This window comes from Xenopus tropicalis, chromosome 4 (genome assembly GCF_000004195.4).
Source record: "Xenopus tropicalis strain Nigerian chromosome 4, UCB_Xtro_10.0, whole genome shotgun sequence".
Taxonomy (NCBI): domain Eukaryota; kingdom Metazoa; phylum Chordata; class Amphibia; order Anura; family Pipidae; genus Xenopus; species Xenopus tropicalis.
In genome coordinates, this window is record NC_030680.2 from 141,976,584 (window position 1) to 142,100,544 (window position 123,961).

At 45.5% G+C, this 123,961-nt stretch overlaps 3 protein-coding genes across 8 annotated transcripts; all 3 read left to right on the forward strand.

Moving 5' to 3' along the window:
• The first annotated feature begins 565 nt into the window (after nucleotides 1–565).
• Nucleotides 566–26,072, forward strand: uba3 (ubiquitin like modifier activating enzyme 3). Of its 4 annotated transcripts, none has more exons than XM_012960411.3 (18): nucleotides 566–653; nucleotides 786–824; nucleotides 3,673–3,793; nucleotides 6,376–6,456; nucleotides 7,638–7,720; nucleotides 8,618–8,698; nucleotides 9,777–9,820; nucleotides 9,918–9,982; nucleotides 11,094–11,249; nucleotides 13,519–13,621; nucleotides 13,924–14,037; nucleotides 14,370–14,423; nucleotides 17,068–17,104; nucleotides 17,184–17,265; nucleotides 20,167–20,267; nucleotides 21,033–21,096; nucleotides 23,771–23,825; nucleotides 25,542–26,072. In XM_012960411.3, the coding sequence occupies exons 1-18, from the start codon at nucleotides 634–636 to the stop codon at nucleotides 25,628–25,630; spliced, it is 1,389 nt and encodes a 462-aa protein (XP_012815865.1). In that variant the 5' UTR covers nucleotides 566–633; the 3' UTR covers nucleotides 25,631–26,072.
• Nucleotides 26,073–27,850: 1,778 nt separating this feature from the next.
• tmf1 (TATA element modulatory factor 1) lies at nucleotides 27,851–59,138 on the forward strand. Of its 2 annotated transcripts, XM_012960958.3 has the most exons (17): nucleotides 27,851–28,079; nucleotides 36,898–38,135; nucleotides 39,342–39,445; nucleotides 42,798–42,924; nucleotides 44,155–44,260; nucleotides 45,316–45,458; nucleotides 46,877–47,043; nucleotides 47,575–47,731; nucleotides 47,985–48,077; nucleotides 48,923–49,079; nucleotides 49,610–49,802; nucleotides 50,144–50,213; nucleotides 51,059–51,151; nucleotides 54,215–54,334; nucleotides 54,423–54,575; nucleotides 55,956–56,081; nucleotides 58,768–59,138. In XM_012960958.3, the coding sequence occupies exons 1-17, from the start codon at nucleotides 27,938–27,940 to the stop codon at nucleotides 58,909–58,911; spliced, it is 3,333 nt and encodes a 1,110-aa protein (XP_012816412.1). In that variant the 5' UTR covers nucleotides 27,851–27,937; the 3' UTR covers nucleotides 58,912–59,138.
• Nucleotides 59,139–71,770: 12,632 nt separating this feature from the next.
• On the forward strand, nucleotides 71,771–108,709 carry eogt (EGF domain-specific O-linked N-acetylglucosamine (GlcNAc) transferase). Of its 2 annotated transcripts, XM_031900230.1 has the most exons (17): nucleotides 71,771–71,908; nucleotides 80,777–80,880; nucleotides 82,861–83,079; nucleotides 84,533–84,633; nucleotides 85,439–85,547; nucleotides 85,826–85,920; nucleotides 87,216–87,320; nucleotides 90,393–90,499; nucleotides 91,431–91,534; nucleotides 95,653–95,745; nucleotides 96,020–96,091; nucleotides 96,393–96,479; nucleotides 99,349–99,417; nucleotides 99,516–99,577; nucleotides 100,197–100,316; nucleotides 103,041–103,143; nucleotides 107,500–108,709. In XM_031900230.1, the coding sequence occupies exons 3-17, from the start codon at nucleotides 82,876–82,878 to the stop codon at nucleotides 107,644–107,646; spliced, it is 1,578 nt and encodes a 525-aa protein (XP_031756090.1). In that variant the 5' UTR covers nucleotides 71,771–71,908; nucleotides 80,777–80,880; nucleotides 82,861–82,875; the 3' UTR covers nucleotides 107,647–108,709.
• The last annotated feature ends 15,252 nt before the right edge of the window (nucleotides 108,710–123,961 follow it).

Consider the following 123,961-nt stretch of genomic DNA (forward strand, 5'->3'; position numbering starts at 1 on the left):
CTTGGGACTCCTCCAGTTACATGGGAGTAGGAGAAACAATAGGTTAGCTGAAAGCAGTTCTAATGTGTAGCGCTGGCTGAAAGCTCCAACTCAGGCACACTTTACTGCTGCGCTGCAAGTTGGAGTGATATCCCCCCCCCTCACCCCCAGCAGCCGATCAGCAGAACAATGGGAAGGGAGCAAGATAGCAGCTCCCAGTAGGTATCAGAATAGCACTCAATAGTAAGAAATCCAAGTCCGGCTTGGGACTCCTCCAGTTACATGGGAGGGCTGAAAGCTCAGACTCAGGCACAATGGACAGTGCATCCCTAAATCTATGCTGGCCAGGGCCCCATACACAGTGCCCCCCAAAAACAGTGCCCCCAATACACACGACCACCTAACGTTGTGCTGGCTAGAGCCCCATACACAGTGCCCCCCAAAGCCAGAGCCCACATACACTGACACAGGGAGACCAGTTCACACCATGAAGCCGCCACATTCGGCTCTGACTGGGCCCCGGCAGCCCGCAGTCACATGACTAACACAGAAGGATGCCCTTAGCAACAGCAGCCTTTATGGCTCCGCCGGCGCTCGGCCCCGCCCACCCGTTCTGTCCCGGTGCATTGTGGGAGGAGAGAGGCTGGGACGAATATGGCGGATGCTGAAGAGCCGTGAGTATCTGTGTTGTGTCACCAGTAGCCTGGGGACCGTCTCTCTCCCCTCTTCTCTCTCCCCCTCTCTGTGTGACAGGCCAGGAGGGTGGCCCTAAATACCCTTCTTTTATTCTCTCTCTCTCTTTATAGGGAGAAGAAAAGAAGGCGGATAGAAGAGCTCCCTGACGAGTTAGTGCTGGTGGGACAGGGCTGTGGGTGCTTAGTGGGACCCGGAACTGCACCCTGGAGAGGAGACCGCTTTATATTTATATGTAAAGCCCCCACTGGTGCTGAGTAGGCCTGCCCTTGTTAGCACTGCTTCCCAGGAGCCCCTAGGGACTTCCTATAGTATTTATATATATATATAGTATTTATATTTAGTATTTATATATATAGTATTTATATTTAGTATTTATATATAGTATTTATATTTAGTATTTATATATATATATATATTTAGTATTTATATATATATATATATATATAGTATTTATATATATATAGTATTTATATTTAGTATTTATATATATAGTATTTATATTTAGTATTTATATATAGTATTTATATATATAGTATTTATATTTAGTATTTATATATATAGTATTTATATTTAGTATTTATATATATATAGTATTTATATATATATATAGTATTTATATTTAGTATTTATATATATAGTATTTATATTTAGTATTTATATATATATATATATATATATATATAGTATTTATATATATATATAGTATTTATATTTAGTATTTATATATATATAGTAGTGACATTGTGCAGGTACATTCTTTGCTTGCTGTACCACTTGACAGCGAAAGGGTTAATTAGGCTGTCAGCGTTCTGCTATGGGGACTGTAAGTTCCAGCACATACTATAGATATGTCTATATATATATATATATATACACACACACACATACACACATTGATAGCCTTTAGTTAACTGCCACAGGACTGACCTGTCATTGACAGTTATCAGAGCTGTACTCATTGTATTCTGGCAGAATTTCAATTACTCCCCCCCCCATCCCCCGTTATTTTTGTCTTTTAGTTGATATACTGACTTTTAATTAGGTTCGATAACATAAAAAGGTGGATTCGGGGGGGTCCCCCTACCCAAAACCTTTTCCTTTTTTAATATCTTCCCTATTGCAGTGTTCATATGTAAGCAAGGACAATAGTAGATTTTTTTCAGCACCACTAAGAAGTAAAACTAAAGGCAAGCCAGGAAGAGAATACAGGTATGGGATCCGTTATCCAGAAAGCTCCAAATTACAGGAAGGCCATCTCCCATAGTCTCCATTTTAATCAAATAACTCCAGTTTTTAAAATGATTCCCTTTTTTCTGTAATAATAAAACAGTACCTGTACTTGATCCCAACTAAGATATAATTACCCCTTATTGGGGGCAGAACAGCCCTATTGGGTTTATTTAATGGTTAAATGATCCCCTTTTCTCTGTAATAATAAAACAGTACCTGTACTTGATCCCAACTAAGATATAATTACCCCTTATTGGGGGCAGAACAGCCCTATTGGGTTTATTTCATGGTTAAATGATTCCCTTTTCTCTGTAATAATAAACCAGTACCTGTACTTGATCCCAACTAAGATATAATTACCCCTTATTGGGGGCAGAACAGCCCTATTGGGTTTATTTAATGGTTAAATGATTCCCTTTTCTCTGTAATAATAAAACAGTACCTGTACTTGATCCCAACTAAGATATAATTACCCTTTATTGGGGCAGAACAGCCCTATTGGGTTTATTTAATGGTTAAATGATTCCCTTTTCTCTGTAATAATAAAACAGTACCTGTACTTGATCCCAACTAAGATATAATTACCCCTTATTGGGGGCAGAACAGCCCTATTGGGTTTATTTAAGGGTTAAATGATTCCCTTTTCTCTGTAATAATAAAACAGTACCTTTACTTGATCCCAACTAAGATATAATAAATCTTTATTGGAGGCAAAACAATAATATTGGGTTTAATTAATGTTTAAATTATTCTTTTTAGGTAATGGGATACAAATTACCAAAAGACCCTTTATTCGGAGTTTCCCAGGTCCTGAGCATTCTGGATAACAGGCCCCCATATCTGTATTAATAAACTCATGATGTCTTAATATGTTTTTCTTTCTGCCATTAATTGTTCAGTAACGTGGACTGTAAGGTTTTCTACCATTTCCCCCAATGTGCTTCATTGTTTTACCTCTCATTTGTTCATATCTAAATATCCTATAGTGAGTCAAAGGTGTAGTTTACCTTTAAATAAACCTTTAGCATGATATAGGGCAGTGATCCCCAACCAGTGGCTCAGGGGCAACATGTTGCTCCCCAACCCCTTGGATGTTGCTCTCAGTGCCCCCAAACCAGGGAGTTATTTTTGAATTCCTGACTTGGGGGCAAGTTTTGGTTGAATAAAAACAAGATTTCCTACCAAATAAAGCCCCCTGCAAGCTGATAGGGTGCATAGAGGCCCCTAATAGCCAATCACAGCCCTTATTTGGCTCCTCCATGAACTTTTATGGTGCTTGCTCCCCAAGTCTTTTTACATTTGACTGTGGCTCACGAGTAAGAAAGGTTGGGGATCCCTGATATAGGGGATATTCTGAGATATTTAGCTATTTAGCTCTCCAGTTTGGTATTTTAGCAGCTTTTAGGTTGCTGGGGTACATTTTTCCAAAGCAAATAAATCTGATCTTTAGTTTTCATTTCCACATACTCATTTCAAATGTACATATAGAATTCCCAGTTACATATTTAATTGGTGCAGCATGCTTAATAATAAAACTGTTATACATAAAGCACATTTATGTGTCTGCTGTTCTTCTGATAGCCACGCATGGTGGCCCTTACAGTAAGTAGAAATAAACCCTTTTGTTTTTCCCTACAGCATTGCTGGAAGCAGCCAGCGAGAGTTATTTCTAGTGCTTCAGCGTTGTTTAGATTCTTGCTTTCTTTTGTTAGAACCTGTGTGTTCCTAATGACAGTTGATAAGCTCCATGTACTGTGTTCTATGCAGAATGGCTGTGGATGGTGGGTGTGGGGACACTGGAGACTGGGAAGGTCGCTGGAACCATGTAAAGAAGTTCCTCGAGCGATCAGGACCATTTACACACCCCGAGTTCGAACCAAGCAACGAAGTGAGAAATATTAAAATTACTTTACTGCATTAGAATGATGACTGATGCTGACAGCTGTGCAAGTAAAATATATTAATGTCACATAGCTTAACAATTTCACAATGTAGCTTATAGGGCGACCTGCTGCTTATTGTAGGAATTGTATTACATGATAAGAAGCAGTGCTAGAGCAAAACAACTCCAAAATGCATTTACATCCGTTTATGGTCTGTACTCCTAAGGGTGAAGACACACAGAGCTACTAGTAGCAGCTATTTGTCACGGCTACTAAAATAGACAATGCTGATCATTTACTGATAATTGTCTCTACATGTGTTTTAGTTGTCATTATTGTCTATGGCAGGGTATTTTCTGGAGTTTAGTAGCTGTGAAAAAGTGGCGGCTACTAGTAGCTCCATGTGTCTTCACCCTAAAGGTTTATTAGTTAGGAAATAAACCATATGACCTGTTGTATCTACTGCATTTATTTCTCTTTTAATAGTAGTAATTTATCAATATAAAAAAATATATATTTATATAATATGAGCAAGAGCTGCCTTGGGACCTACTGTTGTACTTGTTTTTTGTTAGATATTAATGTATCCCAAGAAGGTTCAACCTTAGCAAGCAGCAGGGCTTCTGTTGTGGGTTTAGATGTATCAGGTTCATTGTTTATTCATTTAGTAGAGGATATTTTTGCCTTTGCTGCATGTTCTAGTGATGCACAAATAAACACTCCCTTTTCCACCGTAAGTTACCCATTAACATCTTGTTCCTATCCCCAGGAGCAAGATGATGGAGGGTAGGGATTGCTTGTAGTCATTTACCTCTTAAGACTAAGTGCTTACCTCTTTCTGGGGTAGTTTTATTCAGGGTGGCTGGCATCTTCCCAGGCATCATCTAAAGCTCAGACTTTCTTACCTTCCGCATATGCACTGCAGAATGTCTCCCGGAGAGTCACATGGGATGCCAGGGAAGCTGGGAGGCATGGCACCCTGAATAAAGCGTCCCCAGGAAACAACAGATTATCCTGCAGTTAAAAAGTGGCCATGTATTGGTATCCCTGTCTAATAATTGTTACCTTTTTTCATTTGTACATTTGAAACAATAGTTCACACTCACTAATAATGGGCCAATATCTGCCTGTGTTCAGTATGAGTTAGTGAATAGGGCTTGTGCTAAGCTTTCTTGCCCTGCACTAACGGAGCAGCACTTTCATTTTATGCTTTCTCCAATCTCCATGTTTCTTCTGAGCAGTTGTGAAAAGAAGTGAAGGTAATTAATCATGTCCCCCTTCCCAGTTTAATCCCTATATAATGAATTCCTCCTTGTTGATAAATTCAGGAAGAAACTGGAGGAAGTCTAATTAAGAGAAATGCCACAGGGTCAGTTTCATGATATTTAAGTTTTTACTACCCCAAAATAATGGTTCAGGCAACTAGAGCGACTGCATTGTTATCTGACTTGGCCACCTTGACCAAACCAGTAGCCTCTGGGCCTCCTACTATGCGCTCTTTGATCACTATCTGATTTTGGGCATAGTAAGTGGTTGTTTATTAGGCTGGGAAAAAAAATCCAACACATCTAAATATTTATATTGTTCTGATTGTGTTTGTGTTTACAAATAAAAATCAGTATTCCACTGGCCAATGCCCTGGGGCTAGTTTATGCCACACGCCTCTGTGGCGCTGGTATAAAATTACTAAAGATTTTTCATTTCTGCATTGCTTATTATATGCACAAAGGTATATAAAGCCATACGTAATCTTAGAGCTTTTTTAGTTCAGGTGTGGGAGGTCAGAGCTATTTAGGGGTGTCTGTGTTGATAGAGAGTGGGTCTTGGGTTTGGGCACTTATAATAAGGGGTTACTTCCCCTTTAAACATTAACATCTATTTTTGAGCACAAAGTATGTTTTCTTTTTTTTTTTGAAGAGGGTTGCGAATACATCTCTAAATGCAAGCAATATGAATCTAACCTGTAGCACAGTTAACAGTATAACCTATAAATCTGTCTTAAATAATTTGGGAGCTTAATATATATTTAAATATTAACTGATTGAATGTTTGTTATCTTTATTAAGGGCTATGGCAACTATAGCCTTTCTCCAATGACATCCTTCAGCTGGCAGAGAAAGACTTGATGGCCTTCTATGCTGCCTGTCATTTATAAGAATGAAGTCCACTAGTCACAAGGTGTTTCAACCTAAAAATGCACATATTTTTGGGTGCCATTAATGAGTGGCAGCACAGAGAGGTATTAAGAATTTCTATGCTGTGGAGAAATGCTACATGTTCCATTACCCTAATGGGCGTCACAGAGATCACATCATATGCCCAGTAATAGGAGGTGGCATGGAAAAGTCTGGCTTATGCTTGCCCATTGTGCTGAGCTGCCATTACTTTCCCAATGATACATGCTCGTTATTCAAGGAGGCAGGGAGATGAGGAGACTTCAGAAAGGGGATTTTAGCAGTCTGCATGTAGCTTCTGGGGAGAGTGGGTTGGTTATGAATTCTCCTTTAGCAGGATTAGAGTATTGTTACACAAAGCTAACATATTTTTCTTTTTGTCTCGTCGTTCTTTATTTTCTCCTTTCTTACAGTCTCTGCAGTTTCTCCTAGAAACCTGTAAAATTCTGGTTGTTGGAGCAGGAGGTTTAGGGTGCGAACTTCTCAAAAATCTGGTAATTTCTTTTGGCCTTACTTTTATGCAACTGAAATAAATAGTCCTGAAGAGCACTGTAAAAATACAACGAAGCATCAGGACTTTTACTTGAATACCACAACTAAGATTCTAAGGTAAAGGTTTTTATACATAGGCATTAAAGCTTGTATTGTTACAGTTGTACAATAAGGCGGAAGGAAGAAAGGAAATATATAAACTAGCAGCTAATATGGAAGCAAATTCAGCGTAGTCTGCTGTGCGATGGTATTAACAGTTGATACATTGAAAGTAAAATACAATTTCCACCCAATACTGCACTAGAACATGAATCACCCTTTGTTTGTTAAAGCCAAGGTCATTTGGTTCACAGTTCTCCAAAATACCCTTGCTATTATAAAGTCTTCTTCTTATAATGACATTTAATATGACTCTATCTCCCTGCTACATGACAAATAAGTCTCTCCTGAAAAAACTCATCCCACCCTGCTCTTTTAACCCCCTACCCTACACCCAATATATATATATATATATAGATATATATATAAGAAAAAAACTTGGAAGCCGCACTCGCAGGTCTTATGAAAATAGAAAAAAATTTTATTGTCAGGAGAGTGAACTTACGTTTCGGCTGTTACACCAGCCTTTGTCAAAGATATGTATATATATAAAATATATTTATATATATAATTTATATAAATATATATCCCTGCTACTGTTATATTAAATGATCTCTCTTTTGATATTATAGTTGAACAATTTCTAAAGCCAGTTTATGTTTATATTATTAACCTGTTTATTATACAGTGTGATATGCAGCGGAGAAGCCTCAAGTAGCAGCAGTGAAAACACTGCGTATTCTGTGACCCATAAGGTACAGTGTCCCATATGGAGAGAAGTGCTTATAAATAGAAAGGCTTTTGTCCTTGTCATTTCATGAAATTCAGCCCTGTTATTATCTATAATCCTTAATTTATATAGTAGGGGCTTGTTCCATAGATTACCTCTAGACGTCTGATTATTGATTTCTAAATTTGCTGTCCATTACAAAGTCAATACCTGTTTCTAATAATGAACCTTCTCATTGTTTTCCCATCTGGTTTAATGCTCTGCATCAGCAGCTAAGAGTCTGCCTGGAATATACAGCTCACTCTGATGCAATTAGAACATTGTCAGTAATCATTTGGCCTCTGCTTTCTTTAGGCACTCTCTGGCTTTCGGCAGATCCATGTTATAGATATGGATACCATAGATGTTTCTAATTTAAACAGACAATTTCTGTTCCGGTAAGTGGAAATATCTGGTGTATATGTAGTTATTATTAGCAGCCGGTAAATGTACAATACAGTTTTTTAGTTTGGTGATGGAAAGTATTTGGTCATCATTACTGATGACAATACATAAGTGTTGCTATATGGTGACTTTGTTTTTGAAACTTGATAGCAACATTTCTTTAAATGTGCTTTGCTTCTTATATAAATAAGATGCTGGGTAAGCACAGGGAAGCCATTATTGCTTAGTCACTTTATTACTTATCTTTCAATACAGGCTTATCTTTCTATGCAAGTGTCCTTGCAACTAGAAACTACATTGCTTTTGTGTGTAACTTTTAGGGCTGTGGCACACGGGGAGATAAGTAGCCGGTGGAATGGCATACGCATCGCCTCTCGAGGCATCCAATGGCATCCCACCGGTGATTTACATTTGCGCCGCTGGGATGACATATTGGGGAGATTTGTCACGGGCAACTAATCTCCCCGTGTGCCACAGCCCTTAGGCTACTGTAAAATACAAATCTGGCATGGTTACTTTTAAGGTGGCCATACACATGGCAATAAAAGCTGTCAAATCTGCCCCTGGCAGGTCTGGCAGCCCACTCAACCATGTGACCAAAAATTGAACTGAAATCTATCAGGCAGGTTAGAAAATCCACTTGGATGAGTACAACCTTGGCAAGTTGATGGCCTTCTACTTCTACTATGGGTCTCCCCAGTACCTGAAAATTGACCCAGAAGACTATTAATAAGTTCATATTAATTTGGTGATCAGATCAATAAAGGTCCTTGCATTTGGCAAGTGTGAGATCTTACAGTGTGTGCTCGGTTTAATTGTCACTGTGCTGTGTGCTTTAAAGAGAATTAAAACTGTGGTTTAAGTTACATTTTACCCTTTTTTTCCCTCAGGCCTAAAGATGTTGGAAGGCCTAAAGCAGAGGTTGCAGCAGAATTTATCAACACAAGGATCCCTGATTGCTGTGTCACACCGTATCCTTTTACAGTCAGTTCTTAAAAATGTCTCGGAGCCATACCGCCTTCTCTTCTCTTTGCTTTATGCAGAATACCAGTTTTACTCTATAGTGGATTTTAAGCATTACAGATTGGGTAGTTACCTGGGCCCAGAGCTGAAACTGCTTTATCCTGCCACCCATATCTGGCTAACATGTAAGGCAAGTGCCTTTAGAGCAGGGCTCCCCAACCTTTCTTACTCGTGATCCACAGTCAAACGTAAAAAGACTTGGAGAGCAACACAAGCACCATAAAAGTTCATGGAGGAGCCAAATAAGGGCTGTGATTGGCTATTAGGCAGCCTCTATGCACACTATCAGCTTACAGGGGCTTTATTTGGTAGGAAATCTTGTTTTTATTCAACCAAAACTTGCCCCCAAGTCAGGAATTCAAAAATAACTACCTGGGAGCACTGAGAGCAACACCAAATGGTTGGCCAGATCTTGGGCAGGTTTAAAAATTTAGCCAGATTGGGACTGCATCGGCTCGTTGATGCGGTCCCCGAACCAAGGATGCCTATACCCATCGTTATAATTCCCCAGGGCCAAACGATTGTAGGTGGAGAAGATCCGCTCACTATGAGACTCTTCTATCCTTAATCTAATGGTTTCATCCCTTGCCACAAAGTACCCTCTTTTTTAAAAAAAAAAAAAAAAAAAAAAAAACACTGACTCTAGGTGCCATTTTTTCACTTTTAGTCCAACCTCATTTGAAAGTTGTTTCAGTCATTGCACTGCTAGAAGAGAGAGTGCTGTGCTGGTAATATGAATCACATAAAGCTTGTTCGGGTAGGTCACCAAATTAGCTGCTCATATTGAGCTCAAGTGAACCTGATCTGTGCCGTAGTCTTAATCTCAAGGGGTGGCCTGTACAGAATTGCTGACTGCAAACCAAATACATAACTCAATGTGCTTCACTTTGTCACTGGTGTTCTATGCCTGCAGCCAAGTGCATTTGAATAATGCAATAGTACTCCCTCCATCTAAAAATGTTTTTTTGCTAAACTTTTTACCTTAGTTTTTTAACATCTGTAATCCTTGACACCCTAAATTTTAAGGCACTTTACAAAAATACAAGATTTCGATGAAACGTTCTACCGAGGTACTGTTTCTAGAGCTTTTTGCATTAGTAAACGCTTGGGATATAAATTAGAATGGGATCTAAAATTTTTAGGCTTTTTTGTGTGTGTGTTTTCCAGAGTTTCATATCATTGTATGCGGGCTGGATTCAATTATTGCAAGGCGATGGCTGAACGGAATGCTGGTAAATCCTGATTCTACTCTTTTTCTTTCAAAGTTTAAAGAGATACTTTGGTTCTACTGAAAAGTCTTCTAAATGATAAATAAAGAAGCTCAGGAGTTTAAAAAGGATTTTGTTTAAAGGAGGACTAAACCCTAAAAATGAATAGGGACCGAGTCCTGGATTCAGTGTGGGACTTGCCCAAGATCTGGCTTTTTTCAGCAGGATTTGGATTCAGTCGGATCTATGCATCTGGCCGAATCTGAATCATTGAAATCACATGACTTTATGTCACATAAACAGAAGTTGAACATTTGCAAATTCAGATTCGGTTCAGTATTTGGCTGAATCTTTTGCAAAGGATTCTGGGTTCGGCCAGATCCTAGAATAGTGGATTCGGTGCATCCCTAAAAACGAATATGGCTAAAAATGTCATGTTTTATATACTGAACTTACTGCACATCTGAACGTACTGTCAGCATCTCTATAGCAGCAATGATTCAGGTATTTACAGTTGTCAAATTAGATGGTGGGCTATTGGGGGCATCTTCAGGGGCCCAGATATTTCCAGCTATAAAGGGCTGGGGTTGCCTTGGGCTGGTACAGAAACACACAACAGTTCTAGCCTACTTCTTTAGTTACACCAGAGATCCCCAACCTTTTATATCTGTGAGCCACATTCAAATGGAAAAAGTGTTGGGGAGCAACACAAGCATAAAAATGGTTCCTGGTGGTGCCAATAAGAGCTATAATTGGCTACTTAATAGCCCCTATGGGGACTGGCAGCCTATAGAAAGCTCTCTTTGGCATTATACTGGGTTTTATGCAACCAAAACTTACCTCCAAGCCAGGAATTCAAAAATGAGCACCTGTTTTGAGGCCACTGGGAGCAACATCCAAAGGGTTGGGGAGCAACATGTTGCCTCTGAGCCACTGGTTGAGGATCACTGAGTTAGACTGTAGTTCTCGTTTAATGTTATAATCGCTTTTCCAGTGTTCATTGGAAAATCCTGTCCTTTCTACACAGTTATTAGTTGCTGAATCTGCTTTACTTATATAGATCCTGCTGGTTGTAATATGTGGGAGTATGTTTTTCTTGTAGTTTACCTATTGTTAACGAGAATTCTTCCTCTAGATGTCTCTTCTAAACTATGAAGACGGCGTGTTGCAGCAAAGTACGGTCATTCCCTTAATTGATGGAGGGACAGAGGGCTTTAAAGGAAATTCCAGAGTTATCCTACCAGGAATGACAGCCTGTGTAGAATGTACCCTTGAATTATACCCACCACAGGTAATTACACTAGCAAGGTTGCAATTTTATCCTATAAGCCTAAATAGGATCCTATAATCCTAAATAGGATCTGCTGCAGCATGCCTTACCAACATTCTTATCAAACCATCTGTAAAATATTTTGTGAATTCGGGTCTTTATTGTTGTGCATTGTTAAATATACTAATACATTGAGGATCAGGTATAGACATTGCCATATAATTCAGTACATGTATGGGACCTGTTATGCAGATTGCTTGGGACCTGGGGTTTTCTGGATAAGGGATCTTTCCGTAATTTGGATCTCCATACCCTAAGTCTACTATATAACAATTAATAAATTAAATAAACATTAAACTCAATAGGATTGTTCTGCTTTTAATAAGGATTAATTATATCTTAGTTGGGATCAAGTACAAGGTACTGTTTTATTATTAAAGAGAAAAGGGAATCATTTAACCATTAAATAAACCCAATAGGGCTGTTCTGCCCCAATAAGGGGTAATTATATCTTAGTTGGGATCAAGTACAGGTACTGTTTTATTATTAAAGAGAAAAGGGAATCATTTAACCATTAAATAAACCCAATAGGGCTGTTCTGCCCCAATAAGGGGTAATTATATCTTAGTTGGGATCAAGTACAGGTACTGTTTTATTATTAAAGAGAAAAGGGAATCATTTAACCATTAAATAAACCCAATAGGGCTGTTCTGCCCCCAATAAGGGGTAATTATATCTTAGTTGGGATCAAGTACAGGTACTGTTTTATTATTACAGAGAAAAGGGAATCATTTTTAAAAATTAGAATTATTTGCTTATAATGGAGTTTATGGGAGATGGCCTTCGAGTAATTCGGAACTTTCTGAATAACAGGTTTCCGAATAATGGATCCAATACCTGTACTATAAGAAAACAGATCCTCATGTGGTAGTATTTGTCATTGTAAAATCAACTATAGTAAAATTATATGGATTTGGGATGGGTTCATATTTGGGGCCAGGTCATACTAGAGCTGTTCATCTAATGTTATAATACTCCTCCATTATGTTTATAATGTATGCTGTTTATAGGTAAAGGTTATGATTTAAAAACTACCGTCATACAATGTGATGGAATAGTGGTCTATTAGGGATATGTGGGCCAGCCCGATACCCGAGGGTTCAGTCCGACCTTGGCACAACGTTTGCGGGTCGGACCTTACACTGCTGGGTTCTGGCTCTTTGATTTATAGGCGCGTGTCCATTCACCCCTGTCCTGCCCCTTTTGTGACATCATCGGTGGGTGGGTCAGGCATGGGTCTATAAACAGAGGGGACTAACCAGGTCGGGTAGGGTTTGGGCTGGGAGTGGGCTGGTTAGGGTCTAGCACGGGCTAGTGCTGGGCGGTATGACCAAAAATTTATATCACGGTATTTTTCAAAATTATATCGGTATCACGGTATTTGACGGTATTTTTTTTTCCCCATGCATGATTAGGTGACCACCCCAAACACCCGCCACCCGCACCCCCCCCACCACCCCAAACAACCCCCCATCCGCACGCAGCCCCCCCACCCCCCCATCCGCACGCACGCCCCCACCCCACCCCAAACACCCCCCCATCCGCACGCACCCCCCCACCCCAAACACCCCCCATCCGCACACACCCCCCCATCCGCACGCACCCCCCACCCCAAACACCCCCCCATCCGCACACACCCCCCCCACCCCACCCCACCCCAAACACCCCCCCATCCGCACACACCCCCCCATCCGCACACCCCCCCCACCCCACCCCAAACAGCCCCCCATCCCCTTCACATAAATATAACCCCCCACCCCATCACAACCCCCCCAAACACAACCCCATCCCCTTCACATAAGTATAACCCACCCACCCCAAACACCCCCCCATCCCCTTCACATAAATAACACCCCCCCATCCCCTTCACATAAAATATAATTACTTGCCAGGCACCCCCCCCCCCCCCCGACAGCTCACATTGGTATCCGACTCTGAATGCGTCCTAGCGATGGCGCTTTTGTAGAGTGTGCGCGCTGACGTCACGCGCGCACCCGGAAGTATTCACGCACACCGGTATGGGGGTATGTAGAAAATTCATATCGGTTTAAAAAAAAACACCGGTGATCGGTTTTTACCGGTATACCGCCCAGCACTAGCACGGGCTGAGATTTACTTGACCTGCACATCACTATTTTCTATACCTGACATTCTGTTATATTAGAAATTTCCCTATTAGAAGTGGCTCTCATTTTGTGGCTATTTTGTGAATCTTATTCATCTATTGCAGATCAACTTCCCCATGTGTACAATAGCATCTATGCCCAGATTACCAGAGCACTGCATTGAGTACGTTCGGATACTTCAGTGGCCAAAGGAACAGCCATTTGGAGGTATTGTGCCTCATGGAATCTGTCGGGTTTGCCCGACAGGACTGGCCCATTATAATAAAGGCAACAGTAACTAACATTGATGCCACAACAGCACCCGAGATATCATTTGCCCTTACGTTGTCAGCATCCCTCTACAATGTGCCAGCTTTACCAGTCAGTTGAAAATGTTCCGTAAATACCAGTGAATAGTTTTGGTAATCACAGATGTTGCAGTCTATTGGATCACTATAAAGCGCAAGGCTGTTACATACGTTTTAACATTTATATTGGTAACGTGAATCATGGTTTGTTTCTGCTTATAGAGGGCGTGCAATTAGATGGGGACGACCCTGAACACATCCAGTGGATATTTATGAATTCGTTGGAGAGGGCGAAACAGTTCAACATTCGAGGTGTCACGTACAGACTTACTCAAGGTAGATGTCGTCTGCAGCAAATTTGTATTTATTTTTATTGTAACCATTTATTACTGTGCATCCCATATGCAATCATGGGGGCAGATTCAGAAGGGCAAGCTGTGGGTTCAAATTCCAGAGGGGCTGCTGCAAGATGCCATAGACAGTCAATATTTATTGGGCTTCTGGGGATGTTGTAAGTGTAATTGCAGTCACCTGTCTGTCTACAGCTTACCGGTAGCTCATAAGAGCAATAGACACTTTAAAATTGATGTCAACTTAAAAAAATATCATCTACACACGATACTTTGTTCATATTTGTAACTTGTTTCATGTTTCAATCTTGTCTACAGGTGTTGTAAAGAGAATTATTCCTGCTGTAGCCTCTACAAATGCTGTAATTGCAGGTAAACACAATCTATTCCATTAATAATTCCCTATTTATGCTTATATTACACTAGCCCAGTGATCCCCAACCAGTGGCTCGGGGGCAACATGTTGCTCACCAACCCCTTGGGTGTTGCTCCCAGCGGCCATAAAACATGGGCCCATTTTAAAATGTTTTATTTTCTAACTTGGAGGCACCATGTGTACTGCCAAACAGAACCTACTGTAGGCTGCCAGTCCACATGGGGCTACCTACGAACCAATCACAGCTCTTATTGATCATCAACCTTAAAAGGCCGAATCTTGACCAAATCCCGAACCGAATCCTGGATGCTGCCATAGTTTTATTTTAACTGTTTAGCCTATGGGAAAACCTAATGGGCTGTTTCTGCTGATTTTCTGAGACAATTTTTTTTAATTTTTTGTAGTTTCGGTTAAATAGCTTTTTCAGTTATATAGCTCTCTACTTTGGAATTTCAGCAGCTATCTGGTTGCTTGGGTCTTGTTTACCTTAGCAACCAGGCAGTGGTTTGAATGAAAGACTGGAAGATAAATAGGAGAAGGACTGAATAGAAAGTTAAGTAATAAAAGTAGCAATAATAAAATAGTAGATAATGTTTTGATTTCTGGAGTCAGTGACCCCCATTTAAAGCCTAATGGAAACATTATGAGTGGGATGTATTACTATTTCTCACTTTTTCCCTAGATTGTATGAAGATTTACTGACCCTTCTGACATTGCAGCCATACCTAAACTTTCTTATCCACTCCCCTTTCTAACGTTACCCTTAGTCTGTACAGAGAGACAGTATATACATTTAAACATTGGTATTCTACTATAATAAAGGGGTGATTCAACTTTAGGTTAATTTTTAGTATGTTACAGAATGTCCTACTCCTAGCAATTTTGCAATTGGTCTTTTTTTTTTTTTTTTTAGTTTTTTTAATTCTGTGTTTCACAAGTCTTAAACACATGTTAGGCCCCAAAGATGTACAGTGGAGGAAATAATTATTTGACCCCTCACTGATTTTGTAAGTTTGTCCAATGACAAAGAAATGAAAAGTCTCAGAACAGTATCATTTCAATGGTAGGTTTATTTTAACAGTAGCAGATAGCACATCAAAAGGAAAATCGAAAAAATAACTTTAAATAAAAGATAGCAACTGATTTGCATTTCATTGAGTGAAATAAGTTTTTGAACCCTCTAACAAAAAAAGACTTAATACTTAGTGGAAAAACCCTTGTTTGCAAGCACAGAGGTCAAACGTTTCTTGTAATTGATGACCAAGTTTGCGCACATTTTAGGAGGAATGTTGGTCCCACTCCTCTTTGCAGATCATCTCTAAATCCATAAGGTTTCTGCTTGAGCTTGAGCTCCCTCCATAGGTTTTCTATTGGATTAAGGTCCGGAGACTGACTAGGCCACTCCATGACCTTAATGTGCTTCTTCTTGAGCCACTCCTTTGGTGCCTTTGCTGTATGTTTTGGGTCATTGTCGTGCTGGAACACCCATCCACGACCCATTTTCAGTTTCCTGGCAGAGGGAAGGAGGTTGTCGTTCAGGATTTCACGATACATGGCTCCGTCCATTTTCCCGTTAATGCGAATAAGTTGCCCTGTGCCCTTAGCAGAAGAACACCCCCAAAGCAAAATGTTTCCACCCCCATGCTTGACGGTGGGGACGGTGTTTTGGGGGTCATAGGCAGCATTTTTCTTCCTCCAAACACAGCGAGTTGAGTTAATGCCAAAGAGCTCTATTTTGGTCTCATCAGACAACAGCACCTTCTCCCAGTCACTCACAGAATCATTCAGGTGTTCATTGGCAAACTTCAGACGGGCCTGCACATGTGCCTTCTTGAGCAGGGGGACCTTGCGAGCCCTGCAGGATTTTAATCCATTGCAGTGTAATGTGTTTCCAATGGTTTTCTTGGTGACTGTGGTCCCTGCTAATTTGAGGTCATTAACTAACTCCTCCCGTGTAGTTCTAGGATGCTTTTTCACCTTTCTCAGAATCATTGACACCCCACGAGGTGAGATCTTGCGTGGAGCCCCAGAGCGAGGTCGATTGATGGTCATTTTGTGCTCCTTCCATTTTCGAACAATCGCACCAACAGTTGTCACCTTCTCTCCCAGCTTCTTGCTAATGGTTTTGTAGCCAATTCCAGCCTTGTGCAGGTCTACAATTTTGTCTCTGACATCCTTGGACAGCTCTTTGGTCTTTCCCATGTTGGAGAGTTTGGAGTCTGCTTGATTGATTGATTCTGTGGACAGGTGTCTTTTATACAGGTGACTAGTTAAGACAGGTGTCCTTAATGAGGTTGACTAATTGAGTAGAAGTGTCTAACCACTCTGTGGGAGCCAGAACTCTTAATGGTTGGTAGGGGTTCAAAAACTTATTGCACTCAATGAAATGCAAATCAGTTGCTATCTTTTATTTAAAGTTATTTTTTCGATTTTCCTTTTGATGTGCTATCTGCCACTGTTAAAATAAACCTACCATTGAAATGATACTGTTCTGAGACTTTTCATTTCTTTGTCATTGGACAAACTTACAAAATCAGTGAGGGGTCAAATAATTATTTCCTCCACTGTATATAAACCATTTTGTGGTGTAACACATCAATAATGTGATCACTTTTTTTTTTTTCTTCTTTTTAATTCCAGCTGCCTGTGCCACTGAAGTTTTTAAAATAGCAACAAGGTAAACTTTAGGAACATTGGATTTATATTGATTTGCTTTCCTTTTCTGTCAGTTTAATGATTGAAGTCTCTTTTCATAGCGCCTACATCCCACTGAACAATTACTTGGTGTTTAATGATGTTGATGGATTATACACTTACACCTTTGAAGCAGAAAAAAAGGTTTGTACTGTCTGTTATTTTCCTATTCAGCTGCCAAAAAGGATTTTTTTTTTTTACTGGTAGAAGGCACATTTCCCCATTGTTTAATAAAAATGAGTTACATTTACCAGGATACACACATGACCTTTGTTATTTGTAAAGGCCTTAACAATCCTGATGTAACTACAGATATGTGTATGTTTTGGAAATACTGATAGACTAATTAAAAGTAGTGTTTTTCCAGGGCTTTACGTGTCCTTTATGTCTTGCCCTACTAGCAGCAGGAAGCTTTTTTTGGGGGGGAAAAATATTTTTTTATTTTATACAGGTTGGGATCCATTATGCAGAAAGGCCATCTCTCATAGACTTCGTTATAAGCAAATAATTCTAATTTTTAAAAATCATTTCCTTTTCTCTGTAATAATAAAACAGTACCTGTACTTGATCCCAACTAAGATATAATTACCCCTTATTGGGGCAGAACAGTCCTATTGGGTTTATTTAATGGTTAAATGATTCCCTTTTCTCTGTAATAATAAAACAGTACCTGTACTTGATCCCAACTAAGATATAATTACCCCTTATTGGGGCAGAACAGCCCTATTGGGTTTATTTCATGGTTAAATGATTCACTTTTCTCTGTAATAATAAAACAGTACCTGTACTTGATCCCAACTAAGATATAATTACCCCTTATTGGGGCAGAACAGCCCTATTGGGTTTATTTAATGGTTAAATGATTCACTTTTCTCTGTAATAATAAAACAGTACCTGTACTTGATCCCAACTAAGATATAATTACCCCTTATTGGGGGCAGAACAGCCCTATTGGGTTTATTTAATTTACATTATTATTACATTAACATTTATTTATAAAGCGCCAACATATCCTGCAGCGCTGTACCCTAAGTGGGTTTCATACATTGGACATACAGAGTAACATATAAAGCAATCAATAACCGATACAAGAGGTGAAGAGAGCCCTGCCCAAAAGAGCTTACAATTTAATGGTTAAATAATTCCCTTTTATCTGTAATAATAAAACAGTACCTGTACTTGATCCCAACTAAGATATAATTACCCCTTATTGGGGGCAGAACAGCCCTATTGGGTTTATTTAATGGTTAAATGATTCCCTTTTCTCTGTAATAATAAAACAGTACCTGTACTTGATCCCAACTAAGATATAATTACCCCTTATTGGGGCAGAACAGCCCTATTGGGTTTATTTAATGGTTAAATGATTCCCTTTTCTCTGTAATAATAAAACAGTACCTGTACTTGATCCCAACTAAGATATAATTACCCCTTATTGGGGCAGAACAGCCCTATTGGGTTTATTTAATGGTTAAATGATTCCCTTTTCTCTGTAATCATAAAACAGTACCTGTACTTGATCCCAACTAAGATATAATTACCCCTTATTGGGGCAGAACAGCCCTATTGGGTTTATTTAATGGTTAAATGATTCCCTTTTCTCTGTAATAATAAAACAGTACCTGTACTAGATCCCAACTAAGATATAATTACCCCTTATTGGGGGCAGAACAGCCCTATTGGGTTTATTTAATGGTTAAATGATTCCCTTTTCTCTGTAATAATAAAACAGTACCTGTACTTGATCCCAACTAAGATATAATTACCCCTTATTAGGGGCAGAACAGCCCTATTGGGTTTATTTAATTTACATTATTATTACATTAACATTTATTTATAAAGCGCCAACATATCCCGCAGAGCTGTACAATAAGTGGGTTTCATACATTGGACATACAGAGTAACATATAAAAGCAATCAATAACCGATACAAGAGGTGAAGAGGGCCCTGCCCAAAAGAGCTTACAATTTAATGGTTAAATGATTTCCTTTTCTCTGTAATAATAAAACAGTACCTGTATTTGATCCCAACTAAGATATAATTACCCCTTATTGGGGCAGAACAGCCCTATTGGGTTTATTTAATGGTTAAATGATTTCCTTTTCTCTGTAATAATAAAACAGTACCTGTATTTGATCCCAACTAAGATATAATTACCCCTTATTGGGGGCAGAACAGCCCTATTGGGTTTATTTAATGGTTAAATGGTTCCCTTTTCTCTGTAATAATAAAACAGCACCTGTACTTGATCCCAACTAAAATATAATTACCCCTTATTGGGGGCAGAACAGCCCTATTGGGTTTATTTAATGTTTAAATTATTTTTTAGTAGACTTAAGTTATGGAGAAACATTCTGGAAAACAGGTCCAATACGTGTATGGGGCCTGTTATCTGTAAACCCATTATCCAGAAAGTTCAGAATAACGGAAAGGCCATTTCGAATGTGACAAATTATAACAACTTCTCCCCAGCTTACAAGCAGCATGCAGGAACTACATAACCCACAATGCATTGCACTGGGATGTTCCTTTCCTTATTGACATCACGTGTGCAGCAGGGAATTGTGGGATTGGGAGGAGGCGGGCTGAAGGCAGGCTGAGGGCAGGCGACTACTGTTACAGTTTATTTGAGTCACAAATTAGCCAGCCAGACCAGCAGGGGAACAGGGGGCGGGGCTTAGGGAACTGTTCCAAACCAGATTATCACATTACCAATCATGAAAAGGCTGCATATTTTACAATTGCTTTATTTTGCAAAGGTGCTTGAAATTATGTTTACTTTACACAAAGCTTAAGTTGTGTTTGGGTGGAGTTCCCCTTTAAGGATTGCAGAAAGCCGCCTTCTCCTGTAGCCACCTCCAGTTGAAACATGGTCGCGGACAGGAATTATTCAGCAGTCAGTGATCCCCATCTGCCATCATATAAAATAACGCACTTTTCCAGGACACGTAGTTCCTTTCATTTAGCAGATAAGGGTGAAGTTCTGCGTCACAGCAGCAGTCTAAACGGATTCAACTATAAACATTTCTTTTCTTGTTTGACAGGAAAATTGTCCCGCTTGCAGCCAACTCCCACAGAACATCCAGTTTCCTTCTTCAGCCAAATTGCAGGAGGTGCTGGATTATTTGACAAATGACACATCACTGTAAGTGCTTGATCATCCTTGTTCACCTTTAAATTAACTGTTCCATGACACAAAGAGTAACATTCTGACATCATTTCCAGTTTGTTTTCATTTTTTATTATTTGTGGTTTTTTGAGCTATCTTTTTATTCAGCAGCTGTCTGGTTGCTAGGGTCTAAATTACCCTAGCAACCAGGCATTGGTTGGAATGAGAGGATGAAATATAAATAGTATAGGGCCTGAATAGAAAAATGAGCAATAAAAAGTAGCAATAACAATAAAACTGTAGGCTTATAGTGTCCTTGTTATTTTAGATGTTGGGGTCAGTGACCCCCATTTGAAACATGGAAAGAGTCAGAAACTTTAAAGAAGAAAAAAATAAAGCCCAATTAAAGAGTTGCCTAGAATTAGCCATTCTACTTAACTGGTACTCTAAGACAATTTGCAATTTATTATATTTGTTTTTTAATTCTGCCGCTCCCAGGCTTAGAATTTAGACTGCTCTTTGGTTGCTAGGCTTTAGGTATCCTAGCAACTATGTTGTTTGGAAGCTACAATTGAAAGTAAAAAGAAGAGTGCCTGAATAAAAAGATAAGCAACAAATGTAATGTAGGGTGGATGATAATAAAATCTGTTCATATAGAATAGGCTAATCTATAATGTTCAAGAAGTTATGGTAAAGGTCAACTTTGCCTTTAGGAAGCATAGATAGATAGATAGATACTGGGTTATTTTGCTTTCTAAATATAATTGGCTTCCCTTATGTCTCTTATTGTGTTTGATGCAGACAGATGAAATCTCCTGCTATTACTGCAACACTGGATGGGAAAAATAAAACCCTTTATTTACAGGTAAGCAGGAATGTGCCTTATCTGCAGTCTGTAATGTTTGGATGTTATGTTTTATATCATTATGTGTAAGGTTCCTCTCAAGGGCATCTTACCATCTCAGCCCCTCTCCCTCCATATATACCTGGGAACCATGTTCACTCCTTCCTACCCTTTTAATAGCCCCATTTGCCTTATCAAACACTGCGTCAGTGTCCAATGTACAACGTACTATGCCAGGGGTATGCAAACTTTTTGGCTCACGGGCCACATTTACTTACCCCCGGGCCGGACCGGGCCAGCGTTACGCCCCCTTCCGGCCTGCCAATGACACCAAGTCTCGTGTGATGAGACTTGGCGTCGGCGGCGGGCTGGATTAAAAAGGCCAAGGGGCCGGATGTGGCCCGCGGGCCGTAGTTTGCCCACCCCTGTACTATGCTCTCCTTTCCCCACAATTCAATGTACAACGTATGCTCTCCTTTCCCCACAATTCAATGTACAACGTATGCTCTCCTTTCTCCCCAAAATTCAATGTACAACGTATGCTCTCCTTTCTCCCCAAAATTCAATGTACAACGTATGCTCTCCTTTCTCCCCAAAATTCAATGTACAACGTATGCTCTCCTTTCTCCCCAAAATTCAATGTACAACGTATGCTCTCCTTTCTCCCCAAAATTCAATGTACAACGTATGCTCTCCTTTCTCCCCAAAATTCAATGTACAACGTATGCTCTCCTTTCTCCCCAAAATTCACTGTACAACGTATGCTCTCCTTTCCCCACAATTCAATGTACAACGTATGCTCTCCTTTCCCCACAATTCACTGTACAACGTATGCTCTCCTTTCCCCACAATTCACTGTACAACGTATGCTCTCCTTTTCCCACAATTCAATGTACAACGTATGCTCTCCTTTCCCCACAATTCAATGTACAACGTATGCTCTCCTTTCCCCACAATTCACTGTACAACGTATGCTCTCCTTTCCCCACAATTCACTGTACAACGTATGCTCTCCTTTCCCCACAATTCAATGTACAACGTACTATGCTCTCCTTTCCCCACAATTCAATGTACAACGTATGCTCTCCTTTCCCCACAATTCAATGTACAACGTATGCTCTCCTTTCCCCACAATTCAATGTACAACGTATGCTCTCCTTTCCCCACAATTCAATGTACAACGTATGCTCTCCTTTCCCCACAATTCATGTACAATGTATGCTCTCCTTTCCCCACAATTCAATGTACAATGTATGCTCTCCTTTCCCCACAATTCACTGTACAACGTATGCTCTCCTTTCCCCACAATTCAATGTACAACGTATGCTCTCCTTTCCCCACAATTCAATGTACAATGTATGCTCTCCTTTCCCCACAATTCACTGTACAACGTATGCTCTCCTTTCCCCACAATTCACTGTACAACGTATGCTCTCCTTTCCCCACAATTCACTGTACAACGTATGCTCTCCTTTTCCCACAATTCAATGTACAACGTATGCTCTCCTTTCCCCACAATTCAATGTACAACGTATGCTCTCCTTTCCCCACAATTCACTGTACAACGTATGCTCTCCTTTCCCCACAATTCACTGTACACGTATGCTCTCCTTTCCCCACAATTCAATGTACAACGTCTATGCTCTCCTTCCCACAATTCAATTCAATGTACAACGTATGCTCTCCTTCCCCACAATTCAATGTACAACGTATGCTCTCCTTTCCCCACAATTCAATGTACAACGTATGCTCTCCTTTCCCCACAATTCAATGTACAACGTATGCTCTCCTTTCCCCACAATTCAATGTACAATGTATGCTCTCCTTTCCCCACAATTCAATGTACAATGTATGCTCTCCTTTCCCCACAATTCACTGTACAACGTATGCTCTCCTTTCCCCACAATTCAATGTACAACGTATGCTCTCCTTTCCCCACAATTCAATGTACAATGTATGCTCTCCTTTCCCCACAATTCAATGTACAATGTATGCTCTCCTTTCCCCACAATTCAATGTACAATGTATGCTCTCCTTTCCCCACAATTCACTGTACAACGTATGCTCTCCTTTCCCCACAATTCAATGTACAATGTATGCTCTCCTTTCCCCACAATTCAATGTACAACGTATGCTCTCCTTTCCCCACAATTCAATGTACAACGTATGCTCTCCTTTCCCCACAATTCAATGTACAATGTATGCTCTCCTTTCCCCACAATTCTGATGTGGTGCAAACTTTTCTGCAGATTTACAGTGGGGAACATAATAACTGTCTCTGTAATTGACCCCCCCCCCCCCATATAGAATATATAGTGCAGCTGTAGCTGCATTGTAATTTAACATAGAAAGTAGAGTCAGAGTACAGGAGCGCTACTGCAGTATTCCCACAGTGACATGTGTATGTTAATACTGTACCTAATGTACCTTTGTCTAATACCCCTTGGGTTCAGGTGCACTGCAGTATATTAACCCATCCTGCCCTGGGTCAGTTATATACAAAGTCCAAAAAGCTGAAGCCAAATCAGTTCTACAGTGTGCTGCAGCTTTCTGGACTATGTATATCTTAATAGTCCAGCCCTTTTACCCACACTTTCTTATATAATATAGTGCTGCCCTTATATTGCTTGTGCCACTATTACATCAACCTATACATTACATTCTAAGAATAACAAGGGCAATTTTATATTGACAGACTGTAGCATCTATAGAAGAACGGACAAGGCCTAATCTTTGCAAGACATTGAAAGGTATTTATTTTGTCATTTTCTCTGGCAGAAATTGATTGATTTCCCTATATAAACTTGGCTTCCTTATGGGGTGAGCAGACCACTGGAGTCATTATATGTTACAGGAAAAGCTGAGGCGCATGATTACAAATGGAGAGCAACCCTGTAGGTCCTCCAGCTGCTTAGTTAATATGTCCTTCTGCGTTTGCTCTTTTATGCAACACACAATGAGATGTAATTCACTGTATATGATCCCAACTAGTTGTACTTACTCACACCACCTGCAGTTGTTACAAGTTGTGGGAGTTGCAGTTGAACAATAGATGGAGAACTGTGCTTCTAAATATGATTGTAAATGTCACTAAAACAAATTTTTCTATTTGTAACTGGGAAAAGCCAACAACTGTGCCCTCGGTTGCTTGAAAGGGGGTGGAAACCAAAAAATAAAAGTTTACCTAATGGGGAAAAAAATGTAATTCTAATCAACTTTCCAATATAAATTCATTACAAAATGCCAATAGTTTCCAGTTAATCACAAACATAATTGCAGAAATTAAAAGCATTATCTGTCCCTTTCTGTTCCCTGTCCTGGTAGTTGTGACATTGATCAGATCATTGGCCCGTGGGCCAACAATGGGACCTATAGGCCTATTGGATAAGGACCACATTAATCGCATACCAATGCAGCTCTTGTTGGATGGTAAAATATAACCTGGCTAGATATTGGTTGGACAGGCCTGTCACTGGGCCCCATACAAGGGTAAATAAGCTGCCAACTTGGTCTGTTAGGACTAGGTTGGAAGCATTTATTGGCCTCTGTATGGCAATCTTAAAGTGGTTGTTTACCATTAAGTTAACTTTTAGTTGGACATCAACATTCATAGTCTGAGACAATTTGCAATTGGTTTTCATTTTTTTATTTCTTATGGTTTTTCAGTTACTTTACTTTTTCTTCAGCAGCTCCCCAGTTTGGTATTTTAGCAGCTATCTGGTTGCTACAGTCTTGTTTACCTTAGTAACCAGGCAGTGGTTGAAATGAGAGACAGGAAAATGAATAGAGGAATGGAATATAAAGATGAGGAATAAGTAGTAACAATAACAATAAAATTGTAGCCTCAAAGAGCAAACGTTTTTGGCTGCCGGGGTCAGTGACCCCCATTTCAAAGCTGGAAAGATGTAGAGGAGGAAGGCAAATATTTTAAATACTGTAACAAATAAATAATGACGTCTAATTGCAAAGTTGCTTAGAAGCAGCTTTCCAGTTTGGAGTTTCAGAAGCTATCTGGTTGCTATGGTCTAAATTACCTTAGCAACCAGGGAGTGGTTTGGATGAGAGACTGGGACATGAATAGGAGAGGGGCTGAATAGAATAAGAAGTTATAAAAAGTAACAATAACAATAAAAATGTATCCTCACAGAGCAATAGGTTTTGGCTGCCAGAGTCAGTGACCCCCATTTCAAAGCTGGAAAGAGTTAGAAGGAGGTAAATAGTTCAAAAACTCAAAAATAAATAATGAAGACCAATTGAAAAGATGTTAGAATTGGCCGTTCTATAACATACTAAAATTTGACTTAAAGGTGAACCACCCCTTCTAAATAGGGTTAAGATTTAGTTTGGTATTTGGACGAATCCAAAAATGATGGAGTATGTGCACCTCGGTACCTGTGATCATGATCTCTCCACATCTTGATTTTCAGCACATTTACACCTTTGAATTCTGTTCTTTCTTTTGGCAGAGCTTGGTCTGGTCGACGGTCAGGAACTTGCGGTAGCCGACGTCACGACGCCGCAGACCGTGCTGTTCAAACTCCATTTTACAACCTAGTTTCACCGGCCGCGAGACTCTCGCTTGGTCCTTTTTAGCACTAGTTCATTTGGGAGCCTGATCCTAGCGCAAATGTACAGAAGTACGAAGGGGAGATGTGGAACATTAACCCTTGGCTGTACTGCTGGGAAGAAAGGGGCTCCACTTTCCTTACTGCAACCCCCCCAAGAAGGCGGAGTCTGAAAAAATGCTCGCGTAGTACAATTAAGCACCTATTTATAAAACAATATCGGTATCTTTTTAGAAGGCGGCAGGAGCATTTTAAAATTACACTTTTAGAATTGCCCAAGATGTACAGTGTTCTGTTTGAATATATGAACCATGTAATGACTGTATCATGTACAAAGCCATGTATGTCTTTTATGTAATTTTTCTTATGACAAAACCTTAGGGGGAAAAATTAATTAGTGTAATTAGGCAAAATAAACCCTCTGTACATTGATTGCTATGAGTGGTCCATTATTTGGGTCAGGAAAATGCTGTTTTATGTACTGTGTGATGGAGAGAGTAATATTCTAAGACCATTTGCAATTGAACTTCATTTTTTTTCATTATTCGTGTTTTTTCGAACTGTTTCAGCAGTTTTCTGGTTGCTAGGGTTCAAAATACCTAGGTAACCATGGTGGATTGAACGAGAGACTGGAAGATAAGTAGCATTTGGACTTCACCATGATGCCTGGGAAATCTACTCCCATTCATTTCACTATAGTTTATATAAATAAGCTGCTGTGTAGCCATGGGGGAAGAGAGAAGAAAAGGCACAGGTTCCATAGCAGGTAACAGATAAGCTCTGTAGAATAATAGGGGTTTTATCTGTTTTCTGCTAAGTAGCCTGTGCCTTTGATGGCTTCCCCTATGGCTACATAGCAGCTTTGTTTATATAAACTTTCAAACACACCAGTAGCCCCAGTGCAGGGCAACTACATTATACTGTAATTAATTTTATACCCTTTGCTTTTTTTGGTGTTACTGTTCCTTTAAGCCAAACTGCTTCTTACGTTGTGCCTGTTCCTGGTTGCCAATTGCTGCCGGAGAGCTGGGGACAATACACCAAGCAGCCAGACATGCCAGGCACCAACCTTGTAAACAGGGCAGTATTGGGGTTAAATATGGTGCTACTGGGAATGGAGGCCACTGGGATGGGGGGTTCTACTTTATATAAATGGGGAGCCTCATCCCAACAAGTAATACAAATAGTTACAGGAGTGTTACAACAATAACACAGTGTGACCTGCACTGCACAGCTATCCTGCTATTGCTGTACTACAGCTCCCACTATTCCTCAAATCACCTGTGAGACCCAGTTACTTATAGCAGGGGCCTGTGTGGGGTTATACCTGTATAAACCCTAATTATTTATCACCTATTATAATCTGATGTTACTAATGTACAACTCCCACTACCTCTCAAAATACCTGTGTGAAGCCCCCGTGTAGAGTCTAGATCACTATACTACATTCCCAGCATTCCATAAAATACTCTCATTATTCCTTATTAGTTATTCCCCAGAATGTATCTCTGATTGTTATTGGAACTCCCTGCAAAAATAACTCTGTATGGGAGCCCAAATGTACTACTATATATAGCCCATCCTTACCACTACTCTCTGCCTCCCCCAAAATACCACTGTACCCCCTTATTTATATGTGAGCCTGTAACTCTCCTGCACTCCCCCAAATACCACTGTACCCCCTTATTTATAAGCTAGCCTGTAACTCTCCTGCATTCCCCCAAATACCACTGTACCCCCTTATTTATATGTGAGCCTGTAACTCTCCTGCACTCCCCCAAATACCACTGTACCCCCTTATTTATATGTGAGCCTGTAACTCTCCTGCACTCCCCCAAATACCACTGTACCCCCTTATTTATATGTTAGCCTGTAACTCTCCTGCACTCCCCCAAATACCACTGTACCCCCTTATTTATATGTTAGCCTGTAACTCTCCTGCACTCCCCCAAATACCACTGTACCCCCTTATTTATATGTTAGCCTGTAACTCTCCTGCACTCCCCCAAATTCCACTGTACCCCCTTATTTATAAGCTAGCCTATAACTCCCCCAAATACCACTGTACCCCCTTATTTACAAGCTAGCAAGTCCATGTCCCAGCAGCAGTAGGCGGAAGAGTGCCACTAACACACCCTCCCCACACCGCGGCCATAACCGGAAGTTGCCCGCACAGCTGCGGTGCAGTCGCGGAGTGATGACATCACTGCGGGGTTTGTTTACTGCTACGTGTCTGGGGGGGCGGCGCTGCAGCCGGGGCAGGCTGACGGGCTCAGGGAGGCATCTGTGCCGGGAGTATGAGCTGGTTCAACACCTCGCACCTCTCCAGCTTCGCCAAGCAGGCTCTGTCCCAGGCCCAGAAGTCTATTGACCGGGTTCTGGATATTAAGGAGGATGAGACCGCCTGGGCCGACACCATCATTGCTCCCTTTGAGGAAGGTACGAAGGGCCCCTGTGGCCTGTCATGGGCTCTGAGCCAGTCAGCTCCGCCGTGGGTCATTCCATAGACAGGAAGGAGGGGGGGGTATATTATGTGATTGGCACTGAGTTGGGGCTGAGGAGTCGGGCGGGGGAGAGGCCAGGCTGCCCTTCCCATAGTGCTACTGTGTGTCCCATAGTCTGTGCTGCACTAGGTGTCCCGTCACGGATTAACCCTGTGTGTCAGTCCCCAGCCTGTCCCACTGTCCCACTGTGTGTCACTCTATACACCTGCACCTCCCTGTCAGTGGCTCAGCTGATCCTCTCCTTGGCTCTCTCTCTATTGGCCAGCAGTGTCCGGCTTCCCTGTTTGTCCCTCTCCTCTTACCGTAGGTCCCTTCCCTGCTACTGTGCCATTTCCTTACCTTGTGTCCCACTTTGTATTCTCGCCTTGTGATTGGCCCCCAGTGTTCTTCTCTTACTGTACATCTGTGTGCCAGTCTCCCATCCCAGTACCCAGAGGCACAAACAGCCCCCCCAGCCCAATAAATAGTGACTGTCTGTGGCACCTTACAGCCCCCCTGGCATTCCCAGTACCCAGAGGCACAAACACCCCCCCAGCCCAATAAATAGTGACTGTCTGTGGCACCTTACAGCCCCCTGGCATTCCCAATACCCAGAGGCACAAACAGCCCCCCCAGCCCAATAAATAGTGACTGTCTGTGGCACCTTACAGCCCCCCTGGCATTCCCAGTACCCAGAGGCACAAACAGCCCCCCCAGCCCAATAAATAGTGACTGTCTGTGGCACCTTACAGCCCCCCTGGCATTCCCAGTACCCAGAGGCACAAACAGCCCCCCCAGCCCAATAAATAGTGACTGTCTGTGGCACCTTACAGCCCCCCTGGCATTCCCAGTACCCAGAGGCACAAACAGCCCCCAGCCCAATAAATAGTGACTGTCTGTGGCACCTTACAGCAGCCCCCCTGGCATTCCCAGTACCCAGAGGCACAAACAGCCCCCCAGCCCAATAAATAGTGACTGTCTGTGGCACCTTACAGCAGCCCCCCTGGCATTCCCAGTACCCAGAGGCACAAACAGCCCCCCCCCAGCCCAATAAATAGTGACTGTCTGTGGCACCTTACAGCCCCCCTGGCATTCCCAGTACCCAGAGGCACAAACAGCCCCCTCCAGCCCAATAAATAGTGAGTGTCTGTGGCACCTTACAGCCCCCCTGGCATTCCCAGTACCCAGAGGCACAAACAGCCCCCCCAGCCCAATAAATAGTGACTGTCTGTGGCACCTTACAGCCCCCCTGGCATTCCCAATACCCAGAGGCACAAACAGCCCCCCCAGCCCAATAAATAGTGACTGTCTGTGGCACCTTACAGCCCCCCTGGCATTCCCAGTACCCAGAGGCACAAACAGCCCCCCCAGCCCAATAAATAGTGACTGTCTGTGGCACCTTACAGCCCCCCTGGCATTCCCAGTACCCAGAGGCACAAACAGCCCCCCAGCCCAATAAATAGTGACTGTCTGTGGCATCTTACAGCCCCCCTGGCATTCCCAGTACCCAGAGGCACAAACAGCCCCCCCAGCCCAATAAATAGTGACTGTCTGTGGCACCTTACAGCCCCCCTGGCATTCCCAGTACCCAGAGGCACAAACAGCCCCCCCCCCCCCAGCCCAATAAATAGTGACTGTCTGTGGCACCTTACAGCCCCCCTGGCATTCCCAGTACCCAGAGGCACAAACAGCCCCCCCCCCCCCAGCCCAATAAATAGTGACTGTCTGTGGCACCTTACAGCCCCCCTGGCATTCCCAGTACCCAGAGGCACAAACAGCCCCCCCCCCCAGCCCAATAAATAGTGACTGTCTGTGGCACCTTACAGCCCCCCTGGCATTCCCAGTACCCAGAGGCACAAATAGCCCCCCCAGCCCAATAAATAGTGACTGTCTGTGGCACCTTACAGCCCCCCTGGCATTCCCAGTACCCAGAGGCACAAACAGCCCCCCCCCCCAGCCCAATAAATAGTGACTGTCTGTGGCACCTTACAGCCCCCCTGGCATTCCCAGTACCCAGAGGCACAAACAGCCCCCCCAGCCCAATAAATAGTGACTGTCTGTGGCACCTTACAGCCCCCCTGGCATTCCCAATACCCAGAGGCACAAACAGCCCCCCAGCCCAATAAATAGTGACTGTCTGTGGCACCTTACAGCCCCCCTGGCATTCCCAATACCCAGAGGCACAAACAGCCCCCCAGCCCAATAAATAGTGACTGTCTGTGGCACCTTACAGCCCCCCTGGCATTCCCAATACCCAGAGGCACAAACAGCCCCCCAGCCCAATAAATAGTGACTGTCTGTGGCACCTTACAGCCCCCCTGGCATTCCCAGTACCCAGAGGCACAAACAGCCCCCCCCAGCCCAATAAATAGTGACTGTCTGTGGCACCTTACAGCCCCCCTGGCATTCCCAGTACCCAGAGGCACAAACAGCCCCCCCAGCCCAATAAATAGTGACTGTCTGTGGCATCTTACAGCCCCCCTGGCATTTGCCAGAACCCACATTTTGACCTGCACCCATGCCACTTTTATACTTGGGGTCCCTGTCCCACTTTGTGTCATTGACATACAGTATGTAGTGTCCTGCTCCCTGTGCCACTGTGTGTCCTTTTCCCATTGCCTCCCACTGTGTGCGTCTAACCTGCTACTGCCTGCCCCCTGTATATCCCTGTCCCACCGCTACTGTGTTTACCTTATCATTCCCTTTCCCACTACTGTCTGTTGTAGCAGTTCCTCCTTACACTCTATGCCACTGTCCCCCTGCCTGTTCCACTGCCCCTTCCCCTTTACTACTTTGTGTTCCTGTCTCGCTGGCTTTCTTAGGTCTGTGCGTCTCATTTCCCCTGGCCCAGTAGTACTGTGTGACCCTGTTTCCCATGCAGTACCGTATCCCTGTCCCTTCAGGAGATAGTTAAAGGGTGTTTTTGTGTCTGCGCACTTCCTGCTCTGTATAATTACTCACTGTAGCTTCCTTATAGCACTTCTGATTGGTATATTTAATACATAGTATCTTTCCCAGATTGAGGCACATTATCAGGCTCATTGTGCTCCAATGTCTGTGTATTTAGTAACACTGCCCCCCCCCCGGCATAAATTACACCTTGTAAAGGATTTTTGTATCCAGCTAACAGTCTTTCGGTTCTAGTTGTAGGCATTTTTGTTCACTCTTCCTTGCAGATGGCTTCTAAGTCTGAGTTCTTCTTGGGCCAGTACCTTGTGTGTTTAAGATCTACCTTCATATTTTCAATGAAAAGGTGGCTATACATGGGCCGATTCTAGCTGCTGATATTGGTCCCTTAAACTAACTTGGCAGCTTATCGGCTCGTGTAGGGGCAGCAACTATGGGCCTGCCCGACCGTCATCTGGCTTGAAATCGGCCAGATATTAATCGGGCAGGTTAAAAAATTTAGTCGGATCGGGGACCGCATCACCAAGGCGAACCAACTGCCCCCATTACCGTTGTTCTAATTTGATTATTTGGCCCCAGGGCCAAATGACTGAATTAGCCTAAATTCACCCAATATCGGCCACCCGTAGGTGGGGGATATTGGGAGATGATCTACTTGCTTAGCGACCAGAGTGGGATCTTAACGTGTATGGCCACCTTAAGTCAGGAAGGTCAAAACCTTCCACTTGCATTTCTTCAAGCAGCTCATAGTGGCTTATGAGGTACATTTAGGATCATGGTCTTGTTGTAAGAGCCAAATCCCATTTCTAGTTTCTTGGCTGACTGTTCCACAGTGACACCCAGAATTTGCTAATATTTAGTGGAATCCATTCTCGACTGCCAAAGAACCCTGAGCCATAATGGAACAGTTGTTTTTTGAGTAAGTGTTGCGCCCTCTTTTCTCCAAACAAGCATTTGGTGGTTGTGGTCTGGACAGTGGAAATTGTGATTATTAAGCTTTAGGCAATCTTTTTTTTTTTTTTTTTAGCCTTCCTCCATTACTTACAGGAGCCCCATGGTTGTTGAGTGACAGCCAAAAGTGTGGGGTGTCAGAGATTTTGTTTGTAGCTCATCAGTGATGTTATTTGGGGACCTTGTTTCTCACTGGATGGAAGCGGAAGGCTATCCAAACTTTTGCTCGTGCCTCAGTTAGTATTTTATTACTAATTCTGTGTTTTAAAATTGGTAAAAAACTGTAACTGTGCATTTCAATTTGCAGATTTGTCATTTTTTAACACTAATTATGGCAGTAGAAGTTTACTGTTGTTTACTTTTGGCTAAATATGTAATTTTGAAAGCAATGCCAGAACTTTTGCCTTCGGCTGTATTCACATAGCTCCTCTGCATGTTCTGCAAAAAGAGCGATATTTAACAGTTTGTTTTTTTAAATATATTTGGGGCTGCCAGCCTCACTCTCTATCTAGATAAAAGAAAATATGATCAGAAGATTCCAGTAAGAGAGTGTGCCAAGTGACAACATTATCATGAGATGTGGTATAGAGATTGCTTGACTTTCTCATACAATATCATTTAAAAATGTTATGGTGCTAGGGTTCAGCATGAATTACAGGTATGAGACCTATTATATTTATTATGTATATATAGTTTGGAGCTTTCCGGATTCCGACTCCTCTCCAGCAGCGTAAAGGAAATGTGAGAGGTAATGCCTGCAATGTTAAATGCACGATCCACTACTTTTGTTTCCGTTGCTATTGGAGGAAGCCTCGGATTACTGGCACATTTGGCTGGAACTAGAGTCATGGAGACACTCGAGTGCGGATATATCATTGTGAATAGGTGTTTGTGGATATCAGAATCTGAGAGAAAGGTGCCCACAGCTTGGGGCAACTGTTACTAACCGTGGATATGTTTTCAGCAGTGATGTTTGGGCATTAGTTTGTAACTTTGCTTTCAGATAGCAGCTTCTTAGTCTTGCAGAGAGCACAGATTAAGTCAGTGTAATTGAGTGTCACAACCAGTTTGGCCTCTTGGTGACGATAGGGATAGTGTTTTTCTAGAATGTCTTAGAGGGCAGGTAATAAATTACATAAACGGTCTAAAATATATCATTATATATACACTATCCACATCGGGTTTGAGAACCATTCAAAGCTCCTTGACTGCAGGGCTGTTTTTATAAACGGGCAAAAGGGGCATTTGCCCAGGGCCCACCAGGGAATAACTTTTGGCAGAAGCATCCTGCAGAGATAACAGACGCCTATAGTACAGGGATTTTAATTCCTTGCCTTTTTCGTTGGGGCATCACCATTTTGTCATTTTTCTGCTCCCAGGGCTGTTTGTCCAGGGTGGCACTCTTAGGCATTATATCTATAAATGTAGCAGCTCCTCAGTTTGGGATTTCAGCATTTCTGGTTGCTAAGGTCCAGATTACCCTAGGAACTAGACACGGAATAGGATAAGAGACTGGGAGACTGGAATATGAATACCAGAAGGCCTGAATACAAAGGTAAGTAATAAAAACAGCCACAATAACATCTGCTGATGTTCTTTGGGAATTACTGATGCTGCCAAACCTTTGTGGTTGAGCGTTAGCCTGTAGGGCAAAATAATAACATGGAACATTTTAAAGCTAATGTTTTCCTTTGTATTGAGATTTTGTTTATGTTGGCATTTTTAAGCAGCTTGACTTGACTCAAACTGAATGTCTTTGGCCGCCATCATCCTTTTGTCTTTTGTGCATTGGCAGCAATTTTTGTTTGTTCTCAGATTTGCCTTTTCTGTGTGACATTGGCTCAGCCAACAAATAAGTGTGATCACTAGTGCAATAATGAAGCAATGACATGAGTCACGGTCCTTTTAACCGGTTCTAAGAATCATTTAAACATTTAATGTTTCTTGTGTGTATTAATAGAGAGCAGTTTGTGGGCAATTGTCCAAACCGTTGTCTTTGATCTGAACTATGGAGCCATGTCCTCTCAATGTCATTGCTGCAGCTATCGAGTCCTCTTTATACCTGCATATTACAGGTATGGGACCTGTTATCCAGAATGCTACGGACCCACTGTTTTCTGGATAAGGGATCTTCCTATAATTTGTATCTCCATACCTTAAGTCCACTAAAAAATAATTTAAACTTTAAATAAACCCAATGGAGTTGTTTGCCCTCAGATAAGGATTCATTATATATTAGTTGGGATCAAGGACAAGTACTGTTTTATTATTACATTTAAACATGAAATAAACCCAATAGGACTGTTCTGCCCCCAATAAGGGGTAATTATATCTTAATTGGGATCAAGTACAGGTACTGTTTTATTATTACAGAGAAAAGGGAATCATTTAACCATTAAATAAACCCAATAGGGCTGTTCTGCCCCAATAAGAGGTAATTATATCTTAGTTGGGATCAAGTACAGGTACTGTTTTATTATTACAGAGAAAAGGGAATCATTTAACCATTAAATAAACCCAATAGGGCTGTTCTGCCCCCAATAAGGGGTAATTATATCTTAGTTGGGATCAAGTACAGGTACTGTTTTATTATTACAGAGAAAAGGGAATCATTTAAACATAAAATAAACCCAATAGGATTGTTCAGCATTGTCTATTTTAGTAGCCGTGACAAGTAGCTGCTACTAGTAGCTCCGTGTGTCTTCACTCTTAGGAAAGGGAGTACTGGGGAGAGTCATCTGTGCTCAACCTCAATGCCCTTTGCCTGGGGCCAGGGCTGTGAGAGCAATAAGGCCAATGTCAATACAACCCCAATAGATTAACCCAATTAGATTTTAGCCTGAAAATACTTGTGTGTGCATTTTCAATTTACGTAGTAGCAAAATGCAGAACCTGTTAATATGTTGGGTTGAAATTCATAAAATGAAGAAAACTATGGCTTTTAAAGGCTATAAAGTAATTTAATCAGTAAATGAGTGATCATGTTCCTTTTAATAAACCTCATACTAGAGTCTTAAAAATGCGGCCAACTTGTACCTAGTTTTTTGTGCCTAGTTCATCTGCCTTCGCGGTAACATCACTTCTGGTTTATGAGGTTTTCAGGTTGGTATTAAATGTAACCCTTTGAGATTAGGTTCTGGTAGTGAGCCTGGGACTGGGGCAAAGCAGGTAGTTGCTCTGAGTCGGCACAGGTCTGCCTGACTGGACCTGCACAGGACCAAACCTTTCTATTTGATGCAGTGTACACTTATAGTATGGTTTCTTTGCTTCCAAGATGAACTTTTCCACATTTTGTCACATTACAGCCACAAACATGAATCCATTTTATTGGAATTCCACGTGAAAGACCAATACAAAGTGGGGTACACGTGAGAAGTGGAAGGAAAATCATACATGATTCCAAACATTTTTTACAAATAAATAACTGCAAAGTGGGGTGTGCGTAATTATTCAGCCCCCTGAGTCAATACTTTGTAGAACCACCTTTTGCTGCAATTCCAGCTGCCAGGCTTTTAGGGTATGTCTCTACCAGCTTTGCCCATCTACAGACTGAAATCCTTGCCCATTCTTCTTTGCAAAACAGCTCCAGCTCAGTCAGATTAGATGGACAGCGTTTGGGAACAGCAGTTTTCAGATCTTGCCACAGATTCTCCATTGGATTTAGATCTGGACTGTGACTGGGCCATTCTAACACATGGATATGTTTAGTTTTGAACCATTCCATTGTTGCCCTGGCTTTATGTTTAGGGTCGTTGTCCTGCTGGAAGGTGAACCTCCGCCCCAGTCTCAAGTCTTCTGCAGACTCCAAGAGGTTTTCTTCCAAGATTGCCCTGTATTTGGCTCCATCCATCTTCCCATCAACTCTGACCAGCTTCCCTATCCCTGCTGAAGAGAAGCCCCCCCAGAGCATGATGCTGCCACCACCATATGTGACAGTGGGGACGGTGGGTTCAGAGTGATGTGCAGTGTTAGTTTTCCGCCACACATAGAGTTTTGCATTTTGGCCAAAAAGTTCCGTTTTGGTCTCATCTGACCAGAGCACCTTCTTCCACATGTTTGCTGTGTCCCCCACATGGCTTGTGGCAAACTGCAAACGGGACTTCTTATGGTTTTCTGTTAACAATGGCTTTCTTCTTGCCACTCTTCTATAAAGGCCAACTTTGTGCAGTGCACGACTAATAGTTGTCCTATGGACAGATTCCCCCACCTGAGCTGTAGATCCCTGCAGCTCCCCCAGAGTCACCATGGGCCTCTTGGCTGCATTTCTGATCAGCGCTCTCCTTGTTCGGCCTGTGAGTTTAGGTGGACGGCCTTGTCTTGGTAGGTTTACAGTTGTGCCATACTCCTTCCATTTCTGAATGATCGCTTGAACAGTGCTCCGTGGGATGTTCAAGGCTTTGGAAATCTTTTTGTAGCCTAAGCCTGCTTTAAATTTCTCAATAACTTTATCCCTGACCTGTCTGGTGTGTTCTTTGGACTTCATGGTGTTGTTGCTCCCAATATTCTCTTAGACAACCTCTGAGGCCGTCACAGAGCAGCTGTATTTGTACTGACATTAGATTACACACATGTGCACTCTATTTAGTCATTAGCACTCATCAGGCAATGTCTATGGGCAACTGACTGCACTCAGACCAAAGAGGGGTTAAATAATTACGCACACCCCCCTTTGCAGTTATTTATTTGTAAAAAATGTTTGGAATCATGTATGATTTTCGTTCCACTTCTCACGTGTACACCACTTTGTTTTGGTCTTTCATGTGGAATTCCAATAAAATTGATTCATGTTTGTGGCTGTAATGTGACAAAATGTGGAAAAGTTCAAGGGGGCCGAATACTTTTGCAAGCCACTGTAGCAATACTGGTAATCCAGTATTGTACACTATATCATGGTTATTGATTTTCTTTCTTTTTAGAGAATGGTTCCTCGGTCAAAGGGAGCTGGGAAAACTCAAACTGGGGCGGACAATCAGAAGAACCTGATACGCAAGTGGGGTTATCTCCGACAGCAATTACCAGGCCCGTTACACGGACAGTAGTGGACGAATCAGAGAATTTCTTCAGTGCCTTTCTCACTTCCCCAACATCCAACACTGTCTCTGACAGTTCTGTGGTCTCCAAGCCCCCTGTCAAATCTCAGAGGCTGGAAGAGGAAGAAGAATATGCCTCACCCAAATCCACAGTCAAGGTGAAACAGAAAGATGAATTGAATGTTAAATTGTTAAAGAAAAGTGCCTGCCAAAGCCAAAGAACAGATTTGGAAACACCAGCCATATCTTCACAGAAACCATCGCCTGACCATTCAGATCTTTCTTTGGAGTTAAAATGTGAGCCTGAAAATGAGGAGCAAATATCTGACACAGCTTCTGATGCTACAGCAGATCATGGAGCTCCGGAGAGCACACCTAATGCAGAGCCCCCCAGCCCTACTCCGGGCGTTACTTCTGAAAGTAAAGACATTGCACTGGATAATAAAGAACAGAAGTCGGAAGACCGTCAGAGTAACACCCCATCTCCCCCAATAAGCACTTTCTCTTCTGGGACGTCGACCACCAGCGACATTGAAGTATTAGACCACGAAAGTGTGATGAGCGAGAGCTCCGTTAGCTCGAGGCAAGAAGCGGCCGATTCCAAAGCAAACCTCCATTTAATGCAGACATCTTTCCAGCTTCTCTCTGCCTCAACAGAGTACAGCCGCATGGAAGAGTTCCCCAAGCTCACCGAGAGCTGCTCATCCTCCGACGCCTTTGAAAGGATCGATTCTTTCAGCGTGCAGTCCATGGACAGCCGTAGCGTCAGTGAACTCAATTCCGATGATGAGCTCCCCGGCAGAGGATGCACCCTGGTTTCCATTGCAGTCAGCTCTCCTACTCCAAACGTGGACGTCCCGGATTCGGCCGAGAGCAAACCAGACGAAGACTTAAACGAGACGCTAATGGTGCACTCCAGTGAGGATACAGAAATGGAGGAAAGTGGACGGAGCGCCACTCCTGTAAATTCAGAGCAGCCTGATCTTCTGGGCCATGAAGCTGATGACGGGGGCCATGAAGCTGATGATGCGGCCCATGAAGTTGATGATGCGGGCCATGGAGTTGCAGTGGAATTGGCTGAAACTGCACCAGAGGCTGAATTCTCAGATGAGGACATGCAAAAGGTAATAAAGAAGCATAAGGAATGTTTATGCTTTATGTTTGGTTGCTAGTGTATCCCTGTTGAATTTGTCTATTGTACTACATTGTCGGAGTGTAGGTTACACAGACTGTTCTCACTGTAATAAAAGATCCACTTCACAGTATCTAGTAGAACTAAAGGCGGCCATCGATATCGATCATATATTTAAGTGCAATGATCCAAATCTAACATGACTGAAATTGTAGGATAAAGCCCTAAAAATAACAATTGGAGGATGTTCCGAACATGAAATAATTTGCCAATCGTATGAAAGTGACTTCCATTGTAGGCCCCCAAGGATATTGTCAGATACACAATACATTCTTAGATTTTATCTTTATCCAACCAAAATTTTCATCAACTAACCGATCGCCATGGCACAAAAATCAGGACAGGACAATAATATGGAGCCTACACACGGTCCAAAAACATAAGAAACATAGCATATATGGCCGGCTTAAGTCTAAAGCCAACTGGATTTCAGTAGGCTTTAGACTTGGATGAATGAAAATATTTGTAGACATCTACTCCACACTTGCAAACATATCCAACTAAGGAAAAAAAGGGTCCATCTATTAGATAATTAGATAATGTTCCCCAATTTGTTTATTTGAAACAAGCCAAATGTTTCCATAGTATTATACATCTCATTTCATGTGGGCAAAGATGCCATTTTAGAAAAAAAAAAGGTTTGTTTCAGGCAAAAGTGGTTTGTAACCAAACAGCTCATTTTAAATAAAGAGATTTGAAACAAGCTGGTTTGTTGCATGCAAGCAGTTGTAAAAAGTGATTTGTTTGAAACTTTTTTTTTTTTTTTTTTAAACTGATCAAAACCACATTGTTTGAAACTGACCTCTGCTTTGGATCTGGTTTGTTGGAGACGCACTGTTTGTTTGGGAACTGATTCAAATTGTAGTCTAGTTGAAGAGAGTCACTGATCCTGACAACCAGAAAACAGATTTACCTTGTTATTAATATTTTTTTGTCTTTCACCTTTCCATATATACCCCCTCCTGTTTGTCTTCCCAATAAATACATACTTTATTAGAATGCTGCTGTGTAATATAACAAATGTTACTACACACTGCTAAAGGCAGAAAATGTACTTCTTGATTGGACTAACTGTACATAATAATAATAATATTTGCTGGCCTACAGTAATATTTGCCTTATGCTTTGCTGCCTATAGATAATTGATGAACTCACTGCCAGACTGGAGAAGAGGGAGACACAGCTGCTGTCTGTGAGCAAGGAAAAGGCCTTCCTAGAAGAAGCTTTTGACAACCTTAAAGAGTAAGTACATTTTCTGTGGTTTGAAACAGTTCATCCACAGAAGGAAACTGAGCTCTCTTCAGCAATAGATTAGGCGAGGGAGACTGCAATGCTGTCAGTCAGTAGCTCACCAGTAAATGTGGGGTACAGGGGCCTATGCCCCAGACCATTGGCAATGTCTGATAACAAGGAGCAAAAAACAGAGCAATCCCACGTAGTCAAGATGTAAAGATAAAAGCGTATAGACACATCAGTTAGGTATTCAGCTGCATGCCTTTTGTGCTTCTAATGCACTTACGTACTTACACTTATTCAAAGCAAACTATGATTAGGTGCAATTGAGGTAAGAAATGTGCAAGGCTGCATACCTTACTAATGTTCATACATAAATACTTTGCCCTGATTAGCTAAGCTTGCAATTGGAACAACCAACCCGTCATTAAGGGGAAATTAAATATTTTTTATGCCTGTACTTTCCCTCTCTTATCATCTCCAGGCAACCCCATGATGTTTATGGGGTACTATTTATTTCTAAATTACACTGTTTGCATAGCAAATAATTCACTCTACCATTTAAACTTTTATTCTTGAACCAACAAATGTATTTGTAGCTGTAATATTGGTGTGTAGGCGCCATCTCAGTGCATTGTGCCTGATTCTGAGCTTTCAGCCAGCGCTACACATTAAAACTGCTTTCGGCTAACCTATTGTTTCTCCTACTCCCATGTAACTGGAGGAGTCCCAAGCCGGACTTGGATTTCTTACTATTGAGTGCTATTCTGATACCTACTGGGAGCTGCTATCTTGCTCCCTTCCCATTGTTCTGCTGATCGGCTGCTGGGGGTGGGGGGGGGGGATATCACTCCAACTTGCAGCGCAGCAGTAAAGTGTGACTGAAGTTTATCAGACCACAGGTCACATGGCTGTGGAAAATGAAGACTATGGCTAGCCCCATGTGACATTTCAAAATTAAATATAAGAAATCTGTTGGTGTTTATGAAAAAGATATTACAATACAGGATTCTGCTGGAGAAGCTCTATTAACTGATGGGTTTGGAGAAAAAAAACATGTTTTCCTGTGGCAGTATTCCTTTAAGAACCAGGCGTATAGCCCTTCAGTCTCAAATCCTTCAATCACACTAGAGGGGGCATGCTTCAGTACTTTCTGGTACACATATATATAATATGTTGGAGTATCACTGCATTATTATTGCATTTATTAATAAAGTACCAGTATATTCTGTAGCACTGAACATAAGAATGAATACGTAACCAACAGACAGTTTATATCATATTAAGTGGCCTATTAAAGAATCTCACCAAACTGGAATATATATACAGGTATCGGACCCCTTATCCGGAAACCCGTTATCCAGAAAGCTCCGAATTACGGAAAGCCCACCTCCCATAGACTCCATTATAATCAAATAATTCAGAATTGTAAAACTGATTTCCTTTTTCTATGTAGAAATAAAATGGTACCTTGGAATTGATCCCAACTAAGATATAAATAATTCTTATTGGATGCAAAACAATCCTATTGGGTTTAATTAATGTTTTATTGATTTTTTAGTAGACTTAAGGTGTTGAGATCCAAATTATGGAAAGACCCCTTATCCGGAATACCCTTGGTCCCGAGCATTCTGGATAATGGGTCCTATACCTGTATCAGTAAATATTGCCCTTTTACATCCTTTCCCTTGAGCCGCCATTTAGTGATGGGCTGTGTGCTCCCTCGGAGATCAGCTGACAGGAAGTGATGCAGCTCTAACTGTAACAGGAAGTAGTGTGGGAGCAAAAGGCAGAACTCTGCCCATTCATTGGCTGATGGGGCCTAGCATGTATGTGTGCCTTGGCTTGTTTGTGTGAACTGTGAATCCTATGATCCCAGGGGGCGGCCCTTAATTCTTAAAATGGCAGTTTTCTATTTAGGATTACCCAATGGCACATACTGCTAAAAAAGTATATTTATATGAAAATGGCTTATTTAGATGAAGAAGGGTTTTATATATGAGCTGTTTATGCAATATATTTTTATAGAGACCCACATTGTTTGGGGGTATAGTTTCCCTTTAAGCAAGAAGATGATAATTGGGTAAGGAGAATAGATATTTTTCTGATATTCCAGCACAGCTTCCTCCACAGGGTTGTTATAACAAGAGCGGCAATAAAACACTTGCATTGTACACGTTAGACTTTGATCTGTGCCTGTGAATTTATCAGTAAGTGGTGTTTGGATTTGTCAGACTTAAAGTGACAACTTTCATCTGTATTCAATATTGGCCTTTGGGGAAAATACACTCAATGTAAGTTCTGTTTATTTGGCTCATGTGTAACATGGGTGTGTAGCGATCCTTTATCATATTTTATTATCAGTCTGTGGCAGAGATAAGCAGAGACATTGCTCTGTTATTGCTCGGTGAACACAGTTATATTGTTCCTGATATGATTATCACTTGGGGCACAAATTGATAGGATAATATGAACTGTCATGGAGGAACAGTTGGAGCAGCAGCAGCAGCTCAGCCAATTTTAGTGACCAGTTTAGTGCTGAATCTAAAAATAATCATGATTTTTCAGTACTTTTCTGTAAAACAGTCCTAAAATAATATTAGCACCAAAACCCTATGCTGCCATTTGTATTGGTTATCCAAGAAAAATATAACATTGCCGTTTGGTATGATGTAGAGAGTTCTATTCTAAGACAGTTTGCAATTAGTCTTCATTTTTATTATGTGTTTTTTTTTATTATTTCACCTTTATTTAGCAACTCTTCAGTTTGAAATTTCAGCAGTTATCTGGTTGCTAGGATTCAAATTGCCTTAGAAACCAGGGAGTGGTTTGAATTAAGCAATATGGTAATTAGGATCCGGAAGGGGTAAAAAATGGCGTGCATGGCAACATTTCCCCTTACATTTAACCCTTCCAAATCCTAATTAGTATATGCTAATTTGGATTTGGATCGGCCAGGACCGTGGATTAGGGTGAATCCGAACCCTGCCAAAAAAGGCCGAATCCTGGCAAATACCGAACCGAATCCTGGATTCGGTGCATCCCTAATTTGAATGAGAAATTGATACAATTAAATAAGTGGAATAAAAAAAAAAAGTAATAAAAAGTATAAATAAGAATAAAATTGGACCCTCACAGAGCAGATAGTTCTTTTGCTGCTGGGGTCAGTGACTCCCATTTAAAAGTTGGAAAGGGTCAGAAAAAAAAGGCAAATAATTAGAAACCTATATGAAATAAAACATGAAGACCAGTTGAAAGGTTGCTTGGAATTAGCCACTCTATAACATACTAAAAGACAAAGTTTCTTATGCAGGCTTGTCCTTTAACTTATGCACTGAATAGATCTATTCTTCTGCTTCAGCGAAATGGTGCGGCTGACGGAGGAATGCAGCAGCGTCTCTCAGCTGAAAGATGAGTTTACCCTCCGAATAGCAGAAGCCGAAAAGAGAGCCCAGACAGCGTGTAAAGAGCGAGACATTGCCAAAAAGGTAACAGCCTCCCCGTTGTAGTTGGTAATTGAGATGGGCTGCTTGTCCGTGCTGCTGTGTACACCGACATGACTGTGCTTGATTGAAGGCAGACTTGGGCAGGGGGTCACACAGCTGTATTCCTTTCTGATCCTGCCTACTTACTGGAGGCGTTTAGGCTTGTCGTTAAGGGCTCTGGCACATGGGGAGATTAGTCGCCTGCAACAAATCTTCCATGTCCGGGGCGACTAATCTCTCCAAAATGCCATCCCACCGGCGAGAATGTAAATCGCCGGTGCGATGGCATTTCGGGGAGATTAGTCGCCCACTACAAGGGAGATTTGTCGCGGGCGACTAATCTCCCCATGTGCCAGAGCCGTAAGGGTGAAGACACACGGAGCTACTTAGTAGCAGCTACTTGTCACGGCTACTAAATGCCAGAAAATACCCTGCCATAGACAATACTGAGAATTGCCTCTGCTAAAACACACACAGACAATTATTAGTAAATTATCAACATTGTTTATTTTAGTAGCCATGACAAGTAGCTGCTACTAGTAGCTCTGTGTGGCTTCACCCTAAACACTGGCCAGTAATCTGCCTACACTCCTAACTGCTTTCTGTTGAGCCTGACGCATTTAGGAGCGTATTGGTCTGTGTTTATCTGCAGAAATAAAGGATTGTAAGGGGGACAGTCACCCTTTCATTCTATGGGGGTCAGAGTTTTGGCACCGAGCTTCTCCTGTCACCACTCCTTGTGTGTTCAGCGTGGTGCTTTTTATACATTTCTATTTGGAGCAGTGAGATGCGGACAGGGGCATTTTGAACAGCATTATTTTCTGCCAGGGCAGTGGTAGTCAAAACACCTTTGTACCATAGTCCTAACGCAATAATAAGTGATTAATATAGACCACTGATCATCCCTCATTTCATTCTCTCATTTCATCCCTCATTTAATTTGTGTTGGGCCCAAATGGACTGATCCAAGCATTGTAACCTTGAGGTAGTGATTATTGAGGACAAGCGCACTGCCGGGTTGAATCTACTAGTAATTATATTTTATTTTGCAAGTCAATGAAATCTATTGGTTTCTGTTTAACTGGCAAGGGATATCAAGCAAGGAATATTTCTATAAAATAATTCACCATATCTGATTATGGATAAGAAGTGAATGGCCTTGGCAAAAATAACCATGAAGAACTAGGATTTAAGTGCTAACCATATGTGTCCGGATGTTTTTATTTCCTGTAGGAAGCAAAAGTGATGAAGGAGGAATTGGCAACAAGACTCAACTCCAGTGAAACTGCTGAAATTATGAAGGAGAAGGATGAACAGATTCAAGGTTTAATGGAGGAAGGTGCGTTTGTAATCGACTTACATAAGTTGCAATGGAAAGTTACATTATTAAACCAATGATGTAAGGCCACAGTATTTATTCTGCACCATAGTTTTCAGCCTTACAGAGAAGCAGCCAAACTTGCTTTGTGGACAAAATGTGCCCATCACCTTACATAACATTTCAGGCTGTACAACATTCAGGCACTTTTCTGCCGGCTGAAAATAAAACTTCCCACATCCTCTTTAATAATATTTGAACAACTCTCAGTATGTAAACATGCAAGCGAATGAGGTTTCAACTTTGTTGGTGGGTTAAACCGACACCTAAAACTCCCCTAAGGGAATTGTATCAACAATTACAAAATGAATATGTGGAATTAAATCACTCTTTACTTCATACATATAAAACAACATACACAATCAGTGACTGGCCAGTCTACTATAAATTAACAATATATTAAAATTAATTAAAACTTGTTGAAAATAAATCACTTCTTGTAAAAATAATAGCATGCCTATAGGAACATATATAGCCAGAATAGGATGTTTTGGACCATGCTGCAACGTGTTGTAGTTCAGCAATAGCTAAATAAGACACACAGGTGGCTTATAAAATTGGCACCTCCATACAAACATGATAAATATCCACAAAGGGGGTAATATAGATAATAGAGACCTGTCAGTCATGAAATGTCTCTCTTATTATCTACAACAGCTTAAAGCACTAGTGACACATTCCAGATTCTAATATATATGTGTCATTATAACTAAATAGACCTGGTAAGTGCTGATCACTCCCTGCAAAGATGGCTTTCTACCTCCCCCTGGCACGCAGCAACTAACCTGTATCAGTCACCAACATCGCTTCAACAGGGCAGTGACGGTGAACATGGGGGACAGGGCAAAGTCCCGATAGGCTGGGGCATTGTTTACATTTGTCCTCCCTAAAGGCTTTGTGACATCCTGTTAAAAACCTAGACAAATAGAAAGGGGAAACGATAAGCCCATGGCTTAGCAGCACCGTTACAGGTAAATCTGGCAAGGTGTTCTGATTTCTTTTTTCTTATGTCACAGGTGAAAAGCTCTCCAAACAGCAGTTGCACAACTCCAATATTATCAAGAAATTACGGGCAAAGGAGAAAGAGCACAACCACACCATAACCAAACAGGCAAATAAGATCCGGGAGGTGGAGGAGGAACTGAAACTTTTAAAGCAGGTTGGGTTTCTAAATTTAATGTGCACCCAGGGGAACAGGGGAACAATGTGTTAGGCGGCGTAGAGTTTGCTGCGGATTTCTTTCCATTGACAAGGGGAAGAGCCCGTGCTAATAAATATTCCTCTGCAAGACATTGTCAATAGCTGCTGGCCGAGGAATACTTGCAGCTCCTTCCATTGCAGTTATTGGGAATGTACCTCTATGTCCCGGCATTTTAAGCTCCGTTTCACATTAACAATGATTGAGAATCCATTATATTATATATTGTGTTTTTATGCAGTGTCTGGGGAAATATAACCTTTTAACTACAATGGCTAAATGAAAGAAGAATGCTCTCTCCATAAATAGGTTCAGATAGGATCTAGGTCATAACATTGCATCTTGGTTGTGCCCCCACACATCTGAATTAGGGGTATCTGTATTACACAATTGACAGCGTTCATTTAATAAAGACTGAAGCTTATAAAGCTAGAGTGTCAGAGGCTCAAGATTCCTGCTACAATTCTCCCTTATCACCAGCAGTTTCTCCACTGCACAAAAAGCTGCCTGACGCAGTTGGAACCTCTGCAACATGTGCTGCTCAAAACGATTTTTGAAGTAAGGTTCTAAATGCTCCAACCACAGAACTCTGTGCATTTACAGAGGGCAGTGAGGTAATCATGGCAGAAATTGCTGCACACAAGGGTGGAATGTACGAAACGTGGGTGCAATCAGACATTTTTTGCAATTTGCACCATGGTTTCCAACTTAAATAATTGCTGTAGGTCTCTGTGCCCCCATGAATACAGTTCTGCCCGCATTTGGCAGTGGCACATAGGCAGCTCCCTCTTGTCCCCTACCTGTCTACACAAGTTGGGGAGTGGAGGCAGATTCGGCCTACAATGGAGTCCTGCACTTACTACCAGCCCTGTGGGAGGCAGAAAGAACACGTTAACACTTGCACCAAATGTTTTCCATGAGAAGATTAGTTGCTCCTGGCTAAATTTGGCTACCATGGGCAACTAATCTTCCCAAAATGCCTTTCCGCTGGCAATAAAGGGAATTGCTGATAGGAAGGCATATGCATTGTTTTGTTTTCCAAAGTCATGTGAGGTTTCCTCCTGCAGGCAACTTTGTGCTAAGGAAAACAAAGCAACGCGTATGCCTTTCCACTGTTGATTCACTTTATTGTCGGTGGAAAGGAATTTCAGGGAAATTAGATTAACCACGGTTGACTACATGTTGTGGGACAATTATTTGTTATACTGCATGTTCAAGGGACAGACTGTATTATATTCATGATGTAAGTAAATGTTTATAGAATCATGGAGTAAACTGAGGTCCTCCATGTGCGCAGCCCTGTTATATTGTTTACTACATGCACATATGTTCCCATGATTTTCCACTATAGTTTGAGAAATAGGAAGTCTCTGTTTCAGACATTAGATGGTAAGGAAGAAGTGGAAAAACAGCATCGCGAGAATATCCGAAAGCTGAACTCCATGGTGGAGAGGCAGGAGAAGGATCTGTCGAGGCAGCAGGCTGACCTGGATGATCTGCAAGAAAAGAATCGCAGTCTACAAGCTGCTCTGGACAACTCCTACAGGTAAGGAGAGAAAGAGTAGCTCACCTATAAAATCTCTTACAGTATGATGGAGACTAACCTCCCTGTGGGACATTAGCCTTACCATAACAGAACTGAAGCCTCGCAGAGCAACCGTTTTTGGCTGCCAAGGTCTGTCACCCTTATTTAAAAGCTGGAAAGCATCAGAAGGGCAAAGCACATAATTCAATCACTATTAGAAATATACAGAACTGAAGACCAGCTGAAAAGCTGCTCAATACAAAGTGCCAAAATTTAACTTAAGAAAGCAGAGTTTGATGCCCCTGATGTATGGTAGGGCCAGTTGTATCCTAGCCTGATTTTGCAACAATAGGGTATTTACTGGCTATTGTCCGGTTTTACACCTACTCTTATTAGGACAGTTTCCATATAAAGCCTGCCAAAATGTTTATTTCTGTATTTTATAAGCACAGCTCCACAGATCCTACTTTGATCTGTCTTGTATCATTTTGGGGTTCTTGGAGTTTTGATTTAGGCGGCATTAAAAGAGATATTTTTACTAAATGCATTTAGGGAACTTGCGGAATTGCACAAAGCGAATGCAACAAAAGCCAGCGAGGCCCAAGAAGCAGCACTGAGTTGTGAATTACGAGCCAAAGAAGAGCTTTGTTTTGCACTGGAGAAAGCTAAGGAGGAGTCTCAAAAGCAGCAAGAAGCTTTGGCTATCCAGGTAAGGGGAAACAAAACTACACAGGCCGTGGAGTTGATTATGATTTTTGAAGGTTCCACACAACTAATTGAAATGCACACTGTGGGCAGCATTCCCTTTAATTCCTGATAGACTGTGTGCAGCCAATGAATTATTACTTATATTAACATACATACTGTATTATTAAGGACTAGGGCATCAATTTTGTTTGTGTTTCAAGCCATGACTTTCCCATGACTTTTTATAGGATGTAAAATATGTAAACTCATTTTAGGTAACAGATCTGAGGCTGGCCCTGCAGCGAGCGGAACAACAAGCTGCCAGGAAAGAAGATTATTTGAGACAAGAAATTGCTGAGCTGCAACAGGTATGTTCTAAGTAGGGTGTGCTGCTCTAGTCATCCTTCTGCTTGCCTTAGGGTGTGACTTTCTTGTATGTGCTGTACTAGCCATTGGGGTTGGAAATTTTTCCATACTGAAAACAGTGTATATTGCCCCTTAAAGAAGGACTTAAGGAAAAAAAATAAATAAGCATGGTAGAAATGCCAGTAGATTAGCAGCCCTAATGATACAGACCTTCAAATTTGTCCACAGGAGGTCCCCTTGTTCTTATTCTGTGGGCCAGTGGCACTGCACATGCTCAGTGTGCTCTAGGCTGCTGCTGCTGATGAAATAAACGTCATTGAAAACGTCAGCAAAAAGTTTTCTCACACTTGTGATAGAAGCTGATGATACAGGGCTGATTATTACTTCAGATTCAGAATTCACTGGTTTCTGTGCTGTCAAGTAATATGAATATAATGTTGTTACCAATTAGGCTTATATTGTGAGCTTTATATTGTGCATTGGTCCCAAAGCTCAGGTAACTGACAGCAGCTCAGAGGGAAGTATTGTGGATCTGCAGATAAGAAGATGGGGGCATCTTCTTGGTCACAAACCTTTACTGCTAAAGGGCCGTGGTGGCCTTGGACTGGCACAGAACCTCAAACATAAAGCATAGCATTTTTAGCTTAATTCTTTTTGAGCTTTAGTTCTCCTTTTAATGTCCACCAAGGAAACCCATTTGGCCCCAGCTCTGATGCTGAATTGCAGTGTTTCCCTTCCAAGTTACCTCACCTTTTCTTGACTGGAAAATAATCTTGGTTCTACTGTGGCTCTGGATAAGGTGCCATTTTACACTTTAAATATAACACTGTTCTGTTTAATGTTGCAGAGACTGCAAGAGGGGGAGACCCGGAATCAGGAGCTGAGCCAAAGCGTAACATCTGCAACAAGACCATTACTCCGACAGATTGAAAACCTGCAAGCAACTTTAGCAGCACAGACCTCGTCTTGGGAGAAACTGGAGAAGAATCTTTCCGACAGACTTAGTAAGAAAAAGTCATATTGTGCTTTTATAATCACTGCATTCTGCTTTTGTACAAACACTTGGGCTTTGTCTGAGCTCTGCTGCCAACAATGGGAAATGACCAGCGGTGATCCAATGGGGCTTGTGATGCTGATCATGTGCCGTGGCCTCTAATTATCTGAATTAGGACACAAGCACACTGTGCTATTTACTTGACTGGCAGCCGCTTTATACAGCAGGACAATGCAAGCACCCAACCCCTATTGTTTCTTCCGTTTGATAAATATGCACTGTGTTGGAATTCTTTGTTCCATTGGGATATTTATCACTAGAATTGTATATGACGGGAGAACAATAGCAAAGGTACATCACTTTTTTTTGTCTTGCTTGGGTAACTATAGTTTAAAAGAAGGACTGTCCTACTGTCCTATTTGCGTACTGCAATAGTAATAAAAAAAATAAAATAATAATTATACACATCTCCTGCTGTAAACATTCATTTCATTGTGGGAACCCTTATAAAAATATGAAGTTATGTTTTATTTTCCAAAGCTGAATCGCAGACACTGTTGGCCTCAGCAGTGGAGAAAGAACGTGCCTCCACAGAAGAACTACTAGCTATCAAGACACAGATCTCCGCTATAGAATCTCAGAACAGCCTGCTGAGGCAAGAGAAGATCAGATTGCAAGCACAGCTTGAAGTGGAGAAGTCTCGATTAGTGAAGATTGAAGAAGATCACAGCAGGTATAGGCCGTTCTGCTAACTTTCATTATAAGTGTGCTCTGTCATTTACAGCTTCTTATAGGGAGGCACAAGTTTGTGGGAAGGCCACAAAGACTTGCACAAAGGGCACGCAGGCTGCTTCTATACTCCAGTGGCCCTTGGGCAGTGTTTTGACTGCCATTCCTCCCCCCACTTACAAAGTCCTGACTGGCCTCCCATTAAAGTCATTGGGAATCACAGGAATGCAACAGTTTTGCTATTAAAATATTGAGGCACCTTCAGGCAGGTTTGTTTTGGGTGTCATCAGCCTTAGAAAGTGGGAAATTAAAGAAACTGTAAATCTTGTTTTTGTTTTTGCTAAGGAATCAGGTGGAACTTGAACATTTAAAGATGGAATTCATGAAAGCAATGGAAGAGGCAAAGAAAGAAAAGGTATTCAGCTCGCCCTTATGATCAAACCCTGTATATGTTGCCATGATGGTCCATTCTACCCATTCTACAATGGACCCATCCCTCTGCATTACACTCACTCATGTTTCCTTCCAAAATCCTTGCCCCCCCCCACCATTACTAATTCTTTTGTTCCTGCCAATCACTATCAATCCATATCATCTGTATCCATATCTATGACGTATTGTTTCAATCTGTAGTCAGTATCATTTTTTTTATCTCGCCTATCACTGTTTATATCTCCTCCTTTGTGGTGCATCTGTGCCAGAGCTTTCCATTTGTTTCTATATAATGGGCCATGTTTGCGGCCAGTTTGTAAAGGTGCCCATACATGGGCCGTTTCTAGCTGCCGATATCGGTCCCTTAAACTGATTCGGCAGCTAATTGGCCCCTGTATGGGCACTACCGACGGGCTTGCCCGACCGATATCTGGCCTAAAATTGTCCAGATATCGATCGGCAGGTTAAAAAATCTAGTTGAACCGACTTTGTCTATACCCGTTGTTATTATTCGATCGTTTGGCCCCAGGGCCAAATTAGCCTGGATTCTCCCGATATCGCCCACCCATAGGTGGGGATATTGGGAGAAGATCTGCTCGCTTGGCGACATCACCAAGCGAGCGGATCTGAAGGTGTATGGCCACCTTAAAAAAACGATGATATCCACAGAGATATCCAGGGGACATCTATTTAACTTCGCTTCCATCCTTCCAATGTTACTCCCAGTAAATTTATTTCTCTCTCCTACACCTCGACTGCTGCATTATCCATACAGGTTTACCATTTATGCACATGTGGTACTGAGCCATCAGTCTACTTTTATTTCAGAGTCTCCTCTCTAGTCAGCTGGAAATGGAGAAGCTGAGAGTGGAACAGGAGAAAAAGAAGGTCCTGCTGGCCCAGGAAGCTGCTAAAGAGAAGGTACTTCCCTCTCTATTATTAAAATAAACCTGAAAATTAAATTGATTATTTGAGTCTATGAAGGTTTTCATTCATCCAGGTCATGTTATATCTAGTATAAGTAAATCTAGAGCAACTGGACTTGCCGAGTAATCATTGAAGACGTTTCACTACCCATCTGAGCAGCTTCTTCAGTTCATCTGATGGGTATGGGAAGTCCTCGGCAATCCAGTGGAGCCCCACTCAGACCCATTGTCAGCAGTATCAATTCAGTGACTTAAAGTATTGCAAAATACTTGGCTAACATCTTAGACCCATTGGTAGCAAAACAGTGCATCACATTCAGAATGCCAAAGAGTTTGTCATCAAAAATCATATAGTTAAACAAACTAGAGGCAGAAGAGACAATGGTGTCATATGCTGTCACTTCACTGTTCACATGTATACCTACCCCAGAGGCAACTGAGACTGTAAGAAACCGACTGCAGCAAGATAACACCCTCAGCAGCAGAACAGAGCTCAGTCCTAGTCCAAGTATACTTGTTGCTAGACTTGTGCCTAAACACCGCATACTTCAAATACAGGGACCACTTTTACTGACAGAAACAAGGTTGTGCAATGGGTTCTCCAGTATCTCCCATTGTGACCAACACGGAGGAAGTGGAAAGGGAGGGCCTTACATATATTGGAGGGAACTACACTAAGTCACTGGTTCAGATTTGTAGATGACACACTTGGGCTAAAATCAGATCTCATAAAGTGGTGGCCTTTATGGAACCCATTCGCTTGGTGGACAATAACGTTAGGTTCACAAGAGAGAATGTCCATGAAAATAAACTTGCCTTTTTGAACTGTTTGGACCAAGAGGTGGGGAATAAAATGAAGTATACAGGAAACCAACTCACATGGATCAATATATGTTATTAGATTCCAACCATTCCCTGGAACACAAACTAGGTGTCATTATAACTCTGTACCACAGGGTGTAAATGTGACAACAGAGTCCATAGACAAGAAGCACAGACATCTCAAAGGAGCATTGAAAGCTTGTGGCTACCCAGACTGGACCTTTGTCAAAGCAGCAAATAAGCCCAATAGGATCACCAAAAGAGATAACCGTCCTGAGACGCAGAGTAGATGCAATATAGTCACCCTATGTGTAGTGGGGGTGTCAGGGAAACTCAGGAGGATTTTCAACAAACACCACATCCCTGTGTTTTCAAACCTAGCAAAACAAAATCTGGTAGATCTGAAGGATCCAGCACTGAAATAAAAACAAAGCGATGTGGTGTACGCAGTCCATTGTAGAGAGGAGTACTCAGACCTGTATATTGGGGAGATGAAGAAACTGCTCACCAAGCAAACGGCTCAGCATAAGAGAGCGGACTCTACAAGGCAAGACTCAGCTGTCTTTCTACACCTAAAAGACAAGGGACTTTCCTTTGAAGATAACAGTGTTCACATTTTGGACAGAGAAGACTGCTGGTTTGAACAAGGATTAAGAGAGGCTATTCATATTACAGTAGAGAAACCATCCCTAAACAGAGGCGGGGCCCTTCGACACCACCTACATACAATGCTTTACCACAGCGGTTGCACAACACTTCACATCTCCATTCTTGCAACTCTCACAGGTTACACCTGTCTCTATGATTTGCACAATACCTTGGTAATCCTATCTCAGTAATCTCACAGCAGTCACAATCTCTGTGAGTTTCAGTTGTCACCATTTTGAATAGTTACAATCTGCCATTGTAATGGGATTCATGGAAGAGTTTATATGCCAAGGACTTTCCTTACCTGTCAGTTGAACTGAAGAAGCTGCTCGGATAACGTCTTCAGTGATTACTAAACAAGTCCAGTTGCACTAGATTTACTTCTACTAGATATGGATTATTTTAGGTTTTCTGCTGGTAAGAGTATGTTTAGGTGCCTACGCACAGACACATTACAGCTGCCCATTTGGCCTCTCTTGAGGGAATTTGGTTTCCCTTTCCTGATAGATATGTGACTCATTAAAACCCTCTGTGCTGCAATGGGACTCCTTCTGCACTCTGCATGGCTCCCATTTAATGCTCGGATTATTGGCCAGTGGTCAAGTGGTTCATCTATTATGTAATAGAATGGCCAGTGCTAAGCAGCTTTTCAATTGGTCTTCATATTTTTTTTTTTTTTTTGAGTTATCTGCCTTCTTCTGACTCTTTCCAGCTTTCTAATCTCTCACTGACCCCAGCAGCCAAAAAAACTTTTGCTCTGGGAGGCTAAAATGTTATTGTTTTTGTTACATGTCCACTCCTATCCATATTCCAGTCTCTTATTCAAACCACTCATTTGGACCCTAGCAACCAGGTAGCTGCTAAAACTCCAAACTTGAACAAAAAGTGAAATAATGAGCTGACTACAAACAATAAAAAATGAAGACCAATTACAAATTGTCTCCGAATAGCACCCTCTACATCAGGGGTGGCCAATACGTAGATCGCGGTCCAGCAGTAGATCCCCTGTGGATTTCTGGTGGACCGCAATGAAACCGGGGATGTGGAAGTGCTGCGTGAATGTGTACGCACTTCCGCATTCTCCGGTCGATCACGGACGAAGAAAGTCTGGCCACCTCTGCTCTAGATTATACTAATAGTAAACTCCAAGGTGAACAATCCCTTTAAATGTATTCAGGTAAAATCAAATATAATAATCACATATATGTATTTCTGGAAATTTTACATGTCGTTCGGGATATAACATTATTCCCTGATGGCACTGGCTGCAAATGTGCCAAGTTAACCGATGCATCGACTTGGGTCAGGGAAACACTATTGCTATTTATTTAGATAGTTCCAGCATATGATTTGGGGGTGTGGGAAGAAACCCATGCAGACACAGAGACCATGCAAACTCCTTGCAGAGAGTGCCCTGGCTGGAATCAAACTCAGGACTTTAGTTCCGAAAGGCAGCAGTGTAAACCAGGCAGTGTGGGGAATGCACTTTCAGCTTTATAGGGGCTGACAATTAGAGCCTGAAGTACATGTGACTCGTTTAGAAGCTATTAGGTGTGAATACTAACGCCTTATTATTTCACCCTGTAAGGAACGCAAAGCCTATGTGTTTTCCTCCGTGGAATCCACTGCCACAACTCCAACCCTGTCTCGCTCCAGTTCTGTTAGTGGAACGGACTTGTCAGGCCTACAGACGTCCATCATTTCCCAGGTAGGGCGATGTCTGTATTCACAGTTATACTTCTATACATATTCTGTCTGTCTGTGTACATCTATTTATTGAACTTACTATTCACTAGGATGATCCCCACGACCATTTGTACGGATCAATGACTTCATCCCTCAGTGGAAACAATCTTTATGAAGCCGTACGATTGGGCGCCGGTTCCAGTGTCATTGAAAATTTGCAGTCTCAGCTAAAACTTCGGGATGGGGAAATCACTCAGTTGCAGGTAATGTCTCCCGTGTTAAATTGATAGAAATATTTTCTGGGAATTCTTATGCTTCAACATCTGTATGGCTGCAGCTGATACACTGTGTTACTGTTGCCTTCTTGCCCTACTGTGCACCACACTTCCAACCCACAACTGTGAGTAAGAAACAAACCGCACTCACAGGACAAAAAAAAATGTTGTTTAATTCAATGTTTCGGCATAGACTCAAGCTGTCTTCAGGACACACGGCTTGAGTCTAAGCTGAAACGTTGAATTAAACACCATTTTTTTTTTGCTTCTTGTGAGTGCGGCTTGTTTGTGTTTACTAATTAAGTTATGTTAACCATGCACCCAGGCAGTACCTGGAGTTTTCTTTGTACACCATTCCTGGACTTTGGACCAAAAAATAGTTCTGGTTATACCTGACATTGTCCTCTGAGCCCATGTAATGTGTGGGTGGCGCAAAGGGCACTCCTGGCCAGGTCCCTTTACAGGGTCGGACTTGGGGGTACAGGGCCCACCGGGGCAGTGGCCACAGGGGCCCCACGCCACAGCCCCCTAACCCCCCACAGGTTTCTTCCCAGTGCCCCACCATCCCAGTCCGACCCTGTCCCTTTATACAGAGCAGACTTGCTTGGATATACAATGCACAATATTCAGATAAAAATGCTCAGGAACATGGTATATTGGTATGGCTAGGCACAGTCAAAAGCAGGCCCCAACTGGGATTCAGACTAGGCCCTGGCATCTCCAGTACACAGAGGCCCAAACAACCCCCCCCCAGCCCAATAAATAGTGACTGTCTGTGGCACCTTACAGCCCCCCTGGCATTCCCAGTACCCAGAGGCACAAACAGCCCCCCAGCCCAATACATAGTGACTGTCTGTGGCACCTTACAGCCCCCTGGCATCTCCAGTACACAGAGGCCCAAACAACCCCCCCCCAGCCCAATAAATAGTGACTGTCTGTGGCACCTTACAGCCCCCCTGGCATTCCCAGTACCCAGAGGCACGAAACAGCCCCGCCAGCCCAATAAATAGTGACTGTCTGTGGCACCTTACAGCCCCCCTGGCATTCCCAGTACCCAGAGGCACGAAACAGCCCCGCCAGCCCAATAAATAGTGACTGTCTGTGGCACCTTACAGCCCCCCTGGCATTCCCAGTACCCAGAGGCACAAACAGCCCCCCCCCCCCCCCAGCCCAATAAATAGTGACTGTCTATGGCACCCTACAGCATCCCCTCTGGCATTTGCCAGAACCCACAGATTGCCAGTCCGGGCCTGGTCCAAGGGAATAACTAATAGACCTCTGCCTGTGCAATTAGATTACACTGTACAAACCACAGACTGTGCATCTCACAACTTGTGTAGGATTTCTCACTAACTGTCACGTCTGCAGGTGGAAATTGTGAATCTGGAAAAAACGCGCTCGCTGCTGGCCGAGGAAGTGGTTAAAATGAATAATCTCAATGATGACTTAGAGGAGAAAGTGAAGGAAATACCCAAACTACGGGTGCAGATGAAGGTGAGTGGCACTTTTGTAGAGCTGTTCACTTTTGGGAGCTTAATTAAACCTTTTATTATTACTCAAAACAGGATTTTTTTTTTTACTGTTTTCCTTGTTGCAATGAAAGCATTAGGGCTGTGATTAGATTTATGCTTATAATTAGGACTATCGTTCAGTAAGCAGTCTGATCATTGCTTGTGAAGTCTGCTATTCACCATAGACCTTTTCTTACGGGTAACAGTGGAAGTCACCAGTACAGGCTGTAATTGCACAAAACCACATGTGCCGTGCGTCATAACCCTTAAATTTAGCCTTCCCTGATGCTAAAGATGGCTGGACATGTTCAGATTTAGCCCAGTGGTTATATCTATTACAGCTTTACGACCATCTGACACCCTGGACAGGGGGGCAGTTTAGAAAGACCATCCTGTTATACTATTGCAGGGATCCCCAACCTTTTATACCTGTGAGCCACATTCAAATGAAAAAGTGTCGGGGAGCAACACAAGCATGAAAAAAGTTCCTGGGGGTGCCAATAAGAGCTATATTTGGCTATTTGGTAGCCCCTATGTGAACTGGCACCTATAGGAGGCTCTTTTTGCTTTACACTGGGTTTTATGCAACCAAAACTTGCCTCCAAGCCAGAAATACAAAAATGGGCAACTACTTTTAGGCCACTGGGAGCAACATCCAAGGGGTTGGGGAGCAACACGTTACTCACGAACCACTGGTTGGGGATCACTGTCCTATTGGATTGGACAGATAGGGAAACAAAACAATACACTGTGTTCAGTTATCACACAATATATACCCACGTAGCCTTTGGAAGGTTTGGTTGGATAACTGTAAGGCCAGCCTGTGAGTGGCCAGCATCAGGATGAGGCCAGTGTGTAGCTTGTGGTATTAGCTCTTCTAAGCACTTAGGTCTTATAGACAAGGTTAATCAGCAGGCAGGGAGGGGCCACACAAAGTGTACCTGCAGGCCGTATGTGGGCCCCCAGTACCTCTGCACTATTCAAGCTTGTGTTAACATGTAGTGGATTCATTTAAAAAGGGGGCATTATGCAAGAACAGCATCACTTAAATGCTAAAACATGGCATCCTGGTCGCTACCTTATGCACAGGTGTAGTACTGAGTGCTTTCAGCAGGGGGCACTGTGTGCCTATTCATGGAACATCTATAGTGCATGTACAATATACACAATATAGCTGACAACTAGGATTCTGCAGTGCTGGAATAAAGAACACATAGGATATTCTTAAACTGGGATTTTTGTTTTTTAAGCTTGTTTTTGGTCACAGACCTTATTCAGGTGGGGTAAGGGGAGTATTAGAAATTAGCTGAGATTTGTCAGCTTAAACAGCAATAATGTTATTACTAATGTAGCTGTTGGGATGGTGTTTAGGTATGCTGCCATAAAGCTGGGGCAATTTGCTGGTGGGTGGTCTTGAGCATTTTGTGCCCCTAATCCATGCAGGCCCAGTGCTCACAACTGCCCCATCAGTGGGCAGATTCTCTGGTAAAATGGGTAGAATCATGTTTATATGAAAGAACCTACAGGTGAGAGTTTCCCAGAAACAAGGGAAAGTGCAGAGTTGTGTAACCCCACCATAGCTGCAGGGTATATAAATACTGCATGTAATTCGTGGTTTTTATGTTCCTACAGACAGGCTGGTACTAGCAGTGTGGGAGATTTGCCCAGAGTTATAGCCCACAGCCTTATCTTCTAGCTGGCAGCTTAGACTCTCAGCAAACACACATTTACTTGTGGCTGAACTCTGTATAGATTGTTATGTAAACTCCTAGCTCCGCCTCCTGTTCTATCCGTAGGAGGGTATTTACTCCATCTCTGGGGGGTATGTAATTATCTTTTGCCCCATAACTTACCAGCAGCCTCATCTTGCTTTTAAGTCAGAGTTTAGGTTTATTATCAGAACCATATCCTGCCAAGGTCAGTGATCCTTTATTTCATTAGTTGGGATGCACAGAACCCGGGAATCGGTTCCGGATTCACATGACTCCCAGCAAAAGCCAAATTAACTCTAATCCTTTGTTTCAGCTGAACCCAAACCCAGCCCTTAATTTTATGTGATTTTAATGTTCTTTGGCAGCATTATAAAGGCTTCAGTCTTTGGATCCCTGCTCAACATCTGCATTTGGTGCACCCTGAGACCGAATCAAGCAGGGGCATGAAGGGCTATTGCTCATGGGGGGGCATTAGACTTAGCTGCCCAGCACTGCCTAAAGAGCATGAAAGCCTCTCCCTATGGGGAGTTACAGACAAGCAGAGGCATATACTGCCATTTACCTGCCTAAAACACATATTTTGGAGAGATATTTGCCATTACAGTGTGGCAGAAAAAAATCCCTTTCTCCTAGGAACATTTTTCCAGTATTTTATTGGGGCTGTACATTATGTTTTGGGGTTCAATACCAGCCCAAGGTACCCATAGCCCTTTAGCAGGGAAGATCTGTGCCCCTGAAGATGCCCCAGTAGCCCCCCATCTCCTTTTCTGCTGATTCCCTGCACACACACTGTGCTGCTGTCACTTATATAAACTTAATTAGTGATTAATTCAGATTTACATTACATTGTACTGTACTAATCAGCCCTGTAGCATCAACTGCTGTGACAGACAAAGCAGCTCAGACACACTGAGCATGTGCAGTGTCACTGACAAGGTCCAATTACTGTTATTGTAGGATCTGGACCAGCGGTACAACACCATCCTGCAGATGTATGGAGAGAAGGCCGAGGAGGCGCAGGAACTGAGACTCGATCTGGAAGATGTAAAAGTCATGTACAAAACACAGATAGACGAACTATTAAAGCAGAGACTCACTTAGCCCCTAACGAGGCCCCAAGAGCCCCCAAAGCTGAACCGGATGACCAGAAATGCATCTAAAACCTTCTTTGTTTAATATGTAAATTTAGAGCTCTAAATGATCTCTTGTATAAAATATAGTGTATAATAGATCCTTCTTTTATTTACTGGCCCCTAGGCCCGAAAACAAATCACATTTACTGTACCTATGTGTAGCCATTCTCTGTGATTAAATTATTTGTTATTTAATTTCTCTCTCTTTCATACAGGAGAGCGGCTTATTTTGTATTCATTACGTGGTTTGTAAGGTAAGCCTTCCGCGTCCCTGAAAGGATGCTGGGAATTGTAGTTGTGTCAGACATGGCTGTTTTATACCCTTTATTGCAGAAGGGAAATGATGACCGTCTGGAACTCGACATATGTGCTACACAGCTGCTGAGTGAGTCTGGCTGCGGGGCAGGCTCTCGCCTCTTTATTTGCACATCTAAAATCCAGTTACAAAATGGAAAATTGGTGCAAAGTGAAAAATGTGTAAATGTTCATCATGTTTAAGTGGTAATCTGCTGAAGCTGCTTATGGCCACTTTACCTTGCAATGGGAACAGCAGCCCTTTGGATCTATACAGACTCAATGAGGCACAAGTTGGTCAGTGTTTGGTTTTGTTTCATTTAATATACCCAAAGGCACCCATTCCCTGGGCTGGTTTTGCCTTTCTTGCCTTCCACTGTAAAGGTGCCCATACACGGGCAGATTTCAGCTGTTTATTTGGGTCCTTTAGACTGATTTGACAGCTTATCTGCCCCTGTATGGGCACCCCGACGGGCCTACCCAACCCTAGATCTCAATTGGGCAGGTTTGGTTTTCCTTCGGATTGGGGACTGCATTGGCTCGTTGATGAAGTCTGGTGATGCCTATGCCGCCTGTTTAATAACCATTTGGCCCTAGGCCAAATTAGCCTCATATCGCCCACCTTAGATGGGCATATTGGGAGAAGATCCGTTCATTTGGCAACTGGGTGGATCTTACTGTGTATGGCCAACTGAAGGCACCAAAGAGATCCCATTTCCAGAAATCTAATTGCACGGAGACCACATCAGTCCCTGCAGGCAATGGATCATGTGAATGACTGATTGGTTCAGAATGATTTTTGAACTTGGCAAAGATGCCAAACAACCAAATCTGTACATACATGGGTAGTTATTTTTGTATCAGGCGGATAAATCCGGCGTTGAGATCCGCTGCTATGGGCAGGGATACGTTAAACATCAGCGCATCAGTGCGGTCCTTCCCTTAATGGGATTTTCAAACCTTTCTTTCTGGGCCATGTATCAGGTCAGCTAGGCAGTCCCGAGCTTGGGCCCAATAAGCCCAGCACCCATTGGCATGTATATGGCAAGCTTTACATGGTTTGTGTTCCATGGCATAAGGCTGAACAGAGCTGTGCCCATGCTGGGTCCTTATCCAGACTATCACAGGGACCAGTAACATTCAGCCTTCCGGCTCTTGTGGATCTCAAACTCCCGACACCCCTTCTCAGGCTACAGAGAAGAAGCAATGAGATCAACATTGTTTGTTATGGGTCAGTAACTCAAGGCAACCAATACGATATTTGCTTTCTTTACTAATCATGGTCTTGACCAAATGTAGCCACAAAAAAAGCACTGGCACTCAAAGCTGCAAAAATGGGACAAGCCCTATAAAAATCTTTAATGCGGAGGTGCTTGATAAAGGGGTTGTTGTGCCCCGAAACGTTGCACCTCCGCATTAAAGATTTTTATAGGGCTTGTCCCATTTTTGCAGCTTTGAGTGCCAGTGCTTTTTTTGTGGCTATTGGAATTGGGAGGGTGCCGATCCCTCCAAGCAGTGTGCACCGAGCGGGAATTTTTTGGAGAGCTAAGGGTGTGCGGGTAGGATCTCCTGTTCTTCTCTTGACCAAATGTAGGACAGAGGTAGGTAATGGTGGCCATAAATGGGTCACACCATACAGCACACAACCGACTGGCCCACAGGTATTGTAGGACTGGCTGTAGACGGGTAGGGCCGCTTTTGGATTGTGCGGATTGCCGCAATGAGCAAAACAACGGGAAGCCTAGAGACGCCGTGTCTCCGCATCTGGCCTGTATACCAGCCGGGACAGATAAAATCCTCCATTCAGCTGGATCACATGATTATCAATTGAATACATGCCCAAGTGGTCAGGCAGTGTGTCATTGAAAGTGGCAAAACTGCCCAACCATCCTTCCAGTGATCCTCTCTATGGTACAGCACAGTTCGTCTATGGTTAAAACACCTTCATGTGGTGTGTTATATTGGCTTCTATGTGTGTTGCAGCATTTGTGGGGTTAAATATCACCATTAAGTGTTATCCTGTTTCTAGCTGGGTCTGGAATAGGGATGCACCGAACCCAATTCGATATGCTGATTAGGATCGGAAGGGGTTAAAAATAACGTGCAGCGGAAAACATTTTTCACTGCCCATTTAACCCATTCCAAACTCTAATTAGCATATGCTAATTTAGCCTAATTAGGATTCGGATTGGCCGGGACCAAATCCTACGAAAAAACGCCGGGATTCGGTGCATCCCGAGTCTGGAAATTCTTGGGGTTAAGAAGAAGAATGTGGCTTTTTGGAAGTCACATTTCCAGTTCTTTAATTCTTTATAGAGTGTAGATCTTCCAATGTGGAGGGGGCATGTAAAGCCTTTCAACAGAGTAAGAGATACTACCCCCCCCAGGGGAACTCCCAGTGGGCCCTCCTGCTCTGTTGTGCATTTCGTCGATCCTCTTTTCTGTAGGAGTAATGGGGAGGCAGCTAGATGATAATATAAGTAAGTATGGAAAGAGTGGACCCCAATCAAAGGTTTGTAACATCAGTGTTTTAGTCCCTCCTCCCCTGCCAGGATTTCAAATGATGCAGAAAGAGTAGAACAGTTTTGCAGCTGGATTTCAGCATATAAACATGGGATTTATTCCTACTTTTGGAAGGAACAGATTACAGGTATAGGGACATTAGGGGTTTCTGTGTTGTGTGGGGCTCTTTAACAGATTTTGATTTGGAGGCTGAAGTTCCCCTTTATCAAACACTCATTTAAAAAAAAAAAACAAATAAACAAAAGTCTAGAGTTTATCTTTAACCCAACAGAACCCCACAAGCTACTCAGTCTCTCAGCCCCAAAATTTAACCATTTACACTCAGTCCTGCTGGCCGAACATCAAGGTCTAATGGATTTTGGGGAGCTCTTCTCTGTCCAGAACCCAGATGTGTTCTGTAATTCCCCTGCAGATTTAACCCCCCCCCCAAGGGCTACCCACCGTGCTATGTCCTTCGCTGGTCAGTTTGGGTTACTGGGGGGGGGGGGGGGGGGGGGGGGGTTGAATATTACTGGTGGGTTGAATATTAAAATATAAAATATTTTGCAAGAGGGAACAGTAATGGGGTTATTAACCTATTGGTCAGGACCCATAAGTAGTAGTTAGTGGCAGCCACCATGACCATCCTCAGTACAGGGACATCTCCTCCTCATACAAAACAAACCCAGTAATTACTATGAGGCGCAGAACTGGTTCTAAGAGTTTTGGGGTTTAAAGCTCTTTCCTCTGATTTCATTTGATTCCTGGAAACAAAAGGTTTCAAAACTCAGTATGTGCAGCTCTGTGGAATATTGTATTATAATAAGAATCTTATCAAAAGGGAAACTGTCCTTAATCTGAGAGTGTTTAATCCCCGCAGCCCATCATGTTCCAATAGGATTCTGGCAATTCCACCCGTCATGAAACAATTGTCTTGTCAGACTCAATAAATCGTCTGTCCTAATCCTGACAATTTCATCTGAAAACAAATATTCACATGTTTCTGAAGGACAAGTTGTTGGTTAACAGTTCTCTCCTCGTAAGGGCTTGAATAGTATTGTGTGTGGCACATTGTAAGGAATTCATTCTATACAGTCTATATTGTTTCCTGTGATACAGAGGGAAATCAAGCCAAGTGTCTTGGTATAAAACTGCCCAGTGTTACATCTACCCAAAGCTTATAGCCTCTGGGAAGGGACTGGGGCTGTGGGATAGCAGGTATAGTAGGGAGAGATGGTGCCTATAGTAGCAGTGGGGGGATAATAGCCTCTGGGAAGGGACTGGGGCTGTGGGATAGCAGGTATAGTAGGGAGAGATGGTGCCTATAGTAGCAGTGGGATAATAGCCTCTGGGAAGGGACTGTGGCTGTGGGATAGCAGGTATAGTAGGGAGAGATGGTGCCTATAGTAGCAGTGGGGGGATAATAGCCTCTGGGAAGGGACTGGGGCTGTGGGATAGCAGGTATAGTAGGGAGAGATGGTGCCTATAGTAGCAGTGGGGGATAATAGCCTCTGGGAAGGGACTGGGGCTGTGGGATAGCAGGTATAGTAGGGAGAGATGGTGCCTATAGTAGCAGTGGGGGATAATAGCCTCTGGGAAGGGACTGGGGCTGTGGGATAGCAGGTATAGTAGGGAGAGATGGTGCCTATAGTAGCAGTGGGGATAATAGCCTCTGGGAAGGGACTGGGGCTGTGGGATAGCAGGTACAGTAGGGAGAGATGGTGCCTATAGTAGCAGTGGGGGGATAATAGCCTCTGGGAAGGGACTGGGGCTGTGGGATAGCAGGTATAGTAGGGAGAGATGGTGCCTATAGTAGCAGTGGGGGGATAATAGCCTCTGGGAAGGGACTGGGGCTGTGGGATAGCAGGTATAGTAGGGAGAGATGGTGCCTATAGTAGCAGTGGGGGGATAATAGCCTCTGGGAAGGGACTGGGGCTGTGGGATAGCAGGTATAGTAGGGAGAGATGGTGCCTATAGTAGCAGTGGGGGGATAATAGCCTCTGGGAAGGGACTGGGGCTGTGGGATAGCAGGTATAGTAGGGAGAGATGGTGCCTATAGTAGCAGTGGGGGGATAATAGCCTCTGGGAAGGGACTGGGGCTGTGGATAGCAGGTATAGTAGGGAGAGATGGTGCCTATAGTAGCAGTGGGGGATAATAGCCTCTGGGAAGGGACTGGGGCTGTGGGATAGCAGGTATAGTAGGGAGAGATGGTGCCTATAGTAGCAGTGGGGATAATAGCCTCTGGAAGGGACTGGGGCTGTGGGATAGCAGGTACAGTAGGGAGAGATGGTGCCTATAGTAGCAGTGGGGGGATAATAGCCTCTGGGAAGGGACTGGGGCTGTGGGATAGCAGGTATAGTAGGGAGAGATGGTGCCTATAGTAGCAGTGGGGGGATAATAGCCTCTGGGAAGGGACTGGGGCTGTGGGATAGCAGGTATAGTAGGGAGAGATGGTGCCTATAGTAGCAGTGGGGGGATAATAGCCTCTGGGAAGGGACTGGGGCTGTGGGATAGCAGGTATAGTAGGGAGAGATGGTGCCTATAGTAGCAGTGGGGGATAATAGCCTCTGGGAAGGGACTGGGGCTGTGGGATAGCAGGTACAGTAGGGAGAGATGGTGCCTATAGTAGCAGTGGGGGGATAATAGCCTCTGGGAAGGGACTGGGGCTGTGGGATAGCAGGTATAGTAGGGAGAGATGGTGCCTATAGTAGCAGTGGGGGGGATAATAGCCTCTGGGAAGGGACTGGGGCTGGGGGATAGCAGGTATAGTAGGGAGAGATGGTGCCTATAGTAGCAGTGGGATAATAGCCTCTGGGAAGGGACTGGAGCTGTGGGATAGCAGGTATAGTAGGGAGAGATGGTGCCTATAGTAGCAGTGGGGGGATAATAGCCTCTGGGAAGGGACTGGGGCTGTGGGATAGCAGGTATAGTAGGGAGAGATGGTGCCTATAGTAGCAGTGGGGGGATAATAGCCTCTGGGAAGGGACTGGGGCTGTGGGATAGCAGGTATAGTAGGGAGAGATGGTGCCTATAGTAGCAGTGGGGGGATAATAGCCTCTGGGAAGGGACTGGGGCTGTGGGATAGCAGGTATAGTAGGGAGAGATGGTGCCTATAGTAGCAGTGAGGGGATAATAGCCTCTGGGAAGGGACTGGGGCTGTGGGATAGCAGGTATAGTAGGGAGAGATGGTGCCTATAGTAGCAGTGAGGGGATAATAGCCTCTGGGAAGGGACTGGGGCTGTGGGATAGCAGGTATAGTAGGGAGAGATGGTGCCTATAGTAGCAGTGGGGGGATAATAGCCTCTGGGAAGGGACTGGGGCTGTGGGATAGCAGGTATAGTAGGGAAAGATGGTGCCTATAGTAGCAGTGGGGGGATAATAGCCTCTGGGAAGGGACTGGGGCTGTGGGATAGCAGGTATAGTAGGGAGAGATGGTGCCTATAGTAGCAGTGGGGGGATAATAGCCTCTGGGAAGGGACTGGGGCTGTGGGATAGCAGGTATAGTAGGGAGAGATGGTGCCTATAGTAGCAGTGGGGGGATAATAGCCTCTGGGAAGGGACTGGGGCTGTGGGATAGCAGGTATAGTAGGGAGAGATGGTGCCTATAGTAGCAGTGGGGGGATAATAGCCTCTGGGAAGGGACTGGGGCTGTGGGATAGCAGGTATAGTAGGGAGAGATGGTGCCTATAGTAGCAGTGGGATAATAGCCTCTGGGAAGGGACTGGGGCTGTGGGATAGCAGGTATTGTAGGGAGAGATGGTGCCTATAGTAGCAGTGGGGGGATAATAGCCTCTGCGAAGGGACTGGGGCTGTGGGATAGCAGGTATAGTAGGGAGAGTTGGTGCCTATAGTAGCAGTGGGGGGATAATAGCCTCTGGGAAGGGACTGGGGCTGTGGGATAGCAGGTATAGTAGGGAGAGATGGTGCCTATAGTAGCAGTGGGATAGTAGCCATAGGTAGTTCTCTCTCAGAATGATATAATGACAATGACACAGAGAAATGACAGTGGAATGTGCCTAACCCTGATTTGCACCTACACCCATACTACACAACCTCCTGTCACTGAAATACAGAGTATAAGGAGTTCAGCTCAGTGTAACCCCCCCCCCCCACTCACTTTCATTCCCACCCCATTTGTTGCTTTGTGATCCTGTAACAGGCAGGACACAAGTGAACACAGCGCCTCACACAGACAGCCATTGTTGCTATGGTCCTTCATTGCCACGTTGCACCCACAGTACCTCCCATTCTCAATCTAATGACTGGGTGCTCCTCACACATTTCCCCCAATTACCCAGTGGCCCCATAGTCTCCCCCACCCCCAGCTGGTCCCGGGCTCATTCCCACTAAGATCCTACAATCGCTTCTACATTGTCTTCTTTTATTAACCCTTCAGTCCTTGCCACACTGCCTCCATCTGATGATGCCAAGGCCCTGTCACTGACATTTACTACCCCCACTTCGGAACAGCAGCCCCCACCCCTGAGGCACCCAGTGCAGGTTACTATATGGCCTTATAAGCCTCACCCTGACCTTCCATCCCACCATGTCAGTCTCTGATTCCTCCCACAGCCCAACCAGCGCCCCCCACCCTCAGTGTCGGACTGGCCAAATAGCATCCCAGGAAAACTCCCGGGGGGCCCAGGGGCAGTGGGCCCTCCTGCTCACCCAGCCATTTGCCTTGTATGCCTATAGCATGGCCATTACCCAATTCTATATGAGAAGAAACAGAAGAAATAGAGGAAAGTGTAGATAATAGTATGTAAGAAGTAATAAAGAGACTAAAGAAAGTGAGTGACCAGAGAAGGGGAGAGTGAGCCCAAGTCAGAGACCTTTCTCCCCTGACCCCCAATCTTTACACTCACTGCCCCAGTTTCCCACCCATCTGCCCCGCAAACTCTTCATCCTTCCTGCCGGCAGCCCCTTTCCTACCATGCAGCACCCCCTGCCTCACCTTTCTTCAATAACTCAGCACCCCGCTTCTCACTTCATCCAGCCCTGCAGCACCCCAGCCTCTCCCCTCATCCAGCCCTGCAGCACCCCAGCCTCTCCCCTCATCCAGCCCTGCAGCACCCCAGCCTCTCCCCTCATCCAGCCCTGCAGCACCCCAGCCTCTCCCCTCATCCAGCCCTGCAGCACCCCGCTTCTCCCCTCATCCAGTCCAGCAGCACCCCAGCCTCTCCCCTCATCCAGCCCTGCAGCACCCCGCTTCTCCCCTCATCCAGTCCTGCAGCACCCCAGCCTCTCCCCTCATCCAGCCCTGCAGCACCCCAGCCTCTCCCCTCATCCAGCCCTGCAGCACCCCGCTTCTCCCCTCATCCAGTCCAGCAGCACCCCAGCCTCTCCCCTCATCCAGCCCTGCAGCACCCCGCTTCTCCCCTCATCCAGTCCTGCAGCACCCCAGCCTCTCCCCTCATCCAGCCCTGCAGCACCCCAGCCTCTCCCCTCATCCAGCCCTGCAGCACCCACGCTTCTCCCCTCATCCAGCCCTGCAGCACCCCAGCCTCTCCCCTCATCCAGTCCTGCAGCACCCCAGCCTCTCCCCTCATCCAGCCCTGTAGCACCCCGCTTCTCCCCTCATCCAGCCCTGCAGCACCCCAGCCTCTCCCCTCATCCAGTCCTGCAGCACCCCAGCCTCTCCCCTCATCCAGTCCTGCAGCACCCCAGCCTCTCCCCTCATCCAGTCCTGCAGCACCCCAGCCTCTCCCCTCATCCAGCCCTGCAGCACCCAGCCTCTCCCCTCATCCAGTCCTGCAGCACCCCAGCCTCTCCCCTCATCCAGCCCTGCAGCACCCCGCTTCTCCCCTCATCCAGCCCTGCAGCACCCCAGCCTCTCCCTTCATCCAGCCCTGCAGCACCCCAGCCTCTCCCCTCATCCAGCCCTGCAGCACCCCAGCCTCTCCCCTCATCCAGCCCTGCAGCACCCCGCTTCTCCCCTCATCCAGTCCAGCAGCACCCCAGCCTCTCCCCTCATCCAGCCCTGCAGCACCCCGCTTCTCCCCTCATCCAGTCCTGCAGCACCCCAGCCTCTCCCCTCATCCAGCCCTGCAGCACCCCAGCCTCTCCCCTCATCCAGCCCTGCAGCACCCCGCTTCTCCCCTCATCCAGCCCTGCAGCACCCCAGCCTCTCCCCTCATCCAGTCCTGCAGCACCCCAGCCTCTCCCCTCATCCAGCCCTGCAGCACCCCGCTTCTCCCCTCATCCAGCCCTGCAGCACCCCAGCCTCTCCCCTCATCAAGTCCTGCAGCACCCCAGCCTCTCCCCTCATCCAGTCCTGCAGCACCCCAGCCTCTCCCCTCATCCAGTCCTGCAGCACCCCAGCCTCTCCCCTCATCCAGTCCTGCAGCACCCCAGCCTCTCCCCTCATCCAGCCCTGCAGCACCCCAGCCTCTCCCCTCATCCAGTCCTGCAGCACCCCAGCCTCTCCCCTCATCCAGCCCTGCAGCACCCCGCTTCTCCCCTGATCCAGCCCTGCAGCACCCCAGCCTCTCCCCTCATCCAGTCCTGCAGCACCCCAGCCCCTCCCCTCATCCAGCCCTGCAGCACCCCAGCCTCTCCCCTCATCCAGCCCTGCAGCACCCCGCTTCTCCCCTCATCCAGCCCTGCAGCACCCCAGCCTCTCCCCTCATCCAGCCCTGCAGCACCCCAGCCTCTCCCTTCATCCAGCCCTGCAGCACCCCAGCCTCTCCCCTCATCCAGCCCTGCAGCACCCCAGCCTCTCCCCTCATCCAGCCCTGCAGCACCCCGCTTCTCCCCTCATCCAGTCCAGCAGCACCCCAGCCTCTCCCCTCATCCAGCCCTGCAGCACCCCGCTTCTCCCCTCATCCAGTCCTGCAGCACCCCAGCCTCTCCCCTCATCCAGCCCTGCAGCACCCCAGCCTCTCCCCTCATCCAGCCCTGCAGCACCCCGCTTCTCCCCTCATCCAGCCCTGCAGCACCCCAGCCTCTCCCCTCATCCAGTCCTGCAGCACCCCAGCCTCTCCCCTCATCCAGCCCTGCAGCACCCCGCTTCTCCCCTCATCCAGCCCTGCAGCACCCCAGCCTCTCCCCTCATCAAGTCCTGCAGCACCCCAGCCTCTCCCCTCATCCAGTCCTGCAGCACCCCAGCCTCTCCCCTCATCCAGTCCTGCAGCACCCCAGCCTCTCCCCTCATCCAGCCCTGCAGCACCCCAGCCTCTCCCCTCATCCAGTCCTGCAGCACCCCAGCCTCTCCCCTCATCCAGCCCTGCAGCACCCCGCTTCTCCCCTGATCCAGCCCTGCAGCACCCCAGCCTCTCCCCTCATCCAGTCCTGCAGCACCCCAGCCCCTCCCCTCATCCAGCCCTGCAGCACCCCAGCCTCTCCCCTCATCCAGCCCTGCAGCACCCCGCTTCTCCCCTCATCCAGCCCTGCAGCACCCCAGCCTCTCCCCTCATCCAGCCCTGCAGCACCCCAGCCTCTCCCTTCATCCAGCCCTGCAGCACCCCAGCCTCTCCCCTCATCCAGCCCTGCAGCACCCCAGCCTCTCCCCTCATCCAGCCCTGCAGCACCCCGCTTCTCCCCTCATCCAGTCCAGCAGCACCCCAGCCTCTCCCCTCATCCAGCCCTGCAGCACCCCAGCCTCTCCCCTCATCCAGCCCTGCAGCACCCCGCTTCTCCCCTCATCCAGTCCAGCAGCACCCCAGCCTCTCCCCTCATCCAGCCCTGCAGCACCCCGCTTCTCCCCTCATCCAGTCCTGCAGCACCCCAGCCTCTCCCCTCATCCAGCCCTGCAGCACCCCAGCCTCTCCCCTCATCCAGCCCTGCAGCACCCCGCTTCTCCCCTCATCCAGCCCTGCAGCACCCCAGCCTCTCCCCTCATCCAGTCCTGCAGCACCCCAGCCTCTCCCCTCATCCAGCCCTGCAGCACCCCGCTTCTCCCTCATCCAGCCCTGCAGCACCCCAGCCTCTCCCCTCATCAAGTCCTGCAGCACCCCAGCCTCTCCCCTCATCCAGTCCTGCAGCACCCCAGCCTCTCCCCTCATCCAGTCCTGCAGCACCCCAGCCTCTCCCCTCATCCAGCCCTGCAGCACCCCAGCCTCTCCCCTCATCCAGTCCTGCAGCACCCCAGCCTCTCCCCTCATCCAGCCCTGCAGCACCCCGCTTCTCCCCTCATCCAGCCCTGCAGCACCCCAGCCTCTCCCCTCATCCAGTCCTGCAGCACCCCAGCCCCTCCCCTCATCCAGTCCTGCAGCACCCCAGCCTCTCCCCTCATCCAGCCCTGCAGCACCCCGCTTCTCCCCTCATCCAGCCCTGCAGCACCCCAGCCTCTCCCCTCATCCAGTCCTGCAGCACCCCAGCCTCTCCCCTCATCCAGCCCTGCAGCACCCTGCTTCTCCCCTCATCCAGTCCTGCAGCACCCCAGCCTCTCCCCTCATCCAGCCCTGCAGCACCCTGCTTCTCCCCTCATCCAGTCCTGCAGCACCCCAGCCTCTCCCCTCATCCAGCCCTGCAGCACCCCAGCCTCTCCCCTCATCCAGTCCTGCAGCACCCCAGCCCCTCCCCTCATCCAGTCCTGCAGCACCCCAGCCTCTCCCCTCATCCAGCCCTGCAGCACCCCGCTTCTCCCCTCATCCAGCCCTGCAGCACCCCAGCCTCTCCCCTCATCCAGTCCTGCAGCACCCCAGCCTCTCCCCTCATCCAGCCCTGCAGCACCCTGCTTCTCCCCTCATCCAGTCCTGCAGCACCCCAGCCTCTCCCCTCATCCAGCCCTGCAGCACCCCAGCCCCTCCCCTCATCCAGTCCTGCAGCACCCCAGCCTCTCCCCTCATCCAGTCCTGCAGCACCCCAGCCCCTCCCCTCATCCAGCCCTGCAGCACCGCAGCCTCTCCCCTCATCCAGTCCTGCAGCACCCCAGCCTCTCCCCTCATCCAGTCCTGCAGCACCCCAGCCTCTCCCCTCATCCAGCCCTGCAGCACCCCAGCCTCTCCCCTCATCCAGCCCTGCAGCACCCCAGCCTCTCCCCTCATCCAGCCCTGCAGCACCCCAGCCTCTCCCCTCATCCAGCCCTGCAGCACCCCAGCCTCTCCCCTCATCCAGCCCTGCAGCACCCCAGCCTCTCCCCTCATCCAGCCCTGCAGCACCCCAGCCTCTCCCCTCATCCAGCCCTGCAGCACCCCAGCCTCTCCCCTCATCCAGCCCTGCAGCACCCCAGCCTCTCCCCTCATCCAGTCCTGCAGCACCCCAGCCTCTCCCCTCATCCAGCCCTGCAGCACCCCAGCCTCTCCCCTCATCCAGTCCTGCAGCACCCCAGCCCCTCCCCTCATCCAGTCCTGCAGCACCCCAGCCTCTCCCCTCATCCAGTCCTGCAGCACCCCAGCCCCTCCCCTCATCCAGCCCTGCAGCACCGCAGCCTCTCCCCTCATCCAGTCCTGCAGCACCCCAGCCTCTCCCCTCATCCAGTCCTGCAGCACCCCAGCCTCTCCCCTCATCCAGCCTGCAGCACCCCAGCCTCTCCCTCATCCAGCCCTGCAGCACCCCAGCCTCTCCCCTCATCCAGCCCTGCAGCACCCCAGCCTCTCCCCTCATCCAGCCCTGCAGCACCCCAGCCTCTCCCCTCATCCAGCCCTGCAGCACCCAGCCTCCCCTCATCCAGCCCTGCAGCACCCCAGCCTCTCCCCCTCATCCAGCCCTGCAGCACCCCAGCCTCTCCCCTCATCCAGCCCTGCAGCACCCCAGCCTCTCCCCTCATCCAGCCCTGCAGCACCCCAGCCTCTCCCCTCATCCAGTCCTGCAGCACCCCAGCCTCTCCCCTCATCCAGCCCTGCAGCACCCATTCTAAAAGTCAGCACCCATCCTAAAAGTCAGCACCCAGCCTCTCCTACCATCCAGCCACCCAACTTTCCCTTCTGTTTCCACCCAAGCAGAGTTGCCTTCATTCTAATACACGGATCGCTATGAGTGTTACCCCCTCCCAAACTATTAGAGCAGGACCCCAAGCAACTCCCACACAGTTACCCTACTGTCTCCCCATCAGACAGAGTCCCAGCTCTCCCCTCCCCTCCCCGCCCACTGCGAGTTCCAGCCCCGCCCACTGCGAGTTGCAGTCCCGCCCCCCAGCCGGCTGTGACGCCGGGCCGGTTCCTTCCCCTCACTGTGCGCCGGGAGCAGCTGGTACCGGGGTGATGCGGCCGGACAGACGGGCTGCCAGGTACTCGGGCTGTGGGTGGAACCGGGGCGCGTTGGGCTGGTGGGGGCCCGGGGCTTGTGTTCCCCCCGGTGCCCGTTATGATTCCCGGCTGAGCGCAGAGTGGGGCAGTGTCCCCTTACCTGCCCGGGGGGGAGCCCTTCCCTGGGAGGGGGGGGGGGTTGTTTATCGGGGTCCCCAGAACCAGCAATTCAGGGGAGAACCCGTTATGTCCTGTTACAGTGTGTATAGCGGGGCTGGCTCTGTATAGTATGGGGAGAGGGCTGTGTAACTGTGTGTAGTAAGGCAAGGCTGTGTAACTGTGTGTAGTAAGGCAAGGCTGTGTAACTGTGTGTAGTAAGGCAAGGCTGTGTCAGGGCAAGGCTGTGTAACTGTGTGTAGTAAGGCAAGGCTGTGTCAGGGCAAGGCTGTGTAACTGTGTGTAGTAAGGCAAGGCTGTGTCAGGGCAAGGCTGTGTAACTGTGTGTAGTAAGGCAAGGCTGTGTAACTGTGTGTAGTAAGGCAAGCTGTGTCAGGGCAAGGCTGTGTAACTGTGTGTGTAGTAAGGCAAGCTGTGTAACTGTGTGTAGTAAGGCAAGCTGTGTCAGGGCAAGGCTGTGTAACTGTGTGTGTAGTAAGGCAAGGCTGTGTAACTGTGTGTAGTAAGGCAAGGCTGTGTAACTGTGTGTAGTAAGGCAAGCTGTGTCAGGGCAAGGCTGTGTAACTGTGTGTAGTAAGGCAAGGCTGTGTCAGGGCAAGGCTGTGTAACTGTGTGTGTAGTAAGGCAAGGCTGTGTAACTGTGTGTAGTAAGGCAAGGCTGTGTAACTGTGTGTAGTAAGGCAAGCTGTGTCAGGGCAAGGCTGTGTAACTGTGTGTAGTAAGGCAAGGCTGTGTCAGGGCAAGGCTGTGTAACTGTGTGTAGTAAGGCAAGGCTGTGTAACTGTGTGTAGTAAGGCAAGGCTGTGTCAGGGCAAGGCTGTGTAACTGTGTGTAGTAAGGCAAGGCTGTGTCAGGGCAAGGCTGTGTAACTGTGTGTAGTAAGGCAAGGCTGTGTCAGGGCAAGGCTGTGTAACTGTGGTGTAGTAAGGCAAGGCTGTGTCAGGGCAAGGCTGTGTAACTGTGTGTAGTAAGGCAAGGCTGTGTCAGGGCAAGGCTGTGTAACTGTGTGTAGTAAGGCAAGGCTGTGTCAGGGCAAGGCTGTGTAACTGTGTGTAGTAAGGCAAGCTGTGTCAGGGCAAGGCTGTGTAACTGTGTGTAGTAAGGCAAGGCTGTGTAACTGTGTGTAGTAAGGCAAGGCTGTGTCAGGGCAAGGCTGTGTAACTGTGTGTGTAGTAAGGCAAGCTGTGTAACTGTGTGTAGTAAGGCAAGGCTGTGTAACTGTGTGTAGTAAGGCAAGGCTGTGTCAGGGCAAGGCTGTGTAACTGTGTGTAGTAAGGCAAGGCTGTGTAACTGTGTGTAGTAAGGCAAGGCTGTGTCAGGGCAAGGCTGTGTAACTGTGTGTAGTAAGGCAAGGCTGTGTCAGGGCAAGGCTGTGTAACTGTGTGTAGTAAGGCAAGGCTGTGTAACTGTGTGTAGTAAGGCAAGGCTGTGTCAGGGCAAGGCTGTGTAACTGTGTGTAGTAAGGCAAGGCTGTGTCAGGGCAAGGCTGTGTAACTGTGTGTAGTAAGGCAAGGCTGTGTCAGGGCAAGGCTGTGTAACTGTGTGTAGTAAGGCAAGGCTGTGTCAGGGCAAGGCTGTGTAACTGTGTGTAGTAAGGCAAGCTGTGTCAGGGCAAGGCTGTGTAACTGTGTGTAGTAAGGCAAGCTGTGTCAGGGCAAGGCTGTGTAACTGTGTGTAGTAAGGCAAGCTGTGTCAGGGCAAGGCTGTGTAACTGTGTGTAGTAAGGCAAGGCTGTGTAACTGTGTGTAGTAAGGCAAGGCTGTGTCAGGGCAAGGCTGTGTAACTGTGTGTGTAGTAAGGCAAGCTGTGTAACTGTGTGTAGTAAGGCAAGGCTGTGTAACTGTGTGTAGTAAGGCAAGGCTGTGTCAGGGCAAGGCTGTGTAACTGTGTGTAGTAAGGCAAGGCTGTGTAACTGTGTGTAGTAAGGCAAGGCTGTGTCAGGGCAAGGCTGTGTAACTGTGTGTAGTAAGGCAAGGCTGTGTCAGGGCAAGGCTGTGTAACTGTGTGTAGTAAGGCAAGGCTGTGTAACTGTGTGTAGTAAGGCAAGGCTGTGTCAGGGCAAGGCTGTGTAACTGTGTGTAGTAAGGCAAGGCTGTGTCAGGGCAAGGCTGTGTAACTGTGTGTAGTAAGGCAAGGCTGTGTCAGGGCAAGGCTGTGTAACTGTGTGTAGTAAGGCAAGCTGTGTCAGGGCAAGGCTGTGTAACTGTGTGTAGTAAGGCAAGCTGTGTCAGGGCAAGGCTGTGTAACTGTGTGTAGTAAGGCAAGCTGTGTCAGGGCAAGGCTGTGTAACTGTGTGTAGTAAGGCAAGGCTGTGTAACTGTGTGGTAGTAAGGCAAGCTGTGTCAGGGCAAGGCTGTGTAACTGTGTGTAGTAAGGCAAGGCTGTGTCAGGGCAAGGCTGTGTAACTGTGTGTAGTAAGGCAAGGCTGTGTAACTGTGTGTAGTAAGGCAAGGCTGTGTCAGGGCAAGGCTGTGTAACTGTGTGTAGTAAGGCAAGGCTGTGTCAGGGCAAGGCTGTGTAACTGTGTGTAGTAAGGCAAGGCTGTGTAACTGTGTGTAGTAAGGCAAGGCTGTGTCAGGGCAAGGCTGTGTAACTGTGTGTACTAAGGCAAGCTGTGTCAGGGCAAGGCTGTGTAACTGTGTGTAGTAAGGCAAGCTGTGTCAGGGCAAGGCTGTGTAACTGTGTGTAGTAAGGCAAGGCTGTGTAACTGTGTGTAGTAAGGCAAGCTGTGTCAGGGCAAGGCTGTGTAACTGTGTGTAGTAAGGCAAGGCTGTGTAACTGTGTGTAGTAAGGCAAGCTGTGTCAGGGCAAGGCTGTGTAACTGTGTGTAGTAAGGCAAGGCTGTGTCAGGGCAAGGCTGTGTAACTGTGTGTAGTAAGGCAAGGCTGTGTAACTGTGTGTAGTAAGGCAAGGCTGTGTAACTGTGTGTAGTATGGCAAGGCTGTGTCAGGGCAAGGCTGTGTAACTGTGTGTAGTAAGGCAAGGCTGTGTCAGGGCAAGGCTGTGTAACTGTGTGTAGTAAGGCAAGGCTGTGTCAGGGCAAGGCTGTGTAACTGTGTGTAGTAAGGCAAGGCTGTGTAACTGTGTGTAGTAAGGCAAGGCTGTGTCAGGGCAAGGCTGTGTAACTGTGTGTAGTAAGGCAAGCTGTGTCAGGGCAAGGCTGTGTAACTGTGTGTAGTAAGGCAAGCTGTGTCAGGGCAAGGCTGTGTAACTGTGTGTAGTAAGGCAAGGCTGTGTAACTGTGTGTTGTAAGGCAAGCTGTGTCAGGGCAAGGCTGTGTAACTGTGTGTAGTAAGGCAAGCTGTGTCAGGGCAAGGCTGTGTAACTGTGTGTAGTAAGGCAAGGCTGTGTAACTGTGTGTAGTAAGGCAAGCTGTGTCAGGGCAAGGCTGTGTAACTGTGTGTAGTAAGGCAAGCTGTGTCAGGGCAAGGCTGTGTAACTGTGTGTAGTAAGGCAAGGCTGTGTAACTGTGTGTAGTAAGGCAAGCTGTGTCAGGGCAAGGCTGTGTAACTGTGTGTAGTAAGGCAAGCTGTGTCAGGGCAAGGCTGTGTAACTGTGTGTAGTAAGGCAAGGCTGTGTAACTGTGTGTAGTAAGGCAAGGCTGTGTCAGGGCAAGGCTGTGTAACTGTGTGTAGTAAGGCAAGGCTGTGTCAGGGCAAGGCTGTGTAACTGTGTGTAGTAAGGCAAGGCTGTGTCAGGGCAAGGCTGTGTAACTGTGTGTAGTAAGGCAAGGCTGTGTCAGGGCAAGGCTGTGTAACTGTGTGTAGTAAGGCAAGGCTGTGTCAGGGCAAGGCTGTGTAACTGTGTGTAGTAAGGCAAGGCTGTGTCAGGGCAAGGCTGTGTAACTGTGTGTAGTAAGGCAAGCTGTGTCAGGGCAAGGCTGTGTAACTGTGTGTAGTAAGGCAAGCTGTGTCAGGGCAAGGCTGTGTAACTGTGTGTAGTAAGGCAAGGCTGTGTAACTGTGTGTAGTAAGGCAAGGCTGTGTCAGGGCAAGGCTGTGTAACTGTGTGTGTAGTAAGGCAAGCTGTGTAACTGTGTGTAGTAAGGCAAGGCTGTGTAACTGTGTGTAGTAAGGCAAGGCTGTGTCAGGGCAAGGCTGTGTAACTGTGTGTAGTAAGGCAAGGCTGTGTAACTGTGTGTAGTAAGGCAAGGCTGTGTCAGGGCAAGGCTGTGTAACTGTGTGTAGTAAGGCAAGGCTGTGTCAGGGCAAGGCTGTGTAACTGTGTGTAGTAAGGCAAGGCTGTGTAACTGTGTGTAGTAAGGCAAGGCTGTGTCAGGGCAAGGCTGTGTAACTGTGTGTAGTAAGGCAAGGCTGTGTCAGGGCAAGGCTGTGTAACTGTGTGTAGTAAGGCAAGGCTGTGTCAGGGCAAGGCTGTGTAACTGTGTGTAGTAAGGCAAGGCTGTGTCAGGGCAAGGCTGTGTAACTGTGTGTAGTAAGGCAAGCTGTGTCAGGGCAAGGCTGTGTAACTGTGTGTAGTAAGGCAAGCTGTGTCAGGGCAAGGCTGTGTAACTGTGTGTAGTAAGGCAAGGCTGTGTAACTGTGTGTAGTAAGGCAAGCTGTGTCAGGGCAAGGCTGTGTAACTGTGTGTAGTAAGGCAAGCTGTGTCAGGGCAAGGCTGTGTAACTGTGTGTAGTAAGGCAAGGCTGTGTAACTGTGTGTAGTAAGGCAAGGCTGTGTCAGGGCAAGGCTGTGTAACTGTGTGTAGTAAGGCAAGGCTGTGTCAGGGCAAGGCTGTGTAACTGTGTGTAGTAAGGCAAGGCTGTGTCAGGGCAAGGCTGTGTAACTGTGTGTAGTAAGGCAAGGCTGTGTCAGGGCAAGGCTGTGTAACTGTGTGTAGTAAGGCAAGGCTGTGTCAGGGCAAGGCTGTGTAACTGTGTGTAGTAAGGCAAGGCTGTGTCAGGGCAAGGCTGTGTAACTGTGTGTAGTAAGGCAAGGCTGTGTCAGGGCAAGGCTGTGTAACTGTGTGTAGTAAGGCAAGCTGTGTCAGGGCAAGGCTGTGTAACTGTGTGTAGTAAGGCAAGGCTGTGTAACTGTGTGTAGTAAGGCAAGGCTGTGTCAGGGCAAGGCTGTGTAACTGTGTGTGTAGTAAGGCAAGCTGTGTAACTGTGTGTAGTAAGGCAAGGCTGTGTAACTGTGTGTAGTAAGGCAAGGCTGTGTCAGGGCAAGGCTGTGTAACTGTGTGTAGTAAGGCAAGGCTGTGTAACTGTGTGTAGTAAGGCAAGGCTGTGTCAGGGCAAGGCTGTGTAACTGTGTGTAGTAAGGCAAGGCTGTGTCAGGGCAAGGCTGTGTAACTGTGTGTAGTAAGGCAAGGCTGTGTCAGGGCAAGGCTGTGTAACTGTGTGTAGTAAGGCAAGGCTGTGTCAGGGCAAGGCTGTGTAACTGTGTGTAGTAAGGCAAGCTGTGTCAGGGCAAGGCTGTGTAACTGTGTGTAGTAAGGCAAGCTGTGTCAGGGCAAGGCTGTGTAACTGTGTGTAGTAAGGCAAGCTGTGTCAGGGCAAGGCTGTGTAACTGTGTGTAGTAAGGCAAGGCTGTGTAACTGTGTGTAGTAAGGCAAGCTGTGTCAGGGCAAGGCTGTGTAACTGTGTGTAGTAAGGCAAGGCTGTGTCAGGGCAAGGCTGTGTAACTGTGTGTAGTAAGGCAAGGCTGTGTCAGGGCAAGGCTGTGTAACTGTGTGTAGTAAGGCAAGGCTGTGTAACTGTGTGTAGTAAGGCAAGCTGTGTCAGGGCAAGGCTGTGTAACTGTGTGTAGTAAGGCAAGGCTTTGTCAGGGCAAGGCTGTGTAACTGTGTGTAGTAAGGCAAGGCTGTGTCAGGGCAAGGCTGTGTAACTGTGTGTAGTAAGGCAAGGCTGTGTCAGGGCAAGGCTGTGTAACTGTGTGTAGTAAGGCAAGGCTGTGTAACTGTGTGTAGTAAGGCAAGGCTGTGTCAGGGCAAGGCTGTGTAACTGTGTGTACTAAGGCAAGCTGTGTCAGGGCAAGGCTGTGTAACTGTGTGTAGTAAGGCAAGCTGTGTCAGGGCAAGGCTGTGTAACTGTGTGTAGTAAGGCAAGGCTGTGTCAGGGCAAGGCTGTGTAACTGTGTGTAGTAAGGCAAGGCTGTGTCAGGGCAAGGCTGTGTAACTGTGTGTAGTAAGGCAAGGCTGTGTAACTGTGTGTAGTAAGGCAAGGCTGTGTCAGGGCAAGGCTGTGTAACTGTGTGTAGTAAGGCAAGGCTGTGTCAGGGCAAGGCTGTGTAACTGTGTGTAGTAAGGCAAGGCTGTGTCAGGGCAAGGCTGTGTAACTGTGTGTAGTAAGGCAAGGCTGTGTAACTGTGTGTAGTAAGGCAAGGCTGTGTCAGGGCAAGGCTGTGTAACTGTGTGTAGTAAGGCAAGCTGTGTCAGGGCAAGGCTGTGTAACTGTGTGTAGTAAGGCAAGGCTGTGTAACTGTGTGTAGTAAGGCAAGCTGTGTCAGGGCAAGGCTGTGTAACTGTGTGTGTATGGAATGAATACAGGAGATAAACCAACTATAACATTCTCCCTAAGTTCTGAATGGAGCTGCCTGAACCCTTTGGTCAGATTTGGGTCAGGCTGCTAATTCCAGGCTCTGGGCTAAAGAGCTGACTATGCGCGGCCTCCTCACACAGGCAGTTCTCCATAACTCTTATTCTGATGCACAGAGGGATATTCTGAGACAATTTGCAATTGGTCTTCTTTTTTTAGTTTGTTGTGTTTTTTTTTTAATAATGGAGCTTTTTGTTTAGCAGCTCTCCAGTTTGGCATTTTAGCAGTGATGTGGTTACTAGGGGCAGGTACGTGCCTAGGGCGCAATAGTGGGAGCGCTAGTCACTCCTAGTCTGGGCCCTTGTACCCCCACTGCCCGACTGGCCCTGCACTGTGCCTACGTATATAATATGTATATAGCCCTGTATTAGTGATGTGCCAACCCTAATTGGCCCACTCCCAACCCAAACTTGGCCCGACCCGGCGAGCTGTTACTAATTATATGAGAATAAGGTGCCAGCTGGTGGCAAGTTATGGCTGCGGAGAGTTCGGCCGAACCCGTCTGGCCATTGGGCAAACCCACGAGTGCAGTAGGAGTCGGGGCTGCTGGCACATTACCAGGGTCGGACTGGGCCGCCGGGACACCGGGAAAAATCCCCCAGCTCTAGTGGGCGCTCCCCCTGCCCAACCGCTCCTGCCCTGATGCTATGGGCACGGGCACCTGCAGGGCCCCCGGTGGGCCCTTCACCCCCAGTCCTGCACATTACTATACTGTATGCTGCACTTTGTTTAAATACAGACCCTCCCCACCGCGGACCCCATTCAAGGGCTATTAAGTTGCCGGCTTGGACAAAAGGGGCCACATTGGCATATTTTATCAACCCTGATTCAGTTGGGACAGTCCCAAAACTCAGACCCCACAAGGGCCTGGGTCAAAATATGCTGCCTAAAGCGACCAATCAGATCTTTCTTTTAGTCTCCTACCTTGTCTGCCTTGCGTGTTTCCTCACAGGCCTGTTAGTCAGCCGGCTTCTGCTACATTGTTTCAATAGTCAGAACCGCCGGAGCAGAGACCATACAGGAACCGGCAGGCGCTGCTTTTTAGTAGCAGTTACATTCAGACACAAAGTTTATTGGGAAGAAGCTTAGAATTCTATTTTCTTTCATTTGACATCAGTGTCGGACTGGGCCGGGAAAAATCCCAGTGGGCCCCGGCGGCCCAGACCCGACCCTTGCCGGCGCTCCCCCAGCCCGACTGTTCCTCCCCTGATGCGTTAAACTTACCCGAGCTCAGGGGAGGACGTCGGGTGGGGGACCCTGTGGGGGATGGGGGTTAGGGGACGTGGTGCCGGCGGGGGCACTTTCAGTGACCCTGGGGCAGGAGCAACGGTGGGCCCTGCACCCCCCAGTTTGACATGATACATTCTGGTTTTTAACCCCTCTCATCTTCCCAACGTACAGTTTTCAGCATCTGCACTGGCTAGCAGAGGGTGCTGGGAGTTTTAGTTCAGTACTGCTGGAGGGGTAGGTTGGGAGTTATACCCTAAGTTTATTACCCTTAGAGTGAGACATAGAAAGCAGGGAATGGGGGGGGGGGCTGCTATTTTATAGACACCTGATTATTATTATTAACATTTATTTATAAAGCGCCAACATATCCCGCAGCGCTGTACAATAAGTGGGTTACATACATTGGACATACAGAGTAACATATAAAGCAATCAATAACCGATACAAGAGGAGAAGAGAGCCCTGCCCAAAAGAGCTTACAATCTACAAGGAGACATACAGAGTAATGTATAAAGCAATCAATAACCGATACAGGAGGGGAAGAGAGCCCTGCCCAAAAGAGCTTACAATCTACAAGGAGTAACATATAAAGCAATCAATAACCGATACAAGAGGTGAAGAGAGCCCTGCCCAAAAGAGCTTACAATATACAAGGAATTGCGTTTGTAAATGAGTCGTGTCTTCTTGGTTACAGCGCCGCCCTGTAGCTCACCGGCTGTATTAGCGCCGCCCTGTAGCTCACCGGCTGTATTAGCGCCGCCCTGTAGCTCACCGGCTGTATTAGCGCCGCCCTGTAGCTCACCGGCTGTATTAGCGCCGCCCTGTAGCTCACCGGCTGTTTTAGCGCCGCCCTGTAGCTCACCGGCTGTATTAGCGCCGCCCTGTAGCTCACCGGCTGTATTAGCGCCGCCCTGCTGCAACATATCTGTTTTGCAATAATGCAAGCTTCTATTTTCCTTTTATAGAGTCCCTCGGTTGTACATTTGGTGCCTGTCGCTGGAACCCAGGTGACACAACATCGTCCCATCCGCAGAAGCATCACCCGCGAGCGGCTCAAGCAACATTAAAGGTCTGCAACCCTCTTAAAGGGGCGGTTCACCTTTGAGTTTACCTTTAGTATGATGTAGAGAGTAATCTTCTGGGACAATTTGCAGTTGGTCTTCATTTTTTTATTATTTGTAGTTTTTTTTTTTTAGATATTTCAATAACTGTTCAGCAACTCTCCAGTTTGGAGTTATAACTGCTATCCGGTTGCTATGGTCCAGATTACCTTAGCAACCAGGGAGTGGTTTGGAAGAGAGATTAATATATGAGTAGGAGAGGGACTGAATAGATAAAACAAGTTATAAAAAGTAACAATAACAATAAAACTGGAGCCTCACAGAGCAATAGTTTTTGGCTGCCGGGGTCAGTGACCCCCATTTGAAAGCTGCAAAGAGATTGAAGAAGAAGGCAAATAATTTAAAAACTATAAGAAAGAAATAATGAAGACCAATTGAAATGGTGCTTAGAATTGGTCACTCTAAAACATACTAAAATTAAATTAAAGGTCAACCACTCTTATAACTTTTAATCTTCTGAACCCACCCTTACTGTACTGTACACACTGCACAATCACAATCTTTCTGGGTTATAAAGGATATAAGTATCTGTATGCATCAGGTATGGCCACTATCTGAGCACCCATGTTTAAAAGCAAAGCAGGTCGGACTGAGCACACTGAGCACGTGCAGTGCCACTGACACATAAAGGATGGTCCAAGATGGGGAGCTGCTGTGACCATTACTGATATAGGGCTGCCCAACCTCTGGGCTGCTGCAATAAGTTTAGTATATAAAATACAGCATTTCTAGCCAGATTCTTTTTTAGGCTTTAGTTACCCTTTAACTTTTAATCTCAATATCAGCAGCAGAATTTGCAGGACCAGGGCAGCTATCAAAGTTTGCTGAGCTGTAAATCAAGGGAGTTGCCCATAACTGGGGCTGATAAAGCCGGCCCTTATATCAAAGTAAGGCTGACATCTGGCGCGGGGCAAGTTATTGGAAGGTTTGTTAAGGGATCAGATTCAAGATTATATTCCGGATAATGAGATTATAAGGAGGAATCGGCGCGGTTTTATGGGGGACAGATCATATCTGTTTGTGATAAGGGAAATAGGAAGTCGGACATTGGGGTGGCAGGAGTGGGAGGAGGGTGTTGTTACTATCTATGCTCGGGGTAGGGCTCCAATGGGTTTCCACAGGGTTCTGTAGTTTTATTCATTAGCATTCACATGAGAAGATGAGAGGTTAAAAGTCTTAGGGGGTTATGCAATAAATGATACTAAGTAGCTCAGGAGCAAGAACCCATAGCAACCGGTAGAATTTACTGGTCACCTGTTGGAAAGTAAACATCTTATTGGTTGCTATGGGTTACTGCTCCTGGGCATCTAAGTGCCTTTTATTACATATGGGGGTTAATGTGCCTTACTGTGAGGCCGGGAAGTTGTGGAATTATTCCCCCCAAAGCAGCTGAACTGGCAGATATATTAGACAGCTTCAAGCAAGGGTCAGTATGGCCTATTCTTAGCAACTTTTCATTTGGTCTTCATTTTTTATTTCTTATAGTTTTTGAATTATTTGCCTTCTTCTTCTGACTTTCATATGGGGGTCACTGACCCCGGCAGCCAACAACCTATTGCTTTGTGAGGCTACAATTGTATTGTCACTGCTACTTTTTATTGCTTATCTTTCTATTTAGGCCATCTCCTATATTCAAATGCCTGTCTCTTTCAAACTGTTACCTGGTTGCTAGGTAACTCAGACTCTAACAACCAAATAGTGCCTGAAATGCCTAACCGGAGTGCAAATAAAAATAGGGTTACATGGAACCTAGAAACAGGCTGGTACTCCCATGTCAGTGTGACTTTAAAGGTTAAATACGTGAGTTTTTTTGTTCGGAATTTTCTATGGCCCCTCAGTTATTCCCATTAAACAAGATAGATCATTGATAGGATTAATGGGGAAACCAGACTGAAACTAATGGGCCCTCCCGCTTCTTTGTATTTCAGATAGGACCCGTTGCCATGGTGCCCCTGTGGTTACTATTGCTGTTCCACGTAATCCATTTCAGCCACGGAAATGAGATCGATTCTGCCGCCAGCAATGGATCTGCCCTGTCGTACCATTATGGGAAGCTGTACCTGCCAGATGATCATATTCCATATTATCTGCACAGTAACAGGCACATCGCTGCCCTCTGCCGCCGGGATCCGCACTGTCCCTTTAAAGTAAGTTTATTTGTCTGGGGGGTGGCAGCGTCATGATATTTAATGTAATAATATGGTTTGGAACAGTTCCCTAAGCCCCGCCCCCTGTTCCCCTGCTGATTGGCTGACTACTTTGTGACTCAAATAAACTGTAACAGTAGTCGCCTGTCCTCAGCCTGCCTTCAGCCTGCCTCCTCCCAATCCCACAATTCCCTGCACACGTGATGCCAATAAGGAAAGGAACATCCCAGTGCACTGCATTGTGGGTTATGTAGTTCCTGCATGCTGTCTGTAAGCTGGGGAGAAGTTATTACAATTTGTAACATCAATGTTTTAGTCCCTCCTCCCCTGCCAGGATTTCAAATGAGGCAGAAAGAGAAGAACTGTTTTGCAGCTGGATTTCAGCATATAAAAATGGGATTTATTCCTACTTTGTAAAGGAACAGATTACAGGGATAGGGATATTAGGGGTTTCTGTGTTGTGTGGGGCTCTTTAACAGATTTTGGTTTGGAGGAGTTCCCCTTTAAAACACTGCTTTGTGTCTAAAAAAAAAGTGATCTGATTCCAGAAAGGGAAATTCAATTTTAGTATGATATAGAGTAAAAAACGACCTTCGTGTTTCTTAAAAAGAATTGGTGATGTTGAGCAAAAAAATGTTTTACTTTACAGGGGGTCCCTTTTCATGGTTGTATAGGGGAACCCATATCTCATGTCACCCTATCTGTCGCCCTTCTGGCAAAGGAGCCATATTTGTTGTTGTCATGAAATATATATATATATTGCATAAACCTGCTCATATGTAAAACCCTGTTTCATCTAAATAAACCATTTTCATAAAAATATACTTTTTTAGTAGTATGTGCTGTTGGGTAATCCTAAATAGGAATTTTTCATTTTAAGAATTAAGGGCCGCCCCCTGGGATCATAGGAGTCACAGTGCACACAAACAAGCCAAGGCACACATACATGCTAGGCCCCATCAGCCAATGAATGGGCAGAGTTCTGCCTTTTGCTCCCACACTACTTCCTGTTACAGTTAGAGCTGCATCACTTCCTGTCAGCTGATCTCAGAGGGAGCACACAGCCCATCACTAAATGGTGGCTCAAGGGAAAGGATGTAAAAGGGCAATATTTACTGATATATATATTCCAGTTTGGGGAGATTCTTTACTAGGTCACTTAACATAATGAAATGTTGGTTAGGTATTCATTCTGGGGGTATAGTTTTCCTTTAATAGCCTAATTAGAGAGGGGACATTTACCCTTTACTTTTAAACACACTGAGGAAGGCCTGTCCCATTTAGTTTCAGTACATTTGCACTGGGTCGCGAGTAGATGTTTATCCCTGTGTGGGTGCTGAAGGGGCTTGGCACCCAGGCTGTTACTGCATGGTGAGGCTTGTCCCAATCCAATTGTAAGATCTATAAAAAGGTGTTTGCATACGTGTGCCCAGTGTTTGTGTTTGTTTTGTAGCAACACCTACAGAATCTGAATTCCTGCTGGGGATATGAGAAGTCCTGCACTAAAGGCCACGGGTATAGTTACCCGGTGTGTGACCAGGTTGACTTCGGTTGGTAAGTTTTTAGCAGTTATTCTTTTTCCCACCCAGTCACATTGGGTGTAGAAGGAGAATTCAGCCTATAGGATACACTCTGGCTCCTACAATTACTGGGTGAGTCGGGGTGTCGGGTTCTCTGCTGGGCCCTTAGTGGCCCCATCGGAAAGCACAATTGCTCACCAGTTAGTAGAATAGGAGAATGGGCCAGTTAGTTGGGTTATTAGTTAGTTAAGTTGGGTTGAAAAAGACCAAAGTCCATCAAGTTCAACCCCCCTAATCGAACCCCAGTGCGCACACACACACACATTTATATAGACCTATCTGTACACTCACATACATAAACCAGATATACCAACATCAATACTAACTGTAGATTTTAGTATCACAATAGCCTTGGTGCACTGATCGTTTATATGGAAAAAAGATCCCCACTATCTGCCTATAATCCCCTGTAATGTAATTGTACAGAGTAATCATGTCCCCTCGCAAGCGCCTCTTTTCCAGAGAAAACAACCCCAACCTCGACAGTCTAACCTCATAGTTTAACCCTTCCATCCCCTTAACCAGTTTAGTTGCAGTCTCTGCACTCTCTCCAGCTCATTAATATCTTTCTTAAGGACTGGAGCCCAAAACTACCCCCCATACTCAAGGTGAGGCCTTACCAGGGACCTATAAAGGGGCAAAATTATGTTTCATCCCTTGAGTTAATGCCCTTTTTTTAATGCAAGACAGCACTTTATTTGTTTTATTCGGTTTAATATAATAACTAGTTGTTCAGTATGGCACTTTCTAATGGATGAGCTTCCCTGTGCATTTGGCAGGGCCAAGACTATAGAAGAGTCCCAGGAAGTGTTCTGGAAACAGGCGGACTTTGGTTATGTGAAAGAGAGATTGGCTGAGACCCAGATATTATGCCGCCCCCAAGAACAGGTAAGGAAGTGAGAGAGGGAATGGCCTGGGCAGAACAGACATAGAAAGGGGCACATAGATTGGGTTGTATAAGTGAATGAGAGGATAGATATAGGGGAGAGAGTTCAGCCAACCAGGATCAATGACAATATTTTGTTGCCCCAAATACTATTTTGTAAATCACAGATTCCCCAAATCCTTTCTTTTACTCTGAACCCCAGAGAGGCAAATGGGTGGGCGCTAGCTGTGCATTTAATGCTGGTATTGTTATTTCATGGTTATTTTATGGCTTTCCCTAGGGAGATTCCATGTTGGCCTGTTCCAGAAACCTCCAGCACTGCAGGGCCACAAACCTTTACCTGGACCTGAGAAATCCCAGGAGAGGACAAGAAAAGTTAGTAGCACCAATTGTCTATCGGATAGTACATTTGTCTTTGGGATAGTAAATTTGCAGATTTTATTTCCATATAAAGCTGGGAAAACTGGTCAGCAATGAAACGGATCAGGTTTGGCCAGGCTGGAATGGCCCCCTACACGTCTCAATAAGCTGCTGAAGGGTCTAAGCCGGCTGCTTTGTATAGCCAGCTTAAATTAGCCACCTTTATATTTTAGTATGTTATAGAAAGGCCTATTCCTAGCAATTTTGCTAATGTTCTTCATTGTTTATTCTCTATACTTTTTAAATTATTTTCCTTCCTTTTCTGCCTCTTTCCAGCTTTTCAAATGGGGGTCACTGCAGCCAAGACTATTACTCTGTAAGGCTACAATGTTATTGTTATTGCTACTTTTTATTACTTATCTGCCTCTACAATACTTATTCCTGCCTCTTATTCAAACCATTGCCTGGTTGCTAGGGAGAATCATACTCTAGCAACCAAACAGTTGCTGAAGAAAACTGTACTGGAGAGTTATAATTGGACAATAACTCTCATCATCTCTCGAGAGTTGTGGCTTACTAAAGCTGGCCTTAAAGGTTCAGGTATAGGACCCGTTATCCAGAATGCTCAGGACCAATGGTATTCTGGATAAGGGGTCTTTCCGTAATTTGGATCTCCATACCTTAAGTCTAATAAAAAATCAATAAAACATTAGTTAAACCTAATAGGATTGTTTTGCATCCAATAAGGATTATTTATATCTTAGTTGGGATCAAGTACAGGTACTGTTTTATTATTACAGAGAAAAGGGAATCATTTAACCATTAAATAAACCCAATAGGGCTGTTCTGCCCCAATAAGGGGTAATTATATCTTAGTTGGGATCAAGTACAGGTACTGTTTTATTATTACAGAGAAAAGGGAATCATTTAACCATGAAATAAACCCAATAGGGCTGTTCTGCCCCAATAAGGGGTAATTATATCTTAGTTGGGATCAAGTACAGGTACTGTTTTATTATTACAAAGAAAAAGGGAATCATTTTTAAAAATTAGAATAATTTGCTTATAATGGAGTCTATGGGAGACAGGCTTTCTGTAATTCGGAGATTTCTGGATAACGGGTTTCCCGAGAAGTGATTCCATACCTGTACTGATAAAACTGTATGAAACAAAGTACAATTTTCAGGACTTCCAGACGATTCCGACCAATATGAATTTGCAATGGATATTAGTCTGTTTGTTGGTCGGACAGGCCGCAGCTTCTCTTCTTGTCTGGTGATATATAATGATATTTATTCTCTTCCTGAAAGCTTTAAGGAAGACTTCCTGCAGGAAGGGGAAATCGGAGGACGCTGCAACCTCGATAAACAGGCGTTATTGTCCCAAGGAGCCTGGAAGAGCCCTTTGCAATCTTGGTAGGTTCCGCAGACTCCTCTTTAATCTCCTTCTTTCCCTTTCTATTTAATACTAAGGAATTGTTAGCTGCTGACCTAATTGTGATTTTCACCATTGTAACGAGTTTCCTTCTAAGGAAGATGACACCGGTAATTAAACACCCACATTAGAGCTCAAAGCCTGAAAGGGACTAATGAATTCCATTGCAGGGACAGGGGCACAATCGATGGAAGCAGTTGGCGTTCGGTTGGAGCAGCTATTGATTGTGTGGGTTGAAGGCTGAGAAAGTGACGCGCCAAAGATGTGAGGCTTTGGGGTGATTTAGAATTGTTTTCCCTTTATTTAAAAACCTCCCTGATTGTAGTTGAAGGAAACAGCGATTGGGTTTTCCTGCTCTAAAATTGACATTATCTCATGTTTGAAGGGCAGGCGATGCTAGAATGAAAGTAATAGCAGGCTAGAATGTCAGCTCCTAATTGCGAGTGGAAGGCAAATGTGGGCAGTGGCGCTGAGGGACTTCATGTTTGATTGTGTTTTATGGTGTATAATTGCTCCTAATTGGGCACACAATTAGTATATATAGATGCAGATGTGTAGAGAAGGGAAGTTTTGTTGGCACAGTTAAGTTGGCTATACACTGTTTGGCGAGGCCACCAATTGAGCAAATCTTTCCCTCGATATGCCCACCTTGGGTGCACGATTTTGTGCTAAAGCGATTGTGTGGCTCTAGGGCCAAATGATCGCATTGCAATGCTGGGAATAGGAAAAGTCAGGTGAGGATCACATCAGTGAGCCAATGCGGTCCCCGATTAAGCCTGTCTGATTGACATCTGGCCAATTTTTGGGCAGATATCGGTCGGGAAGGCCTCTTGAAAAGGCCCCATATTCGGGCAGATAAGCTGCCAAATTGGTCTTAAGGACCTGAATTGGCAGCTAAAATCTGCCCATGTATTAGTTATATCCTATTGCTTACTGGCCTATATGTACATGTATTTATGCAATCTGCTGGGAGTGGGTGCTAAACCCTTGGAAGGGTAACTGGGGGATGCATTGTTCTCTAAAAGACATTTTTGGAGAGCAGGGGAGTCCAATATTTTACTTTCTGTCTCTTTGTGCCTGGGAGAGAGAAGAGGAATAGTGGCGCATTATGAGGACATTTAAGCCCATTCATTGTGTTGTGCAATGTACTACAAGGGCACTGGCATCTATGGAGTGTAGTGTTGTCCCACTTGCAGAGTGAATTTGCCTGGCTAAAGAGGGCTTTGTAGGGTATTTGGGGGCTGTTCAACAGCGGTATAAGTAGATGTTACTGGGCTACAGCAAATTCAATTTAGGCCCCCCAAAACATTAGTAAATTGCCCAATATATATTGAAATTTCTCATTTATTTAGGGACCTTCAGGGCCCCCCGGCAGGCTCTGCTCCCTCTATAGTAACGCCCCTGCTGTTCAAAGTAATCCCAGGATTTGGTACCAGTTACGGTGTTAGCCAAGTTCTGAGATGTAGTAGGATAATGAAATATTTGCTTTTGTTTTCTAACTTGTAGGTGACCGTTAAAATCTAATTGCTTCTTGGTTGCTATGGGCAACATCAGTGATGATGTTGGCTTACACTCTATAGTAAATATTCCCCCTGGATGTAATGATAATACTAGAGATGTGCTGGGCTTCTGTGCAATGTACTAATGGGTGCACTGGCTCTACTGCAACTTATCTGGGACAGTGGGCAGTGTGCTGCCAGAGTACATGAAAGTTTTAAAGGTGCCATTTAGTCCTGTATGGGGGCATCCGGCATCGACAATATGGCGCTGTGTAATGCAATGACGGGGCCCAGGGCAGGTAGGGCTGGCACAGTTCTTCAGGGACAGCCATCTAGAGCAGACAGGAGTCTTAAACTGCCACATTATTTATTAAATACCGGTTTAGCACAAATCTGCTCAATCTGTGTTAAACAACAACAACTGGCAGATGGAGCAGTGTTGGACTGGGGTGTCCAGGGCCCACTGGGGCTACCAACTCAGGGGCCCCCCACGCCAGGGTTCCAGCTTTTTTCTTCCCTCGTCAGACACGCTGCCAGCCTCCAACTGTCCCCTTCAGCCCAAAATGGAGGGGAGCGCTCAAAGAGTGTGGGGGGGCGGGCTTGGGTCTGCCGGGCCCCTAATGACCGGGCCCACAAATTTGGAGAGAGAAAGGAGAATTTCATAGTGAAACCCTCTCATGAATGTACGGGTGCAGGTGAGCTAAGGTGGCGCTCTCTATCTTTAAACCAAAGAGAGAAGGAAAAAAAATTGATTTTTGCAAATCAATGTTCCTTAGGGATTCAGGGCACCACGGAGGAGCGCGGCAGAGACTGCGTTACTGACAGACACAGCTCCCATACTGAGATACGGCAATAGCACTCGGTCTCACCAGAGGAACAATGAGATTACACTGAAGAGCTCTTTATGCAATCAATACCTGGTTAAATAGGTTTTTTAGATGTCTCCCCATCACCTGCACTGTGGGCGAGTAATAACATGGTCCGTAGAGCCTGGGAGTCTCGCATAGGAATGAGACATCTGCTCCGCGGCGAGTAATGAAGGTCTCAGGCATGGGAGGGCGCAATATAATGTGTTACAAAAGTAATCAATTCTTAGCATGGATTTGCTTAGTGGGCTGTATGGCTATTTGTCCAGGAGTGGCTGCTAAGGTAGAACACCCTAGCAATGAGTGATTCAGACATTCAAATGGAAGATTGGACAGAAGACACATTTAGCTTTATCACTTGTGTCTTTTTTATTTCCAGGGTCAGTGACCCAAGTGCATTTAAAAAATGGATAATAATGAAGACCAATTAAGATCAATTTCCATTGATCTACTCACAAATTATAAAGCTATACCCTCATAGAGTACAGTCAAGGGAAATAATAAGATAGGTTTCATCCATATATATATGTATATATATATATTGCAGTCATGTAGGGATGGCACAATGTCTGCCCATCTTGCATTTGTTGGGCAGTTGCAGCACTGCCTCACAGGGAAAATATGTGAGATGATCAATTTGTGAATGAGCCTTACCTTCCCCTTTAATAATGTTTCTTTCCCTCTCTAGGTTTGCTGAGTTGCAGTCCTACAGCTCCTTAACATTTAAGCCTGTAGAAGATGCCCATTGTGATATCATCATAGACAAGCCGACCTACTTCATGAAACTGGATGCCGGTGAGCAAAGATTGCAAATTGCTCTTGTCCTCTGCCTCCAACACAGCGTTGTGTGTGTGACCATTTCGTCTCACTCTTTATGTCCCACACAACACAGAAACCCCTAATATACCTACTGTAATCTGTTCCTTACATATACAAATAGCATTTTTATAGGCTGAAATCCAGCTGCAAAACAGTTCTTCTCTTTCTGCATCATTTGAAATCCTGGCAGGGGAGGAGGGACTAAAACACTGATGTTACAAATTGTAACAACTTCTCCCCAGCTTACAGACAGCATGCAGGAACTACATAACCCACAATGCATTGCACTGGGATGTTCCTTTCCTTATTGACATCATGTGTGCAGCAGGGGATTGTGGGATTGGGAGGAGGCAGGCTGAAGGCAGGCTAAAGACAGGCGACTACTGTTACAGTTTATTTGAGTCACAAAGTAGCCAGCCAGACCAGCAGGGGAACAGGGGGCGGGGCTTAGGGTTTAGATTATTACATTAAATATCATGAAAGGGCTCCAAAAGTTTCTTGAAATTTATGTTCTGCCAAAAGCTTGTTGTGTTTGGGTGCAGTTCCCCTTTATCTTTGGGAGTAAGACATTTTTCAGAAGCAAATATTGAAACAGCAATTGCCCTATTGGGTCACCTATACCCCCCTACAGTTACTGCTGTTACACTGCAAATAGGGGGCATTTATCTGTTTTTCTGTTCTCTGGTTCTGACTCATGAATCAATGCTGCAGAAGTCTGTTTTGTGCCAGGTCTGTGAATCGGCTGCTTTCTGCTACATTATTATATTAATGAGTGTGTCTGTGACTGTCATGAATGTTGGGGCCACGGAGTCACGAATGTGGGATGGCGAATGTCCCGCTCGGCGCCAATCAGTGTAGGGACAATAGTTCATGGCGCGCCAGTAATGCTGTGTCTGTGCACTTACAGGTGTCAATATGTATCACCACTTCTGTGATTTTGTCAACCTTTATATCACCCAACACGTCAACAATTCATTCAGCACTGACATCAACATTGTTATGTGGACCACAGTAAGTACCAGCGCCCCGTGCCCAGAACCACTGGGGGGAACGGCCGCCCCTTGGGCCAGTCTAAAGCTACTATAGTCAGAAGCTTATGGTTCATGCAGTTTTAGGCAGGGTTGGACTAAGGTGTGCAGGATGCTGCTGCCCCGGGGGCCCCCCGCACACCCCCAGGGGCCCCGCTGCCTGCCCAAACTGGCACCACTTGGTTGTTTTTTCTTCCAGGAACAGGGTCGAACTGGGAAAAACCTGGTGGGCTCCACCGACCCAGACATGATCCGCGCTGATCTCCCTGCCCTGATTGCACTGAAGAAAAGTATAATGTACACATGTTCCGGGGAGGGAGATCAGCGGGGATCCGCTCTGGGTCGGCAGGTTTATCCCAGTCCAACCTTGTTCCCGGGGGGGGGGTAAAAACAACCAAGTTGTGCCAGTTTGGGCTCGGTATAGAAAGGGTTACAATATTGCAAAGGCTCCTCCCACTGTATCACCTATTAATATATTGCAGAATGTGGCTTTATTCTACCAGGGTTGCATTAAAAAAGGTAATTTACTGCATTTGGTCTTGCTAGGGTTAAAAGTGCTGTTTTGTAGGCAAAACCTATATTAAGGGTTTTAAAGCAACTGCTGTAATTTTTTATTACTAAGCCAAAGGTATGGGACCTGTTATCCAGAATGCTCGGGACCTGGGGTTTTCCAGATAAGGGATCTTTCTGTAATTTGGATCTCCATAGCTTAAAAAAACATTTTAATATTAAATAAACCCAATAGGATTGTTCTGCCCCCAATAAGGGGTAATTATATCTTAGTTGGGATCAAGTACAGGTACTGTTTTATTATTACAGAGAAAAGGGAATCATTTAACCATGAAATAAACCCAATAGGGCTGTTCTGCCCCAATAAGGGGTAATTATATCTTAGTTGGGATCAAGTACAGGTACTGTTTTATTATTACAGAGAAAAGGGAATCATTTAACCATGAAATAAACCCAATAGGGCTGTTCTGCCCCAATAAGGGGTAATTATATCTTAGTTGGGATCAAGTACAGGTACTGTTTTATTATTACAGAGAAAAAGGAATCATTTAACCATGAAATAAACCCAATAGGACTGTTCTGCCCCAATAAGGGGTAATTATATCTTAGTTGGGATCAAGTACAGGTACTGTTTTATTATTACAGAGAAAAGGGAATCATTTAACCATGAAATAAACCCAATAGGGCTGTTCTGCCCCCAATAAGGGGTAATTATATCTTAGTTGGGATCAAGTACAGGTACTGTTTTATTATTACAGAGAAAAGGGAATCATTTAACCATTAAATAAACCCAATAGGGCTGTTCTGCCCCCAATAAGGGGTAATTATATCTTAGTTGGGATCAAGTACAGGTACTGTTTTATTATTACAGAGAAAAGGGAATCACAGGTATTCTATATTCAAGTTTAGGTGGGAAGCTGGGATTATTGGTTTTATTATGTATTATACAACAGTAATAGGGAAGGACCAAAGCAGATATTTCCAATAAATTTGGCATTTTTCGGCTGCTGGTCAGACAGCAATGGGAGCAAACATGGGAGAAGCCCATTAATATTGTCGTATCTTTCAGCGTGAGAACAGGAAGCAGCGTCTCCTGTTTGTGGCTCAGTTACCGAAACAGGTTGGTCACGAGCCAAGTGGCGCCCTGGGAACAGATTCCGAGACTCGCCCACCCACTCCCTGTCATTTTCTAGGGTCGCTAAAATCTCGAGGTCAGTTTTCCCCTGAGGGCATTGCGAGCCTGGAGCTAAACATTGTAATGAGGCCCTACCATGGAAGAAAGATTCCTATTTAGTTTAGTGAAAATAATAGGCTCTGGTTTAGGAGAGAAATAGGACTGTGTTGCAGAATGCATCTACATTTACATTTTCACCCCTGGCTAATGCATGCTTTTCCTGAACACTTGCACTTATTGGATAGAAAAGCACACAGGACAGTTATTTTATGTGATTGTGTGTTGGGTCCTGGCCTATTCTATCTGTGCCTGGGACTTTGGCCCCAGATTTGAAGGGCCTTTATTATTATTAACATTGATTTATAAAGCGCCAACATATCCCGCAGCGCTGTACAATAAGTGGGTTACATACATTGGACAGAGTAACATATAAAGCAACCAATAACCAATACAAGAGGTAAAGAGAGTCCTGCCCAAAAGAGCTTACAATCTAGAATCTTTATCTGACTTATTCTTAAAACCACAATGGCAACGGAAGATTTGGCAACAAGTTATTGACACTCTCCCTCTTTTCCCTTCTTACCCAGAACGGTATGGAGGAGGCAGGAGAATGAATATAAGACTATAATATACTGTATAATGTAATAAAAGGCACTAAGTTTGCCCAGGAGCAGTAACCCATCAACAGGTACATTCTACTGGTCACCTGTTTGAAAGCAGACGCCGTATTGGTTGCTATGGGTTACTGCTCCTGGGCAAACTTAGTGCCTTTTATTACATATGGGGGCAAAATCCTTATCTGGTGAGGCCTGTGTGTGGCCTGCTTTATATACAGCTACCCCAGGCCTGCACCACAGTTCATACTTATGTATTTATGGATGATAAACTGTGCCCTAGAACTGTGCTGTGTTTTTAAGGTATAATATCAGGATTTTATAGTCCTAAATAGAGAATATTTTCCCTTAGGACTAAAGAGCAGGTGAATGCTGGGAGTTTTATTTTAGTAGAACTGGGGCAGGCGTCTCACATCACAATGTTCTTTATTCCCTATGTGTTGTGTTGTTGGTGTGTGTGCCTAATCCGTCAGTGAGACTGGGGGCCCGGGGGCTGCCGGGGGGCTTGTGTATCCCATCTGGCAGGATGTAGGAATTAGGAACCTTATCTCACTCTCACAGTCAGTTATTTAGGATTTCCCCCCTGCCCTCAGTGTATTTTCATCCATGCCACCGTCACAGTGATATTCCACTGATATAGAATGGCCCTGTAGGTGTAGGCAGGGGCCTTAGTGAGCATTTCTGCTGTTCTGTTCCAATTTTGGATTTGGGTGGAACATTATTTTGACTGATGTGCTGGAACCCTGACCCGGCACAATATACCTCTAGGTGCCTGATGATGATAAGGGGCAACTCCCAGCAAGGCATTACATGGGACTCTCTTACTCATATGGGCCCTTGCTAAATAGGGCAGGGAGGGTCCCCCTCATATGCAACAACTGTACAGATACAGAAGAGGTTATTAGGTTATTAAACACTCAAACTATTATGCCATGTTAGCCTTTAGTCATTTCTGGGGTGGCCACAGAGAATGGCATTTATTACTATTATTATTATTATTATTATTATTATTATTATTGTGATTGGATTAGTGGAAGAATACATATGCTGAGGACTTCCCATACCAGTCAGTTGAACTGAAGAAGCTGCTCGGATGAGCAGTGAAACGTCTTCAGTGATTACTTAACAAGTCCAGTTGCTTTAGATTTATTTATACTAGATATACCATGACCTGGATGAATGAAAATCTTCATAGTCATATTATTATTAACATTTATTTATAAAGCGCCAACATATGCCGCAGCGCTGTACAATAAGTGGGTTTCATACATTGGACATACAGAGTAACATATAAAGCAACCAATAACCGATACAAGAGGTGAAAAGGCCCTGCCCAAAAGAGCTTACAATCTACTTGGAAAATAGAGTGAGCTGCGATCCCTTCCATTGTGGCCCCTACACTAAGCAAATAATGCCTAGGGAGTACTTACCCCACTAATTCACCCACTAACCCAAACTGCCCTTGCTGTATATCTTTATAAACCCTGGGGGGTACTACGTGTATGTATATAAAATTTTGGCAGCCCTGTCTAGACTACTACCCCAACTATCACTTTCCTACCGACCTCTGGGTTCCTGGCAGACACTCCCCTTTGGAACAATCCTGGAGGGGATAGAGGATGTTGGCAAAATCATATATTCTTTGGGACATCGGCAAAAAGTCAAAATAGAAGTCATGTGGGGGAGATCTTGCCTCCCCCAGGTTCTGGTTATAAGGTTATATGTGGTTTGGCTCGGAGCGGCCCAGGATCATTAGGAAAGAATGGTAATATCAGTATCCCGTATTTCTGTCTTTCTGTGCAGAGCGTGTACGGATACGGCGATTTGTTCAGCGACACGTGGAAAGCTTTCACGGACTATGACATCACACATCTGAAAGCCTATGATAACAAAAGAGTAAGTACCTACAGACTGATGCCCCTATCCAAGGTCTTCATTCTTTAAATGCCTGGTTGCCCCAAATGGCCGAGGGAAGGCAACTTTTAAGCCAAAAAACAAACAAATATGTCCTTTAGACAATCATTTACTCTTAAGTCAGTTCCTATACTCTCTGGTAAATAGTCACCCCCATACTCCCATGTAAGAGTCTGAACCAAGGGAATAATGGGTGCCCCCATTGCTGCCCCCTGTGTTGGAAATATTTCTACTGATTTGCCTCTCTGTGCCTTAGGTGTGCTTCAAGGATGCGGTGTTTGCCTTGCTTCCCCGAATGAGATATGGCCTGTTCTACAATACTCCATTGGTACGCTTCCCCTTTAAACATATTGGTATGGTTGGTAGGTCTTTCTGTCAAATTTATTTTTCAATTATTAAGTACAGAATTAGTGCAGCGCTTGCTAATACCCTGAAGTCTGTTTAAAAAAAAATCTGCATTTATTCCGCTCAGTAAAAGCTGCCATATTGTATGCCTGTGCAGAATTAAGTTTAGCAGTTCTCTCTAGGCAGCCAGAGTGACAGTGCCCCTAGTGGTCATAAGTAGAAGCTCAATGGCAAATATGAGTTCTAATAAAAGCTGTTAATGTGGAATTTCATTATAATTTCAGATATCGAACTGTCACGGGAGCGGATTATTCCGAGCATTTTCTCAACATGTTCTCCATAGGCTGAATATTACTCAGCAACTGCCCAAGGTAGGGCCCGGTGTGTGTAACGTGCAACTGACTGCAGTTTGTATGTATGTATGTATGTATATCTTTATTTATAAAGCGCTACTTATGTACGCAGCGCTGTACAGTAGAATACATTAATACAAACAGGGGGTTATTAAGATAATAATAGATAAATACACAGTATTACAATAAATACAAATAAATAAAAGATACAGTTTAGATAAGAGTCAAAGACACAAGAGGATGGAGGTCCCTGCCCCGTAGAGCTTACAATCTATATACAAACTCCTTGTTTCATGGCAAGGAGTTTGTATGCTCTGCCCGTGTCTGTGTGGGTTTCTCTGGGTACTCTGGTTCCTCCTACACCCCAAATACATACAGGTTAATTGGCTCTGATAAAACAGCCTCTAGTGTGTGTGAGTGTGATAGGGACCTTAGATTGTAAGCTCACTGGGGCAGGGACTGATGGGAATGTGATAGGGACCTTAGATTGTAAGCTCCACTGGGGCAGGGACTGATGGGAATGGGATAGGGACCTTAGATTGTAAGCTCACTGGGGCAGGGACTGATGGGAATGGGATAGGGACCTTAGATTGTAAGCTCACTGGGGCAGGGACTGATGAGAGTGTGATAGGGACCTTAGATTGTAAGCTCACTGGGGCAGGGACTGATGGGAATGTGATAGGGACCTTAGATTGTAAGCTCACTGGGGCAGGGACTGATGGGAATGGGATAGGGACCTTAGATTGTAAGCTCCACTGGGGCAGGGACTGATGGGAATGGGATAGGGACCTTAGATTGTAAGCTCCACTGGGGCAGGGACTGATGGGAATGTGATAGGGACCTTAGATTGTAAGCTCACTGGGGCAGGGACTGATGGGAATGTGATAGGGACCTTAGATTGTAAACTCACTGGGGCAGGGACTGATGGGAATGTGATAGGGACCTTAGATTGTAAGCTCCACTGGGGCAGGGACTGTTGGGAATGTGATAGGGACCTTAGATTGTAAGATCACTGAGGCAGGGACTGATGGGAATGTGATAGGGACCTTAGATTGTAAGCTCCACTGGGGCAGGGACTGATGGGAATGTGATAGGGACCTTAGATTGTAAGCTCACTGGGGCAGGGACTGATGGCAATGTGATAGGGACCTTAGATTGTAAGCTCACTGGGGCAGGGACTGATGGCAATGTGATAGGGACCTTAGATTGTAAGCTCACTGGGGCAGGGACTGTTGGGAATGTGATAGGGACCTTAGATTGTAAGCTCCACTGGGGCAGGGACTGATGGGAATGTGATAGGGACCTTAGATTGTAAGCTCCACTGGGGCAGGGACTGATGGGAATGGGATAGGGACCTTAGATTGTAAGCTCACTGGGGCAGGGACTGATGGCAATGTGATAGGGACCTTAGATTGTAAGCTCACTGGGGCAGGGACTGATGGGAATGTGATAGGGACCTTAGATTGTAAGCTCACTGGGGCAGGGACTGTTGGGAATGTGATAGGGACCTTAGATTGTAAGCTCCACTGGGGCAGGGACTGATGGGAATGTGATAGGGACCTTAGATTGTAAGCTCACTGGGGCAGGGACTGTTGGGAATGTGATAGGGACCTTAGATTGTAAGCTCCACTGGGGCAGGGACTGATGGGAATGTGATAGGGACCTTAGATTGTAAACTCACTGGGGCAGGGACTGATGGGAATGTGATAGGGACCTTAGATTGTAAGCTCCACTGGGGCAGGGACTGTTGGGAATGTGATAGGGACCTTAGATTGTAAGATCACTGAGGCAGGGACTGATGGGAATGTGATAGGGACCTTAGATTGTAAGCTCACTGGGGCAGGGACTGATGGGAATGTGATAGGGACCTTAGATTGTAAGCTCCACTGGGGCAGGGACTGTTGGGAATGTGATAGGGACCTTAGATTGTAAGCTCACTGGGGCAGGGACTGATGGGAATGTGATAGGGACCTTAGATTGTAAGCTCACTGGGGCAGGGACTGATGGGAATGTGATAGGGACCTTAGATTGTAAACTCACTGGGGCAGGGACTGATGGGAATGTGATAGGGACCTTAGATTGTAAGCTCCACTGGGACAGGGACTGATGGGAATGTGATAGGGACCTTAGATTGTAAGCTCCACTGGGGCAGGGACTGTTGGGAATGTGATAGGGACCTTAGATTGTAAGATCACTGAGGCAGGGACTGATGGGAATGTGATAGGGACCTTAGATTGTAAGCTCACTGGGGCAGGGACTGATGGGAATGTGATAGGGACCTTAGATTGTAAGCTCACTGGGGCAGGGGCTGATGGGAATGTGATAGGGACCTTAGATTGTAAGCTCACTGGGGCAGGGACTTATAGGAATGATGTATAATCTCTGCACAGCACTGTGGAATATGTTGGTGCTGTATAACTAGTAGATAATAATTACTATACTGTATATGTTTAAATACAGTGAAGTCCAAAAAATTCTAGTGAAACTTACCAGCATTTAAAGTGGGGATCCTAAACTGTAGCCCACTGGGGTGAGGGGTGATAAAGCAGAAAAATGGGGTGCCCAGTCTGAAGAACTTAAGGTTGAAGTTTAGCGTTTGTGTGGGTGGGGGGGCGTGTTCCATTCTTTATACCAAAATCATTAGCTGTTTGACCAAACAGGTAGGACGTGTTACTGCAGCACCAAAACCAACATTAAAAGGTCAATGTCCCACAAAGAATTCTGTGAATGTTCCTGGTCTTTAATTTGGTTTCCGAGTCCCCAGTTGAAAATTCCCATTCCACCAGATCGGCTCTGTCTTCCTTTGTAAAAAAAAGTTTTTGTTCATGGAGGCTGGGGGTTCTGGTTTCTGTTTCCCCTATTAATCCGATGTTAATTTATAACGTAGGAGGCGAAAATCCGCATCACCATACTCGTACGCAGCACGGAGTTTAGGAAAATACTGAACTTGGACGAGGTATTTCTCTATTAACTGTGTATATATATATCTGTCTGTATATTGATTTTCTCTTATAATTACCACCATGTTTCATTACTTGTCCTTTCCATTCCTAGCTGGTCCATGCGCTGGAGGCGGAGCCCACCTTTCAGGTGAAAGTGGTAGATTACAAGTACAGGTAAGGAGATTTGTTTCTAATCCAAAGGTTCTGCTCACCTTTAAAGAGACTGGGGAGTGAGTATTATTGGGGTGTTTAGGGGTGCACAGAATATAACTCCATGGCACACAATGGAATAACTGGGCATGCCCAGGGGAAAGAGCCCCATTCCCTTGAACCCCGTGGAACTAAGTGGAAACACAACATGGCAAACGCACCACCCAACACCCTAAATAAGCAGAGCTTCAGTGCCAACCCAAGGGTGAGATTTAGGGTGAATTCTTCATACATATATATATAATGAAATCTTTAGTATCTCTACCTATTTATGAGCTGTGGTGTTGGCTCGACCCAATGATGAGCGATACATGGGGATTTAATTAGAAAAAATCAAAACCTGTCCCACTAGGGCACCAGTAGAAATCTTTATAGAAACTGTAGTAAATAGACCCATAGAAGCTTCTCTCGCCATCACTGTGTATGAAGAGTTACTCTGCTGATACAAGCAGTATGGCAGCAACAAAACACAAGTACTTTATCTAATACATTCTGGTACCCATGTATCATACTGCTCTCTCATTGGGCAAGCTGAAACCCCCTACCCCGCCTCACCCATACCCTACAATTTATTCCTTTTCAGAGTCCTGGGGTTCCTGGAGCAGCTGGAAATCACGCACAACTCCGACATATTCATAGGGATGCACGGCGCCGGACTCACCCACCTCCTCTTCCTTCCCGACTGGGCTGTTGTCTTTGAGCTGTAGGTGCCATTTTACTTCCAACCCATTATTTTTGTACTACCGACCCAACCTGCAGGTCCTACCACTGAGTTCTGATGCCTGTGCCCAGACCTGCACTTATACGGTGTTGGTTTATTGGAGACCCAACCTGCAGTTGCACTTTCAACCCACTTTACAGTCTATAGAGGTGCAACCTGGGGCAAGGGGTTCACTTACAGAGCAACTATGAAGGTAGTTACCTGGTAACACATCAAACATGGCACCCAAGGGGCAAGAATGGCGTAGATATGCCCTTTGGGGTTTCTGGATACACAGAGCCTGTATGTACAAGATCAATAGGCTGCTCCAGACAATATTAGCTAATATAGTGCAATGTATGGAGCGGCAGTTGAGAGTTGGCAGCAAGGCTCAGACTCCCGGTGCCATAGGGGTGGCAGAAAGTTATTTTACCCGCTGTGACTCCTGCCCGGGGAATGCACTGGACTTACCCAGCATTCCTGCTTGAGCAGATGCCTTTAAATGGACTGATATATTTTCACTAAGCAGAACCACAAACTTCTATGGAAATTGTTTGGGTGACAGTCATAGAATGGAATTTGCTGTAAAAGCCGAGGGTTTAAGTTCCCACAAGGCAGGTCATACGGCCAATATTCTGCTGCGGGAGAGTCTGTGTAGGGCAAACCCACTTACATTTCCACCGTACCCTAATATTTTCCTGCTGAATAGTGCTTAGTACAGGGGAATCCCTATGTGCCATAGTTTTATGGTATCTCTCTGTACAGGCTATGAGCAAACTTAGGGGGCTGTTCCTGCTGAATTGTGCTTAGTACAGGGGAATCCCTATGTGCCATAGTTTTATGGTATCTCTCTGTACAGGCTATGAGCAAACTTAGGGGCTGTTCCTGCTGAATTGTGCTTAGTACAGGGGAATCCCTATGTGCCATAGTTTTATGGTATCTCTCTGTACAGGCTATGAGCAAACTTAGGGGGCTGTTCCTGCTGAATTGTGCTTAGTACAGGGGAATCCCTATGTGCCATAGTTTTATGGTATCTCTCTATACAGGCTATGAGCAAACTTAGGGGGCTGTTCCTGCTGAATTGTGCTTAGTACAGGGGAATCCCTATGTGCCATAGTTTTATGGTATCTCTCTATACAGGCTATGAGCAAACTTAGGGGGCTGTTCCTGCTGAATTGTGCTTAGTACAGGGGAATCCCTATGTGCCATAGTTTTATGGTATCTCTCTATACAGGCTATGAGCAAACTTAGGGGGCTGTTCCTGCTGAATTGTGCTTAGTACAGGGGAATCCCTATGTGCTATAGTTTTATGGTATCTCTCTGTACAGGCTATGAGCAAACGTAGGGGGCTGTTCCTGCTGAATTGTGCTTAGTACAGGGGAATCCCTATGTGCCATAGTTTTATGGTATCTCTCTGTACAGGCTATGAGCAAACGTAGGGGGCTGTTCCTGCTGAATTGTGCTTAGTACAGGGGAATCCCTATGCTGCTATAGTTTTATGGTATCTCTCTGTAAGTCTATGAGCAAACTTAGGGGGCTGTTCCTGCTGAATTGTGCTTAGTACAGGGGAATCCCTATGCTGCCATAGTTTTATGGTATCTCTCTGTACAGGCTATGAGCAAACCTAGGGGGCTGTTCCTGCTGAATTGTGCTTAGTACAGGGGAATCCCTATGTGCCATAGTTTTATGGTATCTCTCTGTACAGGCTATGAGCAAACTTAGGGGGCTGTTCCTGCTGAATTGTGCTTAGTACAGGGGAATCCCTATGCTGCCATAGTTTTATGGTATCTCTCTGTACAGGCTATGAGCAAAGGTAGGAGGCTGTTCCTGCTGAATTGTGCTTAGTACAGGGGAATCCCTATGCTGCCATAGTTTTATGGTATCTCTCTGTACAGGCTATGAGCAAACTTAGGGGGCTGTTCCTGCTGAACAGGTCCCATACCTGTAATAAAAAATAAAGACCAAGTGCAGATTGCCTGAGAATATCAGCCTCTATATCACACTAAAAGTTAACTCAGTGGTGGAACAACCCCTTTTACTCTTGGGTATTCGGCACACAGGGCGGGGTGCTGAGTTTTCACTGCTGGCCCCCCCCGCCCCACACACTCATTATCCATATTCCGCGACCCACATCCCAGTGAGATCAATGAGGCCCAAGCCAATAGCCGCCGAGCCGCAGTGTAATTAGGTCACTCGATGTCCCTCTTTGTCTCCCACTGAGTTGATTAGGACCCACTCGGCCCCTGATATAAAATCTTTGCCTTCGTTACTTTGCCACGTCGTTAGTCTCACAGTGTTGGAAATGGCTGTTTTAATCTCTCGCCGCTGTCGGAGAGGACACGGCGTGATCCTAATTTAGAGAGCGCTCATTGTGACTCCATAACGAACCTATTTATATCGGCGGGTACCCGGCTCTCTGTGCCAGCGGCGCCTCCACAATGCACTCTCTCTTACAAATTGGCATCAGGGAAAGATACAGTTATTGTATTTGTAACATAGTAACATAGTAAGTTGGGTTGAAAAAATACACACGCCCATCACGTTCAACCATAATGCCTATATATAACCTGCCTAACTACTAGTTGATCCAGAGGGAGGCAAAGGAATGGGGAAAGAATGTGTGGCCCCTGCAACTGTGCCGCCCGGGGCTCATCCCTTGTAAATGGGCAAACGTTCAACAGATTTCAGCGTTGTATTTATATTATATGTGCAACCTGCCGTTCCCAGGTATAACTGCGAGGACGAGCGATGTTATTTAGATTTGGCGAGGCTGCGAGGGATTCGATACATGACGTGGGAGAACAGAGATAAAGTGTTTCCTCAGGACAAGGTAACATTCTCCTTCTGATTATCCCCCCACTGCTACTATAGGCACCATCTCTCCCTACTATACCTGCTATCCCACAGCCCCAGTCCCTTCCCAGAGGATATTATCCCCCCACTGCTACTATAGGCACCATCTCTCCCTACTATACCTGCTATCCCACAGCCCCAGTCCCTTCCCAGAGGCTATTATCCCACTGCTACTATAGGCGCCATCTCTCCCTACTATACCTGCTATCCCACAGCCCCAGTCCCTTCCCAGAGGCTATTATCCCCCCACTGCTACTATAGGCACCATCTCTCCCTACTATACCTGCTATCCCACAGCCCCAGTCCCTTCCCAGAGGCTATTATCCCCCCACTGCTACTATAGGCACCATCTCTCCCTACTATACCTGCTATCCCACAGCCCCAGTCCCTTCCCAGAGGCTATTATCCCACTGCTACTATAGGCACCATCTCTCCCTACTATACCTGCTATCCCACAGCCCCAGTCCCTTCCCAGAGGCTATTATCCCCCCACTGCTACTATAGGCACCATCTCTCCCTACTATACCTGCTATCCCACAGCCCCAGTCCCTTCCCAGAGGCTATTATCCCACTGCTACTATAGGCACCATCTCTCCCTACTATACCTGCTATCTCACAGCCCCAGTCCCTTCCCAGAGGCTATTATCCCCCCACTGCTACTATAGGCACCATCTCTCCCTACTATACCTGCTATCCCACAGCCACAGTCCCTTCCCAGAAGCTATTATCCCACTGCTACTATAGGCACCATCTCTCCCTACTATACCTGCTATCCCACAGCCCCAGTCCCTTCCCAGAGGCTATTATCCCCCCACTGCTACTATAGGCACCATCTCTCCCTACTATACCTGCTATCCCACAGCCCCAGTCCCTTCCCAGAGGCTATTATCCCACTGCTACTATAGGCACCATCTCTCCCTACTATACCTGCTATCCCACAGCCCCAGTCCCTTCCCAGAGGCTATTATCCCACTGCTACTATAGGCACCATCTCTCCCTACTATACCTGCTATCCCACAGCCCCAGTCCCTTCCCAGAGGCTATTATCCCCCCACTGCTACTATAGGCACCATCTCTCCCTACTATACCTGCTATCCCACAGCCACAGTCCCTTCCCAGAGGCTATTATCCCCCCACTGCTACTATAGGCACCATCTCTCCCTACTATACCTGCTATCCCACAGCCCCAGTCCCTTCCCAGAGTCTATTATCCCCCCACTGCTACTATAGGCACCATCTCTCCCTACTATACCTGCTATCCCACAGCCCCAGTCCCTTCCCACAGGCTATTATCCCCCACTGCTACTATAGGCACCATCTCTCCCTACTATACCTGCTATCCCACAGCCACAGTCCCTTCCCAGAGGCTATTATCCCCCCACTGCTACTATAGGCACCATCTCTCCCTACTATACCTGCTATCCCACAGCCCCAGTCCCTTCCCAGAGGCTATTATCCCCCCACTGCTACTATAGGCACCATCTCTCCCTACTATACCTGCTATCCCACAGCCCCAGTCCCTTCCCAGAGGCTATTATCCCCCCACTGCTACTATAGGCACCATCTCTCCCTACTATACCTGCTATCCCACAGCCCAGTCCCTTCCCAGAGGCTATTATCCCCCCACTGTTACTATAGGCACCATCTCTCCCTACTATACCTGCTATCCCACAGCCCCAGTCCCTTCCCAGAGGCTATTATCCCCTCACTGCTACTATAGGCACCATCTCTCCCTACTATACCTGCTATCCCACAGCGCCAGTCCCTTCCCAGAGGCTATTATCCCCCCACTGTTACTATAGGCACCATCTCTCCCTACTATACCTGCTATCCCACAGCCCCAGTCCCTTCCCAGAGGCTATTATCCCCCCACTGCTACTATAGGCACCATCTCTCCCTACTATACCTGCTATCCCACAGCCCCAGTCCCTTCCCAGAGGCTATTATCCCACTGCTACTATAGGCACCATCTCTCCCTACTATACCTGCTATCCCACAGCCCCAGTCCCTTCCCAGAGGCTATTATCCCACTGCTACTATAGGCACCATCTCTCCCTACTATACCTGCTATCCCACAGCCCCAGTCCCTTCCCAGAGGCTATTATCCCCCCACTGCTACTATAGGCACCATCTCTCCCTACTATACCTGCTGTCCCACAGCCCCAGTCCCTTCCCAGAGGCTATTATCCCCCCACTGCTACTATAGGCACCATCTCTCCCTACTATACCTACTATCCCACAGCCCCAGTCCCTTCCCAGAGACTATTATCCCCCCCACTGCTACTATAGGCACCATCTCTCCCTACTATACCTGCTGTCCCACAGCCCCAGTCCCTTCCCAGAGGCTATTATCCCCCCACTGCTACTATAGGCACCATCTCTCCCTACTATACCTGCTATCCCACAGCCCCAGTCCCTTCCCAGAGGCTATTATCCCCCCACTGCTACTATAGGCACCATCTCTCCCTACTATACCTGCTGTCCCACAGCCCCAGTCCCTTCCCAGAGGCTATTATCCCCCCACTGTTACTATAGGCACCATCTCTCCCTACTATACCTGCTATCCCACAGCCCCAGTCCCTTCCCAGAGGCTATTATCCCCCCACTGCTACTATAGGCACCATCTCTCCCTACTATACCTGCTATCCCACAGCCCCAGTCCCTTCCCAGAGGCTATTATCCCCCCACTGCTACTATAGGCACCATCTCTCCCTACTATACCTGCTGTCCCACAGCCCCAGTCCCTTCCCAGAGGCTATTATCCCCCCACTGCTACTATAGGCACCATCTCTCCCTACTATACCTGCTATCCCACAGCCCCAGTCCCTTCCCAGAGGCTATTATCCCCCCACTGCTACTATAGGCACCATCTCTCCCTACTATACCTGCTATCCCACAGCCCAGTCCCTTCCCAGAGGCTATTATCCCCCCACTGTTACTATAGGCACCATCTCTCCCTACTATACCTGCTATCCCACAGCCCCAGTCCCTTCCCAGAGGCTATTATCCCCTCACTGCTACTATAGGCACCATCTCTCCCTACTATACCTGCTATCCCACAGCCCCAGTCCCTTCCCAGAGGCTATTATCCCCCCACTGTTACTATAGGCACCATCTCTCCCTACTATACCTGCTATCCCACAGCCCCAGTCCCTTCCCAGAGGCTATTATCCCCCCACTGCTACTATAGGCACCATCTCTCCCTACTATACCTGCTATCCCACAGCCCCAGTCCCTTCCCAGAGGCTATTATCCCACTGCTACTATAGGCACCATCTCTCCCTACTATACCTGCTATCCCACAGCCCCAGTCCCTTCCCAGAGGCTATTATCCCCCCACTGCTACTATAGGCACCATCTCTCCCTACTATACCTGCTATCCCACAGCCCCAGTCCCTTCCCAGAGGCTATTATCCCCCCACTGCTACTATAGGCACCATCTCTCCCTACTATACCTGCTGTCCCACAGCCCCAGTCCCTTCCCAGAGGCTATTATCCCCCCACTGCTACTATAGGCACCATCTCTCCCTACTATACCTACTATCCCACAGCCCCAGTCCCTTCCCAGAGACTATTATCCCCCCCACTGCTACTATAGGCACCATCTCTCCCTACTATACCTGCTGTCCCACAGCCCCAGTCCCTTCCCAGAGGCTATTATCCCCCCACTGCTACTATAGGCACCATCTCTCCCTACTATACCTGCTATCCCACAGCCCCAGTCCCTTCCCAGAGGCTATTATCCCCCCACTGCTACTATAGGCACCATCTCTCCCTACTATACCTGCTGTCCCACAGCCCCAGTCCCTTCCCAGAGGCTATTATCCCCCCACTGCTACTATAGGCACCATCTCTCCCTACTATACCTGCTGTCCCACAGCCCCAGTCCCTTCCCAGAGGCTATTATCCCCCCACTGCTACTATAGGCACCATCTCTCCCTACTATACCTGCTGTCCCACAGCCCCAGTCCCTTCCCAGAGGCTATTAATGAATAGGAGCCCAAGCCCTTTACATATTTTTTATTGTAAATACGCTAATTTTTCACTTTCCTACCTTTTTATACCACGGCAACGCTCCATCCTACAAACACTAGACCTTCATTGACTGCTCAGGCATTGATAGCTGTAGGGAAGTAAAATGAAATTAATTGACCATTAGTTAAAGCTGCCAATAACTCAGTGCCCGTGTCCTGGGCAGATATAAATCAATAGATGGCGGGGATGGTTGGACGAGAGTCGTGCCTCGCTGGGGAGGAAGCCGTAATTAACTTGTCTCTTAATGAAGCGCAAATCCTGCCAAAGCCAATGCAGCTGGTTATTCTTTTTAATTAAGGGACACCATCCTAATTTGGGAGAGCACCCAAAATTCACCAATTACGCCTTCGATGTAGAGGAATTTCTGCGTCTCGTCCGGCAAGCAGCGAAGAACGTGTCTCGCCATTCCAAGTGGCCGTTCCGCAGGACTCGCGATGAGCTGTGACTTCCCTCAGGCACAAAGCATTGAGCGTTCCCTGTCTGCATAGGGCGAGACATTGCGATTGGCTGCCGTTGGGTCAATGGATTTTAACCCCATGATGGAGGTTAATTATATTTTTGACCCTTTACTTGACCCGAGAAGATGAGATTTATTTCATGGCACAGGCGTTTTTAAAATTCTTGAAAAAAAAACCCAAAACGTTAATTAGTCAAGTACTAATTAATATTTCAATACCCATGATGCTTCACTTCAATGCTGTGTTTCACTTGTGTAGGTCACCTTCCCTATAGTAATAAATAGGGGCTTGCAGGTTTGGCCTATAGTGATGGTGGGGCCTGGGGCAAAGCAGAGTTTTCTGGTGTTGTTGGACTATAACTATCAGCACCCAAGCTGTGTTTGCTACTAAGTAACACTTAGGGCCAGTTTGGCTCTGAAAGACTCCAGCAAAGAAATGAGAATGGAACGGAGGAGAAACGGAAAAGAATAGGGAAGGGGATATGTAAGGCAAATGGATGAAATAAAGGGAAAGTAAAAAATAAAATTCTGCACTGCCCTTCATTAGACAGGCTACTATCTATGGCGCAGCTAGAGGGCACCTATATGCCCGGCCCCAGGGCTCCTAGGCCCCTAAGACCAATAGGGAAAGAGTAGTGGGAAGAAGAGGGAGAGTAGAGATCCCACTATGAGGATGAGCAGCCTGGGGCACTCAAGTGGGGGCTGAACCCACATACCCCTATATGTAATAAAAGGCACTACGTTTGCCCAGGAGCAGTAACCCATAGCAACCAATAAGATGTTTGCTGTTAAACAGTTGACCAGTAAATTCTACCTGCTGATTGGTTGCTATGGGTAACTGCTCCCAAGCAAACTTAGTGCCTTTTATTACATAACCCCAATAGGGCACAGGGAACCCCCACATGGAGATATGGCAGCTATGTATGTTCTGACCCGTGCTCCCATGTAACGTCTGAACACGCGGGTTGCTGTGTATGTGTCTCTTTTATACAGTTTTATCCAAGACACTGCGTCACTTTTGTATATATTAAAATGACATTTTAACAGGAAACGACCTATTGTGTTAATTATGAATTGTTCCTTTAGCGGCAATGTAATAATGTGTGCAAGTGTTCCTTAGTTACTGGGCTCCATAGCAACGTCAGTGCCTGGTATTATATCAGTATATGGGACACTCATCCTCTGCATATTTTCATTCACTCCCCATCAGTGGGAGCTGCCATTTTGCGCGTGTCTTGTGGCCCCTCATTTATCTCTGGGGAAGTCGCCAGTGAGCATGTGACCTGTGCTCTGATAAACTTCAGTCACACTTTACTGCTACGCTGCAAGTTGGAGTGATATCCCCCCCCCCCAGCAGCCGATCAGCAGAACAATGGGAAGGGAGCAAGATAGCAGCTCCCAGTAGGTATCAGAATAGCACTCAATAGTAAGAAATCCAAGTCCGGCTTGGGACTCCTCCAGTTACATGGGAGTAGGAGAAACAATAGGTTAGCTGAAAGCAGTTCTAATGTGTAGCGCTGGCTGAAAGCTCAGACTCAGGCACACTTTACTGCTGCGCTGCAAGTTGGAGTGATATCCTCCCCTCACCCCCAGCAGCCAATCAGCAGAACAATGGGAAGGGAGCAAGATAGCAGCTCCCAGTAGGTATCAGAATAGCACTCAATAGTAAGAAATCCAAGTCCGGCTTGGGACTCCTCCAGTTACATGGGAGTAGGAGAAACAATAGGTTAGCTGAAAGCAGTTCTAATGTGTAGCACTGGCTGAAAGCTCAGACTCAGGCACACTTTACTGCTGCGCTGCAAGTTGGAGTGATATCCTCCCCTCACCCCCAGCAGCCAATCAGCAGAACAATGGGAAGGGAGCAAGATAGCAGCTCCCAGTAGGTATCAGAATAGCACTCAATAGTAAGAAATCCAAGTCCGGCTTGGGACTCCTCCAGTTACATGGGAGTAGGAGAAACAATAGGTTAGCTGAAAGCAGTTCTAATGTGTAGCGCTGGCTGAAAGCTCAGACTCAGGCACACTTTACTGCTGCGCTGCAAGTTGGAGTGATATCCTCCCCTCACCCCCAGCAGCCAATCAGCAGAACAATGGGAAGGGAGCAAGATAGCAGCTCCCAGTAGGTATCAGAATAGCACTCAATAGTAAGAAATCCAAGTCCGGCTTGGGACTCCTCCAGTTACATGGGAGTAGGAGAAACAATAGGTTAGCTGAAAGCAGTTCTAATGTGTAGCGCTGGCTGAAAGCTCAGACTCGGGCACAATGCACTGAGATGGCGCCTACACAAGAGGCAGAACCAGCAGTGCAGAAAGACAGACACAGACACTGCTTCTCATACTGGGCCTATAAATAGCGGCTCAGGTCCCCGGAACCAACGTGCCAGGTTGGCGGCAGTTTTACAGCAGCGCTGGGCGCGGGCAGAGGTGCCGTTGCTGGGGACACAAATCATATCATCAAGGTTTAGGAAGCGGTTTTCATTTCTCTAATGCGTTTATAGAGCACCGCAGCAGCGCCGTAAAATATAGATTTCCCAGGAATCACCGCCGCCATAAATCTTTACGATGCTCCACACATTATGGTTTTATGCGCATAAATAAAATGTTTCATTTTTTGGCAGGGATTTCTGCAACAGAAAATTACACTTTACTGCTCTGCCTTTGGGGGTTTGGGAAACAGCGAGGAAACAACATGTTACCCTGAAATCACAGCGCGTTCGCTAATTACTAACTGTAAATTACAGTCGTGTCATCACCCTGCATGTATGTCACATGTCTTAAAGCAACAGTAACTGCAAATGAGTTTGTATTTCATTTGTTGCATAGGTAGGTGCAGCAGTCCTGCCCTGCTTTATGGCTGAGATTCTAGCTATCTGTATAACAGAGCATTCTGTCACAGTGGCACAGATCCTATCTGATCCCCCCATTGTAAGCAGCAGTCCTGCCCTGCTTTATGGCTGAGATTCTAGCTATCTGTATAACAGAGCATTCTGTCACAGTGGCACAGATCCTATCTGATCCCCCCATTGTAAGCAGCAGTCCTGCCCTGCTTTATGGCTGAGATTCTAGCTATCTGTATAAAAGAGCATTCTGTCACAGTGGCACAGATCCTATCTGATCCCCCCATTGTAAGCAGCAGTCCTGCCCTGCTTTATGGCTGAGATTCTAACTATCTGTATAACAGAGCATTCTGTCACAGTGGCACAGATCCTATCTGATCCCCCATTGTAAGCAGCAGTCCTGCCCTGCTTTATGGCTGAGATTCTAACTATCTGTATAACAGAGCATTCTGTCACAGTGGCACAGATCCTATCCCCATTGTAAGCAGCAGTCCTGCCCTGCTTTATGGCTGAGATTCTAGCTATCTGTATAACAGAGCATTCTGTCACAGTGGCACAGATCCTATCTGATCCCCCCATTGTAAGCAGCAGTCCTGCCCTGCTTTATGGCTGAGATTCTAGCTATCTGTATAAAAGAGCATTCTGTCACAGTGGCACAGATCCTATCTGATCCCCCCATTGTAAGCAGCAGTCCTGCCCTGCTTTATGGCTGAGATTCTAACTATCTGTATAACAGAGCATTCTGTCACAGTGGCACAGATCCTATCTGATCCCCCATTGTAAGCAGCAGTCCTGCCCTGCTTTATGGCTGAGATTCTAACTATCTGTATAACAGAGCATTCTGTCACAGTGGCACAGATCCTATCTGATCCCCCATTGTAAGCAGCAGTCCTGCCCTGCTTTATGGCTGAGATTCTAGCTATCTGTATAACAGAGCATTCTGTCACAGTGGCACAGATCCTATCTGATCCCCCCATTGTAAGCAGCAGTCCTGCCCTGCTTTATGGCTGAGATTCTAGCTATCTGTATAACAGAGCATTCTGTCACAGTGGCACAGATCCTATCTGATCCCCCCCATTGTAAGCAGCAGTCCTGTCCTGCTTTATGGCTGAGATTCTAGCTATCTGTATAACAGAGCATTCTGTCACAGTGGCACAGATCCTATCTGATCCCCCCATTGTAAGCAGCAGTCCTGTCCTGCTTTATGGCTGAGATTCTAGCTATCTGTATAACAGAGCATTATTGTCCTAGGGTTTTACCATATAAAGGGGAAGCAAAGCCCACGTTTAAGACTTTCCTCTGTAAAGCAAATAATTACTTTCTTGCCATTGGCCCTGTGTGTAAAGCGATTTAACCACAAAACGGTGCAGACTTCCCCTTGCTTTTCCCACAAGTCCTTGGGAGGTCATGACGGATGGTGTTTATTCTGCCGCCCGCTACTTTATTCTCACGTATTTTTAGCAAGTCTCACTCCATTATTCCACTCGGAGGCTTATTAAGCCGCGCTTCATTTTTCATCCAGTGATGGAGGGGACACGTAAATAAGTTACTAGCGCTGGGCTGGAAAGGAGGTCAGCGCGGAATAATCTGTATCTGTGTTAATATCTGTCAGCCGTGTGGTCCTGGGGGCCCGTTCTCCCCCCACAAGGGACGCGTAAAGCCTTGAGCCCCCGGCCGCTGGGGGGCCGCAGTCACACAAACAAACCATTTAGCTGAATAGGCTGCTTGGGGGCCCAATGACAATATTTATAGAGGGGCCGCACTTGGCCGTGTCCGATGGATACAGTAAGGGCAACACACACAAGAGCAACTCTATTTGTGCTTCGTTTGCTCAATTAAATGTATTTCTGCCTCCGCTGCACATTCTGCCTTGCTCCAAACTGCCATTGTGTCTCCTCGCTGCCACTTAGGTACTGCTATGTAAGAACAAGGGCTATTATTAACATTGATTTATAAAGCGCCAACATATCCCGCAGCACTGTACAATAAGTGGGTTTCATACATTGGGCATACAGAGTAACATATAAAGCAACCAATAACCGATACAAGAGGGGAAGAGAGCCCTGCCCAAAAGAGCTTACAATCTACAAGTTATTATTATTATTATTATTAACATTTATTTATAAAGCGCCAACATATCCCGCAGCGCTGTACAATAAGTGGATTACATACACTGGACATACAGAGTAACATATAAAGCAATCAATAACCGATACAAGAGGGGAAGAGAGCCCTGCCCAAAAGAGCTTACAATCTACAAGAAAGAGCTTACAAGGCTACAAAGTTTAGGGGGGGGGACAATCCCAATAATTATCCAGACCCCAAAATCTGCAGTGACCCCTCCCTTGCACCGTCCTGCCCGCACTCTGCCCGCTGCACCAAGTGATGCTAGGTCAATGCAACAGCCAATAAATCTGAAGAAAATGCCACGTATTGTACAAATATTCCATACAAAATGCCCCCCCCTCCCCAATATTACCAGCAAGTCCCAGCCCGCAGAGCTTATAATTAGCACATTGTGTCCCTCAGAGCGCAGAATAAGTGGCTCATCCGTATGTGACAGAAAGCGAAGTGACTCGGCCTGTCGGGAATGGGACTTATTATTTCCCCAGTATGAATGGCTTAGTGTATCTGTATCTTGCTTTTGGTTTATTTCCCCTTGATTTTTTGAAGGTGCAGGGAAACGCAGCAGCCACACAGGAGAACAGCGGGTCCTGACTGCACCCCCCCAGGCATATGGCACATCATGTTCTGGGTCAGAATCCGTCAGTGCCCGATGTGCCTATGGGCCTGCTGCATTCCTTTGTGCCACTCAGATTTACCCTTCTCCTGGGTTGGACTAGGGATGATCTTCATGGCATGTGTGGGGTTAATTCAGTGATCTCACCGGCATGTGTGGGGTTAATGAAATGTATAGCATCCATTTTCTGCTGTGATCTCACTAGCATGTTTGGGGTTAATGCATTGCTCATGATAGATTTTCTGTAGTGATCTCACCGGCATATGTGGGGTTAATTCAGTGATCTCACTGGCATGTTTGGGGTTAATGAAATGGACAGGATCCATTTTCTGCAGTGATCTCCCTAGCATGTTTGGGGTTAATGCATTGCTCATGATAGATTTTCTGCAGTGATCTCGCCGGCATATGTGGGGTTAATTCAGTGATCTCACTGGCATGTTTGGGGTTAATGAAATGGACAGCACCAATTTTCTGCAGTGATCTCACTAGCATGTTTGGGGTTAATGCATTGCTCATGATAGATTTACTGCAGTGATCTCACCGGCATATGTGGGGTTAATTTCATTTCCATGTTGCGTTCAGCAGGAAAATGCATTCAGCTGATTATACACGTGATGATCTGATTTCTGCCATGATCCTACTGGCATGTGTGGGGTTAATTCAGTGATCTCACTGGCATGTTTGGGGTTAATGAAATGGACAGCATCCATTTTCTGCAGTGATCTCACTAGCATGTTTGGGGTTAATGCATTGCTCATTATAGATTTTCTGCAGTGATCTCACCGGCATATGTGGGGTTAATTCCGTTTCCATGTGCATTTTCTGCCGTGATCTTAGAGGGGCGAATGTGTTCAGCAGGGAAAATGCATTCAGCTGATTATACACGTGATGATCTGATTTCTGCCATGATCCTACTGGCATGTGTGGTGTTAATTCAAAGTTGATAATCCATTTTTTTTTAGAGATTGCATATCTAGGGTTAATGCAATGTACATCATCCATTTTCTGGGGCGACCTTACTGGCATGTTTGGAGTTAATGTTTTGCTCGTTATTCCTTTTTTGAAGTGATCTTACTGGCATATGTGGGGTTAATTCAGTTTCCCGCAGTGATGTTAGAGGAAAGAGGTGAAAGCCAAAGGTGATTATACATGTAACAATCTTTTTTCTGCAATGATCCTGCTGGCATTTGTGGGGTTAATTCAGGGATCATTTCTAATTTTCTCTAGTGATTTTACCTGCATATCTGGGGTTAATGCAATCTACATCATCCCTTTTCTGCACTGATCTTACTCACCTGTTTGGGGTTAATGCAGTGCTCATTATCTGTGTTCTGCAGTGATATTACTGGCATATTCAGGGTTAACGTGATGCTCTGAATCCATTTTTTGCAGTGATCTTACTGTTATGACTGCGTCATTGCAAGGCAGCGGTAGCTATTATGTGCTGTGATCTTCCCAGTATATCTGGGGTTAATGCAGTGCTTTGAATCCATTTTCTGCTGTGATCTTATTGACATGCCTGGGGTTAATATAGATTATTATCCCTTTATTGCAGTAATCTCTGTGTTTTTTTCAAAGGGGGAGGTTAAAGAAGACGAAAAATCTATATTTATGTCACACTATAGGGATAGAGAGCAGGAAATACAAGTTCAGTGTGTAATACACAAACACCATGAATAACCTTATAAATGATGCCAGCGATGTTGTCTGACCTATAAGGTGCTTAGTGACGTGCCTTGTTTCACATGATCCATATACAGCTATGGGATCTGTTATCCAGAAAATCCAGAAAGCTCAGCATTATGGAAAGGTTATCTCCCATAGACTCCATTATAAGCAAATCATTCTAATTTTTACAAATAATTCCCTTTTCTCTGTAATAATAAAACAGTAACTGTACTTGATCCCAACTAAGATATAATTACCCCTTATTGGGGCAGAACAGCCCTATTGGGTTTATTTAATGGTTAAATGATTCCCTTTTCTCTGTAATAATAAAACAGTACCTGTACTTGATCCCAACTAAGATATAATTACCCCTTATTGGGGGCAGAACAGCCCTATTGGGTTTATTTCATGGTTAAATGATTCCCTTTTCTCTGTAATAATAAAACAGTACCTGTACTTGATCCCAACTAAGATATAATTACCCCTTATTGGGGCAGAACAGCCCTATTGGGTTTATTTAATGGTTAAATGATTCCCTTTTCTCTGTAATAATAAAACAGTACCTGTACTTGATCCCAACTAAGATATAATTACCCCTTATTGGGTTTATTTATGATTTTTTAGTAGTCTTAAGGTATGGAGATCTAAACTATGGAAAGATCCCTTATATGGAGAACCCCAGGCCCCGAGCATTCTGGATAATGCCCCCGGATGGCATTAGATATATGTCCCTACAGATAAATATGGCTCGTTGGCGTTTGTGTGCCGCATAGAATTTAATATTTTCCATTCCAAGCTCTAAATTTTTTTGCTTTCAAAGTGCAAATGGTGAAAAAAACGTGTGCAAAAACACAAACCAAAAGTTGCCATTGAGTTGTGCGTTCGTGCCCCGCGCGTCTCTATCATATTCTTATTTGAAGGGTTTTCAAATCCCAGACGCACGCCCCCCCCTCTCTGATTCGAGAAAAAAAAAACCTATTTGCATTTCAATGTTTGAGTCGCAATTGCGCTGTCACACGTATTTATTTGGCCAATATTGGGCGCCGGCGCGGGAATGATAGGAGAAATAGCATTTTGCCTCTCATAGCTCCCCTCTTATGAAATCTGATTCCATCACATTGGCTTTAATGCGCCTAAACAGATAGGAAAATATTGGCGGAGGCTGTAAGTACACAAATTGTTTCTGGCAGGTAATCAAAATGCTTCCAGCGAGGGATAAACGCGAGCGGCGCCGGCCTGACCTCCCCGGGAGATGTGTTCCTGCGCTCGGACAAGTTTAGAAACTTCCATTAGGTTTCACGCCATTAAGGGGCTGATTCACCGGCGGTGGGAAGTTGGGGGGGCAATGACGGCGGCTCCTGAAGATGAGATCGTTGGCAGCTTTGGTTTTGCCTGAGCCGCCATTGTTCCTAAGCTGTGTGGGTAATGCTCTCGGTCTAACCACTGATCTTACCGGCATGTCTGGGGTTAATGGAGTGCTTATTATGCTGATTATCAATTTTCAGTTGTAGTTATACTGGCATGTCTAGGGTTAATATGTCCATTATCAATTTTACTTAGGAATTACACTTGCACAACTGGGGTTAATATGCTGATTATCCATTTCTGTAGTTATTATACTGGCATGTCTAGGGCTAATATACCCGTTATCCATTTTACTTAGGGATTATATTGCCACGCCTGGGGTTAATATGCTGATTATCCATTTTCTTTAGTAGTTATACTGGCACAGCTGGGGTTAATATGCTGATTATCCATTTTCCGTAGTTATTATACTGGCATGTCTAGGGCTAATATACCCGTTATCCATTTTACTTAGGGAATATATTGCCATGCCTGGGGTTAATATGCTGATTATCCATTTTCTTTAGTAGTTATACTGGCACAGCTGGGGTTAATATGCTGATTATCCATTTTCTGTAGTAATTATACTGGCATAGCTGGGGTTAATATGCTGATTATCCATTTTCCGTAGTTATTATACTGGCATGTCTAGGGCTAATATACCCGTTATCCATTTTACTTAGGGAATATATTGCCATGCCTGGGGTTAATATGCTGATTATCCATTTTCTTTAGTAGTTATACTGGCACAGCTGGGGTTAATATGCTGATTATCCATTTTCTGTAGTAATTATACTGGCATAGCTGGGGTTAATATGCTGATTATCCATTTTCAGTAGTTATTATACTGGCATGTCTAGGGCTAATATACCCGTTATCCATTTTACTTAGGGAATATATTGCCATGCCTGGGGTTAATATGCTGATTATCCATTTTCTGTAGTAATTATACTGGCACAGCTGGGGTTAATATGCTGATTATCCATTTTCTGTAGTAATTATACTGGCACAGCTGGGGTTAATATGCTGATTATCCATATTTTATAGTAATTATACTGACACTTCTGGGTTATGGTTTGGTAAAATGGGCGTGGTATTTAGGGGGTGTGTCCAGGAAATGGGCATGGCTTTCCTTTGCCGCACTGCACGCAGCGGGGTGGAGGAGGCCCACCAATTGCATCATTGCCCAGGGCCCACAAAGGCCTTAAAACAGCCCTGGCTAGAGCCCCCATAGTCTGCCTGCAGGATTCAGCCCACGTACAAGAAGGGAAGCAGTGCATAGAAACTGGTGAAGCAAAGGGGACATTGTGAAGGCAGAATGGGTCAGAGCCCCCACACAGCCCCACTGGTTTAAAATTTAGTAATAAGCACAACTTTCCCTTTTTGAAAGGGCATATAACCACCCACTCAACTCTTCTAAACATTCTTTTTCTTTTCCTTGATATAAGCACTTTATCACTGCTATTATCATGCATGTGTAGCAGGCTCGCCCCCTGGTGGTGGCTGAAGAGAACAGCAAACCCCAACAACGTCATGTTGCTCTTCTGAGCACTTGTGTCATCGATACAGTATTTTTTCTCCTAGTTTTCGCAATATTAGCAATTTTTACACTTTTACATTTAAAATGACAGTACCACTGGCTGTTCATTTAGACAGAATTTATTATTGGATGATTGATTTATCGGACCCCCAATAGGGGGGTTTAGCAGAATGTTGTCTGCATCGGTCCAGGCACTCGGTGGGGACGTTAATGATTAAACACTGGAGGGTTCTGGAAGTGACACCACTGATCATTGGATTTGAGCTGAATTAACCCTTGCTGTGCTGAGCTTTTGACTTACTCCCTGTCTTATGCTGTTGTTCCATTGCCTACGTTCAGTTAACCCTTGCTGTACCTTCCTTGGGCCCTACTCCAGGCCCTGCAATCTGTGGCCCCTGAGTACTTGCAGTGGCCCCTTGATGGTCGTGTCAGTATGATTTGGCCACTGATTGTTACCAATATGAGTTGGGATAAGTAAGGAATAACCTAAAATGTCATGCAGAAACCATACAATATGTAAGTGACTAAATTAGCCTGCTTTCCCCCAATTATGTCTCCAAATTTTTAAAAACCTGTTTGTTTTATCAAAGGACCCAACATTTGGCAGGATCTGAGGCAGAAAATATAAATGACTTCTATGAAGATTGTAAGCTCCTTTGGACAGGGCTCTCTTCACCTCTTGTATCGGTTATTGGTTGCTTTATATGTTGCTCTGTATGTCCAATGTATGAAACCCACTTATTGTACAGCGCTGCGGGATATGTTGGCGCTTTATAAATAAATGTTAATAATAATAATAATAATAATATGTAAAAACATTATATCTGCCCCTTTGTACAGTAAGTGTCATTCTTACATTGTGGCAGCAGGTGGCGCCAGAGCACCACAAATGATTAATCACCGCAGCACAGGGGTGACCGGACAGATCAATCTCACATACTGGGATTTTGACCAAATCTTAAATAAAACAAACACTTTAAAGAGGCATAAATATTGCATTGGCGTCTGAAAATGATTTGTGGTTGAGTAGGGAACTGTAATCAAATGGATAAGGTGCTGGGCTGCTTTGTCTCACAAAGCAGCAGTATAAATCTGCTTTATGGCTAAGATTTGTTTTTGGATGTCTGGGCTTAAACTTCACAATCAAAGGGACAGAACTAAATGGCAACCAATCAGAAAAGAGCTCAGTGTGATAACCATTGAGTCTGTAACCAGAAGAAAGTGGTATAACCAACTGGCAGCCAGTCAGAAAAGAGTTCAATGTGATAGAACTAACCTAGAGCTAATAAAGCACAGTAGAACCAACTCAAGTTAATGACAGCATGTTTAAAGGGCCAGTAACCAATTATAACATTAGGACATCCATAGGGATATAACCATTGAGTCTGTAGCCAGAAGAAAGTGGTATAACCAACTGGCAGCCAATAAAAATACAGATCAGCAAAAGGCTCCACTTATTTGCCTTTATTTAACTCCCCTCAAGTCTTCTATGGAAAACTCCCTGTTGCTCCTGGAATCTCATTGATGAAAATGAGCCCCATTGACTGGCCTGTGATGGATGAATCCTGGCACACTCCCGGCGCCGGCTGCACTTTAGCTGCACTTCATTGACTGATCCTTACGTATCTAAGTGAGAGCAATTGCTATAGGATCCGCAGGACTCGGTGCTTCTGCCCTGGCTCCATATTGATCCCTCTTCCCTGCATAGGTTTTATCCTGCCAGCCATTTCTATAGAGTGTGGGCAGGAGAGGAGCCTGAATGGAACATTAACTCTGTGGGATGGAAGTGGGGCCCTGTACAAGTTGGGGAGGCTCATTCCCTCCATGTATTAGGCAGGTACTTGTATTGTATTGTGCCGATGGCTGCCCAGCCATATATTGGAAACTATCACCCCCCCCTGCCGTGCCTGGGGCAGTTATTTGTGCTTACTAAAAGCAGTACAAGGAGTTGTGCCTGGGAATTAATTATAATTTTGTGCCCCTAGAACACCAACACTCCTGCTCGTAGCCCCATAGACATTGGCACCTCCTTCCCCACTGGTTTGGTTTCCAGTTCTTCACCCCACAACCCACTCCTTTCCTTTTATTAGACTGGAGGAATGACCAGCAGACTTCTAGCAGCAGAATCCTGGGAAGGGAAAGGCTACAGCATGGCTAACGTTATGCAACTGATAATGCCAGGCCAGTCCCATACCCACTACAACTGGGATTTTTATATTACTTAAGGTCCCCATACACAGGCCAATTCTAGCTGACGATATGGGCCCCTTAGACTGATTCGGCAGCCAATTTGGCCCGTGTATGGGCACTAATGATGGGCCTGCCCGACCAATATCTGGCCTGAAATTGGCCACATCTTGATCGGGCAGGTTAAAAAATCTAGTCGGATTGGGTAGCGCATCGGCTTGTTGATGCGGTCCCTTAACCGACTTTTCCTATACCCGTCATTGGGTATTGGGTATTGGGTCATTGGGGCCAAACGATCGAATTAGCCTGGATTCGCCCAAAGTGAGCGGATCTGAAGGTGTATGGCCACCTTTACTCTATAGCCTTCTTAGTGGGCCATGCAGTTGGCTCAGTGGAGCCCATCAGATTAGCCTCTCCCTGGCAGACACAAACCACCGAAGCAGCAAGGCTCATTCTGGGGGAATAATCCATAGCCAGACAAATGGAGAGGGGCAGAACAAGCTCAAGCAGAAAAATAGAGAAAGGGATTGTGGGAATATCCTGGAGCCAACCAGTATCCTCTGTCCAACATCAGGGACCTCATTTATACCCCCATTTAAATCAGGTTTAATTTCTCCTGTTCTGGTACCCCCTTCCCTGAACTACAAATCCCAGCATGCACAGCCAGCCTACACCTGGAGGAGATGGGGCGCCTGATTGTGCAAGTAAGGTAAGGGTTAAAGGAGGACTGGTTAGGCTCCATGGGGTGGGGGGACCCTCTAACAACCGTACCCCCCCATGACAATTTCCCACTCACCCCTACGCCGAGCCTCTACACTATGTGGAACCCCTTCCCAGTTTTGTGGTGAGTGTTGGTAGATCATTTGTAAAGTGGAATGCCCCCCCCCCCCGTGCCTGGCACACAATGGCACCTTCTTTGAGTTTATCCTAACGATGAGTGAATCTGTCCTGTTTCGCTTCACCGGAAAATTGGCGAAACTGCGACAAGATTCACGAAACGGCAAAAAATTAGAGAAACACGGAAAATGACACGCGGCAAAAAAATTTGACGAATTTTTCCGCATCGAATTTTTGCGCCTGTTTTTCGAACGATCCGCCAATAGCAAAATGCGGAAATTCACCGCAAATCTATACCTGCTGAAAAATTTTGCTCATCACTATTCCTGACTGTAATAGCCCCCCCAGGGCCCTGAAGCCCATTGGGCAATCATAAATGGCACGGGGGGGCATTTATATTTCTATATTAATACTGACGCACAAAAACCGCACCCAGCTGGCTCCACGCTGCGCTGTCTCTTTAAATGAAATAAATATGTCACAAACCCCTATTTAGAAAAGAAAATATATCCCCTTTAATCCTGCCCCCCCCCCGCTCCATTCATTTATCTAAACAAAGTGGGTGCCCATCTCCATTCTGCACATTCGCCCGCTGATTGCCCCCCTCCCCCCCTTCCCATTATTTCCCACTGATTCTCCCTAATGCTACAATTTAGGAAGCTATGAATTTTAAAACTAGAAGATGATTTCGGCGGCGGCGGGGAAGCTTTTTGTGATGCGCAGTCATCTCGCTCGGGTTACGGCAGAATAGGGACTGGCGGCAAAGATATGAACACTGCAACTTTATTTATTTATTTTTTTACCTATTTTCCAGGGGTCTAAGAAGAATGGAAATAAGCCCCCTGCCCCCCCCCCCGTCTTGTTCCGCGTTGCACTTGGGCAGTAACTCCCCGCTACGTGTGGCGTCTGGCTGCTGCGCACACAAACCAGTGTATTAGCGGGAGGGAATGCATCCGCTTATATAGTCAATTTTACGGTAAATTCTTTCTGATGGGAGAAAAGAGATAGGGTCGTGTACCTCATTACGTGCCGAAAATAACACAATGCTTAAAGCGCACGGCCCAAAGCAGCTCCCCGACGGCTCTCCAGCCAGATATTAGTGTTTCAGGAATTACCAGTGCGCTCGCATACAGAAAAAATCCCAACTCTAACCTTTCCGGGAAGGTATCAGCACAAAGTCAATATGCGATTCTATATCAATCTCACTTATCTACTGTGCTGCCTCGTCATTCACCCAAGTCTTACATAGGAACAACCACTGAACTCTAATCTCTGCCTTCCCTGCCTATCCCTGGGGCTGTGGGACAGCAGGTATAGTAGGGAGAGATGGTGCCTATAGTAGCAGTGGGGGGATAATAGCCTCTGGGAAGGGACTGGGGCTGTGGGATAGCAGGTATAGTAGGGAGAGATGGTGCCTATAGTAGCAGTGGGATAATAGCCTCTGGGAAGGGACTGGGGCTGTGGGATAGCAGGTATAGTAGGGAGAGATGGTGCCTATAGTAGCAGTGGGATAATAGCCTCTGGGAAGGGACTGGGGCTGTGGGATAGCAGGTATAGTAGGGAGAGATGGTGCCTTTAGTAGCAGTGGGGGGATAATAGTATCTGGGAAGGGACTGGGGCTGTGGGATAGCAGGTATAGTAGGGAGAGATGGTGCCTATAGTAGCAGTGGGGGGATAATAGCCTCTGGGAAGGGACTGGGGCTGTGGGATAGCAGGTATAGTAGGGAGAGATGGTGCCTATAGTAGCAGTGGGGGGATAATAGCCTCTGGGAAGGGACTGGGGCTGTGGGATAGCAGGTATAGTAGGGAGAGATGGTGCCTATAGTAGCAGTGGGGGGATAATAGCCTCTGGGAAGGGACTGGGGCTGTGGGATAGCAGGTATAGTAGGGAGAGATGGTGCCTATAGTAGCAGTGGGGGGATAATAGCCTCTGGGAAGGGACTGGGGCTGTGGGATAGCAGGTATAGTAGGGAGAGATGGTGCCTATAGTAGCAGTGGGGGGATAATAGCCTCTCGGAAGGGACTGGGGCTGTGGGATAGCAGGTATAGTAGGGTGAGATGGTGCCTATAGTAGCAGTGGGGGGATAATAGCCTCTGGGAAGGGACTGGGGCTGTGGGATAGCAGGTATAGTAGGGAGAGATGGTGCCTATAGTAGCAGTGGGGGGATAATAGCCTCTGGGAAGGGACTGGGGCTGTGGGATAGCAGGTATAGTAGGGAGAGATGGTGCCTATAGTAGCAGTGGGGGGATAATAGCCTCTGGGAAGGGACTGGGGCTGTGGGATAGCAGGTATAGTAGGGAGAGATGGTGCCTATAGTAGCAGTGGGGGGATAATAGCCTCTGGGAAGGGACTGGGGCTGTGGGATAGCAGGTATAGTAGGGAGAGATGGTGCCTATAGTAGCAGTGGGGGGATAATAGCCTCTCGGAAGGGACTGGGGCTGTGGGATAGCAGGTATAGTAGGGTGAGATGGTGCCTATAGTAGCAGTGGGGGGATAATAGCCTCTGGGAAGGGACTGGGGCTGTGGGATAGCAGGTATAGTAGGGAGAGATGGTGCCTATAGTAGCAGTGGGGGGATAATAGCCTCTGGGAAGGGACTGGGGCTGTGGGATAGCAGGTATAGTAGGGAGAGATGGTGCCTATAGTAGCAGTGGGGGGATAATAGCCTCTGGGAAGGGACTGGGGCTGTGGGATAGCAGGTATAGTAGGGAGAGGTGGTGCCTATAGTAGCAGTGGGGGGATAATAGCCTCTGGGAAGGGACTGGGGCTGTGGGATAGCAGGTATAGTAGGGAGAGATGGTGCCTATAGTAGCAGTGGGGGGATAATAGCCTCTGGGAAGGGAGTGGGGCTGTGGGATAGCAGGTATAGTAGGGAGAGATGGTGCCTATAGTAGCCTCTGGGATAGTACCAAGGCTGTGGGATAGCAGGTATAGTAGGGCAAGGTGTAAATACTTTTTAAATCGTAGCCCAGTTTTTGCAATACTGCTGCTGCTGTTGTTTAAGAACAACCTAATAGCAACTAAAAGGCCAGATGTTGGACACTGTCACTGAGCCCTCCATTCCATTCCCCATAGGTTGCAGTGGTAAAGTTACAGTAGTAAAGTTCTCCTTGGGATATTTTCCCATTACCATAGATACAATAATATTATCA

What these genes read in the sequence shown, in the direction of transcription:
- eogt (XM_031900230.1), top strand. Translation starts at nt 82,876, where the DNA reads ATGGTGCCCCTGTGGTTACTATTGCTGTTCCACGTAATCCATTTCAGC. An exon ending in TATGCCGCCCCCAAGAACAG is followed by an intron (nt 85,548 to 85,825) that starts GTAAGGAAGTGA and finishes GGCTTTCCCTAG; the next exon opens with GGAGATTCCATGTTGGCCTG. An exon ending in ACATTGTTATGTGGACCACA is followed by an intron (nt 91,535 to 95,652) that starts GTAAGTACCAGC and finishes CTTTCTGTGCAG; the next exon opens with AGCGTGTACGGATACGGCGA.
- tmf1 (XM_012960958.3), top strand. Translation starts at nt 27,938, where the DNA reads ATGAGCTGGTTCAACACCTCGCACCTCTCCAGCTTCGCCAAGCAGGCT. An exon ending in AAATTGCTGAGCTGCAACAG is followed by an intron (nt 48,078 to 48,922) that starts GTATGTTCTAAG and finishes TTAATGTTGCAG; the next exon opens with AGACTGCAAGAGGGGGAGAC. An exon ending in ATTGAAGAAGATCACAGCAG is followed by an intron (nt 49,803 to 50,143) that starts GTATAGGCCGTT and finishes GTTTTTGCTAAG; the next exon opens with GAATCAGGTGGAACTTGAAC.
- uba3 (XM_012960411.3), top strand. Translation starts at nt 634, where the DNA reads ATGGCGGATGCTGAAGAGCC. An exon ending in AACAGACAATTTCTGTTCCG is followed by an intron (nt 7,721 to 8,617) that starts GTAAGTGGAAAT and finishes TTTTTCCCTCAG; the next exon opens with GCCTAAAGATGTTGGAAGGC. An exon ending in ATAAAACCCTTTATTTACAG is followed by an intron (nt 21,097 to 23,770) that starts GTAAGCAGGAAT and finishes TTATATTGACAG; the next exon opens with ACTGTAGCATCTATAGAAGA.